General features: G+C 34.0%; 8 protein-coding genes, 1 long non-coding RNA gene and 1 other non-coding gene across 20 annotated transcripts; 4 read left to right on the top strand and 6 right to left on the bottom strand.

The window, feature by feature from the left end:
* Positions 1-2,497: 2,497 nt before the first annotated feature.
* Positions 2,498-80,315, top strand: LOC123708702 (ephexin-1). 8 transcript variants are annotated; one of them, XM_045659535.1, is made up of 19 exons: positions 2,498-2,634; positions 17,978-17,993; positions 44,251-46,925; positions 47,276-47,367; positions 61,731-61,888; positions 62,365-62,512; positions 62,854-63,334; positions 63,734-63,897; positions 66,517-66,634; positions 69,719-69,863; positions 74,031-74,187; positions 74,312-74,494; positions 76,058-76,262; positions 76,976-77,144; positions 77,502-77,641; positions 78,063-78,212; positions 78,547-78,682; positions 78,971-79,172; positions 79,453-80,315. In XM_045659535.1, the coding sequence occupies exons 3-19, from the start codon at positions 44,287-44,289 to the stop codon at positions 79,617-79,619; spliced, it is 5,454 nt and encodes a 1,817-aa protein (XP_045515491.1). In that variant the 5' UTR covers positions 2,498-2,634; positions 17,978-17,993; positions 44,251-44,286; the 3' UTR covers positions 79,620-80,315. The 8 variants fall into 8 exon arrangements, with proteins under 8 accessions (XP_045515491.1, XP_045515497.1, XP_045515496.1 ...); XM_045659541.1 differs by having other exon boundaries at positions 63,734-63,786; XM_045659540.1 differs by having other exon boundaries at positions 63,737-63,897.
* Trnae-cuc lies at positions 62,551-62,622 on the bottom strand. The gene has a single exon. It is a non-coding gene; the product is annotated as a tRNA-Glu (tRNA).
* On the bottom strand, positions 70,139-71,885 carry LOC123708703. The gene is made up of 2 exons (XR_006753643.1): positions 71,841-71,885; positions 70,139-70,424 (listed from the first exon to the last, which is right to left on the bottom strand). It is a non-coding gene; the product is annotated as an uncharacterized LOC123708703 (long non-coding RNA).
* Positions 80,316-81,669: 1,354 nt separating the features above from the next.
* LOC123708073 (transmembrane emp24 domain-containing protein 5) lies at positions 81,670-85,591 on the bottom strand. 3 transcript variants are annotated; one of them, XM_045658563.1, is made up of 5 exons: positions 85,576-85,591; positions 82,745-82,967; positions 82,377-82,640; positions 82,165-82,283; positions 81,670-81,914 (listed from the first exon to the last, which is right to left on the bottom strand). In XM_045658563.1, the coding sequence occupies exons 2-5, from the start codon at positions 82,955-82,957 to the stop codon at positions 81,806-81,808; spliced, it is 705 nt and encodes a 234-aa protein (XP_045514519.1). In that variant the 5' UTR covers positions 82,958-82,967; positions 85,576-85,591; the 3' UTR covers positions 81,670-81,805. The 3 variants fall into 3 exon arrangements, with proteins under 3 accessions (XP_045514519.1, XP_045514520.1, XP_045514518.1); XM_045658564.1 differs by lacking the exon at positions 85,576-85,591 and having other exon boundaries at positions 82,925-83,035; XM_045658562.1 differs by lacking the exon at positions 85,576-85,591 and having other exon boundaries at positions 82,745-83,034.
* Positions 84,693-86,608, top strand: LOC123708072 (tRNA pseudouridine synthase-like 1). Of its 2 annotated transcripts, none has more exons than XM_045658560.1 (6): positions 84,693-84,824; positions 84,898-85,026; positions 85,235-85,447; positions 85,520-85,609; positions 86,026-86,266; positions 86,393-86,608. In XM_045658560.1, the coding sequence occupies exons 1-6, from the start codon at positions 84,775-84,777 to the stop codon at positions 86,606-86,608; spliced, it is 939 nt and encodes a 312-aa protein (XP_045514516.1). In that variant the 5' UTR covers positions 84,693-84,774. The 2 variants fall into 2 exon arrangements, with proteins under 2 accessions (XP_045514516.1, XP_045514517.1); XM_045658561.1 differs by having other exon boundaries at positions 84,760-84,811; positions 84,881-85,026.
* Positions 86,598-94,200, top strand: LOC123708075 (dual specificity protein phosphatase 19). Its single transcript, XM_045658565.1, has 2 exons — positions 86,598-86,681; positions 93,535-94,200. The coding sequence occupies exon 2, from the start codon at positions 93,540-93,542 to the stop codon at positions 94,113-94,115; it is 576 nt and encodes a 191-aa protein (XP_045514521.1). The 5' UTR covers positions 86,598-86,681; positions 93,535-93,539; the 3' UTR covers positions 94,116-94,200.
* Positions 94,201-94,571: 371 nt separating this feature from the next.
* LOC123708252 (protein melted) lies at positions 94,572-108,352 on the bottom strand. The gene is made up of 13 exons (XM_045658868.1): positions 107,947-108,352; positions 107,312-107,566; positions 106,744-106,948; positions 106,117-106,376; positions 104,774-104,920; positions 104,048-104,205; positions 103,222-103,502; positions 101,645-101,734; positions 101,088-101,140; positions 100,236-100,671; positions 99,686-99,954; positions 98,312-98,560; positions 94,572-97,800 (listed from the first exon to the last, which is right to left on the bottom strand). Exons 1-13 carry the CDS (start codon positions 108,049-108,051, stop codon positions 97,552-97,554), a joined length of 2,757 nt encoding a protein of 918 aa, XP_045514824.1. The 5' UTR covers positions 108,052-108,352; the 3' UTR covers positions 94,572-97,551.
* A 417-nt stretch (positions 108,353-108,769) lies between these two features.
* Positions 108,770-110,013, bottom strand: LOC123708382. The gene has a single exon (XM_045659057.1). The coding sequence runs from the start codon at positions 109,840-109,842 to the stop codon at positions 109,090-109,092; it is 753 nt and encodes a 250-aa protein (XP_045515013.1). The 5' UTR covers positions 109,843-110,013; the 3' UTR covers positions 108,770-109,089.
* A 215-nt stretch (positions 110,014-110,228) lies between these two features.
* Positions 110,229-112,899, top strand: LOC123708639 (cytoplasmic tRNA 2-thiolation protein 1). Its single transcript, XM_045659450.1, has 4 exons — positions 110,229-110,595; positions 110,679-111,218; positions 111,626-111,830; positions 112,334-112,899. Exons 1-4 carry the CDS (start codon positions 110,545-110,547, stop codon positions 112,840-112,842), a joined length of 1,305 nt encoding a protein of 434 aa, XP_045515406.1. The 5' UTR covers positions 110,229-110,544; the 3' UTR covers positions 112,843-112,899.
* Positions 112,879-115,311, bottom strand: LOC123708640 (mitochondrial E3 ubiquitin protein ligase 1). The gene is made up of 6 exons (XM_045659451.1): positions 115,069-115,311; positions 114,790-114,947; positions 114,467-114,624; positions 114,099-114,369; positions 113,645-113,852; positions 112,879-113,444 (listed from the first exon to the last, which is right to left on the bottom strand). Exons 1-6 carry the CDS (start codon positions 115,189-115,191, stop codon positions 113,325-113,327), a joined length of 1,038 nt encoding a protein of 345 aa, XP_045515407.1. The 5' UTR covers positions 115,192-115,311; the 3' UTR covers positions 112,879-113,324.
* Positions 115,312-117,280: the final 1,969 nt, after the last annotated feature.

Here is a 117,280-nt window from a genome sequence, read left to right on the forward strand (position 1 = left end):
GTTCTGGAAATTTCGACCTGCAGTTAAAGTCCCCTGGACGGCCGGAGACCAAAGATGATAACGAAGAATTGTGGAAGCAGATCCATCGCAAACTATGGCTGAGTTAGCTGCAGGCTGCGATGCCAGTAATAAAACTGTATGAATCCACATGAAGCATGTTGGGAAGGTAAAAAGGCATTCACGAATTGTGTGATGCAAATCGACAAACGCGCGTCGACTGCTGCGTTACATTACTTAACCGGCATAATATTGAAGGATTTTAAATCAAATCATTACCTGTGATGAAAAGTGGTTCCTGTACGATACGCGGACGCGCTCATAGCAATGGCTGAACATAGCCAATCCAGCCATATCGTGCCCCAAGTGAAAATTGAAAGAAATACTTGTGAACATTTAATGGACTAGTGTCAGCGTCGTTCATTATAAGTTTCTTAAATCTGGCCAGACGATTACCGCAGCAGCTGTAAACCGTGATGGACAAGCTAGCTGGTAAACAACCGAGGCTGGTCATTCGCTCTGGGCCACTGCTGCTTCACAACAATACTAGACTAAGACACTGCACAACAGACTGCTACCAAATTAGAAGAGCTTCAAATGGAATGTCTAAGACATCCACCGGACCTTGCTCCAACAGTTACCATGTTTTTCATTTCATATATAAGGACCGAAAATCTTCCTCGCTCACGAAATACAACGAAAAAGTATCACAATACGTGGAAATGCTTTATAAATATTTTAATATAATTACTATGTAGGTTGATATTTTAAATAAAAATTCATACGCTATTTTGTTATGCCTCTTAACAACTATTAGCATTGTTCCGTTTCCCGTCGATCTCAGGTGTTACATATAAGTTACATAATTCATTGTTACACCCAAAATTAGATAATATTACCATGTCAACGATGGGAATTAACTTTCAGTTTCTACGTAATCTATTGTGATGTCTTTTTTAATATTTAACGCCATTTGTCAGAGAAATTTGATTGTCGATAGATGAGTCGGGGATAATGTCGATAATTTTATTATCTCTATTATGTAACCTATGCTTTCTCGGTTTTTCTGACCAGTTTATTTTTAAGAAAAGATTGTTCGGGCGAAAATTTAGTAACTGCTGATTTACTGGCAGTTTTTTTTAATATGAGATAGGTACTTTAAAAGGATATGCTGCAAATCCTAGCGCAAGATTTCTGGCATTGCGTGTCCATTTGTGGCGATCACTAACATCACAATCGATCACAATTCGATATTAAATAAAGTGCTCACCACTCATGTAATATCTGGGGGCACAAGTGTATGTTACCAGCCTCTGATGGAATGGCACTTTCTTGAAGTCATATAGGTTCGAAAATACATCTACTGCCAGCTGCTTCTACAAAGAGGTAGTCCTGGCAGAAAGTGCTGTCGTGAAGCGCCAGTTATGGAGGTAAAAAGGATTTTGGATTCTGCCTCGACGTCCGATGATTGAATTCCGGTGCAGGTCCGACCAATGTTCAGAGCACTCCCCATGATAAATTCGGTAGCCGATGGTGCCAACATTTCTACCCACAGCCAAAGGGTCAAACCGTTTAGAAAAGGCTGGGTCGAAAAAATACCTACTTGCTAACATACCAACATACAATAGATGGCGAATAACCTCCCTCATGCCACAAAGGGCGGTCGCTGATAATCCTTCGTTCACTTAATAATGTGTGTGACCACTTTAAGTCGTCGGTATTTAATGTGTATTTCAAATGACCTTAGAATTTTAAAATCGTGTCACGCCCAGTTACGTCCCCATAAGCTAATAAACGTTTCAAATCCCATTAATATTCAGCCTCACACCTATTTATGCGGTGTGTCAATTGTTTAACATGTACTTTCTCTTTTAGCAATGTCCCTAGCCCTACACGCAATACGTCTTCTCATATTGATGTATTTCCGATAGCACTTATAAAAGCCCTTCAGTTAGTATTATATAATTCATTTGTAAACCATTTCTATGATAAATTTTCTTTTAACGGATCAGCCTTCTGTGTTAAACACCTGCTTACTTTTAGGGATCGAGACCTGTTGATGCTTTTATCCTTCACCATACGAGCATGTTTTTATTGCACAGCTTCTAGCTCCAATAGTGTATAGCCTGGTTTAAACGACACCTCAAGGTAGTCGCGTGCTTGTGATGAAAAATATCAAGATGAGATTTTATATGTATAAAAAACAAATTATAACTACATCAAATAATACAGTAGTACCTTCTGAATAATATTTAATATTTTTTTATAAATAAAACTTTTTTAAATTTCTTACAATGTATTAAGGTTAATATATATAGCGATAACGTTGACAATGTGTTTATTCAACATAACATTAACAAATAATAATAAAAAACAATATGAATATTCCAGTCTGGCGCTAAAGCTGTTTCATGCTGTCAAGCGTCCGCCATATCGGGCGACAAGCGCGCAAACCGCGGCACAGACGCACCCGGCGCACTTCAGTACCTAACAATCAGTGCGCAGTCGCATACGCGTTTTATTGACAGTGTTTTTATAAAAATGTGATCGTGACTATCTTCCCTTTATATTTATAAAGAGATAGATAGTGTGTGTATTGTTGGATTTTTCTTATGGTTTTCTTCTTGGATTTCCAAGGTATGTACTAAGGTGCGCCATTACGTCAAAGCGGTGGCATTTTTTATGTTTTATGTGAATTCAATGCCATTGGCATGTAATGAGGCAATAGATTGCGTAAAATTACTTATCTTGACATTTTTAAATACTAGAAACTAATTTTTTATCGGTTAAGGCTTTGTCAAGGTCCATAACGCGGACTGTTAAAACTAAACATCCTACACAAATTAAATAAATAAACACAATTACAAATTGTTTGTCAACGTCACTTAGTTTATATACTACACGGTACGTTTAGAAGTCATGCATTAATATGTTTACATAGATATTATTCATCAAAAACAGTGTTTACTTTAAAGTTTGAAAACCGAGACATCCATAGACAACTCAACTGTGTTTGCTAAATTCCGACCATTTTAAATAAAGTTCGTCTTCATTATGTAGGCGTATTCCTCCTTGTTTATAAAAAATCATATCACTTAATGCATCTTTTGAACATAAGTAGAAATGCAATCGAGTTACTTTCAGAATATTTTAATTTTACCTACATATACAAACTATCGCTTTTATTGGTAAATTAACTATGCAATACTTAACCTTTACAATAGTAATTACTGTAATAATTTGTACATTATCGGACTTATTCATAAACCTTAATTAATTTTTTTGTCACGTTTATTCAAAATGAGTGATAAGGATTATTCAATAGCCGTTCGACGTTAATGTTCTTCATAAAGACTGGCCGTTAATGGAGAAGATTTAGTAGAACAGTGCTTTCTCAGTAGTAAGTGGCCCCTTCGTTTTGTGGTTGTCGTTCATCTTTGTTTTCATACACCATCTTCCTTGCGCTTCATTGTATGTGTATTTTTTAGCTTACCAAGTTTTAGATTATGCCTGTATGTATGTTTAAGCGTTATACAAGATCCCACAAGGTAAAAAAGACATGAAATTAGCTAGTGAAAATGGTCAGTAATGCATTATTTTTTACTTATTTAAAAAAAAAAGTTATAAACCGTTTCAATGCAGCAAAACAACAAAAGGTCACGATTTATTTCTAACTACATACAACGGAGCGGGATTTTTATTTACTGCATACAAAAAAAACATGTTAATTCGTCATATTGTTACAAGTATACCACCATAGGCCTTTAAAAAGTATGATACCAATATTTCAGACCTGGTCGTAGCGTCATGTACGACCTCTGTACCTATGTTACATTCATACGGAGCTCGTGTTTAAGCCTCGATAAAACAGGACGGGACGCTGTCGTTCATAACCTACGTGGGGCTCATCATACTAAGTCTAGAAAATGACATATGTTTAAAAATATGTGTAGTTTACACAGCTGAATTATTCGGGTCGATACTTATGATAACTTTTATATTAGTATTGTAATTACGTGGCTATCTGACAAATGAAATGATTCAAAATGCAGATATAAGCGAATAGATATTCAAATATAGTAGCAATGTAACGCGTTCTCATACTTTCATGTTTTCAATCTGTCTCTAATTCAGCCACCATCTTCGTATTTCTAAAATTCTGATGATCCCAATTTATATCAAAAATTTAATTATTTATATAAATGATAGGTTTTAGAAAGAATTTACTAGGAATTGGTAAACGAATCACAGTAAGTAAATGTAAAAAAAAATTGTCTATTAAGAAATACACTTTTTGAACGGATTGAAGCTATGTATTATTGTATAGCGTGACCACGCACACTAAAAAGCTCGCGAAACGTCGGAAAAAAATATGTAAATAATTATAAGTTTTTAATAATAACACATAGCTTCAATCCGTTCAAAAAGTGTTTTTCTTAATGTGTAAAAGCTATGTTAACAAAAGACAATATTATTTTTTGGCTATTTCGATAAGCCCCCCTTAACAATCAAATTTCCCGCCTGTGGGGCGTTCCCCACGTTGGGAATGCCTGCTCTAGTTGGTACTACCAAGAAATAATAATAGATTTGTAGTATCCAAAGTTAGATACAATGACTTTTACGAAAATCTCGATTCCCCAAGAAACCACAAGGTAGATAAAATTCTTAACGAAAAATAGAACAAACTATATTTGCTACAAACAGGCAAGACTACATTGATATTCTGTAGACGTACGCGTGTTTTGGAATGGGTTTCCACTATAGTATTTAACCATATCATGTTCCTTTGTCTTTGAAATATGGTATTGCATATGTATGATAATATTTTTATACATAAATGAATTTATTTGTTGTATTATTTGACCAATAAAAAGTAACCTTTATTTTATGATTAGTTTTACATTCTTACCTATGGTAGAAACCTCTTCACAAAGTAATCTTTAAAAAATAGAAACGACCTCAAAATGTACAATATTTTCTATTTGTATAGTAGTGTTGGCCTAGTGGCTTCAGCGTCCGACTCTCATCCCTGAGGTCGTAGGTTCGATCCCTGACTGCAGCAATAGACTTTTTTTCTATGTGCGCATTTACATTCGTCGGAACGGTGAAGGAAAACATTGTAAGGAAACCGGCTGGCTTTAGACCCAAATTAGATTGACTTACCTATTAGTTTGAAAAATAATCATACAGAAATATGAGGCCAACGTCTTAAACGATAATAAATCAATTTATATATGAATATCCTATATATGATAAATTTTTTGAAGCCTATTTGACTGGATAATACGCAACAATAAAGTTTTTTTCACGTCGTTATAACACCTCAATAGCAAATACTAATGTTTGCAACATTAGTGTTGTTTATGGGAAGACAGAATAATTGTTTCCACTAATTTGGTACTTAATTTCCGGATTATAGTTAATATTCCAAATTAGGCACAGATAATGATACTTATAAATACCGCATACTAAAATTTACATACGCTGTAGGAAGTTACAGTCTCTTCCCTTCTGATTTGCGTTGTATGCCGGATTTCCATCTTTTTGCACAATTTGTGAATTCTGTTACGTGCAATGATATAACAGTGAAAAAGGTGTCAGTTATATAATTCGGCCATTTCTTTAAAGAACTTTTTCTTAACGCTCGCTTTTCATATTGCTTTAACGTTTAAACCTTTTTGTTAAGCCCCGAGTTATGTAACCTAACATTAGTTAGGCAAGGTTAGGATAGCCCTTTAGTGTGGTTAACACTCATAAATTGTAATTTAATATTTTCGTTTCCAATAATGTCCAATAACATAAGTGTCATTTAGATCTACGAACTCTTCAATAAGTCGAGTTAGTTTTTTGTTAATCCAGCATCGCAAACCTACTACTTTAATATTACTCCTTCCCCTAGACTAGTATTCAACGAAGAGCAGTTTGAATCGTCGACGACCAATTTCCTTCCGAGCGGCTTGATCCTTTGGCGTTGCGATGTGGGTCTTCTATCTAATGAATCACGGGGAGTGTTTAATGGAGTTGCCGCCGGAAGCCGAAGAGTTCTTCGGATTCTAAGTTCTCCCCGTGCACGATATATGCGATAGAAGATGCAGAGAGCCTAAATCCCTACGCACAGCTACATGACCTAGCCGATCAGAAAGTTGGCGACTATCCGAGCCGCTATGTGTTGGATATAGTCAAGAGTTGCAAGCGATTGCCCGGAATACCTAGTGTCGTGCCATAAATTGAAGTAACACAATTAACTAATGTAGCCACTATTGCTATTACCTATTGCTTGTAAACAAACTTTCACTTTTGTGGGAAGAAGAAAATATGCATAGACTAACATTGTCTGTACAAAAGGCGGTACTTGCCCTAAGATTTAAGCCCCGCCATTTCGTACATAATTTATTCTCCCATAACTTTTATTTTTCTTATAACAATGCAACAATTCTTATTACCATCTGAAGGCGATAGCAAAGTTCCGCTGAATCGTTCAAAATTTGTTGCAAAGTAATAAATGATCATTACAAAAATTTAATTTATAAACGTGCAATAAGCCTCAGTTAAATAGGGTTTTGTCCACTTTAATCAATTGTAAAGTGACGCGAGAGTGATAAGGACATAACATTCAATTGAGGCATGTTGAGTATGTATTACCGTTAAATTGTAGTCGTGTACAATGTAAATATATGATTACCTACGTGTTACGAACGGATATGGAAATTCGCGAAGCTCATTCACATCCGGTGAAATGTTTGAGTGTAAACAATGTTTTACGTCGCTATATAACGTCAATTTTTTGTGTACACAGTATAACTTTCTTTTTAAGTAAAGTGGGTATCTTTCGTATTAAACTCGTTCAATAATCCTCTCCAAAAACCGGGGTAGAAGAAAAAAAAATACCCTAATGAATTAAATATTTAGTATGCAGCTTTTTCCAATTGTAGCGATATTAAGAGAATGTGGGTTTTGATATAATCGCCATTCGCAAAGCTGCAAAGCAGGCGGAAAAAATAAACGGTTCAAATATCTTCTTTCCTTGTCTTATGACGTCATTTCTCCAACTTTGATATTGTTCCCTTTGGAGTAGAGACTCTTGGGCCGTGGGGTCCAAATTGACTAAAATATTATGCACCACGACTTTCAGCAATTATCCCATCTGTCGAAACATACGGCCACTCATAACAAAACGTAAATTATAACTTATCAATCCTGTATAACCACGTATTTTAACATTTTCAAAACTGGAATCACAAGAACAAGTGTTTAGATTATCTATTTCCGTTGATATTAAATGCAGTCTATACGTGCCCGGATGTGCTTTATCTTTTACCCCAGATACACTATTAAAAAGAGGTTTATTAATTGTTTAATTTGAAATATAATATATTAATTTATTTTTTATGGGATGCTACTTGTGTGGACATGATAGTCCTGTATCACCACAGAGCAGGCTGAAAAAAATAAACGGCTCAAATATGTCATTCCTCCAACTTTGATTTTTTTGCTTTTGGAGTAGACTCTTGCGCCGTGGGACTCAAGGGCAAATTAGGCGCTTATTAGAGATTTAGGTTGAGGCTGGTAAATATTACTATTTACATCACCGGTAATGGTTACCCCAGAGCTGGTGCATTCCTCGCTCAACGAATAAGTATCGCACAACAGTGAGGAAATGCTACCTTGTCCCCTACAAGGGACAAAACTTTTTAATTTTATACATTTTAAAAATCAAGCCTTCTATGACTAGACTTCTATTGAAAAATATAAAAAAAAACATTAAGTAGAGTCGTATGACCGTTTAAAATATATTATTTTATTTACAAACATTTGAATAAATAGAGTCTTTTTATAGAACACATTGTCTTCCATTCAGTGAAGTGGCTCATGGACACTCACACAGAATGTGCGGATGCGTTGTTATATTCATGATCAAATTTATGCACCTGTGGTCAATGGCCAAGTCTAGAAGTTTTGCTAACGCTGTTCCCATAACTATCTTAACCGTTAGTTACGTGATGAGCATGTTAAGTATACGCTTTACATTATCGGCAAATGTTCAAGTACATAAAATATGGACTTGAAGGAGGAGGAGGAGAATTGGCTGGATTCTATCCAGATTCCAATAAGATTAACATAAACTAAGGATGCAGAACAATTTTGATATTTCGTCCATAATTCTTCTTTAGTCTCTTCATTTCTGTAGGTCGTGTTCAGCCGCACAACTTACTTAGGGTCCTTCAAGAAAAGAGCATTTAAAAAAAGCCAGCAACGCACTAGCGAGCTATTTGGCATCAATTGTTCATGGGTGGCGGTGTCACTGAACATCAGGTGAGCCTCCTGCCCGTGTATCCCTTGTTCTATAAAAAAAACTCCACTCTCCTCTGTCTTCGGCAAACCCCTGCCCCTGGATGAGTAAGACCCGTAAGGGCCTTTACTTGGTCGGTCCAGTGGATAGGGGATCGGCCTCTGCCAATCACGATAAATTTTTCTAAGCGTACTGAATCTCTGCGTGTAACCAAAAAAATGCAAGTTAGTAACAAAGCGACGAAAGCCGATTTTTTACCTAGACACGTTTTTTTTTCCATACGTACGAATAGTTAATATAAAAATCGCTTAACGTTACGGAATCAGCAACAAAACAAATTGAATCATTAGAATTCTTTACATTTCCATGTGAAGGTTTTGTCCTTTGCGAATTTTCCTTTAGCAATGGTATTTTATGTGTGTTAATGTAAATCAAGAAATCGGAAATCAATTACGTACGCTTTTAGAATATTGCCTGAGAAGCCTAAAGAAATAATACTATTATTAGTTACAAAATGATATTTTGTAAGTTTAAAAAGTAAACTAAGTTTATTATATCGCTAACTGCGCATTCGTAACTATTTGTTCATCTCTGTTAAAATCGGTTCATAAAGTATCGCGGACGGAAAATATGGGATTGATTTTACGAAATTTTCTTGTTCCCTAATTTAAATAAGTTTAAACCAAACTATTTTTAGTAAGACTTATAAATCAAATCTACTTACTTAGCAGTAATTCAGAGCCAGGGCATCTGAAAACTTTATCGTATGTCTTTAAGACTGAATAAAGATAATAATTAGTTAACATATAAGATAGGTTAACGGATTTTATTTACTGTCCGTTGAGTGAAATTTCTACTATTCGTTAGTTATTTTGTTATAATTTTCCTTGATTTTCGCAATTAATTTCTTGTTCATTTTTTATTTCGTGTGTGAATTTATTGGTTATGTATACTTGTCGATACAGGACAGGATTATTGTTTTTGTAAATTAAAACTATACACAAATATATTTTAAACTACCTGTCATCGTGATACTACGCGAGGTTGCGGCCTGTGAGCGTCGTAAAAATAAAGCTTGGGGAATCTTGCGCTCTATATGTTAAATTACCAATGATATTGTTGTAGGTCGGTATACGTAAACGACCAGAGATGTAGGAATGTGGTGCATTTGAATACCTATTGCAAGTCACTTGAAATGCTGGTCACGATTTACCGGTGTAGGGTAGATGAACTTGGAAACGATTATTTTGAAATAAAACAACTTTTAATAAGGTTTTGAGTGAGTATTTTAATGTCATTACATTCAGTGTGAAACTTTCAACACAATATGTTCCTGAACCATTGGTAGTTTAGTTCCTATATCGAATTTACAATGGAGTTCGGAGTTGTTCGGATTACTACTTGCAGCTGCTTTTCATCATCAGACTTTGAAGCAGAATATGAAATACCATCCTCGACCTCCATCGTTCCACGACTGAGCGTCATTAAAGGCAGTTGACGTGCGCACCACTGAAGTTAGGCCAATTCAACTTAGTGTCCTACAAAAAGAGCACAGCAATTCCGAAAAGGCCCGGAATACACTCGCGTACCTTCTTTATTATAGAACATCTGATGTTAAGTGATACCGGACGTTGAGAGTATGCATTTACATCAAGTCATCCTGTCCGTTTGTCCTCTGTTATCTCAAAACATGTGAAAAAATCCGTCAAACATCTTGAACAAATGTCCTTGCCTGCGCAGAAGCGATTTTTAGGTATCACTGGGAGGGGCAGTGGGAGAGTGACGTGCAAATCACGTAGTTGACGTTTGTGTGTGTATGATGCGCAAAATTTCCCCCACTCCCTTTTGCTCAAGAAGTTTGCCGGTACCTATACTTTACCGACTCGGTAACGTCTTCTTCTTATCCGGTACACTCTTGACAGAGCGGTCGTGAACGCTATTTAGTAGTGGTCATCAAAGGAGCAGATGTGATGCGCTTCACGACGTTTCGCCATCGTTGCCTATTAGTGGTCATCCTGCTACACTCATTGAGTGTACCTCCTACGGCAGACTTGATCTGGTCAGTCCAACGCGTAGGTCACCTTCCGCGCGGTCTAGTGCCTTCTATCTTCCCCTGGACGACAAGGCGTTCTATGGACTGAATACCACGCCGAGATACGTGTCCGAAGAATGTAAGGATGCGAGATTGTACTATTGAAAATAAACGCTGCTTAATACCGAGTTCTTGAAGTATCGAGACATTTGTACGAAACTCGGTCCACGAAACCCCAAGCATTCTCCTCCAGCACCACATTTCTAGAGCGTCCATTTTCTGTCTTTCCACATCTCGCAAGGTCCACGTTTCGGCCGCGTACAGAAATATGGGGAATATAAGAGTCTTCACGAGCCTGATCTTCGTGGCTTTTGTTATGGTCCTGTTTCTCCATATCTTTTGCATCTTGTCCATAGCCGTTCTTGTGATGCCCATACGTCGTTTGACCTCATCGATGCATCCGCCATTGTTTGAAATCTGAGCCCCAAGATAAATATAAGATTGGACTACGTTGCATTTGTCACTTGAGGCGAATTATTTCTGGCACGGTCAACAATCATTACCTTGGTTTTGCTGCGATTTATCTTAAGTCCAAACTCATGGCTCACTCGTTCCATCCTTGACAGAACCTCTTCCAAGTGTTGCGAACTGGATGCAAACAGAGTGGTGTCATCCGCGTAACGCAAGTTCGCAATCAGGTATCCACCAATTGTTACCCCGTCTGTCCAGTCTTCCAAGGTGATGCGCATTATGAGTTCGGTGTACACGTTGAATAAGAGCGGCGATATTATGCTCGGTAACGTACATGCCATATAAGTTAAAACTTGGCCAACACAGAAGGCTGGTCATATATGCCTTATCTATGTATGAAGCAGATGTAGAAGTGTATTAAGCGACACAGTTATTAAAAATAATGCGGTAACATTTGAACTAGTTGCGTTTGTTATTTATCTCGGTCAAGACAAAGAGAGTTCTCAATTAAAGGTGTGGCACGCAGTTGCCCCAGTGATGAAGAATCACGTTTTGGAACCACACTCAATATAAATTATATTGGTTTTTAGTTTATGGTTCTTATTCGTGAATCGAATCAAATATTATAAATGTAATGTTAAGGCTTGTAGATACATTGACGAGTGGTAACGTCTTTAACGCCTATCGCACGGATATTTATTTACTCGACGACCGTTGGACTAATTAAAGTAATGAAACGAAGTTCGCGGAGGCAAGTTGGAAATAAATATGGCCTGTTACTCAAGGATAATGTAGCGTTACAATATTGAAATTCAGGATTCGGTCCAGCAGTTTTTAAATTGATTCGTTACTTTCTTCATTATTAGTATGAACACATACATGTCTCGTTTATTGGATAACGCCACTCAGACTTGTCAAATATGTCAATGAATAGCACAAGTTGTGACGCGATTCCCGGCGGTCAGCGGCATGGACTCGCCCATAAATATCATGAGGATATTTGCGAAATTGACGGCCGTGCCTGGTGGGAGATGCCAAGCCCACCAGACCTAGTATAAGCAAATAAAGTCCCTTTTGAGGAAAAGGAAGATTTGACACTCCCTTGCTGCCTAGCTTCTAGACAGATCTGCCTGATTCCGCGCCAGCTAAGCAGGGGATTAAAAATCGCTCATAAAACTCAAAAAACAGTTAGTAGGTAATACCTATATAATAAAACTATGTAATCAATACTTTCAATAGTCGATAATTCATCCATTCATTTCTTTAACTTTTTTCGAACATTCACTTTCTAGCATTACGAAATCGTTTTGATTGATAACATGCGCGCGCTGATAACATCGACGTGTGTTATCTGTCATTATCAATTATTAATTGATTTTAAAGTTTTAACTGAACAAAAATGTAACATTTTTTTGAAGAAGAAATGTCAGCAATTGAGGGACAATGGAAATTGTCAACGTTTTCGGAACGCCAGTGGAATCTGTAGCGATAATTAAATTTAAATTATCATAAAAATTGCATTTCTTGCCTCTCGGGGTCTTCTCTGTCGGGTGAGGATGAGACCGAACAGTTTATCTTTTCACATTGAATTTTTCAGTGTTAGGTCAAAAAAGATTGTCATTCTATATTCAAGGAAAGGCGGTTCTAATTGTCGACAACAAATCCATTTTTGAGCATCCCTTGGCGTTGCGTAGAAATTCTACAGCATTTACCGCGGAGAGTGTTCAGACTTGTTCGGCTTAGTATCAAGGCAGAATACGAAGTTCCACCCGTATCACCTCCACGGCCGTCGTTCCACTGTAAACCCCCCCCCCCCCTCATATAAATTTTATTTATTTATTATTTACTGTTAAGAATAAACGTATTTGGTTGCATTTTTAATGAAAAAAAACTAATTTTAGTATCGGAATAAATATTTGAATACGGATTTCATTATTATTTGACCTAGAAATGTGATACTTGGGCAATTTACGTGATTCATTTTGCTGACTGTATGTGTGTTATATAACCAAAAGTGATGCTAAGATGAATAACATAAGGTTTAAGGTCGCTTGAGAAATGTTATCTCATTGACGTTAGAAATGAATGAATCACTAAACTTCCCGATATGTGAAACATTTTACGCACGATATCATTACGCAAAATACGTCTTGTAACTGATCTAAAAAGCATTGATAAAGCCTCAAACCTACGATTTGTAGCAATAACCAACCCAAAAGTAGAACGAAACAGGTAAATTATACTACGACGTCCTCCTAGTGAATTGAACGTTTAAGATGTATTACTCACAGTAGACCAGAAAGTCTTCCCCTAATGGACTTTTTTTAAATAAAAAAATATATTTAGGAAATCTAAATAATGCGAGGAAATAAGCTATAAATATGAACGTAATAATATATCTTATATTGAAAATTGAACATAGTCCTCGATTTTTTTACACAAATCTTTCTCATTAATGGTTATTGAGATGTTTTATTTTGATGGACTTTGGACCGACAATTTATCCAGCCATTACCATGATTACATCTGAGACCAGTGCAACATGTATGATTAATGGCACTTTGACATTAATTGTAGTTTATAGTGATTACTTTTTCAGTGACAAGCAAAACTTATTTACTCACAAACACCGTAACAATTTGATTTATAGTACATAAAAGTATACTGATAGTTCACACGTGCGACTGAACATGATTGCGTTCAAATCCTCAAATATTATCTCCTTGGGTGGACATTGTTAGTTGTCTTACTAAATTCTGTCTCGGGCAGAAGAGGTTGATCACCTTCTTGCTTTTAAGAAAAATTATCAAGGCAAAACAGACAGATTTTTGATTTAGGAGCCCTTCAAGAAAGGAGTTCAGGCAGTGTGTTTGTCCATCGGCGGTGCCTCCAAGTGAGCCTCCTGCCCGTTTGGCCCGGTATAAAAAAAAAACTACAAGAAGATAAAGTGCCAGCCATTCCGTTATTTTTGTTATTTAATTATTATGATTTAATTAATAATTTACTCAGTCTAATTGAAAGGTATAGTATTCAATGCATTTAAAATCCTCTATCAAAAGACACAATAAGCGTGGCCGTTCCAAGCACACCTGAAGTCTTACATAGGCAAAAAGAGCCGGAAAGACTTGGAGCGAGGTGAAATATGAGGCTCAGAACGCGATGGAGACTCACTGCCCCATCTAGGGGTTATAGGACATAAAGACATGATTGTTTAATTATAACTTTTAAGTGTCGTAATTTGGCCGCCTAATCCAAGCCGTTAATAGTACAATATATTCTATTATTTCACTGAATCGTATAAACGCATAACCATATTCAGCTTCTTACACGAATATTATAATTAGTTTCACACAATCGGTGAGTAATCGTTTGTCTTAGTCAATTGCAATAATTATCTCAAAGAGGAACATCAAACAATGGTGACTTCCTTCATCGGCAAAACATTGCTTTCTTTATTTGATCGCTTCCTTATTGAAAGCTAAAGAAGGGCTCCTAAGCTTTTAAAAAAATGTGTGCGTGTACACTATTTTTCGAAAAATGATCTACTATATGCAACTTTACAGAAATTGGTTAAAGTTAAATTAGACAAAGTTTAACAAAAGGATTTTATTATCATAAACATGAATACAAATAATACAATTATTTCATTTTACCTTATTACTACTACAGATTATTACAGAATTTCATTAATTGTAATAGAATTATTAATATCATTGTTATCATTATTATATATTTTGTTATTAATAGCTCCGAATCTCTACGAATCAACCGTGGTAGGGACAAGAAAAATATGTAACGGAACGGCGTGTAACGGAAAAATATGACGGTAATTTTTTTACAACACCGATAAAGAAGTTTCACTTCAATAATTTATTTGTTTTAAAACAGGCTACTCTAAAAAAAATTACAATACATTTAGCAAATTGCTTACTCAAGATAATATTCTGTCAATCTTTGTTATTTTTTTTAAAACAAATACACTAATTCGTCTGAACTGGCCAGTGTTTTATAAAGATCAAAGACAATGATTTCAAACATTTACTTTTCTGTCAACATACATGTAATGTGTGTTGACAGATATATTTATTGCTTAATTCCGATGAACTTGTATAAATAAAAGGTCATTAACGCCCAAAATTAATAATGTATCCTCAATCTAAATCTAAATCTAATCTTGGATTGATTCATATCTAAAGATCTATCTCCAATCTGCATGCCAATATAACACATTTGCTACCCGATTATTTATTCGACAATAGATTGCACGTCATGTTTTGCGTGATCCTTCCCTCTCGACCGCGTTTCGTTAAATGCATTATGTTTGTTCAAGCATACTAAAAGGTTGCTGTTTTTGGAATAAAATAAAATAAGTACGACTATGTATCTATAGTAACAAATATTTTTGGTTATAGCTACTGATATAAACGTTTAAGGTCTCTATTTATATTATTAAATATGATAATTTATGGTTGTTGTGGTAATATGATTTTAGTAAGGAACGGAACGTTTCATTTTTGTGACAACTGACAAATGTCAACCCATGGCTTCATGAATCTTTGTGCCCGCTATTTTCTAAAATCTAAATATAAGTGCGGTTTGCTTAAGTACAAATTAACATAATAATATAAATTATACAACTATAATCTCTGTCGTAATGGATGTTGAAACCGTAAGTATTTGGTTTATTCTATTTGCATGACGCTGATTTCCCGCCTTTGAGTGTTTTGTCATATTAATGTTATATAAATGTGTTTTATTAGGTAAAAGGTCGACCTCTGTCTAAGGAGCAATGCACGTTTTAACTTAACCTAATACAAGAAAGTAAAACAATTAATAAGAAAGCCACCAACGCCACTAGCTATAAATGAAAAAACGATGGGTGGATTCGCTTGGCGCAGCGACTAAACGCCACCGCTACCACTTGTCCCAGGATATTGCCGCAGCAACTTCGTCTAAAACGAAAGAATTTAAAGAAGAATGCTCGTAAGAGAAGTAGCAAAGGAAAAAAGAATGAAATATAGCAATAGCAGAATATTTTATGCCTAAACAAAAATTATAGACTAATTTAATAAATGTAAATTAAAAACAAACATTTAATATTAAGAAATAAAGAACTTAGAACTAATGAAAAACTAGTCTTAGTTAGAAATGTTTTAATTAAAAAAAAGAAAAGTTGAGGAAGTAATTGGTTGTAGAGAATATTATTAATTAGCATAGTATTGTTTACTATTTTATAGGTTTTGGTTTACATATTAGTAATATATAAGAATATAATGAAATAAATGTTATACTATGTTATGTTTTTATTAATTTTTATACTAATGTTTCATTACATTACATGGTTATAATAAATAATAATTTAACTATATAGGTAGATTAACTACATAACTTATTAAAATTTAAACTGAGTTTCTTCTCTTATTTTATATGTACAAAAGGACATTTAAATACAACATGTTTGTTTCTGCTAGAATTATATTAATTTTCCAAAAATAATAATGAATAAGGCAAGGCTTTCAGTTATGTCTTGATTTCCTTCATTAACTTCTTGACTTAAAATTGTATCAAGTGTTGGAACTAAAACTTTGCTGGTATATCTACAAATTATAATCCTTACAAATATTTTGCATAACAGCTGTGGCAATAATAATAGCTTGAACTTTAGCTAGTGGTAAATACAATGTTTCAAGCGACATTTCCATACTCCAAATATTCTGAAAAAGACAAATATTTTAACCTAACATCATGTTCCATTTGGGTCACATATCTTGCAACTTTTTGACATAGTATAATTATTAATACTCTAAATTATACTATATATTTACCTCTCTATAGTATTCCTATTCTTAATGTGTACTTCATCATATCTCTGGTCAGCCAGAGAAATGGTGTTAATAAATATGGTATATTTGAGTAAGCACTATTAACAACCATCCAGTTATTTCTCAGTAGACCTGTATGATATTAAGCTATAAACAAATATACCTGTTAATTTAGTTGGCACATTTATCAAGTTCTACCTTCTTATCAATCAATTTGAATTAACTTGTAGAACGGAGTTTACAAAAGTTGTTACATCATGAGCGGCACCAGGCCATGGGGCACAACATTAATAAAATTTATTTCTGCATTACACAGAGCCTGTACATTTAAAGAGAAATATCCTTTTCAATTACGATATTATTCACCAATTACGTCACCTAAAGAAAAAAATGCTGCTTATTATTATTACAACTTCATACTATAATGTACAATGTTAAATAATATATAAATTACTTACATGATGATTGAATTCGTAAATGAGTGCAATCAATGGCAACAATTCTAGGAAATCCAGCAATTTCATGTAATTTTTCTGTACTCTGTTGGTGTATAAAAACATACTCGTAAGCTAGCTTATTAATTGCAGATGATATATCCAACCATATATACCAACAACTTCACTATCCCAATCGGGTAATTGCATTAAAACTTCCAAATCACTATCATGAGAACTGGAGGACGACGAAAATGAACACATTTTACTAATGAATATAAAGTTGGATGATCGTAATACCGATCCATAAGCCATAACCCTACAAATTTCTCCGATAGCTTTCCGGAATTGATTTGGCCAATCTGAGCAACTGTCAAAATGGACATATAGGTTATTGGCATGTGTAAACACTAATTTTCATATAGAGGGCAATCTTCAATCTCTGATCGGTCCTCTGAAGGATTGGTTGAAAAAATAATTTGGTAACTCAATCTATGATATGAATATTGGCATGCTTTTCTGTAGAAATGGATTGAATTGTCGATCTAAGTAGGCTAAAATGGGATTGAGATTGAATATTAGTTTTGGCCGTAAGAGTATAGCTGTTTAAAAAGTCGGCAGGGAAAACCCTAAAACATAGAATTCTATTACCACTATTCATTACCCATTCAATATTTCGCCAATTAATTTTTAGGAATGCATTTCGTATTCTTAAAAAAACAATATTTTTCCGATTATAAATCAAAATCATTAAACTACATATATCTAAATTTGTTATATTTACTCTCGTATATCTTCGTAAACACTTCGTTGAGAACAACAATCTTTAGATTTTAATTAAAGTTTAATCTCCAATTAAGTGTTATGATGTGCGAATTGCATTACATAAGGCAATTGTTACCAGAATGATAATAAAACTTTTTTGTTTCAGGTTGTTCCCACATCAGGTCAGTTCAATTTTACTTCTCAGATTGTAAGATTAGCATCTCTGCATGTATTGAAATGAGGGCTTGACTTAATCCCTATAGCCAAATTTTCTTAGGACTTTTCCTAAATTGAATATAACCTATGTAATACTATTTCAAATTAATTCACAATTATATTTTTTTATTATAAAACCCTTAAATCCATACATATCTTAGTAATTGTAATTTATCTATCTATAGTAATTTAGATAGTCAAATCTCGGATTTCAGGGCCTTTACCCTAAAACAGTTTGAGACCGGCGTGACCCACTTGGTCTTTGCTTTTATGGTATTGCTCACGTTACCAATCATAAGCGTTATTTTCATTATATATCATAGCCTGTCTATGAAATCTAAATAATAATCGAAAATTAAGGGTTTTTGTAACAAAATCTTGAACGTGGCCGTATTTGAAACAAGTCCATTGAAGAGTATTCGTGTAATTGTACAAATCGTATGAAGAGGTATTCGAAAATAAAGCCGTATATGGTTTCGTTTTGTATGACCGCTATAATCGTTGTATTGCTCTCGAAGTCTATATTGAAAAATTATATCAAATTCTACCAAAATAAAAGATATTTTTCTAATGTTTAAAGAACTTTATTTTTCATTACAAATATGTATTTTATTTAATGCCCGTTTGTATTTGTTAAATTTCAATTTTAGACGTTTAGTTATGTGTTTTATTGTTTTTAAATGATACGCTACTATGGAGAGAGTTATTTATATTTTTTTAATTAAGATACAGTTTTCTATGTTAGTCTACCAACTTTTCAGCCCTACCAATAGCTGTCGTTCAGACTTAACGAAACCATAGACTTACAAGAAACACGCGGATGTAACCCAATACTACAGTACTTGACTAAACATAATTTTTTCGAGCTGTCATTATATTTTGGCAGGCAATTTTTAACCAAGTTTAAACTCTTGTAACATTATTATAACCATTCACGTCTCATGAGGTAAAATTTGTATTTTCACTCGGCGATAAGATCTCTACGTGAACTTTCTGAAACATATAACTTAATGTCAGATATAATTATAGGCTGTAATGCAACTGATGACATCACAATTTATAGGGCATTAAAACCGCATGTAAACATAAATACTGTGTAAAAGTTCCTATTCCCTGTATGGGGCAGTTATACAAATAATACATAATATGCTTTGATTAATATAGGTCTATAAACAATATGCTAAACCAAATGGGCGGGTCACGTGGCCACGTTATACAGATGTCGAAAACAGTAACCGTATATAACTAAAAAACTTTTTTATTATCGATATGATTCATGCATTTTGGCAAGAATTCGCTACCTCTTTAAAAACAATCGTTAAATTGAAGTTAATTAAGACAAAGCTAGAGAATTATACACTTATGAAAGCCGTACAAAATTTAACCACCACGTGTACGAAGACTAGCACGCACTAGAATTCTACAGTGGCCTGTAACTTGCAGTTCGTCTTTCTTATTGTTTGATTCCTTTTTCATTTTATTACCAGTACGATACATTTTAACCAGGCTTTGTTTAAATATCAGTTGTTTTTCTTATCTTGTTACTTCTATTTCTTCTTTATCTCTGTTTCTTCGCATTATGGCAGTATTTTAATAGAGAATATTTAACAGAATTTTTGGCAGAAAGCTTCTTAATATAACATTTTTTTAAATCTTCAATACGATTTTTTTAATTATTGTATAATATCTCTAATGCTTTATTATTTAAATGTTAGACGCGTAGATTACATATCAAAACAATTCCAAAATTCTTATCAAGTTTTTGGAAGTTATCATATCTTAATACTTTTCGATAAATCGCAAAATGCATTTTTATCTTGAACTTAAACAGAATATCCATTGTTTGAATTCTTTTGTGATAAAATTATGTAAATACACTACTTGTACATCAAATACAATTCAATAATATTTCTTTGTTTCTACAATGACATTAGTGAAAAGTAATGCGACCTTATGGAGCGGTCACGCTTTGGTTGCCATAGTTACCATTTTTTAAAAATCGTTAATTAAAACGAACTTTCGTTCATGTTTTATCATAAGTACTGTATTTAAGCTGTCATAAGGACTGTGTTAATATATAGAATGCTTAATTGTTCGGTGACCTGAAGCCTTCGCCGTCGTTCAATACGATAAAATCAGTTTTTGACAGCTCGCGCGCATCTCTTCCTATACATTTTCTATAATTTATTGGCTTCCGTTTAGTTCCAAATTCCTTCACGAAGCGCTCTTTAAATAGTTGTATCAGTACATATCGACTTCAAAAATCCAAAAATATGTTCATAATTTTAATAACCCGCTTCTCTATGATACTGTCGCACTAGTCTTTATGACGTACCGAGTACAAGACACGTAAATTAATGATTATTAATATAAGTTTAGTAGTATAATACAAGTTTTTTTACGCCATAACGCTTAAAGCCGTGTTATATATCACTAAATTATTTCATACATTCAAATAGACCGTTGCACCGCTTGAACTTCACTCCGGGCCACCGCTTGCAACTCTATAAAACGCGAATTCGGCCCCACAAGGAAAACTGGGTGGGAGCTCCCCAGTACCAACTCCTTCCACTTGACCGTATTCAACGAAGAGCGATTCGAATCGTCGAAGACCACTCACTTCCCGTGCGGCTTGATCCCTTGGCGTTCCGTAGAGATGTTGGGTCTCTCTGCATCTTCTACCGCATTTACCATGAGGAGTGTTTAGAAGAGTTGTTTGGTCTAATACCCGCAGCTGAGTTACAGTATTGGACGTCAAGGCAAAATACAAAATACCATCCGTATCACCTCGACGTCCGTCGATCGACAACTGAGCGTTTTCTAAGCCAGTTTTTGCCACGCACCACCACTATGTGGAACTAACTATTCACGTGACACCTTAAAAACATTATTAATGAATCAATAAAGATTCAGTTTGTATGAAGAAGGCGAGTGAATGGAGGGTCAGGCTGTCTATTGTAAGGCCTTGCCGTGAAACCCGAAGACATAAATGGTTAATATCAATTTTGATCTGGCTTTCTAACGAGTTTCCTGAGAAAACTGCTGAGCAATGTTTCCGTAAGTTTGAGTAAGGGCCTAAAAATATTAACATAGTCCTCGTCGCGGTACCAAATCACGATTGGGACGGTGGAAAATATAAATGACTTTACGTTAGAGTAAAATCCAGACTGCGTTTAATTTGAGTGATTTGATTTTTGATGGGAGTTATAGTCAGCGATACGTGTCGACTCTGTAGAGAATCTACAACCCACAACGGCACATAATGGTGACAGAGAAACGTACAGAAATCAGAGGTTGAAACCAAGGCTTGGCAAAAAATTTAATTTTTGTTAGAACTAATTATAAATATTTTTTTATGAATTAAAGAAAACACTTTAATACACATAATAAAATAGGATATTTAGTTAAAAGAGAGAGTGCACTAGGATTCTCAGTGTCATGGTCAGCCAGTCCCTTCCACGTTAACGGTACTTGTTTTTAACCATCTGCAATCAGCATCTTGGCTTTTATCAGATTTTATGAGGCAATTAGGGAATGGAAATCCAATGATTTGTTTTACTCTGTAACTCGCAAACTATCAAACTACGGCAAGTCTCTCCTACTCCTTTTCATCCGATCACACAGTCTGCCGTTTCCAAGAGGCCCGTAGCGAGGGTTGACGTGTTACTGAAGTCTCCTTTTGTATTGTTCGATTGATCTTTTAATGTCTTGTAGCCGCTGTATGATTTTGATATTAGAGCGGTTTGTTTATCACCCACAGGTTATCGGTACTTGGCAATAATTTCTACAAAACTTACATTTTATAATTAAACTATTATTGCCCAATTAGAATATTTTCTGTTTCAGCGTTGGTTGGCGCAGAAGATGTGTTTAAGATTCTAATACCATTATTTAGGATTAACAAACTTGTGATTAATTTATAATTATTAAAATAATTATAAACTTTCAACTTTCGGTAATTTATCAATGAACTTAATCTCCAACGAGATTTTTAGCTTGTAAGTTTTTTTGGCAAATCGCTTCATAAAATATCTGCAAAAATTTAAAACAATCAGTACCTACTTTTACAACGTTATGTCGTACGGTATTCTACTGTGGGGTGCTGCTGCAGAGGTTGAATCCATATTTGTGCTGCAGAAGCGGGCTGTTCGGAGTATTTGTTGTGTTTCCCCAAGGGAGTCGGTACGGAATAAGTTTAAGAATTTAAATATTATGACACTATCTGGTCAATATATGGAGCCAAAAAAATATTAACATTTGGCGACTTTCACCAGTATAATACTCGTAACAGAACCCATCTGAGTGTACGATCAACCAGGCTCCAGAAGATAAACCACTCCATATTTGGAAATTGTATTCGTTTTTACAACAAACTCCCAAGCGAAATTAGAGAATTATCAATAAATACATTCAAAGCCCCAAACGTAAATTAATCAATAAAGTTTTTTATAAATTTGACGAATACTTAAATGATCCTTATCCATGGGATTGATTTGCTCCAGTTCAAACGATTTGTATGACTCAAAACTTAGCGATTAAAAAGAGTGGCGGAAAGTTTCTTGCCAGTTCTTCTTACCCGCTCTACGCCCTTGACTTGCGAACTGGTAGTAAATGTAAATGTACAATTGAATAACTTCTATTGTTACGTTCATAATTGATATCCTCTTTTCTTGAAGGATATTTGATATGGTAATTTATTACTTAATTAATTAATTGTTGTTAATTTTTTAAGTGAATATAAAAAATACTACTTATAAAACTTTTTTAAGTTATTCCTTAACTAACTTGCAAAATTGTTAAATTTTTTCTATTTTTTACATCACAATAATAATATAATTAGAAACAAATATCTATTAAGATAAAAAAATACAGAAATACGACAATAATGGATGGACGTTTTTATATTAAACACTAATTGACATACCGCTTGTGCAAAAACAGCAAATATCTCAAAGAAAGTGAAAACACGTTCACAAAACAAGTCACGGCATTAAGAGGCAGATTTACGAAACAGTCTGGAGTCTACAGGTGCGGTCAGTGCAACGACCCTTCACTTTCCCCTTTTCCTGGCTAACCTTAAACTTTAACTGGTCTTGCCAAGATGTTAACTGGTTAACTTGCTCACAATAAATTATAGTTTTATTGGTTTACTTTTTTCCAAATGTCAAACCACTATGAAAATATATAGAAAGCGTATTTGATATTTTACGCGCTTATAAAGTTTTCACTTATTGGAGATTTTTTTTAGTTAGAACTGAACCTAGATATCTCCCAAGCTCTAAAACTCTATTGAGTCCCTTTCTAATAGTATGCTGCAAATCATTAATTAATTCTTAAAACTTACGTTTATTTTTTTTATTGATAAAAATGCTTGCCAACGCTCGGCACATTTACATCATATACATTGATAAAAGAATCACAAAATACAGTTTTTAATGCGGCAAGCATTTATAGGCAAACATTACATACACAAGGAGATCATAAACATATTAAACAAAACAATGACTAATCAAAAAAATATAGTTACATCCCCGACTCTAGTGGTGCGGGACCATATTTTGTTAAGAAATTTCCTAATACCTATATATTATATATATTCTATTGCTATTTTAAAACTACTTTTTTTTTAATGTACAACACGGCCGCAATGAGCAGCTTGCATGGTCACGAGGTTAAGACAAGCAAAATTTGTATTTATCCTCAAGTCCGAAGCGAAAATTCCACCGCAGTCATGACCGAGGCCGCCCGCCCACTCACATTCCAATCACGTTGATGACAGGAAAATATAACTTTTGTTCGGTTACCCATGAGCCAGTGCGCTACAACCTTTTTAGTTCTGGGTCTCAGATTTCTGTATCTGTTTCATGATCAATCTAATAGGCATGTAGGTGATCATGTTCCTGACACTACTTTTTGTGTCTAACACAAGGCGGTTACCTCACGATGTTTCCCTTCACCTTTTGAGCGAATGTTAAATGGCTACATAGAAAAAAGTTCATTGTTGCACTGCCGGCGATTGAACCTATGACCTTAGGGTTTGGAGTCGCACGCCGAAGCCAATAGGCAAACACTACTTTATAATGAACCAATATTTATAATACACTCATGCAGCTAATCTGGAACTAATTGGCTTTATACTTTGAAGGATAATCGTGGCGTAAACACAAGGAAACACCATATACTAAAACTTATCATTTTGTGCTCAGAGAAGTTGAGCCCAGTACTCAATTGATAATAATTTAAGATCCCCAAATATTTAACTGTCTTAAAATTTTTACAACTCTGTATTTGGCCATAAAGCCAAGCTCTTCTAGACACAAGACTCTCCTATCGTAATTAATATTTAATTGAATACCTAATTATTTCTTATAATAATAGGTATTGTACGAAAAAAATAAAAGTTTTATGTAAGTAACTTTTAGCTTTGCTGCATGTTGATTACATAACAACTTTCGTAAACAAGATGATATTTCATTGGCTAAATGCATTTAAGCATAGAGGTTCATTTACTTCCTTATATACATACATAAAATGGTACAGATATATGTAATGTAATATATTTATGGTATGATTTATACAACCTTTTTTAGTCACGTAAGGAAATACGGGAGGCCCTTGCAATAATGTAATCAATATAGTTTTTTAAATATTTGTATAGTGTATCAGTGCTTCTGTGGATAAAGAGCTCTGCAAAAAAAATAAAAAAAAATAGAAGCAATTCTATATTCTAAAAATCGATCAAAAGGAATCAACTTCTAGTTGAAAGTGTAATATTCAGTTGATCATGTGACATGAGAAGTAGTTTTTACTGGCTTATCAGCTATGTCACAGGCAAGAGGCAAACAGGCAAGAAGCTTGTTCGATACGTTTATGTTTTACGACCGCCGCTGTAATAGTTAAAATAATATACATTATATAATGAAGAGTTAAAAAATTAGTAAGCCTTAGCCGTTATAACAAGATATCTACGCAGTTTAAATTGCATTACCAATCTTTGCTCAATTTGCTAATAAGTTTATAGTAGGCGCGGACAATTTTGACATCTCTCTTTTGTATATTATTTGGTAAAAAAAAAGTGGGTAGTGCAACGTGTATTGGTGTGTCTTGTGATTTGTACTAAAATAAAATAGTATTTGGGTTTGAACTTTGTTACTTACAGTTCCATTGATGAATTAATGTTCCACTACACATTAATCGCAATTTTCCTTAATAATATCCTTTATTTAACTAAAATTAACTTAAAGTTCGATAATCACTTCTTCAAGTACCTTCATTTGAACTATTAATTTTTCACTTGCACCTTATTATGGAGGATCTTAAAAAGTCTTTAAGGGATGTATCCGAAATGGTGTCTACCAGAATGGAGGAGTTCCAGCAGCGCCTTATTGCAGCTCAGAATAGGTCCCCATCGCTGGAACAAACTCCACTTGCTAGGGAGTTTGAAACATTTAAAAGTTCTGTTCTATTCTGCCTAGAGAATCTCCAGTCTCAGATGGCGATTCTGTTTAGAGTGCAGGATGAGCAAGAGATGCGTAGGAGGCGAAAGTGTCTGTTGCTGCATGGAGTAAATGAAGCGAAGGATGAAAGCCCGGCCTCCATTGCAAATATGATATCCATCCTTTTAAAGTGTCCAAATGTCACGGAGCAGTGCCTTACCCGTTGCCATCGAGTAGGATTAAGATCCAATGAAAAGCCTAGGCCTATATTATTAAAGTTTCGTGAACATGCCGATAAGTTAAGGATCTGGGCTGCCAAGACTAGCCTTAAAGGCACTGGTATAACCTTGTCTGAGTTCCTAAGGCCTACCTAAGGCACTCACTATTTATGGAGGCGAGAAAGCGGTTTGGTGTCTCAAAATGTTGGACCCAGGATGGACGTGTACAAGTGATTGGGGCTGATGGGAAACTTCGCCGCATCTCTTCGTTGAAGGAACTTGATTCAGTCCCGAGCAGCATCCCGTCATCGTGATGATGCAAAGCGAACAAGAGACATGACCCGTAATAAGAAGGTTCCAAGGAAGGGTCATTAACTTCAGTGTCGGTGTTCCATGGTTCCGGGGTTATAATCAACTTTGTTGTCAACTGGTTTGATGTCATTAATTTTAAGTGTTAAACAGTTCTTTTTTGTTTTCCTTTTGTTTTAAAAAATGATTATTTAGTATCTCATAACCTTAACTTTTGTTTACTTAGTGTTTCATGACCCCACTGACAGATTATAACTAATAACTAGCAAAAGTGATGTGACACTGACAAAGGTTGTGATTGTCAATTAATGATAGATTGTATCTATTTCCACAGTTCATAAAATTTTTCTCTTATAATAAGCTTTTACAGTAATTTATCACTGCAAACTATATATAAATTCCCTTGTTAAATTGTTTTTTTTTTTGAACTAGTTACAATTCGTTTATTGAACCCCTTTAAGTTAATTTGTTTTTGTTTTCTTAAAGTGTGTGACTATATTTTCTGTTCACTAATATTAGCGATTGAGTGTGAACACAGGATCATTTTTGTACATAAATTAAAAATGTATATACTTAGTAGACTTATACATAAATATTATTGGCTAACACATGAATCACGATAGTGAAGCTCTTGAATTTGCATCGGTCTCTTCGTCGGATTTCGAATCATTCCATAGCGCTGAGATATCTCCCCCTCCCTTGCATAGTATCCTCACAGCTTTATTTAAAGACCAATCGCGACACTTGAATGTCATCCATATTAATGCTCAAAGCGTTCCTGCTCACCATTTGGACTTGTTGACAACATTTGTATCCAACGAAATTCACGCTATCCTTATATCAGAATCTTGGCTGTGTCCAACCCTGTCCTCCCTCAGCTATTCTATCCCCGGCTTCAACCTAATAAGAAATGATCGAGTTGGAATGCGTGGAGGTGGCGTCGCTATTTACCTACGATCGCACATCCCTTACACTATTATCAATATGTCTCCTCAACCACCACCACCTAATGAATGCGAGCATCTTCTGGTCGAGGTCATGCTCAGTAAGACTAAAATTCTCCTTGGAGTGTTTTACTCTCCTTCTCTTTTAGTCGACTATTTCGCAGGCTTTGATAATACTCTTGAAAAGTTTTCGCCTCTCTATAAAAACATAATAGTTATGGGTGATTTCAATACCTGCTTAATCAAAGACGACTGCCGATCGAAAAAGTTGCTATCCATCACCGAATCTTATAATCTTCATAACCTGCCACTTAATGCCACACACAAAGTCCCAGGCTCGACTCCTTCCATATTTACCTCTTCTCCTGACCTAGTTACCAACCATGGCCAACTTCCTGCTGTTGCTTTTTCTCATCACGACCTCATTTATTTGTCTCTCAATCTTAAACCTCCTAAACTAAAACCCACCGTAGTCCTTAGGCGTAATTTTGCTGGGATCGACACCGAGCGTCTGCTTATAGATGCGGCCAGAATTGACTTTAGCACGATTTACGAGTGTCCCACCCTCAATGGTAAAGTTGATTTACTAAATGCCTCCATCACTAATCTTTTTGATATACATGCTCCTTTGAGGCCCGTTAAACTCAAGCATTTACCTGCTCCTTGGCTCAACGATGAAATCAAATCTTTGATTAAACAAAAAAACCGTGCTAAGGCCAAGATGAGAACAGCCAAAACGGATAAGGAACATGTATTTTACAAAACCTTGCGCAACCGTTGCAACACGCGTTGTCGCGATGCGCAGAGACGACACATTCACGACTCAGTGTCTAATGGGGATCCCTCAAAAATATGGAAATTTTTAAAATCTCTGGGTATCGGTAAGCCACCACGTACTGCCATGACTCCCGATATCGACGTAAACAGCCTAAACGCCCATTTTACCTCTCACTCCACTTCAAGTAATATCGATCTGGACTTAACACTTGAGTATATATCATCTCTCCCTCGTCCTAGTTTTCCATCTTTCTCTTTCGATGAATTCTCTAGTCAGAAAGTTGAATCGAGTATTTCTTCTATTCATTCCAATGCTGTTGGTTCTGACCTGATTGGTCGTGCTATGATCATACCTATTCTCTCTCTTATACTTCCTGTAATCACACATATTTTTAATTTTTCCATTTCTATAGGTTAATTTCCTTCTTGCTGGAAGGATGGACTTATCATCCCTATCCCCAAAAAGGCTAATCCTAGTACTTTTTCTGATTTTCGACCCATCTCGATTCTGCCATTTCTATCCAAGGTACTTGAACGCCTCATACATGAGCAATTAAATAATTTCCTAAACAAAAATTCCATACTGAATCCACTTCAGTCTGGGTTTCGACCTGGACATAGCACGACCACTGCTCTGGTCAGAGTAGCCGATGATATTCGCGAAGGCATGGACCACAAACAACTCACAATTCTCACACTGCTAGATTTCAGCAACGCTTTTAATACTATTAATTTTAAAATTCTAATGGGGTTGCTTAGATCTATTAATATTTCTTCTCATGCTGTTAACTGGTTCTCTAACTATCTTAATGGGCGCCGCCAGTGTATTAAGACAAGCGATTGCATATCTCAGTGGAGTTTGATTGAATCTGGCGTTCCGCAAGGTGGCGTACATTCTCCTCTTCTTTTTGCTATATATATTAACTCCTTAACTTTCCGACTTTCAACTAATTTTCATTTATACGCTGACGATCTTCAAATCTACGTACAATCAAGTCTCGATGATCTCCCGCAAGCCATACAATCTACCAACAATGAGCTGGCAAAGATAGTTGACTGGAGTAAAAAATTTGGTCTTCTAATCAATCCCAAAAAGAGTAAGGTATTAATTATTGGCAGCCTCTATTTCACGACGAGAATTGATTGGGCCAGGATACCCCCTATCCATATCGATGGTGTAATTTTAAATTTTAGCCGTACAGTAAAAAATTTGGGGGTTTTATTTGATCAAAATTTATCCTGGGAGCAGCATGTTAAAGAAGTTAGCCGAAAATTATACGGTGCCTCCAGTATCCTTCGACGTCTTAGTAATTTTCTTCCCTTTAGTACCAAAACCTCACTGGCGCAATCTCTCCTCCTGCCTTTACTGGACTACGCCGATTCCTGCTCCTCTGATCTTAACGAGGAATTGCTAAATAGACTGGATCGTCTCCAAAATTTCTGTATCAGATTTATATTCGGTCTAAGAAAGTACGATCATATCTCTGCGTTCCGTAAGCGGCTAGGCTGGTTGCCAATTCGTCAGCGACGCGATGCTCATGTTCTTCATCTCCTATATTCCATCCTGTTCAACCCTAAAACTCCTTCCTATCTCAAAAATGATTTCAATTTTTTGGGAGCCCATAACTATAGCTTACGCTCTTCCGAAAACTATACCCTTGAAATCCCATCTCATAACTCCTCCTTTCTTGGCGATTCCTTTAAGGTCTCCGCAGTTAGGCTATGGAATTCACTTCCCGTCCCTATTCGCTTAGCTCCTTCTTTATCTTCCTTTAAATTTCTTCTGTACAAACATTACCTGTCCACATCGTATCCCGAACTTTCTTACTAACTACTAACTGACGTGAGACTTATCTTAAATTATCGTGATTTATGTGTCTTTTTTTACTCTTTAATGTATCTTTAATATTTTATTCCTGTTTAGTTTTGTTTTAATAACTGTGTATTACATGTATTTTGCACTACTTGCCTATCTTATTTAATACATTTATTTTTTTCTTTACTCACAGTGGTTGCCTGGAAGAGATCGCTCGTAAGCGATAAGGCCGCCAGTTGCCCTCCTTTTGATTTAATTATGTTAATTTTTATTTTTATTTTGTAGTGTAACGAAGTGTAAATAAATAAATAAAATGAGTATAATCTGTAGATTCAATTGTCACAGACTTGTCAGTTTATAAATTAATATTATTTAATATTATTAAGCTGTCATTCTGGAATATCAAAAAATATTTATGTATTATACATATATAAATCGTTTCGAAACCGTTAGACAACTAAAGTATGAAGAAGTGAAGCCTTCGGAGTTCCTTAAAGGGAACTTGATACATCTAAGTTACACTTACACTCTCCTACTAATTACGTCATCAGAACAAGTTAAAGCGTCATTTAGTTTCCTGTGATTACTGACGTCAATGTACGACGAATATATTTGATATATTCTGTGTTATTTATATGTAGTAACGTTGCGTCGGAGTCAATTATAATAATGTGTTCTTGAGAAATTCCCTTAACAAAATAGGTAATGGATGTTGGAGTTGTTCGGATTAATAACTGCAGCTGAGTTTCATCATCGGACATCGAGGCAAAATTTGAAATTCCACCCGTATCACCTCGACGACCGTCGTTCCATAACTGAGTGTTATTTAAGGCACTTACCGCTCATCACCACTATTTGGATACTAATGAAGTATTTCCAAACTAATAAGACTAAGGACCCAAATCCGTCAAGATAAAAGCGTAGCGCTCTTGCGAGCCTTCTAGCAGTTTTAATGGCCATGGGCGGCGGTATTATTTAACTTCCTTTATTGATCCTCCTGTGCGTTTGGTGATAGAAAATATAAACCAATAATTTTAACGCTTGCGTGTATAATGAAGAAATATTTGGGGAATGTTTTAAGTTCCGGTCTGAAATAAAAGCAGTTTATTATAAATTTATCAATATTAACTATTTATTATTTATAACACAATAACATTAAAGAATTAGCTTTTCCTGTGTGCCTTATTTAAATATCGAAGTACGTATTCGTTACGAGTGTTCCCATCAACGTCATCTGGCCACACTCCCGTCAACACTGCCTTTATTTATTTCTACAATTACTTATTAAATATTCTTGCTTAGTTAAACTGAAATAGATTTTTAGTTAATTATATATATTATATATATATATATATATATATATATATATATATATATATATATATATATATATTTACAGTGTATGTATCTACAAGGAAAATGGTTTATTATGTCTGACAAACTAATGATGACGCCATACAACGAATATATATATTACGTTTCCCTCCTTATATTATAGGCATAATGGTTTATCAGATATAATAAACCATTTTCCTTGTAGACACATATACTGTAAATAAGTAATTCATAAGCCTAAGTATTTTTTTATCTCTTACCAACAGTCTAAATTGTTATTTTTATAAATCCAAATTAAGAATTTCCTAATATCAATAACCGGGCAAAATACCTATGTTAAAGATGGCGTCGTACCAATACCTGTGACCGCCCCATGCTCGTAAACAATCGTTTAGATTTTTACGTTCTAATTATCGTTCTTAAATTACGCATGTATTCAATCAAAAACGGCCTCAAGGAAATTAAACTCAAATAGTAGAATTAGACAGATGAAGGCAACCATGCTATGTCATCGTCCATTCGACTAATCTGATCTGTGCCGTTTTGTATATATAACTGATAAATTATTCACAATAACATTTTTTTTGTAACTGTCAAATAGTGTATTGTTATTTACTTTGTACTAAGTTTTATCTTGTGGGACTGTTAAAATAGATTTCCATTCCTGTATTGTGAAGTTATCTTCGAACCTGTCTTATCAGTATTAACGATTCTTTACACAGTCACGACAGCAATGCAGTAAAGATGGACGCTTGACTGAATTTATCGGAATGTTGTTTTGTATCTGCATTTTATCGAACGTTTTTATACATTCGGATAGAGCAATCATAACAGGGATAATATCTATAGCAATTAATATAAACCGATTTTGTAAAGATAAAATTCAAAGACACATGTGTTGGAGACGGATGTTCAGGACTTGTCAAATCTCAGACAACAAGTCACGACCCGTCTTTCTTCGAAATACCAAAGGATCCAGAGCCCAGAACACACAGGTCCCGATAACTTCGAGAACCTTGTGGTGACCGGTAGAGTGGATAATACGATAGCTCGAAGCAGATCGCTGGACCGATTTAGTTAAGGTCCTTACAGGCCTTAGGCCACAGGCGCTAAGGCTTGCTGCAGACGGGGACGTCCATTTCCCATTCCATTATGCAGAACCAACTCGTCCTTTAGTCATAGAGGAAAAGAAATTCAAAGTAAAAAAAAATAAGAAATATTGTTCAGCCGTACGACTCAAATAATAATAATCGTTTATTTGCCAAAATAGCGGTACAGTGGTTAGATCGATCAATTACAAATATCCGCACAATCAGCCATATATAAATAGACATGCAAATGTCATATAAATTTTTACAATACATAAAATAATGTCAAAGTTAAATTATTTACAATCGGTGTCAAATCTATGGTCCAAATACTTGCCTACGTTATAAAGGCACTTGGCCTAAAAAAATTATACTTAAGGTGACTAAACATAACTAATAATTATTTTCAAACCATAGACATCATCTTCAAAACAAGTGTCCATGGGTATACTTAACATCATTAGAACCTTTTCTTCTGGTCCTCTAGTGGAGGTTCTTATTCTGTATTTAAAACAATAGAAAATAGTTCTGCGCTGTTTTTTATGTTAAGTCTGGAAGCTTAGTTTAAATTGGAACGTGTGAGTTGAGAAATCTTAAACGTCTTCTAAGCTTCTAATGACTAGATTGACTACAGAAAGTCATTAACATAATTTTACTGTCTACAAAAACTCTTTCAAAACTTATTAATGCACTAAAAACTTATTACAGTGACCCAACATTTTCTAAATGTCAACCGTAATGTAAAAAACACTTTAGAAGGGATATAGATCGATGACCTACCACTGACCTGCATTCCGCTGGTAATTGCTATGTTCGCATGTAATACGATAATCCACGTACTATACGATCTAAACGGCTTGATAGCAAGGAAAACCGCTCTTTATTTTCTTTGTTACAAGTCTTTAGAAGAATCAAATACATTAAGAACTGACATGTTTAAGCTATCGTGGAAAATGATTTTGTAACAGGAAGCAAACGGGCAGTAGGCTCACCTGATGTTAAGTGGTGCCGATGCCATGGACACTCACATTGCCAGGAAGCTCACAAGTGCGTTTTGCAGGCCTTTTAATAAATGGTATGCTCATTTCTTGAAGAACCCTAAGTCGAATTGGTTCGAAAATACTTCAGTGGGCAGCGGCAAAAATTGCCTAAAGAAACACTCAGTTGTGAAATGAAGGACGTCGAGGTGATACAGATGGTATTTCATATTTTGCCTTGAATGTTAAGAATATTCATAGCGCTATATCATCTGCATCATGACTACACCCGAATTAGGTATTTGGATTTTTTTCTTTCATACATTTTTGAACCTTTTCGTATATATTCTAGATTCCATCCATGGTTGTATATTTAGTATAATTGTTTTTTTATTGCATATGATTTATGTTTTAAGATTACGAATTAAGTAAATAAAAATAATACGTATGAAATATGTTATATTTTTTAACTTCTTCGCGATTGAGTTTTGAGATCGTGGCACACGAATCCCAAAGGGACTTTTTGTATCGAAGTTGTACGTGTCCGCCCAGCGTCCGCTAATATTCTAGCCTTACATTTGATGTTAGTGTTTTTGTGTGTGTAAACGTCGCGTCTCACACGTCCTCGATTTTTAGTCTTCGACCGGTTTCCTAGATGTTTACCTTCGTGAGTAAGTGTTATTGGGAAGAACAGTATGAATGTATGAGCCAAATCAATTGGCCAACACTGTCCTGTATCAGTCTATAAATCGCGTCTTTAAATAATTATTATTCAAACAAGCAATTCTAATACCTACCAATGATGTGTAAGAGAATGTATAGTTTTAGTTATTTTCGAATAAATAATTTCTGGGAAGCACCCAAACTATAAGTCATAAAACATTATCTTTAAGAATACACCAAACAGTTATATAAATTTCTACAATTGAATATATATTTTCTTAGAACGTTATCACTTTTTGTAAAACCTCATTAGCTAATTACTCAGAGAACCAGTTCCCAAAAGGCTTCCATTAAACCTTTTGTCCTTGAAGAGCGGTTTAGGATTTTTTCAGGTTTCTCACAGTTCAGTAGGTCACAACATATTTACTTATAGAAGTATTTCCAGACCAGTGTTTGTTATACCTTTTTTGTCTGAGACCAATCACAATACAAAATATTTGATCTGCAGTGTATCCTGGAACACGTCCTTTTCTAGCCCTCTCCACTTATGTCTATCCCGGGCAACTCTAGTCCACACTAGCAGATAATTTCACCATCACCTGACCTGACTACCTGTTTTTCTTTTCCCATCTCGGGGCTACCATTCTGTAGTGAATCTTGTCTATTTCGCGACTTACACTTGTCATGTCAGATGTAAAATAACTGATCTTAACTAATCTTAAAGCCGTATGCATCAGTTTATAAAAGTTTAACTCGTTCTGTCAAATTATGTTTACGCTATATTGAAAAGAGACAGGTACATTAGTAAAAAGTACATAGGGATTTATACGAAAAAGGGCGTAACTAGGCATATAAGTCTATAATTGCATATAATCTGCGTATATTTTAAAGACGCGCTTACAATAAGGTTTAAAAAATGCTTTTTTATAGAAAACTACTGTAAGCATAGACCACACAGTAGTTAGTTCCGTGAGCTGGAAACACTGTTTCATAAGTGTGTCGACCACCGCGCGGAATGCACGTGATGTCTCCCGCAAAGAAGTTATAAGTGTATTATTATTAGTGAGTGTGCGAATTGTGGATTGTTTTGGATTTCACTCGGGTATCGTTATATATATTTACTGTATTATAAGATGTATTTATCGCCTTGTACTCTTTCGAAAATTCTTTTTGTGTTCGATAAATAATTTATTGACGAAATCTATAGACTATAGCACACGCTTCATCTGAGTTAAGAAAGGTGAAACTGTGGGGCACAAATATTATAGACTTTGCCCGCTCAAGTAAATATTTGTAGGCTGAGTTATTAAACCTAATTAGTACTATACAATTATTGATTCAATTGATTCTGATAATTATAATCAATACTATAGTAAGGTCATGTACGCTTCTCATTTTTTAAATACTCTTGCGTTTGGTATATAATAATAATTAAGCCTCATTTGTTCCTAGAAACATTCAGTCTTTACAAAGATGCACAAAGTTAATATTTTATACAGAAGTAATAATTTTTGCCAAGGACTTCTTATAGAGTATAGTCGTGCTCCTACTAGCTCTATCTCTCTCTATCTTGAGCATTTTTCTCTTAAAATTCTCCACCAACTTTTTTAAGCTCGTCAGCCCACCGTGCAAGAGACCTCTATTTCTTCTCTGTTTATATGTAATACTATATCAAATGTAAATAAAATTTTGTTAACACTATAATATTCAATAGAATTAGTGAAATTTAGTGCGTTTATTCAATACATTTATCCAAATAACCGGAATAATTTCTGATTAAAGTTATAAGTGAACTTGGCAAATTTAAATTAATGTTGTCCAGACGTAGTGATGGATATATAATATAGACGATATTCAATATTTAAGGCCGTCATTATCGATAGGAAACCTTACAGGGGTTTCCTGTTACGTCGCCACTCTTTGTTTACAACAGATTAAAATTCGCTTTATACGATTCTCACGTTATATATTTTGTCTAATCGCGTTTCCGGAGTCCCTTCGTATTGTATCATCATTAAACACTACAATTTAATTTTTTTTAAATTAATAAGTCTAGCTTATTGACGATACATTAAAGAACTGAGCAATGAACTTCTCTGTCTAATGTATGCAATGATTCGTACAATGAAGGAAAATATCGTGAGGCATGCCTTAGAGTCCTTAGACCAAAAAATCGATGCGTGAGGCAAATATATCTTATCACCTACTTGTATTAAAAAAAAAGAATTGATTACGCAACAAACACAGAAATCTGTATCCACCAAGACCAGGGGAAATAGCACTACTGTTTTTACAGCCTATTTCCAGGAAAAGGTTCTTCTTGCGTTAAATGACCATATCACTATCAATTTAACAATTCCTCAGCCTAAACATAGTATTATCACATTTAAAAGTTTGTACTTAGCTGCAACATTATCAAGTACATATTAGTTAATTATACTCGGAAATTAATTGATGTACTTAATTGCTTAACATGTCAGCCTGTGTTCCATAGATTAAATACAAAGTTTAATAGAACCGTGCAAGTTGCACAAGTTTACCATAAACAATATCTATAAAATCATAAACGTATAGGATTTGACATACTGGAGTCGCACAGCGGTTTGAGTAAGATTTCATAACGTGACAGCGCTAAGTCTGACTCCTGTATGTCAAAAATGTATTCCCAAAGACTATAGACAGCGAGAAGCAATGTTTATATTATGTATTGTATTCTTTAAACCTAGCATTTTTTACTTAATCGGCCGTTCATGAACCGGTTTAACGCCCACGTGAGATACTTTAACTTAAAAACCGTTACTAATGTAGTTTTGAATGCCTTAACTGTCCTCTTCCATAGAATGTTATATATAAATAAAAATTTGTGGTGCTACAACATTTTTAGGTTGGAGCCTCAGATTCCTGTATCTGTTTCATGAGCATTCTTCACAATCTAATAGTGTGTGTGTGTGCCGGACGGACTTCGTCGACTTTTTTGCGAAACCCAAGCCAGTTTCCTCACGATGCTTTTCTTCACCGTTTGAGCGAATGTTAAATCGATGCATATCCGAGGATCGAACCTACGACCTCAGGGAGTCACACGCTGCCGACAATGCTTTTTTCCTTTTAAATTAAACAAGTTAAAAATATTTTCACCTGTTTGACTTAGGATATAGGATCGAAACTGGGCCTGAAGTTGTACAGTTAGATTAATATTTATTAATAGATTATACAAACTTTATTTTAAAAAATTAAACAACTACGAACATTCCCTGACGCGCAATTTGTAAGGCAGCTTTCGGAGTACAGTCAAAATATATACAAATATCATGACATATTTTTCGCCTAAAATTTTCTCATGACTATATATCGCTTTTAATTAATCTTAATATGTGCAGCGGAAATACCGCATAGTCTATGACTAAATATTCAATCCAAATCTATTAATATATACAAATGCATAGATTTTTTGTTCTGTATTACGTTCTCCTTTCAGTACTTTTTAGTATTTGACACCAAATTTCGATTTAAAATATAGGTTAAAGTGTGACCACCAATGAATTTTGTTAACCTGAAACTAGAATACATACATACTTCTCTTTTCATTTTATGGTCTTATCTTCTGCCATGTGTAGGGACTTTTTTGCACATGTTTTTTACTAAATAGTTATACGAGATAAGATCATTTAAAATATTCATGACTTGGAGCTCTACTTTTTTGTTTATAGATTATACAAACTTTTATAGAATTTACTATTAAGTTGGTTATGGAAGATCTGGTATCCCCAACACAGGCATTTCTTAACTTAAAAGGGGTCCTAATCTTACATATTATAATGAATTGTTTTCAAACTCATTTTTATTTATTTATTATTATTTATTCTCTGACGTTCAATTTGCAAGGCAACTTGGGGTGTATAGTAAAAATATCATGACATACTTTGTGCCTTTTGATTGAATAAATTGATTTAAATTTTTCACATGACTATCAAATACGAGGAATATTATTATATAATTAAAATACTCATGACAAAACCTAGAAATCCCTGCAAATCCGATGATACCACGACCGTCCACGGACGGAGGAGCTATACGAGCTCGTACTTGATCATATACAAAATAAATAACTATGATTTTCTGAGTAAGGTTCTACTAACATAGGTACTGAAGGTAAGGTGCTCCAAGGCTAAACCGGTCAGACAATCGCTTATAATACGCATTGTACAAGCAAACAATACGAAGGATGTTACGACAGACAAACACCTCGTTATTGATATAACATCATTCAATTCCAATTATATTACGATAGGTCGTCTTATTATGATACGCTACTTGTTAATTGAGAAATAAGAATGGATATGTCACCATAAGCACAGTGATGCCCACTGCTTCAGAATGTTACCCCTTTTTCTTTTGATAACCGAGGTAGAAATACATTTGCGCATCCCCTACTCCGAAATGTTGCAGGCGTACCCACACCGGAATCTGCGATGTGCAGAGACTGTGCCTACAAAGCCGCATTACAGAGACTCGGCTCGCATTCTACCGGGACTTCAACGGGTTGTTACACTCAAAAACCTCCGCACAGCATGTCCCCCATTTTCTCCGAAATAAATGTACCTCCTAAACAAGGACATCTTGATTTCCCCTAAAATTGAGGGAGGCGGGGTCTTTTAGGCAAATATTAATAGAAAATTCGAGAAAAACCTTTTTTGTGAAATGTGACCGCCATTTGTTTTGCGGCAATAGAGCAATTTCCAACTCATCGAAATTTAAGCATCTTCAGAAAAATTTAGTCGTCGGTTTTATATTAGCATAGAAAGTTTAATAAAAGTCAAGCAAAATATATCAATATATTTTAGTATTAGAAATTATAATCGGATATATCCTTCAAGCTTATCTATGATCAAACATTTCTTAACCGGATAATTACAGTAACATTCTAGCGATTGCATCAATTATTTTACGAAAAATCTCAATAAAACGGCGTTTGCACCTCACGACCTTAATATTTGTCTTACACGCAATGGCCAATTTGATTCGTAACATTATTCGGAACATTAATTTCATACAAATGTACTATTTATAACTGACATTATGAGATAATACTATTTTTCTGTCCATATTTGTATTTAGAGTACTGGGACAGACGTTATGTTCTGTTACATTTATTAATTCGAACTGATTGTTTCATATAACAAAAGCAAACGGAAACAAAACGCCTGCCGTTAAGTGATACCGCCAACCATAGACACTCACATTGCCAGAGGGCTCGCAAGTGCGTTGCGGGCTTAAGGTCCTATCACAGCACGCATTGCTGTGTTAGTGTCTCGGGGTGGACTGCGGTACGCAATGGAAAGCTGGAGCGCTGAGGCACACCGGCCCGTAATTAGTTAAGTAAAACATTAAATTAATGTAATTTTATCATTTTTTATTCTGAAATAGATTACTTGGCTGGCGATAAAATATATCGTGTAAATTTTAAAATACATGTCACAATGTCATAAAATGAATTATAAGTGTAAAAGATTGGCTATGTTTGGATTTTTTTTCAATCGAGCGAAGTTATTTAAATCTTGTATCGATCTTTCAAAATGGATACATAAACTACTCAACTCCACCATGTATTTATTCCATTCGCCATACTTTAAGAAATGATGCCAAAATGGAAAGAAACAATGTACTTTTTTGGAGTTGTGCGACCGTATAGGCCCTTAAACGTCTTTAATGGTGTTTTACTTTTCGTGAATGAGAGCGATACAAAGCAACGTAACAAAAGGTTGAACGATTATAGTCAGATTCAGCAAAAGCCATAGACTAAAGAGTTTATATAGAAAACTTATTCACTTCGCTGGCGTCCCAAAGTGCCGACATATAGATATAGAAAATTAAACTATATGTGTGTGTCACATGTGGAGATCCAAGTAGAGAACAATGCGCACATTGTTTGTGAGGACGATAGCATCTGCGTCAGAGTATTACGCCCGTTTTATTTTAATAAAGCCACTTGTTTTGTGTTATCAACCAGCTATTTACCCAGATAAATCCTTTTTTTTTTGTAAACCTTGGAATCTGATGAGTTGGTAGTCACGCTTGACCGGTGCCTCTTTGGATTCGAAAATATATACGACATTATTACAGTATTTTTATACTTATTTTAATTACAAGAACACAAATTAGATTAATTGTCTGCGGTTCTTAACCTAAAGAAGATTAATAATTGGTACGAGTCGTTTTTCAATAAACAAAAGAAACAAATTACATTTCGATTTTGACGTTTAAAAACACATTTGACTTAATAATTATATTTATTAGTATTAATATTTGTACATAAAGATTTATGAAGCTAATTTTGTTATAACCTAATTTCAGTCCAGATGCACTCCGGTCATTGACTCGAAATGCAATGTTCCGATCATTGTGCAGTAATCCGTAAATCATTTCTTCATCTTCAGCTAAACCATGATATAATATATGTACCTACGTGTACTTACACATTTATTATTGATTGGTATGTAATACGTAATCATTTTCATGTTGCCCATGAAAAATACATAAGACACCAGAACTGAGGAATACAGATCGAATCTTTTGTTTATTTTGTTATAATGTCACTGTAATAATAATACGTAAGCAACTAGCTTACGTCCAATAAGCATGGATGGCATTTGACATTTCCCACATCAACAATTCATAGACGTCATCGCGCGTTTTAGCGGGAACACTTTTTTTTAATATTATGGCAATAGCTTTAACTTTATCCCTTTTTGTCGATATGATTGAGCCATAATGGTATCAAGTATCAAAAAAATTCAAGTGATGTTGTCTGTGGTAAACAATGTCATACATTCGTTATTAGATTAAAAGAGTTCATTATTCAATACGTGGTGTCATTAATATCCTCTTAGACTAAAAGGCAAAGAATAAAGCTTTAAAAAAATGTTTTCTGTCTCTATTTCACTGCATAACAATTTTATTATGTTGGGCTTAGCGGTACCGACCAGGCTTACAGTATTTACTCTCTTCTATAATCGTTGTCTTAATTTCTTGTCTAGGAATTAATATTTTTTTCTAATTACTACATACTTTCGAATAGTCTATTTGTCTACTTATTTAATAATTACGTGCAATATATTGTTCTCAAGGTAATGGAATGTATATAGCGACTCACTAGCTTTATTTATCAGAGCGTGGGGCTATTTACATTGAATTACACAAATAACACTTATTACATACATACATTGATGCCACAACCCTTCATGGGTCTTATATTTCTGGATCTGTTTTTCTATGGCTATAAAGAAGAGTCTTTACATATTGACTTTGATGAAGAGTCTCTTAGGTTAGTTCTCTGAACCTGACACGTTGATTTTTGGTTCTAAGATGTAATGACTAATAATGTATTTCATTATCAAAAAGCGTCTAACTCACGCCTTTTATGAAACCTTTGTTTAAATTACATTTAACTAAACATGGCCACCGAAGCGTCGACATTTATTGTATCAATATTATAATTATTGGTTTACACTTAATAACAAATACAAAATATATACTTCTACCCTAGTCTCTTACATTATATGGTGTACAACTGTGGTCAATTCTTAGCGTTTTACTCTTTCATACTAAAAGTTTTTCTGAAATATGATAAAATACTTATTTTTAAATCGCACGATACTGGTCAAGAATGCGTTAGAAATGAGACGTTCCGTTATAATGATACAAGGTCAGGAAAACACGCGAACAAAGATGAGTAGATTTTTAATGGAATCTTATACATATAAAGGTTGTCACACTTAAGAAACACTTATAATATTTATTATTAACTATGAACCCCATACCAATACTTTGTTTAAAAATGTTTTAAATTTCAACCAGTAAACAATTTCTTTTCTTTTGACTTTTCTTTCGCTGTATGACCTTTGCCGGAAATCATCTGTTTCTATATTTTTGTATGTTTGTTAAGTACCGAAAGAATCTACTTGGTTTCACAATAAATTATTGATTGAAAAACTCGACTCATATTTCTTTTTTATTTGGAAAATAATTTGGGGTCTCCACGCTTTTGTTTCCCCAATTCCTCCAGACCTCTAAATCTGATTCTGGCTAAAAGTATTATCAAATACATTCAACAATTAAACGCCTCTTCCATCACCATTCTCCAAAAAAAGCCAAGTGCTTGGAGATACGGTATTCCTACATCGAACCACTACACAACAGAACACGACCAATACAAAGACTATATTAATAAATTGTAAATGGGGACGTGAGTGCCTTTTTTCTTGAGGGTCACTGACGATATACCGGCTGTACGCTGTACAGGTCACCAACCTTTCATATTATTATTTATTAACAATTAAATATTATAAATTTAGGGGTATTTTAAGTGTATCTAAGTCTAATTCTTATACCTACTTCGTAGGGATGTGGGGTCGCACTGCATCTTCTACCGCAACTACCATAAAGAGTATTCAGAGGAGTTGTTCGGATAATAACATTAGCTGAGTTTCATCATCGAACGTCGAGGCAGAATACAAAATTCCACCCGTATCACCTCGACGTCCGCCGTTCCACGATTGAGCGTTTTTAAGGCAATTTTTGCCGCACACGCACCGAGCCTTGTGGCATTAAGAGTGTCCATGGGCGGCGGTATTACTTAACATCAGATAAATATAAGATATATATATATATATATAATGAAGTTTAATTTGTCGGAGAATGATTTTGATGGAAAATGATTAACGTTCCACGTAACTGGACGTTTGTTTACTTATTTATTTACTCATAGGGACTAGTGCGACGCCATTTTGTCTAGAGAGCGTCTCGGCGCGTTCATGAAATGATGAATGTTTAATTTAAATGTATAAAAAGACAATACTTAACGGCATTAAAAAAACAATGTGATTAGCTTTAAGATTAGATTAATAATTTGAAATGTTTTTTTAAGTTCTTGTCATAGAACCTATTGTATGTAAAGTCCAAGCGAGTTGTTGCGTTTGAGTTGGTAGACATAGTATTTTGGTATTTTTATTTTAACATCAAATTATAATGTTAATAAAAGTAATTAAACGTGAAAGTTAAATGATTTAACATTTGAACCTCTTTAAAAGGGGAAAAATAAAAATTTGATTAACGAGACGAATGTATGAGTATGGCGTTAATAAAATGCATGATGGCACGAGTATAATTGGTACTAAATATTGTACTTTCTTTTTAACCGACTCCAATAATAGGAGGAGGTTATTAATTTGACGTGTATTTTTTTGTCTGCATAGCTCCGTAGATGCACCGATCTAGACAAGTGACTCGAATTTGCGCAATAGCTTTTGCAACTTTACACATAAATGCCGATTAGTACAGCAACCGTTACTTACAAATCAACTGTTACTTACAAATACCGGCAAACTTCTTGAGCATTAAACAAGGGAGTGGGGGAAAGTTTGCGCTTCGTACACAGCACGGGACGCAAACGTCAAAGCTGCGCGATACAAAACAGCTTTTTTGCTTAGTCGGTGTTGATGTGATTGTAACAAAGCACGACTAAGAGAGTAGGCAGAAAGAAATAAATAAAAGTATGCAAAGACAATTAAATTCTCTTTGGTTATTTATGTTAAAGTGTGTTATCCGAATGCGATACTCTGCATAGAATACTGGCTCTTTGACATGAAAAAACATATTGTCTATGCGGATTTTACACAGGTGTTCGATTAGGCATGCATCTCTAAATGGCGGTCTAAAATCCTACTTACAGACATTTTCCTTTGCCTACTTAATATAGTCCAATCGAAGAGAATATAAGTTTTGTAGCTGATCAAATAGCTGCTAATAATCGCAGTTTATTTTCAAATAAGTATTTAATTTCCCACGTTTATATAATCCAATATGGTTGCGTAGGGATTAATAACACGAAATCGTTAATTGTACAGCGATTTTCAACTGTTATTTGTAGTACCAGAGACATCATTTTCTTGTAATATTATTTATTACTAGAAATCGAGACGGGGCAATATTGTATAAGTAACGTTAACAAAAAGTTATATGTCAAGGTCACAGACAACCGGCTGTTACCTGCCAAACAAGGCTCGTGTCAACAACCTCTAAATTTCTTTAAAGCCTTAAAAGGTTTTATTGCACGTGGGTGCCTAAATCAGTTAAACTGAATAAAAATGCTTTTTGCGGGCTGTGTCATCAATACAGACTAACTAGATCGTGTATAGCTTAGTAATTACTATGCAAACTTCATGGCCACCGGTAACATTCTATGTCCACGCAGGACGTAAATCATTTGGCGTCATAATTTCTGTAATCAATATAGTAATAACAAAAATTATTTTACGTTTTTTTAAATTAAAATATTATGAAAAAAGAAATATAATGCAACGCAAATTCTATTTTTTATATTTTTTACATGTTCTCTTTCATTATTCTCTGGTCCAAAAGGAAATTATTTCTTTGATATCTTACAGCACTCTCCTGTTTAATGCAATAACGTGAGACTATACCAAACAATACGCTCTTTATAAAAAAAATATTACACGCGTTCATTATAACAAATTTCACTATCTACCGAGAAATTAGCTCATATTTAAGTGACATAATCACTAAACGAATGAACCAAAATCATGCCACATTCAATTACGAATGCAAAATACTTCCTACACTCATCTCTCGTTAATTGTTTCAGATGGCGTAGAAAACCGGTCGGAGAGATTCAACACAAATGCTTTTTAACAACCTAATGGAAGGTGAAGCAATTGCAGCAAATACAATCATATCATCCATCAAAAACTTTAACACAGATGGAAAAGATCGTGGCACTATTAAAGCGCTTTTAAAGAATTTTATTTTACCAGACACAGATATGGCTATCAAACATAAACATAGTCTTAGCGAAAAATGTCTTTACACAGTGCCAATGAAACCACCTATGTCACCTTCATATCAACGGAAAACAGTGAATGAAGCGAAGCAAGCATTTTTAAATTCCACTCTAAAACATTCAAAAGAACACGAAAAGAGAGCCAGACAAGAAGCGACGCTGCATTATGCACAAATAGCGATTACTACTAGTGATGACACTCGAAGTACAGGAGGAGGAAAAGACGTAAATGTAAAGCCTAATCTTAAAGATAAATCTAATCCAATCGACATTCCAGCTTCGATGAAGAAAAAAATTGAACAGCAACACAGAAAAGTTAGTTTTAAAATAAAAAATGCGTCTACCTTACATCGTCGTCCGCCTATTGTAACAACAATGACTATAACAAGTAACAAAGTTTCAGAATTAACTAAGAAGTTCAATGATTTAGTAAACAATAGTTCATCCGGAATAGTCAAACAATCAAAATTAGTTAAAACATTTGAAGACTTACAGTCAGCATATTCCGCTAGTAACAGCTCAACTCCGTCATCAACACTAAGTTCCAGTCCAAATATTAAAATTGTTGTACAAAGACACAGGAGAGGTTCAAGAAAACGTAACAGTAGGAAAAGATGCTCTAGTATGGATTCTATCGATAAATTAGTCCTTTCTGACAATTCCAATAGCAAAATTCGCGTGATACGCTCAAAATCTGATGGGAATAGAATTCCAAAATCACCTAAAAAGCGTTTAAAATATCCTGATTCAAATGGTCAGAGTGGATCAGACTCTGTTGATGGCAGTCCAAGTAAAACAGACAGCCAGAAACAAAGTAATGTTGTCAAAAGCGCTATTAAGAAGTTTGAATGTGAAATAAATGCTCAATCTAATCAAACGAATACTTTGCAACGAAATCGAGGGGTTGACAATGTAATAACAAATAAAGAAAAACCACAAGTACCTGAAAAGAAATCATCACTTGTATTAACAAAAAATCTTGTACTTAAAGATGGTGTACCTAAAATAAAAACAATTAAACCTGTTCTAGTCGACTTATCAACTAAACAAGTGGTTAATATCACTCAATCGGAATCTTTTAAAAAGAAAGAACCAATATATGATAAGAAAAAATTTAAAACTAATTATATTCATTCGGAGAAGTTACCATTACATTTAGTTGAAATTATACAGGAAGAAGGCAGTGAACCTACTCTCGCTACTACAAATAATAAAAGTGTATATGAATCTCTTACAAACAAAGAAGAAAACCTAATTCCACAAGACATTGAAAATTCGATAACGCCCAATGAGTCATTTCTTTGGAGGCGAAAAAGTATCCAAATGTACTCAGATTGTGATAAATCAAATTCTGAAAATTCTTATGGATTTGTAAGTATTACGATAAATGAAACGTCCGGATCATGTAATGATGAACAAACAAATAACACTTTGCAAAAAGATGAATCTCAACTGAGTGATAATTCTGAATCTCAAATAATTGAAATTGAAATAGAAAGTAATCAGTCTCAGCACGCTTCTGACTTCGAAAGTAATTTAATAGAGGCCTATAACAGAGAAGTGTTAGTCGGTTTTACTTCTAAACCTCCAAAAGACGAAGTTGAAGACGACTATGAAATTTTAGAACCTCGAGACGATAACGTTGTAGTTGTCACAGTCAAGAGCGATAGAGTTTCAAAAATAAATTGCCCCCTTCCAGAAATTCCAAAAGTTGAGGAAAGTCCGCCCGTAGAAAATATATATCAATGCCTTTTAGAAATGAGGTCACATCCAGAAGGCGACGAAAGTAGTCTTCATAATTATGAAACATGTGGTAGTCAACTTGAGGAAAGAACTAGGGGAGATGGTGACAGCGACGATGGATATGAGTATTGTAAGTCTCCAGTTAAACCATATTGCCATGCGTCTAGTTCTGGAATACAAATTGCTGAAAATTATAACCCATATTCAGCTAACACTAAGAACTATTCTATCGCGAAATCTGTCAGTGGCACTTCAACAGTTAGTTACGAGAAAATAGGTTCCGATAGAATCTATGAGCGGATACCGCCTCGTCCTCCAAAATCAAAAGAAAACAGTCCAAAGAATAAAAGAGATTCAATAATATCAGATTACAATGAAACTGAAAATATTTACGACTCCATCAAGCATCCAGATGGTGTTTCTTTATCTCATTGCTATGAGAGTATACCCAATAGCCCAAGCATGACTAAACTGAATACCGTGAAAAAACAGTTGCCGTCAGCTGTTCAGAAACGTCTTTCTTTTGATAACGTATCCAACATAAGCCAATCAACTGTATCAAGTGAGCAAAAGACAAACAGTATTTATGGCCAAAGATCAGTCTTAAGTTACAATGGACAGGAGGTGCTCTTCCAAGTACCCAGTAGCGAGACCAGCGTTAGTGATCGAAGCGACAGGAGTGATGACTGGGTAGACATATCTGATGAAGAAAAGACCGAAGAAAAGAAGATTATCATGTACGTATTTTTCAAATATTCAACATTTATATTCGCTTGTATACATCGATTATTTTTAGAATTAAAATACATAGGTTGCGATTTCCGTACAGATTTCTTCTATAAAAAAACTACTTTAATAAGAAGTTAAAAAGTAAATACACAGTATTTTTTTATATAAAAACTAGTTGTTTAGAACAGTATCAATGCCTGTAATCTCATGACCCAATAAAATCCTGTATATCATGTTAATAAAGAGCATAGCAAACATTCTTATCTTGATAAAAGCTTTCATAACATTCAGTGTTTTAAAAGCAGGGATATGGATAATACATATTCGTACCTAGTACAATTAGGGTTATGTCTTGCAGTGTCCAAGAAAGGAGCCGCAGGAAGGGACTCGCATGGTCTCAGAAAGTGCGACACCAATGGCAAAATTCTCCTAAACAAAGCGAAAGCAAAGGTTTGTGTAATTTTACATTACTTTTAAATGTTCGGTTCGGAAACAGACGGAATTATGCACTAGAAATCAATAAATCTAAGCAGTTGCGCGGACTCCGTCATTTTCAGTTTGTTTTACAACGCCATCTATGGAGCGTTCAAAGTACTGTATTTCGATTATTCGATTTTACAAACGCCATAAATAGAGGGCGCTGAACTACGTAAAATTATTTTTAATAATTATGAAACCGAATAAATACATATCATATATTTCCTAGCCAAAATGCACGTCACTTACCTAACAACTATAATTTTGGTAATTACATATTCAAAATAACTTTCAATTGTAGACGGCTTGTGTGTGGAATAATGAATATTCATAACAATAATGCAAAATTATTTATCTATGAAAATTGCACATGGTTGGTTGATTATATTCTGTATTTGCTAATATCAAGTTATTTGTTGGTTACTTTAAAATATTTTAGAAGCATTGTTTGACGTTAGGTTAGGGCCTCTAAATGTATATTTATGAGTCGCCATTTGCTCATTATTTTATAAAAAGTTTGTCAAATTTGGCTTATAACGAGATTATGACTCGAGATATGAATGGCCAAACGGACCATTAATAGCTTTGTACTTCATGTTTATATCTCTTTGAATCTTTAGTTTATTCGAATGTATCTTTCCCCTTCGGAAATCTTGGATTTGACGTGTATATCATAATAATATGTGTAAATTGTAAACGCGTGGGCAAAGGAATTTGTTTTAACTTAACCAACACCTACTTAAAACCTCACGTATTATTCACCTTGAAAATTATTAAAACTTAAAAATATAATTCGCATTGTCTGGGAATATTTTTTTTTTCTTTATATAGTGGGAGACAAAATCTCACTTATCAAATGCGAGCAATGTGAGTGTGAGTGTCCGTGGGCGGCGGTATCACTTAACATCAGGTGAGCCTCCTGCCCGTTTGCCTATAAAAAAAGGTATTACTTATAAAAAAAGGTCTTCTTAGTTTTGGTATTAATATAATTCTATGAATACTATGTATAGTGTCATAGAGAATTTATCATTAAATTCATTCAAACACCATATTACACATTGGATATCATCAGATATCGATTTTGACTTATAAAAGATATATTTATTATCTGTATAATTACAACCAACATGCCGCGAGCTGTGTGATATTGATTTCGATTTACAGGTCACATTACTTGCCCTACAAAAATATTGTTACCTAGCAACACACGATATAAACGTCTTTTTAAATTAGTTTTATTTTTCTTTTAAGGCGGGCGTGGGTCCGTTTCTTAAATTTCGAAATGATAACCTGACTCAGGGGTAGGCAATAATCCTATGTCACGTTCATGAAAACTTTTATATAAGTCAATATATAATTTTTATTGATTATTTCCTTTCGTAAATATTCGAACCGTTTTGTATGTATTATGCATTCCATCTTTGGCTATATAACTAGTATAATTGTTTCTTGTCAAAGTTAGTTGTAGGAGTATCAAATAAATATAGCTAACTTTAACTAAAATATGAAACGTGCGTTTCATTTGTCTTCACAATGCTTGTTATGAGAAATATTGTCATACAAAAAAGTTCTCTCACGAATTATAAGTAACGTATCACATCCTTGACCTATAAAATAAAATGTGTTAATTCTTGTAAACATAGGCTTTCGAAGCCCCGTAGTTGTATTATGTTTCATAAGTTGAAATTGCTTGATGCTTTACAAAAACAGAAAACGACAATATACAAGAGTTGACCTAGTGGCTTCAGCGTGCAACTCTAATCCCTGAGGTGGTAGTTTCGATCCCGGGCTGTCCACCAATCTGTGTCAAATCTGTCCATGTGCTAATTTGTTGTATTTATGTGCCTTTTTACTTTTTATTTTTAATGTATCATCTTTTTAGTTTAGATTGTTTTTTTTTGTTTCCTGTTTATAATTGTCTTAATAACTGTGTATAACATGTATTTTTGCACTTCTTGCCTATCTTATGTAATTGTAATTTAATACTTTTTTTATATTGCAATGTACGAAGTATCAATAAATAAATAATTTAACATTTGCTCGAATGTTGAAAGAAAGCATCGTGAGGAAACCGACTTGCCTTATAGCCAAAGAGTCGAAAGCGTACTCGCCTATTAGATTAACAAATAATCATGAAACAGGTACAGAAATTTTAGGCCCTGGCCTAAAAAGGTTGTAGTGCCACTGATTTATTTTATTTTTATAATCATAAATATCATTCAATTCATCATCTGACAGCGCAACTCGTACGCAACTATTGCAAATAATGCTTGATTGCTTGACCAGTTTAAGTTTACCAATTCATTGTTTTTTTGGTCTATATACGTTATTTATTTATGAATGCGAGCAACGAGGTATGACAGCTGTCGGTGACTGCATGTATTTCGCCATGGCTATCAAAATATTGCCTTCCTAGAAGTTATAACTGCCGAGATCAAGGTGGCAAGGTGCCTCTGGCACATTTTGATCTGAAACAATTCCGCCGGAAATTAACGGACGTCCGGATTAAACTGAAACTAAAACTGGGTTGCTCCGAGTTGAAAACTCACCCCATAGATAATATCACATTGAACTTTAATATTTTAGGTTTGGGCCTGAGATTTCTGTATCTGTTTCATGATCATTTGCGAATCTAATAGGCCGTCTTTCTTCTTGGCATTCTTGTACTTTTAAATTATAGTTTAGAATATCAAGATCAAATAGGTAATGAACACCTTTTAACTGAAAAGTTTTACAAATCTAACGGACAAAAATAACTGGCAAGAAACACTCGACCATTCGCTTTTCTCGCTAATTTTTTTTTGCCATCTTAAATAAATTTTCAAGTATGATGAATTTGAGCATTCTTCTCGCGTGATTCTCACATTCGCATATTTTTTGCTTTATCGCAGTTTCTAATATCGTATGCGTTGTGGGAAAACAATCTATTGATAGATTTAGTTATTCTCAATGCTATGAACCATCAAAATATCTAGATTCGCCGTCAACATATGTATGTATGTGCGTTTTGTATGGAGGAACAAAAAGTCGAATATTTTTAAATATGATATATTTAATTAATCAAAGTATGAACCATTGTTTTCTATGCACTTTTGCCATCTCATAGGTAGTTCATTGATCCCTTTACGAAAAAAACCAGTCGGACGGGAATCAATAAAATCTGTGAAGGCGATTTGGACTGCCCCATCAGAGTTAAATTTTTCCCTTGCAAGAAGTTGTCCAAATTTCGAAAAAAATCGTAATCTGTTGGAGCAAGGTCCGGGGAGTACGGAGGATGTCTTAGACATTCCAATTGAAGCTCTTCTAATTTGGTAGCCGTCTGTTGTGCAGTGTGTGGTCTAGCGTTGTCGTGAAGTAGCAGTGGCGTGAAGCGATTGACCAGCCTAGGTTGGGGTAGCCTAGGTAGGTTGTCTAGCTTTTCCATCATGGTTTGCAATTGCTGACAATAGACATGTCTGGTCAGATTTTAGAACACTGCAATGAACAATACCGGCACTATTCCACCAAACGCTTACAAGTAACTTTTTTGGGGTTAATTTTCGTTTGGGGCAGGATTTGGCTGGCTGGCCAGGATCCAACCATTGCGCTAAGCGCTTCCGATTATCGTAAAGAATCCATTTTTCATCACAGGTAATGATTCGGTTTTAAATACCTTCATTATTGTGCCGGTTCAGTAATGTAAGAGGACGCACGTTTGCCGGTTTGCTTCAGTCAATTCATGAGGTACCCACCTTTCAAGCTTTTTAATCTTCCCAATTTGCTCCAAGTGAATTAAAACAGTTTTATCACTAACACCGCAGCCTGCAGCTAACTCGGACGTGGTTTGCGATGGATCCGCTTCCACAATAGCCTTCAATACTTCATTATCAATTGGGGTCCCAGGCCGTCCACGGGGCTTGTTCTGCAGGTTGAAATTTCCAGAACGAAAACGTTGGAACCAAAAACGAACTGTGTTTTCTTTTGAAATATGACCGCCATACACATCATTGACCCTTCGAGTCGTTTCCGCAGCACTAGTGCCACGGCGGAACTAGTACTCGTAAATAATGCGATACTTTAGGTTTTCCATTTTGTAAAATGAGTGACGCAAACAGAAAAAAACAAATGAATGACGGTCATCGAAGCACAGTCGACAAATTTTCATACAAATTTAACTTTCGACTTTCTGCACACACTACTCTTAAGGCATCTTGTCTAAACCCCCAGATGTTTCCGTGCTCACCACGACGCTTATACTTAGAAAATAACTAACATGTTCTTCCGTCTCTCTACATCAAATTGTGTTTACGCTGTGATGAAAAGAGACCGGTACTTTATGAATTAGGGAATCATCCAAATAATAATTTCATATCATACTAAATTTCACATGTATTACAATAATCTTTTTATACCATATTAAACATAATCTATGCAAGCCGCCATTTTATTCACATTCCAACCATTCTATGACATTATGCAACAAACGCTATTGATTTCATGTTAGTGCTCAGTTTTCGTTATCTCAATTACATAAAAGGCAGTAATCATAGCTTTTTACGTATATACATATGATCTAACACTCATTTTTATAAATCTTTTTTTAATATATTTTTTTTCATAAATGAATAGTACATATATATTTTTAAACCTATAACTGAATCTTACTATATTTAACCAATACTCCGCCCATTCCTCTCCCATATATAGTAGATGTTTAATATATTAAAACCCTCTTGTGGAAAGGATCGGAAATGGTGGCGAGAATGTGGAAGAATTTGGAGGAGGCCTTTACTCTTTCGGAGATCGTGTACTAATGTTTAACAATGACACGGACTTAATGTAATCCTGATTATAGAACTCGAATACAGGCTATTTTAATTTATACTTGTTAAATAGGTATTTAATATATTAAAACCCCCTGTAACCGAAATAAACACATTTATTTGTTAAATAAATGCCAATTCTAGATAAAACTTTCTCTAAATATAGAATTATTAAATCTAAATCTTCAGAACAACTTAGCAACAAAATCTAATGTCCGATTAGTGAACGACTGATTTAAGGAAGTAATTATAGCGGCGAAAGAAATCTGAATTCAATGCAAGTAGTATAATCTCATTTTAAATATCATATAGGAAGGACCATTTGCAACAGTGTAATCGATCTGTTAACATGTTCGCTTATTGCAAAATCTAGATACATGGAGCCGGAAATTGCTTGGTGCACGATGTAATTTGCACGCCCTGAATTTTAATAATTTTATATTCGTTATACAGCACATTTTAGTTAAGCGTACTCTTATACCCTTAGCTTGTAAGTGTAATGAACAGATATATAACAGTCACCAAGTTATCTTTGTGTATATTTAAGATAAAGATTTTTGGTCCTCATAAAAAAATAGTGGCCATACAACCATTTCAGGTCTGAGCCTCAGATTACTGCGTCCGTTTCAACATCATTTGTCAATCTAATAAGCATCACCTAGATCAGCCTCCTGTGCCTGACACACGCTGTCGACTTTTTGAGTCTAAGACAAGTCGGTTTCCTCTCTATATTTTCCGTCACCGTTGAAGCTAATGTTAAATGCGGACATAGAAAGTTAGTCCATTAGGGCACAGCTGAGGATCAAACCTACGACACCAAGGATGAGATTCGCACGTTAAATCCGCTAGTCCAGCACTGCTCAGTCCTCATAAATGTGTATAACCTGAATGTTGAACCTAGTGTTCTGTAATTTTATTTGGTTTTGATCTGTTTAAGATTTACACGTTTGTAAATAAAGAACTTATGCAAACAGTCTTATTACACATCAATAAAAGTCTCTTGACAATTTGCGTTTACGCTGCGACAGTATTTGTTAAAGAAGAATTGATGGCGCGTTTCGTTTGTTTGTAAGTGGCGAAACAAAAACGTGTCGCGTCTCTGTGATTGGACTAGAAATGCTATAACAAATGCAAACTCGTCTTTTGTTTTCCTTTAGAGCTTTTGTTATAATATTTTAACTGAAGCCGGTTTTAAAGAAGAGTTTTACTATAGATATTAAAATGAGGACGTAATGACAACGAAAGGAAACAGGTGGGGCCATCTAGACCGGATGAAAGAGAAGCGGTTAAAAGCGTTTGCTTTATATATATAAAGCAACCGTGGAAAGGTAAAATCGGGTTGGGTAGGTCGTGGACCAAATCCAGGGACTTAAAAGTAACTATAACCGAGATGTTTTGCATGGTCATGAAAGTGGATGAAGCGAGAGAGGTATGTCAGATCCTTAGCAAGTGGAGATCTGCCGGGTGGGAAAGGTCGGGGAAAAAGCGTGATAATATAACTACGTTTGTTATTAGTTATTATAACATTCAAATATTTTCAATTTTCATAGTAATAAAGAGAAAATTAAAACAAATTTAAAAAATTTGGTCCCTGTGGCAGTGTACCTTAATACTTATTCGTTAAGCGAGGAAAGCACCAGCTCTGAGGTGACCGGTACTACTGGTATCCACTGCAAAAGGAGCAAAATCGAAGTTAGGAATAAAAAATATATTTTATCTTTTCATTACGCCACAGATGTAAGTTATTTCTGTAATTATTCATGTTCCAATAACTCAGACAGTATTAGTTTACTTGTTACGTAAGCCCTAACATTTACATCTCAATAGGTACTAAGAATAGAATTAAACCTGTTTTCTGAAATGCGACTTCGATGCCGGTCGCCGGCTGTAGACAATCAAACCAATTGGCTAATTTGAATTCATTTTACAATGCTTCTAAGGTAATGCTGGATAACCAGATAGAAGTACTTTCGAACCAATTCAACTTAGGATCCTTCAAGAGCGTACCAAGACTTAAAAGGCCGGCGAGCCTCCTACCCGTTCCTCCTGTTACATAAAAAAAATACAGAATCTCGAAAGGACTTACGTCTCTATACACTTGCTTGAAGCTTTCTTTCTTGACTTTGACGTGCTTGAAGCTTACAGTCTGATTTTTTTGTTGTAAAATGCGTAGACGATGTGTTTATTTGCTTTGCTTTGTTCTATTAGTTTTGTCTGAGTAATTTTATGTCCTATATCTTGCACGTCTTGCTCACCTTATCAAAAAAATATCTCGTGTTGCTTGCCTGAGATCGTGCGAAAGTGTCCAAGTGGCCAGGTCGTTTTTATTTAACTGGTATAATTGTACTGTATCTCTGCAAAGTTAATGTCGCCTTTGTTAACATAGGTAGACTATCAGTATGGACTTTTTAATTAAGATTTTGATATATTGGTAACAATAAATTGTTGTTACATTTTCTTTTCAAATCTGTAATATGTCGTAATAAATTATGAAGAATTATTATCAATTACAATTACAGCACACACGCATTACACGCTTAAAACGTACCTAGTTCTTTAAAAGAAAAAAAATGTTATCTCTCATTCTTTTTTTTATCGTTATTTTGTGTTTCTATGTGTGTGTTTTGTAAGTAATAAATGCTATGTCTATGTCTTTTATATAACGTTAAAGACTTTCAATTATACAAATACTTTTTCAACAATCACTATTTAAGTGTGAAATCTATTTCAATCAATTGAAAATTATTAATATTTAGTTACACCATGTATGGATGTTCGCTTGCCATTTTAGTTATATATTTATTTCAATGGCCATATAAACGTATCGAAACTCTCACAAAGTAAACAATAGTTTCTTGCCAGTAAAATTACTACATCGAAAATAAAGTCATTATCTAGAAACCAAGCGTGCGTGCGTGGCCATATGATTTAAGATTACAAACATGGCGACTCTAACAACGCACGAGTTTGTTTCCTTGCAAGACAAGTTAGGGGTGATACCTAAATGGACAATTCAGGTGCGCCCACGCAAGCGCATACGGAGGGAGAGAACGTCAACGCGAGTAGGCCCTGCGCTGCGCTAGCGAACGGACGCGTCGTCGGTACTCCGAGAGTGAAAGTGATACAAAAATTCCTCAAACACGAAATACGTTTTCAGAAAGTCGTTTGTGTCTCGAAAATCTGATGTGTTAACTGTGATGCAGTGCGTTTAACCCTATTTACTTTCACACGTATTTAAGATCATTTCGTCACGGCTCAGTTGGGTCCATTAAAGTTACGATGTGTTGCCTCATCCTTTATCTACCGGCGTTTTGAAAATGTACTTGACTTACAAACATAATATTTGCAACATGGCTCTTGTGAAAGAGCAACATTGAACCTTTAATCATGGCTTTAAAACCGGCTCAACGAATATAATATATTCAATAAAGATATGTTTTTGATAAATTAAATGAAGATTGATGATGCTGGGTAGTACCCAGTATGTTTACACTTTACAATATGTTTTTTAAATAAAAATAGTTTTTTATTTAAAAAACATATTATTTATTTAAACAAGACTTGTTATGTACGCGATCATAAACGTTATGGATATATTTTAATTAAACGAGTTAATAGTCATATTAAAAACACTAAATCTAATTTACGAAAAAGTGGACCTTTTCAAGCAATTTCAATTTGCAGTTATAAATATAACACTTCTTATGTAATACGAAAATAAGGTCTAGCAAGATGTAGTAGTACACCTTACCTATACTATAAGTTTCAACCCACTGACCAACCGGAACCACTGATTCGAAATCATTGCACACGACTTTTTCATGCAAGATTTGCATACACAACTTCCTACATCGTTTCTAGTATATCAAGTCTTATAATTGCGAATTTAAACGTTTTAAAGGTTTTATAATCAGCTTTTGTTATATAAAACTGGAAACAGTATGTATAATTTATAGAAATTCGCGGAACAACTGCACCTATTGTGTTGCAACTCGAAATGCTCTGATTGCAATGCCATCGCCATTCATAGCTTCCATTTCACAATGTAACGGTTCGTTGGTTAACCATACGTTACAGACGGCCCTAGGCAAAATTTTACTAATCGGATATCTACAATAGTTCACAATTACATAGCATTGAGACCGAGAAAAAATGAGAACTCAATACCACAATTACTGGTTGACCCTGAGCCGGACCGACACGTTTTCCTCCGCCTTACTTTGATATATAAAATGCAAATAAATTTGTCTATCAAATACATTTGTGATACTTAATACATATATAATAAAATAGTAAATCTGATTCGTTGCAAGGCGTTGGTTTTAGAAATACTAATCAGGTATTTCTTTGACTTTAAAGTCGAAGAAATATATAATTAGGTTCGATAGACAAGACGATTTTCTGATTACAGTAATGTGATATAATGTGAAGTGAAAATGATGCAAAATGGTAGAAGAGAGGCTTTCAGTGAATGGTGGAATCAGTCCACCGAGGCCACGGACTTTTCGAAGGAATTGTGGCGATCAAGGTGCTTTAGACTTATCTTATTTGGCCAGTGACGCGATATTTCTGACTCAACCGTTGAGAAACCAATTGCTTAATTTTTGACCATTCATAACTACTGTGAATAAATTTGCACATACCAAGACTCGATAAATACTTTTTTAATACAAGTAATAAACGTTCCAAAAAAATCTAAGATACATTTTTATTGTAATGCAACACAAATTATTAAAATAAAAACTTGATCAACTATACATGAATAATCCAAATAAAGTCTAAAGCGCCTTAATTTTCAGTATCTGTATCGTCACCAACAAAAGTGTATATTAAAACAAACGAAAAGTGCCCGTTCTATAGTGTTAATGACCAAGAAATAGTGAAGACCATAGATAAAGTGAAGTATGTGGACGTGTTACAACAGAGCCATTGGCTGGATGTAAGGACCATTTTGAAAAATGGCGAGATCGAGGTACAGGATCTCGTGGCGTTCATTGGTACGTTTTCAAAATCATTTATTTTTGTAACAGGAGGCAAACGGGCTAGATGCCAGAAGGCTCGCAGGTGCGTTGCCGGCCTTTTAAGAATTGTTACGCTCTTTTCTTGAATGACCCTAAATCAAATTGGTTCCCAAATACATCAGTGGGCAGTTGGTTCCACATAGTGATGGTGCGCGGCAAAAACTGCCATAAGAATCGCTCAGTTCTGGAATGATGGATGTATTCTGCCATGACGTCCGACGAATTATTTATCTTCACAACAATTGCATATTATTTCAAATAAATAAGTTCATCAAGTACTTGGCCTCGAGATTGAATTTCTCTGGTCTAAATAAAGCTACACTAAGCTAAATAAACTAAAGCAGATACAATGTAAAAAAATACAAAAAATTAAAGTAAATTCAAAACCTTGCCACATAAAAATTATCTATGATTTCATATTTCATTGTTTTGAAAACTTAACTCCATAATAAAATGATAATTTTTGTTTTAATCGTAAAAAGCAATTCTCACGGAAATTGTGCTGCTATAATGTCTATACTACACGATAAGGCATTTCTCAAGCTCCTAATAAGGTCAACTCTTGGTTTTAAGAGGAAATCACTTGTGATTTATACTTACTAAACTAAATTTATAAATCGAGAAAATTTATCAATTTTTTTAATTGAATTATTGTACCTTATGGATGGATACATGGATACCTTAAAATAACTAAATTTTTTTGTAGCCAGTGTTTAATACAAACTTAATCATATAAAATGTCAGTATATACACATTTTAAATAATTTTTATTTAGTCTTATTTCTTATAAGCGTTTCATTAAATGTACACACCAAACAGACAGATAATCTCTATATATATAAAATTCTCGTGTCATAATGTTTGTTCCCATACTCCTCCGAAACGGCTAGACCGATTCTTACGAAATTTGTTATGGATATCTGAGAATCGGCTACTATATTTCAAATATCTATATTTCAAACCCCTAAGTCATAAGGTGTGTCCACCAAGGCAGTTTTATGATACAACATACAACCCTTAATTGTCACCCCTCTACAATCAACCCCTAATTTTTATTATAGTAGATAGTTATTTTTATTGAACTAAAAAATGTTTCCTATAAATAATATACATGGCAAAACGACGTTTGCCGGGTCAGCTAGTTTGTATATAAGTTGACACAGATATCGCATGACATATTGTGGAGGAAAATAATAAAAGTTGACAAAGTCGAAACAAACCGCTGCTAGTAATGAAAACTCATTTGATGAGGTCATTCTCAAATATTTGTGGTTAAATCAATGCCTATAACAAGCCAAACAATGCAAACATAATACGCACATTTGGTATGCTAAAACTATCACAAATGACTCAATGCTGTCATGCGTGCCAAAACCTCTTACCGATGGTAACAGTTTTACGTCAATCTCATAGTAACAGTAACGTTATGTAGTAACAAATAATGCTGAAATCATAATAATAATAATAATAATTTAGTCTCATTCGTATTGAGTGTTTTTTAAAGCTTTTGTTTTGTCCTCCTAGAAAGAAGTTAGAGCCACTCATGTGTGATATCTTCTCAGAATCCTTATTAAATGCGCCAAAACTTGTAATGCAGGGTCACTTTTCGGTATAGTATTTTGTTTCACAGTGGGGTCCGAAATAAACAAAAAGTTATGATTTGACAAAATTTTATATCGCATAACTTAATATTGACTTCAATACACCCATTAAACAACCATAAATAGTATGTGTAACGCATCAGTACCAATCTAGTGGATATTATTTAAATAAAGAATTGGTATAAAAGTCAATTAATTTTCTTATGAAAACGCTTAATAAATTATAACTCTGCAGGTGTTGAGCTGAAGGACCTCCCGTAGAACAATTTTTTGCAGATGATGACCCCATCTAATCTAGTTTGATCCACGACTTTTTGGCCAGCTTAGGCTTCCTCCAACTGGATCCATATCTTTCTATCTTGGTCATTTTTCTCCCCCACCAACATTTTTGAGCTCGTCAGCCCACTGTGCAATTGGGCAACCTCTCTTTCTATTCCATGGTGGCCATTTCCACCTTGTTACTTTGTTTGTCCATATGCCATTGTTCATTTAGACAACCTGAGGTGTGATTCTATATTAAGAAATAAGTGTGTGAGGTGTTTTTGTACTTTTCTATTATTGTGTTTGTATTTATTATGTTTATGCAATTATGATAATTATAAAAAAAAATATTCTTCTAGTTATTATATTATAGTTATGATTAAGTTTTGAAACACGATTATGAATCTGTATGTCTGTCATAGCAAGTTGCTTGTCACAGAAAAGCACAAATATCATTCGATATTTTCCTGTATAAAACAGAAAAAAATACGTTGTGTTTAGTTTTGTATATACGGAATGACGTAAATTTTAACTTGGTACCTTCAAAACATACGCTTTATGAAACATTTCATTTCAATTATGAAAATAATTAAAACTTTAATTTAAACTGAAATTCATTGCTTTTGCATCAAGCGAATTAAATTTATCGATTATAAGCTATGACATTTGACTTAAAATCAATCTTCAACTTATTTTAACACAGTTACTTTCTTCGAACCGTTCTTGAACTTTCAGAAAAGATGATTTAAGCGATGAATGGCTATTGTTAGTCAATTAGAAATGGAGAATTTAGCAATATCCAATATTTACAAATATGCCTTGTCATTGTAAACATTGATGTTATTATTTTTTACTATTTACCTATGGATTACCTATACCAATACCTTTTTTGGTTGAAATTTTTGGGCATTTTACATACTGTTACATGTGTCTTATATATGTGGAATGAAGAGACTTTATGCAATAATTACGATCAATTCATATTCGAGACTTAGCTAAGCGTGGCTCCCTTGCGTCAAAATCAAATACGTATTCGGGGCTTTAATCAAGAGTGGTGGGTATACCAGGCAACTAACATTTATCTAATGAAATCTAACAACATTTGAAATGGAAATTAGGGTTACGGAAATAAAAAAGGCTTTTTTATTATTAGACATAAGACGGTTGTGCTTAGCAAGTCTCCGTAAGAGTTTTACATTCACAGATTTATAGCTAATTTTTATAAATATATATTATTATATTTTTAATTATTTATTAAGTTCTACACCTATCGGGTCTTGGTTAAAGAAGAACCTCCATCCGGTCCAGTTTTGTGATTTTTGGAGGTACTGTGCTAAAAAATGTATTTGAGAATTATATTCTATCATCATTATCAAACACACAAATACGCAAAACTAGTCGAGCGAGTTTGCTTATCTCGCCGAAGCCGCGAACAAATTATGGTATAAAAGGTCATTAAAGATACACAGAAGACCTAGCAGACTTAAATTAGTACGGCTGTTTGATGGCCAAGTGCATCTCGTTCGTATAATATTAAGTTACTCCTGTAAAAAATACCAATTTCTTATTAGAAAAAAAGTTCCTTAAACGTTATACAAAGCACTGGTGGAATTTCTATGGTCTCTAAACTTATTTTTGGAACTTGAGTTAGTACGGCCATTCTGTAAGCAAAACTTAAGGAACAAGAGCCTTTTAAACAAATATTTTTAAATAACAAAAAACACCAAACTGTGCTGTATAATGTATATATAGCAGGTGGCGAATATAAAATTACGTAACCACATGCAAAGCCTTGACATTTTTACGCGCCACTAACTAGGGGTTCGAGAAAGCGCATATAAGTACAAACAGAATTGAATCTTACTCCTGTGTATTACAAACTAACATCGATTAAAGGGAAACTGATAAATAATGAATGAATACCATCTTGCAATTGCACGAAAGTGATTGCGATTAACCGTTCGTTGCCTTCCTCAAGGTTATTCTTAGAAAAAATCACTTTAATTAATACTTATATATTTCGTAATACAGCTAACATAAATTATAGTCAACAAGAATCAATTACACTAAACATATAGCCAAATGGAATACATAATATGTTAAAACATTTACAAATTTAAAAAAAAATGTGAAAGTGAGTGTATGCAAGTGAGAGTGTGTATATAGTGTGAGCTCATGATGTAGGTGATAAAGCGCTATAGATATTCTTAATACTCCTTTAAGCATATTCTACCATATCCTAAACAAGTCATGGTCGTTGTATGTCCGGAATGCGCGATACAAAACTGAGTTTTGTTCGTAGTTGATGTTGATGTGATGAACGTAAAACAAACCATGATTACGAGCCTGGTAATCATTATATCGTTGTAAATAATCGTATATAGTTTTAAGTTTGTCTACTTATGTTAATTATGTTATTAACCTCCTTTCATAATAGTTATTGGCTCGTTGGTATTTTAGTTGAGTTTATTTATGGGGCCGTTCTGAAACTATATCCAGCTATTCTGTGGATTTAAATCCTTGATACATTGGTTGTAAAAAGATTTCATTTAGAAGTCCTAAAGATGAAAGAAATTAAATAAGCTGCTAAAACCTTTATCAGAAACGCAAATAACTTAAACAATAAAGTGAAATAATTAATTCTTCCACAGAATGCGACAGCAGTGATTCCGGTCATCTTTACGAGTCGTTGGAACCTGCACCTGCGCCGGCTCCAATCCGCCCCGCGCGCCTTCCCCCCGCGGTGCCGCAACCCATAGATGACGACTTCGACTCATTTGACAGTGACAGCGACGATGATAATGACAAGGTTAATATTTTCTACCATAGGCTATGATATTTTTTTATAAACTGCTGAGTAATTCATTAATTTATTCTTTGATTATGAAACTAAATATAGCTCAAATAATTTTTAATTCTAAGTAAATATTTGTTTTATGTAATAAATATAATAAAATATATCTGTGTGTATAATCTAATTATACAAATTATATAATGATCACATTGTTTTATGCACACTATAAATACTTTAAAAAATAATGCTTTGCTTCGGTTTTTGCTTTTCTTTATATTATAACAAATTATAATTAATAAATGGGTGCCAACACAAAAACTATTGTTACGCTGAAAATCCAACTATAGCTCATCCAGTTATGTTGGATTTATAGGAAAAGGAACAATTTGACTTTCAATATTAGTATTTTTACTTTTAGTTGTCTATTAATATTATAAAACATGTTGAATATTGTTTCCTTGTGGAGGTAATAATGTTATGAATGTTTATAGACACTTGAACCGGATTTGCCGCCAGAATTACCGGCTGCAAGGTTACCGACGCCCCCACACGGCGGACAGTATACGTTAACAAAAATTGCCAGCGCAGCTCAGAAGAAAATGAGACAAATAAAGCGAAATTTAACAAAGAGATATTCCGGTATGTAAAACTTATTAGTTAAATAGAAAAAAAAGCTATTCCGATACCGGGAATCGAACCCGAGCCTCCTGGGTGAGAGCCAGGTATCCTAGCCACTAGACCATATCGGATACTGAATGACATTCTAAAATAGTCGATTAGTTTCTACAAGGCAATCTTTTTATAATAATTTTTCTTACAATTAAATTTTCATTCTTCACTAACAAGTTTGTAACTGAATCTTGTAGAAATTGAAGCTAAGACCGTCTATTGTATAATCACTATTACTATTAGTGTTATCAAACAATCATACGTGTTACAATAATTAACTATTGCATTTTTAAAAACACTTCTTTTCACAGTCGCAATGGACGGGAAGACCTTTATAAAATCCAGTCAAACATATGACACGCCGAAGAACCAACAGAACCCCAAATCGCCCATTTACGCAAACTACCAGAAGCCAGAGATCCAACATCTATACAGTAACATAAACTTTGATAAGAAGACTGACAAGCCTCTAGCCAAAATCACCGGCACGTTCAAAGACGAATTAAAAACAATTATAGATAAAAAAGAAAAACCCACAGAAAAAAGGCTGAGTGGTGATCCTTTACCCTTGCCCGAAAAGCCTTCGGTGGAAAATCCAACATCTCCCACAGAAAATAAGAAAGATAGTGGAACTTTGTCCAGGAAAGCGTATTTGTCTTTTAAATCTCGGTTTAGAAGAGCAACTTCAATGGCTGTAGATATTAACTCAGAGGTGCCCAGTGCGCTGAAGATCACAAATTCTACGTTTTACCTCACCGATTCTATGGATGGTGACTCTGGATTTAGTAATTGGTAAAATTTACTATTAAATAAGTTAAAGACGATTCGATATTGTTTTAGGTAAATCTGTAAAAGCGCCATCTATTACCATTTGCACAAACTAGCTAGCCTTTACATGTTTCACGGTTTGTAAAAGTTTTGTGCTAAATAAATTTTTTATTGATTAAATGTAAGGTATATTCCATTACCTTAAATAAGTAAAGATGTTTTATTTTGTATGTCGATTTAAAAAAAATTGGTATTTTATAAGGCACATATTAAATTCATCGGTAGGCCTAAAAGTTAGTGAGTTTGTAGTGCCCTATGGCCACTAAGTTGTCTAGAGTACAAAGGAAAAGTAGACTACTATATTCATTTTGATAGTTTTATTATACCATTAGAATGCCCTTTACTTATTTTTGTTTTGTTCAGCAGCGACAACGGCCCCAACCCCGAAGCGCTGTCACCGAGCAACCGGAGTCGTGGTACGAGACTTCGTCCCGGATGGGCGGAATCCTCCCCTTGCCTGGCGCTTGAGAGGCCCTCACTGCCCCCGCCGCCGCCTCCCACAACTGACCTTAGCGCTGTCAACGAAGGTCAGACAGACGTCAACTGTCAACTTGACATTTTCATTGATTTTTTGATGAGTTGGTGGCTCTTTAGTAGAATTTTAAAGGGATTTCGTAGAACTTTGGTAACTATTAATATAGTCGAGTTATAAAGTTTGTTTGGTTTGGTAAAAATTATTCATTCATTCATTATATTTGCGTAATGACACTTTAGCAATTATTAAAGCAAACGTATCAATGTAAAACTTCCTAAAATAGTTTCTATGTTGATAGAATTTTATTATTATTAATTTATATAAAAGTATTGACCTTTAAAGGTTAAATAATTAACTTAATCTTAGCAAAAATGATTCCAGTTGACGTCTTCTCGTAAACCTAGATTATTTTTTTTGAGAACAGATAATGACGAAGACAGCGCTAAACGAAGGTCAGAACCTGGCTCACTGAAGTGAACTTATTTCAAATTAATATTAATATTGAGATAAAAATTGTGCACAAAGCTCTCTAGTGTGTTATTCTGAAATTACATCACAAGTACGATTTATTGTTTTCATTTAAAGACCTAAATACTTTTATCATTTATGTAAATGTAAAAAGTCATAATCTATTTGTATTTATTTAACATGAAAGTTCAACGTGCTAAGTTACTCTATAAAATAGTTTAAATATATGCTATACACTATCATACATAGTTAAAAAGAAATGTCTAACAGTGTAGTGGGATCATAATATGTAGTTTTTTATGTCCACCAGGACGTCGTAAATGAATACAAACTTTTTGACGTAATTTCACAGCCAGTGAGCTAGGTATGGTTGCGGTACAAATCACAGCTTTGTGAATGTCTCTATGTTTTTCACTGTCTTTGTTTCTTTTATTTATCACCACACGATTCTTAATAATTTTAACACAAAAGCACATTACTTGTTATTTTCTTTTAATTGTGTGTTTGGTTATGGACACACATGATTACAGATAGTATAATAATTATCTTAATGTCACCTGTATAAGTTTATCGAATATGCATGGATACAATATATAAAGCCTATATTTTCCGGTTCACATTCCGCACAGACTACTATTATACCAAACTGTAAGCATTTTTAAATACGGGAAACGAAGTCTTGAAATGTTCAAAACGTATTAAGATCGTGGCGCGTAACAAAGAGGACAACTATTAAAGCAATTTTCCTCAGAACTGCTTAGCGCAGCGTTTCTCAAATAGCGTATGATTATAAAAAATACTTAATTATATTATAACGCACTTAGAGATTTGACACAATTATTGCAATACGTGTAACCTGAAACGATAATTGTTTCAAATATAAATGTGAATACTATCGAAAAATTATAAACAAAACAGCCACAAAAATATTTTACGTACATCGTTGGTAGGTACATTCGAGATATTCTTCGACTGTATATTATAGATATTCACCCGATAATTTATATTGATACAGGACACATTATTATGATTAGTTATATATTTAACCGGCCTAATTCAGCTAGCACTATTACACATACATCGTTATCAAATTCATATTGTGTTTGCGGCTATTTAAAACAAACAATTTCCCACATTGAGAATCGCTGCGCATTGCATTGAATGGCGTAGGCGACAAGGTTTACTACATTATTACATCAGTCTTCCCACCACTTGCATAGTCTGTGCACGTTTGTGTTATGTGAACTATGGTGCTTGTGTTATGAGACGTGAGTGATGTTTTCTAGAGCGCGCAATTATTTTGTAATCTATGCACAATTATGTGACAAATTGTTGTTCTTTGTAAGCAATGACTAACGCCCGTTTTCACCTTCAATTGTTATTGTTTGCCTCTGTAGGTCTTTCGCTTATTCGTTAATTCCAAATTGTCATGGATTTGAAGTATAAGTAACGAGGACAATTCGTTTATTTCAGTGTCCGAAAAAAACAGGCCTCCTTTCCTCAGTATATTTTATAATCGAAAAATTGCTGCGGGTAACTCAATTGTGAGGAATTTGCATGGATCTGGTCAGCACTGTGCCTTCTTAAGTTGTCATGACATTTTAACATGTATATTCTTTCTATCTAATCAGAAACTTATGAAATATGTTATATTTCATAAGTTTCTGATTGTCTTAATTTCAACGTGTGTATTTGAGAGCAAAAATTAAATTAAAGTACATATTTGATCACCTTATAAAGATGCTAATATCCGTCACTTTTGTATTCATTCGAAGTATGTTGCATTAAGTAAGTCTTCTCATCCATTGGTGGATTTCACTTAATTTCTAATGACAAATTATTACCGCATCACTTATAAAAGATGACCTCATTGCATTGTTTAAACAATAATCTTTGGAATTATTTACTTTTATTATCTTACTGATTAACAAGATTCATCAGTGTTATCCATTGTCTTGCAAATTTTATACTCTGTGTAATTATTGCTCTGTTCTATTTGGTACAATTAGTAGTAGTATTTCAAAGAACTTGCTTTAATTACATTATTTTCATAGCTTGAATTTTCGTCTACTAAGTTACTGTTAATTTGTGTTATCAATTTTTTAAAATCATATTTGAACAAACGCATAAAAATTGTAATAATAATAATTCAATCATTTTTTTATTCTATTGCTATAAGCCTGACTCATTCTTATGTGAACAGAATTGAAGCGACTCCTGCCGACTTTGTCGCGCAAGGAAAAAGGTCCTCGTACGCGCACCTCGTGGTATGCCGAATGCGGCGCCGACCCTGCGCCCACTCACACCTCAAACTCTTCTTGGTAAGTGCTTTTACAACATGTATTAATAAATTGTAGTCTTTGGCTAAGAAACAAAAAACCCTCTCATATTTTTACGTAAATAAAATTTTGAGACGCATACAAGCACATGTCTGTCTACAATCTATTGAGACTAAAAAATAATAATAATGTCCCGTTATATATAAACAAGTTTCTATTTTCAATCTTCTTTAAGGTATCTGTGTGCCCTTTTTGGCAAAGGCTCTCTGCACTGTGCCACTCTCTGCCATGTATCATCTGCTGTTTCTTTAGGACCTTCTAAGTTGTCTTCCTCTTTTTAGTTTGCTGTACCTTTTAGTACTGTTTTGGTCCTCATTTTGAGAATTGAGACTAACGCCTCGTAAATATCAAGTATATTTTTCCTACGTTAAATTATAGATAGAGTTAACTCATCATCTTGTCTAAACCAGCACTAAAACTAAATAAACAAAAGAAAAAATCTTTTAAATAAACTTATATAAAATTTCCATTACTTAAATAAACTCGTAAACTATAGTATGTTTTATACAAAATATATTGAATGAGTGAGTATAATAGCTAATATCGCGAATCGCTATTCGAGACCCACGAATGACACTACTGAGTGAGTCACAAGCCTGTTTGTACCACCGTTATTGACGCAAGTTATAAGCGATTAGTTCGTAAGCACGGTTAACCACAGAGAGTAACTCTTACCAAAAACGCTACTTATAATGGTATATGAACAGAGTTCAACAAATATCGATATGCTATGAGGAAAAAGACAGATTGCTCAGATTGATAATTTTTAGCCAGCCCTAGTTTCACTTCCGATATATTTTTTATTTATCAAAGAACACCGCATAATATATCATACATTTTCTTCAGTTAAAGTTACAATATATCTATTCTATACATGACAATCAAGGTGAACATAAACTAAAACTTATAAAATTGTTATTAGTACTCCTGGCTTCTGCTTAATAGAATCGCATATTTCCATAAAATTCCATAGTCAAAAATACTAAGTTGCTAGACGTGGGTGTTTTATTGGCAACTATTTTTTGGAAGCGGTAGTTAAGTCGACAGTTAACCAGACAGTTTTTAATAACAATACTTTAAGTAGCATTTTAGTGTTGTAAAAATACAAAGTAATATAAGTACAGCTTATTCTTGCGATGTCATTGATAATTTTTAAAAATCCACTTTTGACATTTAATTTCGCGCCATTTGTCTTTTCGTTTGTGTCTTATGCCACATTTCCAATACCCAGGTATATTCTATAGACGCATCAGCCAACAGTGTTACGAATCCTCGGTAATGTGTTGGTTGGTTAATTGTGGTTAAATCGCGAGAAATCCTTGAAAGTTATCTGTGGCCCATTTTAAATAACCGGTTAAAAATTAATTACCGTTATCTGTGAAACTTTGAAATGGAGTTACGATAATATTCGTGAGTAAATTAGATTGTTTCCTTTTTTTTAAATTAGGAAAACTAACATGAATTTGAAGAATGTTGTATCAATTGTCATGCATTGCCACAGAAAATAGTATAATAAAAAAATGATTTCCCAGGTACAAATACTAATCTGTAGATTAATTCAAGATTATTTTCTAATACCTCTAGGATATAGTAACTATGGTTTAAAAGGCTGTGCTTTAGTGTCGCGCTTCAACTGTTAAAATGTTGATAAATGTTGTTAGATATGTCTAAAATTGTTTTAGTTAAATCTCTTTAAAATTTACGTGTATTTACACAATACATTTGCGTAGTTTGTTATAAATCAAGAGAAACGTTTGTAAAATTGTATTAAATAATATACAAACAGATATTTTACCTACATATTTAAACTTGCATACATTCCTTTCAAATATACTGCATACCTATAAGATTTCACTTGAGATGTCGCGTTGGTTACAAAAACGAGATATCTGGTACCGTGAAATTATTCAGCAAAAAGGGTTACTTTAAACTTATTACCGTTAATTTAAAATTTAACGCATAAAACCTGTTTCAGGCTGCATTCCTTACAACACTTCTGAATTGAAACTTATTCCGAATATATTATTCGGTCATTTATAATCTGTGACTTCGTAATGTAGAAAATCGCAATTTGCAACTAATTATTAGCATTATAGTGATATAGCAAAACCAAACAATAGACTAATGATGACATTAGTCTTGTTTTGCTACATTTCTGGACGTAGGCCTCCTTCATTTTCCACCAGTATGCCCTGCACTGGCCTCTGTATCCACTCAGAGCCAACGTCCACAACAATGTCGATGCCACCTAGTGGGCAGCTGCGTGATCTTTTGTTCTGCCGAAGCCTCCATTCAAGGAGCCTGCCCCCCCCTATCGTATTTTGTCCATGCGCGCAATGTGGCCTGTCCATCGGCCTATCATACATTATGTATCTGTTTTTATTATCTGCGAATTCAATAGAGAATAAAATCGTATTTGCATTTAATCGGCGATTTCTGTTATAATCTACATCGTGAGTAAACCGGCTTTGACCGGCCTTAGACCTAAGAAGTCGTGGGTCAGGCACAGGAGGCTGATCACCTACTTTAGATTGACACATGATGATGAAACAGATGCAGAAATCTGAGGCCCAAAGAAAAGGGTGTAGCGCCTTATGGACTGCGTTATTTATGTGTATACAAAATCAATATAGAAAATCTAAAAAGGTCGAAAGTTGCCGGCTGTTATCAGCTACAAACAGAAATTTATGAACTAAATTTAAGTCGCTACCACTAACATAAAGTAGCCAGATTAAAAAAAAAGGATTTATATATGTCGCAGTAAAGTAACTACTTTAGTAACTACGTTAGTTAAATCAGAGAGTTAATTGAATATCTAGACAGTTAATTAAAAATCGATGTTCAATCAAGTCGCTAGCATTTTGATTTAAATAAAGCAACGTCGTAGCAACTAACAAAACACATCTCTATCTTAGTCGTGCGTGTTATATACATATAAACAGTCTTTTTGAAAACCTTACTAAATAAGTCTATATTTGAAACGGATATTATAATGTATCGAATAATGTGAATATTCTTTTTTTCCGACCAATTAAAAACACAGACATAAAAAGACTTTATTTTCAGGTACGCCGAAGCAGGTCTGTACCCAGCTGGGCACATCTCGTCGTCATCAGGCGCATCTTCAGGCTCTCATCCGGCCTCACCGCGTCTCCACTCACTCTTCACCCACGAACCACTCTACCAGTTTTATAACGCCGCTAAAGTTGAGGTTAGATTCTCAAATTTTTTTATGTGATATGTGGCACACAGCCACTTTTCTCCAAAGAGTAAAAACAATTTTACAGAGACAAATATAGTATTGTCTTTTGTTACCATAGCCTTTACACATTAAGAAAACACTTTTTAAACGGATTGAAGCTATGTACACATATATGACACATATGAGACAAATATATTATGTAAAGACAGTGTAATAAAATAATGAATACATTTTATATCAATATTCACGAAATGTACAGACATAAAGGAATTTTTTATCACAAATATATCTCCATATCATCATTTATTGTGGTGTTTTACATAATAAAATGCATAAATAAATCAGTCGCGATACAACCTTTTTAGAGCCTCAGATTTCTGAATCGGTTTCATGGTCATTTGTCAATCTAATAGGCAAGTAGGTGATCAATCTGAATTGGGTCTAAAGCAAGCTGGTTTCCTCACGATCCTTCCTTCACCGTTCGAGAGAATGGTAAAAGCCCACGTAAACAGAAAGTCCATTGGTACACAGCCGGGGACCATGCTGAAGCCAACACTGTTTACCTAATACCTATAAAAAAACAGAAACTAGAGTTGCGGTAAATATTCAACAAATTACGTAAAACAAAATACGACAGTACCAGTTGATATTCACAGTTTTACTATAGCTAACCGCAAGATTTCCTTGACTCATCTGTCCTTAGGAATAATTTATGTATAGTTTTTGAATATATTAACGGAACGCAAGAGCATTTAAAATCCATTTCAAAACCTTTTAAAACTATTTGTTCCATACATAAAATATGTAATGTTCACATTAACCATCTCTATTACAAAATATAATTTCAAGGGATTAGGATATTAAACAAAGTAAAGGTGCCGACTACAGCGCCATCTGCCGGGCTGATTTGTAAATCTAAACCGCCCAAACGCATACAAAAAAATCATTTAAATCGGTCCAGCCGTTTAAGTGACAATAGAAATATATATATATATATATATAAAGATGAGCATGATTATGTAAATAGGAAAGTCGTTATGCAGTATTTCCTAAGTAATTCGACGATACGATGTAGGCAATGCAATCAGCAATGCCCGCGTGCTATAAAAATGTCAAATTAAAAGCTATGGTTGTCGGCTTTACATATTTTCAAGGTATAGTCTGTGAACTTTTTGCCGCCTTTGCCTTACAATTGTCATGTCGTAGATTTTCCTGTTCGCAGCCAGTAGTAGGATTGACATGTATGTCTTGTATATATTGAGGGAAATATAGTTTCTGCAATTTCGGTCGCACTCATAGTGCTCCCTCAGCTGTAAAAAGGTCTATTGCTAGCTGTTTTACTCTAGAATATTGAAGTTTGCTACACCGAATGTACAACGACAAGTTCGAGGGGAACGTCATCGGCAAAATTTGTTGTAGACTTCTATCTGTAAAGCATCGGAAAACCGTCAAGCAGATTTCTTTTAATATCTATTATTCTACTTGACAAATTATTCGGTTCCCAAATCTGCCGCCCTAGGCCTACCCAGCCTGCTAGTTAATCCGCCACTAGCTATAATAAACTCTCATACATAAACAAAATATGTATTAGTATGATTTGTTAAATTTTAACTATCAACTATCTGGCTATTTCGTGATATAAGTGACGTAAATATATTATACAAATACCGATTTTCATATAAGGAAGCAATATGTAGGCAATTAATAGTGTAATACACAGTTTTCCTTTTGCGCCATAAAGAAGTTGCAACACAGGCTTCATAACCGGTTTCTTTGAGAACTAATGTTAATAATCGACTATACGACAATCATTATAGTTTTTGTACGCAAGCATTTGAAATTAAATTATATTAAATGATGCCTGAAGTAAAAAAACTGACGATCAAGCAGTCACTTAGTCTACAAATCTGTGGGAATTTGGCGCCTAATTGTTTTATAAAATAATCGCTAATTGTAATGTGAATTGTTGGGTGTAATTGGTCTGACCTTCCAGTATGTTGCCTCGTAGTCTTGACCTCCACAATGTTTTGCTCGACCGTTTAACTTTAATTGACTTAAATCTATCGACTTCGATTAGTATTGCCAGTTAATAAAAATTAACCATTATAAGGGGAATAATTTGAAGTCATGCCGGCCAAATTAATAATTTATTGAAATGTCTTAATTTAACAATGTATAGATAGATACTAGATCTAGAAAATACAGTTCTAGGCTTAAATAAAAATGACACAAACTTGGAACAAGCTATTAGTACCGTTCGATGATTAAAACTTTACCATTGTAATAATTAATATAATAGAAGGAATAGCAACAAATACATTTTAGTTGGGTTTTTATTAGATGTTGTAAGATAGCAAAATTATGCATTGTACGCACTAAGAAATTACAGAAAATAAACAATGTCAGTCTGACATTTCAAAATGGCGACGGTAGTACCAACTTGCCGGCGGCCTAAAAACGTATGTGGCAGTATACTAATGTAATATGGTCTTTAAAAGTGACAGCTGTCAATGAACGGTAAGGCCGAATTATTTTTAAATATTTGTCTATATATTCTAACGCAATTATTGCCTATAATCAACCTATAACTCCAAGGATAAAGTCGTTAGCATGCTACAGCTACAGTGATGTATAAACTGGTTTAAAAAATGATCTCTGGTTGTAGAGGGCGAATATCTAATCTTATTTAGTTGTACATATGCATTTTTAGGGCTTGTTTATAAACGCGAAATCTCAGAGTAAGCTAATCTTGTGAACAACGCACATTACATAAAAACGTAAGCCGCATAGACAAAATTGTGACTGCGAAATCGTCTGACTATAATTACTTTCAGGTGGGCTGAAAAGTTCGTACGCTAACAGAAAAAAACTTTCTTTTTATAAAATTTGATTTAATTACTCAATATATGCCTTCGAGAGCGATACAACGATAACAGCGGTCATTCAATTTTTCAATACCAATTCTACAGTATTTTTTAACTTTAAAATAGGCTTCAGTTTCGGCGATTACGGCTTTATCAGCGCAAAATTTATGCCCAGTGAACATTCTCTTGAGGTCTGAGAACAGGAAAACGTCGCTGGAGGCCAAATGTGGCGAATACGGTGAAATATATTCGTGAGTTATTAGGATTGAACAGCTTCAAACTCTGTTGAGAATCATCAATTCGTTGTTTTTGGTCGATTAAACTCGAAACGATCTCTTAAAATTAATAAAAAAAATTTAACTATGAACATAACATTACGTATAAAGAAAACTTAAAATCTAAGTTAAATTATGAATAATGCAATTCTTGGGAATTCAGCAACTAAGTATATTATTAATAATATGTACCTTATTTTAAAATAAGGTACATTATACAATGCCGTTTTCGCTTTCATGTGTGTGTCCTTTATGTGTTTTCATTCAGCAGCGCTATCAATATTATAAAGAAAGCCTTTTTCGAGTAAGACGATTACCTTTGAGCCTGAAAAAATACCTGTCAATTTTTTTTACACAAAGCTATTGTGTAGGATTGGTCAAAGAATGACAAGCGAACGCTTTATTTATGTGGCATATTTAAATATTGTCAAGGCTGTGAAGTTTTTGCTACCTTTGCCTTTATAATTGTCGTGTCGTAGGTTATTTTTACAATCCAACAATTTCTTTGAAAAAAATTAAAATAATTCGGGAAGAGGAAAATATATTTTCTGCAATTTCGCTCTTTTTACTCATACAAAGTGTGAGCTGAAGGCACAGAAGTCGATTACGGGTTGGGGGGCGGCGAACTAGCTGTTTAGTCTAGAATGTTGAAGTTTGCAACACCGAATCTACAATGAAAAGTTAAAAAATTTGTTGACTTGTGATGTTTTACAACCTTTTATCAGTTAAACATCAGAAAAACCGTCATGCGGAATTGTTTTACGTTTTTATAAGGTAGCAAATTAGTTGCAAAATTTGCCACCCTAGGCCCCCAGCCTTCTCAGCCTGCTGGTATATCTGCCACTGATTTGTTCATTAATTTCGATAAAGTGCTGGCCCGTCTCCAGATCGAACGCCGGTGAAACATTTCTGGATGATATTTGACGCAAATGCTGAGAAATTTCTCACCTTTATACGTCATCTCTATGACCAGCATAAAAAGTGTCCCCGAAAATATTCTTATGAAATTCTGAATGTATATAAATTTGGTGTTTCAGTCGGCTTGTGGTGGTGAATCAGATTCAGATACGTACGAAGCTGGCGGCTCTACCTGCAGCGCATCCCGGCCTACAGCCATGGCGTTAGTGGCCCCACGTGGCCCAGCTCGCACGCTTTGGTGCGAGGTCCCAGAAGTTCTTAACTCCGCTGTACTAAGTAAGGAATTACGTAACTTTTCGACTGTCAGATCGCTCTTAGCTTATCCTAAATATTCATCAAAACGAATGTATTACTTTGTATCTAATCTAATACTAAATCAAAGTTTCGTTAAAATTAACAGGTTCCCTCGCACCAGCTCAAAAGAAACTCCAAGAGGCAAAGTTCGAAGTGCTGACTTCAGAAGCGTCTTATCTGAACTCATTGAACGTGCTAGAAGAGCATTTCATATCACATCCAGCATTTCGAGAAGCCCACGTCCTGCCCAGGGAAGACTGGGAGACCTTGTTTTCCACAATTTTACCCGGTAGGTTCACGCTGTACATTTGTTTATTAGGAGACTTTGCTTCGATGTAGAAATATTCTTATAGTGCCAACTCCTTGCGAAGGTTGGTGATCATCATGGCTAGTTTAATTTTGGATGCCGTAACAATGACTTTGGCCAAACCATTGTCTAAGAGTTTTCAACCAAGACGTGCGTCTGCAGCCAGGTGTCCTTCTGCCACTTTGCCTTGTATGATTAGTTGAAGCCACTCCTTATATGGAAATTGAATTCCTTTTTACAACTAACTCCCAAGCAAAATTAGAGAATTATCACTTAATAAATTCGAAGCCCTCGTTAAACGTAAATTAACCAATAAAGCTTTTTTATAAATTTGACAAATACTTAAATGATCCTAATCCTTGGGATTGATTTGCTCCAGTTCCAACAATTTGTATGACTTCAAACTTAGCGATTAAAATGAGTGGCGAAAAGTTTCTTGCCAGTTATTCTTGCCCGCTCTACGCCGTTGACTTGCGAACTGGTAGTAATGTAAATCTACAAATAATTTGACTTATTTTTTGACGTTCATTAATGTACTTGTTTACCGTTTATGTAAAGTTTTTTTGAGTGTGAGTTTCAAGAAGCTCGTATTTTTTAGTGTTACGTTAAACATCTCTAAAATACTCAAGTTTCCTTTTCTTAACTGGCATAAGCACTTCTTTGCTCTTCTGCAGTCAAATTCAAAATCATTTATACATTAAGGTACAATGTACACTTATGAACGTCAATAAAGAAATGGACATTAAATGCTTCTAATTTTACATTTATTGGTAGTTCTCAAATCAAGGGCGTAGAACGGAAGAGAAGAACTGGCAATAAACTCTCCGCCACTCTTTTTAATTGCCAAAGTTTTTTGGTTTACACAGTCTCATTGGTTTTATATGATTTTCGGGCCTCATACTACAGCTATGAAACACAAATTTCTAAAGGCATCGATAAACATATGACAATTCTTTATTTCTAAAAAGGCAAAAGACATCAAATTAAACCTTCCCTTAACTTCCACAAATATTTCCAGATCATAATTAGCCAAATCGGTCCAGGAATTTTCGAGTTATAACGAGAAAAAATAAATGTTTGCGTGTACTACACACGTAAGAAGTGAAACGTCTTTATGACCGAAAAAATCATCTACTATATGTTTAACAAAAGGCTTTTATTATCATAGACATGAATACAAATAATACAATTATTTCATTTTACCTTATTACTGCTAAGACTATTACAGAATTTCATTAACTGTAATAGAATTATTACTATCATTGTTATCGGTATTATACATTTTTGTTATAAATGGCTTAGAATCTCTTCGAATCAACCGTGGTAGAGACAAGAAAAAGATGGCGTGTAACGGGAAAATGTGACGGGTAACCGAAAATTGTGACGGTATTTTTTTTAACAACGCAGATAAAATAGTTTCACTTCTAAATTTATGTATGTTACATAAGATCATAGGTCATAAGAATTTTAGAAAGGGTATGGTGAGGCATGGCACACTGCTAGATAGATTATAATCTAATTTACGACATGTTTAATATTTTCCAGTCCGTAAATGCTCCCAAATGCTGCTAGCGGAGATGGAGCGATGCTGGCAAGAGAATATCCTCCTCACGGGCATCTGTGACATCGTGAGGAGTCACGCAGAGCAAAGGTTCCACGCCTACGTCAAGTACTGCGAGAATCAGGCCGTCATGGTGCGGACCCTGCAGCGACTGCGGGAAACCCCCAATTTCACGGCAGCACTTAAACAGTAAGTGATATTCATAAATGTACATATGTACGCGCCCGTTACGTATACGTTATAATTTACGTAAATTTCTAATCATAATAGATTCACTCAACTTGATAAATTCTATAGATTTTTTATATATTTATTTATTTATACTTTGTTACCTAATAATAATATACATAATTAAAAAACAAAAAGTAAGTAGGTTACATTAGTTGTAAGGCAACAGGCGGCCTTATCGCTAACAAGCGATTTCTTCCAGGCAGCCCTAATATTCCCATATTATAAATAAAAAAAGAAACACCTACAGAGGGTAAAGTACAAGAAGTGCATAAGTAATTAACAAAAAAATAATAACATGCAAGTATAACTAAAATTAATTAATATTTAGAAAACGTAAAGAAATTTTATTGAATAATTTAGGTAAGGAGTGTTAACTGTTTTAATTAACGGAACAAGCAAGACCAATATATTTAGGTTTATTGAATAAAGATTCAATAAAAATATACAAATGTAACTATGAGAATTAAAGATAATAAATATTACGTGGAATTAATTAATATATGTATATGCTACATACATAGAAATGGTATCAGTTTATGCTCCCTTTTAACTAAACTACTATATATCTCTTTTCATCACAGGGTAAAAGTAATTTGACAGAAAAGGACCAATGATTTCATAAGTCAAAAACTAGACACAATACATAACTTTATTTTATGCATTTTTCACAGGATGGAAAGTCACCCGGCATGTCAAAGTCTCTCCCTCCATTCCTTCCTGATGCTGCCCATGCAACGCATCACGAGGCTTCCCTTACTCCTTGATGCTGTACTGAGAAACCTCAGCTCTGGTGATGAAGAATACGATGGATGCATGCACGCACTTGCTACACTTAATAATGTGAGTAATTACTTTTGTGTATAGTTTTAAAGTTATCCCAGTATTTAATTATTTATTTATTTACACGTCCTTACATTTAAAGAAAAGCATAATACATCAAAATTATAAGGGCTTGTGAGCCTTATCGCTAACAAGCGATATCTTCCTGGCAACCCTCGTAAGTAAAAAAAACTTAAAAAAAAGAAATATGATAGGTAAAGTGCAAGAAGCCCATAGACAAACAAACCATAATCTAAATATATATATATATATTTATATCAGAATCTCACCGTAAGAACCTATTCAATCAATAATGTCGTTAATAGTTTTTCCTTTGTCATATTTTATTTTTGTTCTAAATTATATTTTATATTTCAGTATGTATCCCAATGCAACGAAGGTGCCCGTAACACAGAACGTTTGGAAGAAATGTTCCGTCTGAGTTCAGTCATCCACTTCCCGCCCGTACTTAAACACGCGCCAAACGTCGCGCCCGCTTGCGACCGACGAGACCGCAAGTAATTTATTAATATCTCTATAGCTTATGGTTACATGTCGGCGAAGAAGAAAAAAAATTGCCTAGAGTCTGTGACAATTTTTTTTTAAGACTAACTTTTTCATAAAGTATAGGAATATTCTAATCTATGACTTTCGTCCCTTAGGGCGTCGTAATGTTAGAGGCAGCTGCTTCCCTACAAAATCGAAGGAACCGTTGTTTAATAATTTGTATATAATCTACATATACGTATATATCTATCTATCTATATATGTATAATCTACGTATATATTCTGTTCATACAGAATTTGTATTGATAAAACATCACGTGGCCTTCCCAGTATCTCAGCAAAGGTTTATTATCACAGAAATTTTGTTCATCCATAGAGTCGTAGAACTCTATAAAAAGATGTACTCTAAACTTAAAATAAACTTTATTGCAGACCAATCCGATGGTTAGTTCGTTCTGGAGAGATGACCCAACTGGTGTGGAAGACTGACGAGCTGAAACTGACATTCGGGAGGAAGTTCCACAAGCTTCCCCTACATCTTTTCCTTTTTAACGATCACTTGGTCATCACTAAGAGGAAGAGGTAAGTTTTAAATTTCAAGCGAAATAAATTTTTAAGTAAAATACTGTTATATTATTTCTATATAAATTATCTAATATATTAGAAAACTTCAAACTATCTAAATTAAATTAGATTCTTGTTTGTATGGTAGTTATATTTTGATTATAGAAAGATTATCGTTTTGACTTGGATGTGGCATCCATATTCTAATTCGTAAATAGTTTGACAGTTCGTGTTTATTTTTAAAATTTCTCGTAAAAGTCAAAGTGACAGGCTTACTCAAAAAGTTCATCGAAACCAATTCAGTTGTATTTTTCATTTGAAGACGGTTTTTAAATCGCTTTTATTATTCCAGCGACGAATGCTTCGTGGCAATTGACCACTGCCCACGGTCGCTGGTGGACGTGTGTTCGAGTGACGCGGCAGCAAATGCGAAACATGCCCTTTTGCTTACATTATTAGAGAACCACGAGGGGAGGACCGTGGAAATGGTAAGAATAATTTAGTGTTATATAATTTTACGACTTAAAATGGTTTGAAACTGACCAAATGTATTTACAATTGTAATTATATATCATAATAAATATGGACACTGTGTTACTAGTCACCGTCTTTATAATATTGCCGTGTACCAGTAGTATACAAAAACGTAGCTTTACTTTAGTAATCCTGAGAAATTTATTTAAAAATAACATATTTGTCGTTAATATGCACGATTATTTTATTCAAAATATAAAATCCTCGCATGAAAAATATACCTATCTCCTTCTAACTCACAGCTCATGTCGTGTGCAAGTGAGACAGACGCGCGTCGATGGACAGAAGCGTTGGCCCCGCCCACTTGTCACGACGGCGAGGCCGTATACGCGGGTTGGGATTGTCCACAAGTGGCCGCTTTGTACGCGTACACTGCCGCACAACCAGACGAACTAGGATTAAATGAAGGCGATATTGTAAATGTCACTAGAAAGACTAGCGAGGGTAAGCTTTTGCATCGATTTTGTTTTGTAGGGACCTTAGGCGAGTGATCAATTTTTATTTTATTCACACTTAGAAATTTAAGTCCTTCATTGCATAGTCTCCATTCAAATTCTCTATTTTAAATTCACTTTTTACTTAATAAAGATATGCTCATTTAATTTTAAGTTAGCTTTTACTGTTCACTTCTATTACACAAAAGTTTTTTGTACGACCCGCTAATTACTAGATTTTATTAAATGCTTAATGAGAATTTTTAAACTAAGGTTGGTATTATTTATAGGTTGGTACTATGGAGAACGAACTCGTGATGGCGAATCTGGTTGGTTTCCCGGCTCATACACGGTAGAAATTGCCTCTCCTCACGTTCGCGCTCGAAACCTGAGACAGCGATATCGCTTGCTCGCTCTATCCGGTACTTACCTCGGACAGAAGAAACGGCCCGCTTGAATATACTCTGTGACTTTAAATGCCTGTGTGATGTTTGCTCTACATTATGCGCAATAACCGTTACTGCATAATTAAATCCGAATGTATTATTTTATCTTATCTATGATTTTCATTTCTAACTGTGAATAATATGTTTAAGTTACTTTAAGGTGCTTTGATAGTGTTGATTGACTTATTTGAATGTATAGAGCCGTCCAAACACTGCCTTTACTTTGAGCACTTTAGTATAAGTTTTAGGCACCTCAATTTAAGTGGTGTTTAGCAAAATAATGTAAGTAGAACTATAAGACTAGTTACTGAATGTACAGTTACGTATGAGATTTGAAAATTGTACAGAATTATCCTTTCCACAAGTGACAATACCATAGACATAATCTGTGGTGCCCTATTTGTCTGCGATCTTCATCTATTCCTATTAGTTCATTTACTTTTAGCACTTACTTGCTTATAAAACTACTAGTCAATAGGCGGTTTGTAATTATAGTTCATATGAACAAAATGTATTGATATATTTGATATAATTGATATATTTATTTTATGACATTCCTTTTAAATATATTTTGTAAGTTTCTCGGACGTCACTGTTGTGTACGGGACCATAACATTAGTGTACTTAACATTATTTAATGGACACATATACCATGTAATTAACTCGTTATTAGATTTAATTTACCAAGAAATATAATTTTACATCTACTTTTTGTTTTAATTCAAAGATCACATTTACTTAACCTACCTTTTAGTTGTATTCAATTAAAAACTGAGAGATTACTATAAAATTACAAGTAAAACGGTTCATAGGAACAAATGATTTTGTTGACATTACCTATTTATCTTAATAATAGAAAACTCTCGTTAAACGTATATTAATCAATAAAGATTTCTATCAATTTGAAGATTATATAAATGATCTTAATCAAATATATAAGGCTTTTCTGCCTTGCAAACAATTTGTTTGACTCAAAACTGCGATTAAAGAGTGGCGGAGAGTTCAGTTCAGTTGCCCGCTCTACGCCCTTGACATGCAAACTGGTAGTAAATATAAATTTGGAATAAATTCACCATCTTTCTGCAGACATTCATATATAAAGTAAATATGCACAATACCTATAACAGACGATCGGTTGGACAGATTTAGGGAAAAAATGATATTTAAAATGCCATTTTTGCGTAGTAACCAATGCCCTTATAATTTATATAATACATTTTTTGATTCGTTTTTGATGAATTCAAAAATGTGTTCATTCCAGACTTTTTTGGTCTCAGAGAAATCTTTTTGCAGATACGATACCGATGCTGATACTTTTATAGAAATAACACCGATACCGATATCAACGCTTAGTGAATTAAATTAAGGTACTTAAAATATATCAAGTTCGGTAAGTTTTTAATTTTTATGATTAAATATAAACAGTCACAAACTTGAATAAGGTTAAAGGTTTAGTGATTAAAATTAAGAGTAATAATTAAATTAAAGGAAAATAAATAACTGTTAATAATTAAAATTAAAATTGATAAGATTTTTCCAATTCTGTATTTGGTTATTCAATTTAGTTTTATTTAATACCATTACTTTTTTAAAGCGCGAAATTTGAAAAATATCGTTACAACGATACTATACATCGATATATCGGTATCGGTTGTATCACTACTTTATATATAGATAAACATTTAATGGAACAAAAAAGAAAATCAGTCCTAATTAAAATTTTAATTTGTAATATTAAGAACACAACATTATTTAAATTCGAATTCTCATAAATGCTGTGCTGATTGTCATCTTATAATTAAAACTTGTAAAAAAATATAAAAAATTGTTGTCACATACATGTTTTATAAAAATATATAGTTTGTCTTTGTTTGCGATTAATTGCATAAAATATATGTATTGAATTGCTTATAAATATTTTTAAAATACTAAATAATTTGCAAAATTTCAAATTATAAATCAATAAAAAGTTTAATATTTGTAACAATTGTATTGATTTTATTGGTAAGCTAAAATTCATTAATACGGTAAAAACCTTTCAGAATTCAAAAAAATATAGACAACTCAAAGATTAAAAAATTACCAGCATTATCTCAATAGAAGCAATTAAATAATTAATAATAAGTAAAAATAGAAAAATGAAGAGATCAGAAACAACAGATTAACAAGGAATGTCAAATGATGACTTTACTTAAATCTAAATTCGTGTCTTTGATGAATTGTCTTTAACCTCAAATAGTTTCCTTAAAAAGTACACTTGAAGCGTGCCTGTGGCTGCAACAGCAATAATTTGTAACAGAGACCATCTGAAAAAATAAAATATAGTTTTTCTTTTATATAAAATATTGCTTAATATCAGCTTTGTTTTCTTTTAAAATACAATAATTTATATTGCCCAACATTGTAGAGTATAGTGTACATTAACATCTTCATAACCACTTCAGATTTTTAGCAAAAACATTATCTAAGAATTTGCTATAGTTCAATATTCATTACTTTTTCAGGAGCCTCAAATTTATATGATGGTTAAAAAAAGGTAAAAACAATGTAGCATACCGTAAAACATAGGTATTGTTATCGACTAGAAGGTTATAATCACGCGACTCCTTTGCTCTAGAATGATACTGGAACTGCAGGATATCATTTATATTTCTTTCCACAAACTGTATTGAGTTCTGAAATCAAAATAAAAATTTAATGATATGTGCATGAATTTTACTTAATATATCTCTAAAGACAGCAAAATGTTATTCCCTAAAATTACTTACTGTAAAGTTATTGATGTTCATGTCTAATTCTTCTACTTCCTTCGCGTATTTCTCCCACATGTCATATCTAATCACCGACAAGTATAAATTGACCAGTTTTCCAGCAAATCTGGAAAACTGGTTATCGAGACACACAGCATAGTACCCGCCAGAACTAGTTTGATCTGCGTATTCCGCGCTTTGTCGCCATTCGTAAGGATGCACGATCTGGCCATTCGGATGCCGCACAGCAAATCCGCACATTCCATCACCTCCTTTCAGCACCTACGAAATAGTTATCAATGAAACATCTATCAAAAATAAAAAATAAACAAGCTGCACACATTTCACAGGTGAAAAGTGACTTATTCTGAAGAGAAAGTAACTACCTGGTAGCTTGCGTAGAATGTCGCACCGGGTTGAACAAATTGATAGTAACAATCTTCTTTCCCGGCATCTATATGAACTTTGTAATCCATTGTGACTGCAGGAAGGTTTTCGTACCATGGTGCTGCAGTCGACGAGAAAACATCGCCAGCCAGAGATAAAATCGTAAATATTATCGTTACCAATGTAAACATATGCCACGTCCGTCGAGCCATTTTTCGTGTTCTTGACAAAATAAAGATACAGATATTATAGAAAAGTAAGTGTCAATTGGTAAATCACCACAATTGACAGCTCACTCACAACATACGTGTTATATATTAATATGTTCATATGAGTTTGTAGGAGTGGGGGTTGACTCATTATTTAAACATAAAATCATAATATTATATTATATAATAAATTTACGTAACCACTAATCAGTAGTACATTTGCTAATTGTCTTGAAGTGGTATATTTTACTATACAATAGGAGAGTTATATATATATATATATATATATAGAGAGAGAGAATAAATGAGATCATATGCAATTAATAACTAACTATTGCTTCATTTTCTCGTTTACTTCGGGCGTTTTGTTCAGATGAATCCTGGCATTATCAATATTTGATGTATTCCAAAGTTTTGAAGAATATTTCTTAAGTTTACATTATTAAATTCCCCATCGGTGTTATTCAGAAACTCCTACATAATATGTCCAGACCTTTTCACTAAGCCAACATTTGTTGTGGTTTATCGTGTACTTCAGACTTCTATCTCAAAAAGTATACAAAACGAAAACGCATATACTCATTCTTAAAATAGTACAAAATATCGGGAAAGGACCGTAAACGTCAGAGTGAATTCTTTCTGCAGGAGACGTTGCCTTCTCTCTAACGCTCGCAATTTTTTATTTAAATTCAGCTCTCGCTGTAAGATATTTCTAACATGCCTTGCATCTTGGCGGCCCAACCTTTTATGATAAAGCTGCAGTTTGTCTAGTCTATTTATAGCCGCGGTGCGGTTTAATATCACTACACTGTAGCTGATATAGTCCGCCAAATCTCTGTCTTTTTCCTATTAACACAGTTTGCGTTAATAATCATGAAACACGAATTTATGATATATAATATTTCTATCTTACGTAGCAAGTACCTAAAATTTATTACGCTTGAAACTAACCAGACATCTTGTAAGACAAATAATTCTCTCGCCTTGGTCTTAAATTGTTTGTACGACCTGTACGAACTTGCTATCAGCAGTGGTATGAGGTTCAGTACAAATCTTATAATTTTGAAATAAATCACTATCGATATATTATGATGAGTAGCCCCGTTGTCTACAAACCAAAGATCCCCATCACATGTTAATATAATACATTCCGTAGTATTTATTTCAAGTCACATTATAGTTCCGAAATTATCTCTTTCATCTTTTATCTGAAACTTTTGACGCTTTTGGCAGAGTCGCCTAACTTCTTTGCAAAAGTGGCATTTGTATTTGTAGACTGTCTTTGTCTCACTAGACGTTACCTGAAGGCGCTCTTTCATTTAACACATATTTGCCAAAGATTGTCCAATCCGATTTTTTAGGCTTCCATTCTCTCGCGCTTTTCATGAGTACATAACTGGCTAGTTAAATTCTCATGGGTTCTTAGTGTATCAGATAAAAACATCCAACTGGATCCAAATTAAAAATATTCGTCAGCCATATCTTAAACGTTGCATAGTAGCATAACTTAGTTCGGGTAGTTTCAATCCTGTTTATTTTCTTAGATCTACATTCAGGCTATGCCACTTTTTTTAATTTCGACTTTTGGGTTTCGTTGTCATCATTACCACACTGGGATTTTTCTGACCAATTACATACTGAAATGCACAGAACAGCACGATTTTGTAAGTTGGCACTGATGGATCGTAAATGTCATACAAATCTGTCGTTTTTAGTATGAAAATTCTATTATTATTATTGTCTTCAAAAAAAATTTTCTTTTTTTAAAGAATAAGGTTTAAAATACTCCACATACAACTTTGAACTGAAACGTGGAAATTATGAAAGCTCGTTACTTGTTATTTTTTTCGTATATAGGTACTACATTTAGGTTTGTATTTAAACCTACCAAGTATTTTATAACCTTCAATTCAAACAACTTTTCAGTTAATAAAATATTGTAGATCATCTGAAAAACTATGGATAAAAATGGGTCGTAAGTACCCTGACCCAGAAAGTGTTCAAGGTATTATGGAAATCGCATTACTAAAGTTAAAGTCTGAAAATTACCCAGCACTTAATCTTTCAAGCCGGTAAGATGATATAATTAAATACTTTACGCATCTTTCCTTCCTAACATATTAATTTTTCGTTTATTTATAATTTAATTCGTATTCATTTTAATATTTTAGATAAGGTCACATGTAAGCCTTTATTTTAATTCAGAATAATATATATATCAATTTACTTATATCAAATCAAAATAATGTATGAAACCTTTTTCAAAACCCTTATTTTCAGTACAGATGGTGGAGTTCATGCCCTCAACACATCTGCCCATATTGATCTTGTTCCTAGATCTGGTTCTAAACTGTTTCACCAAGACTCAATTCCTTATGAACTTAATAAGTTTTTTCTTAAAAGGGATATAAGCATATTTGTAAAAAACATTATAAGAGTGAATGATGACTTCAGTGCCAGAAGAAATGCAATAAGCAGGACATACTTATACAGGTAACTACTTTGTAATAAAAAAAATTGTATTTATTTTAACACCATTTATTTTTAGTAAAATATTGATTATAGGTTTGCAGTTCTCAGAGAAGGTTTATCAGAAAAAGTAAGTATTGGTCAGTACATACCAGTTGAAGAATGGAAACGATGTTTGTTTATCAGGTAAGAACTACTTTATAGTAAAAACAAATATTTGTTATGCACCAATTGAACTATTTGATCTGCTTTATTTTGTAAAATATTTAAATGTTATTCAAACGAATACTTGTGCACATATGTTTTTGTGACTAATATGATTATAATATATGTCATAAATGTTATTCAAATTAATTCTATGTGTCACAATTTCGTTTTTAAATTAATTAAAACCTTATATAAACATTTACAGAATGGTCCATGTTAGTAAATAAATGTGAATAGAAAAGTATTCATCTATTTTGCTGGTAATTTTTATAAACACCAGCTGTATTATTGACTTTCATAAACTCTCTGTCTCAATGTCAATCTTATGCCTCTACCGTGTTAAAAAAACATTATTGAAGTAAGCAGCCAAATATATCTCGGAGTACCTTTCACAGGCCAAAACAATTTGACATAGAGAAATTTAAAGAGGCTGCAAAATATTTTGAAGGGTACCACGACTTCACAACATTCAAGAAGTTTGACAAACTGAAACAGCACAAGCATAATAGAAGATATATTTATTCTATTAATGTGCGACCAGGACAACCAATTGTAACAAGCTACACCAATACCCCTAGTCCTTATTTTGACTATTGGGATGTTGAAATAAAGGGACATTCATTTGTGCATAACCAGGTGATATAATTATTTAAAAATAATGATTTATATTATATTTTATTTAGTAATAAAATCCAATTCTGGGTTATATATTATGCACTTTTGTAAGTTATAATTTCTTATAGTACTTCAATAATATTGTAGATACGGCGTATGGTTGGATCTCTTATCACTGTGGCAACTGGTAAAATAGAACCAAGGGACATAAAGTTAATGCTTCAAATACCCTCAAAACATTCATGGGTCAGTCAGATTACATCTATTCCACCCCATGGGCTTTATCTTTGCAATGTTGAGTATAAACCTGAGGATTTAATATATAAATCTAAAAATGATAATGAAATAGTATCTGGGAACTAAAGGACTCTTATTACTATAATTTTCATAATATTACTACCACGGTTCTTATTGCTGATCAATAACGTCGTAACAGGTGAGATTGTAGTATAATTAAAATCAATAGGAACTTCATTTTGTGAACAGATAGAACAGAAGACAATTTTGAAATATTGACTATTTTCAATATTCTATACTTGTTCTGCTTGGAAGATAATATAGTATAGGATCCCGCTATACAACGACCTTCACCGAGATGCTTATTTAATGAGACGTATTTTTTATGTTATTAAATATGCCAATAAATATATCCTATATGGGTTGCCTAACAAATTTCAGTCCAGAGTATTTTTAATTAATAATTTAAAAATTTTTTTTTTATGATTATTAAATAAATTTGATACCAATCGAAAGTTTGAAGCCCATAGAATATGCAAACGTTAGGTTGCCTATTTTTTTCCGGTCACAACCACGGGTTGCCAGGTGTAAACAGGTAAATCTATACTAGCATTTTGCAACGTTTTGATTATTGAATCAAACTTAGATAAACTGAAAGATTATTTCATAAGGAACACGGTGGTATAGGGTTGCCTGCAAAAAATCAGTCCCGAATTACGGTTGTCGAATTTTAAATAATAAAATATCGCTGCGAGTGAATGTGTGTGAGAGAGAGGTCCCAGACCAACCATCCCATGCGGTAGAAAAGGACGCAGCGTAGCAGCTGTTTAAAGTCTATTTGTGCTTGGAAATGAAAAGGATAGCGATAGACTCGTATATGCTGTGCATTATTTTGGAGTAGTTAATTATTAATATACAGAAATAGTTATTTTATTTTTTAATCAATTAATTATTTATCTATGTTTATTGTTTATGTGACACCAAAGTATATACACATCTTTAGTAAAAAAGACAGTTAGAGTAAAACATATATATTACTTATCTGGCAAATTTTATCTTTATTGTTGGGAGCCGAAATAAAAAACAACAATTAAAAGAATACTTCTGTTTATTGAAAAAAATTTAAAATATAAATTTTTTTTAAATTATTCAGGTTCCGAGTCATCGGACATATAACTGTGATCTCCAACTTCTGAATCTTCTTCGTCATCACTCTCCGTTTCAGTTTTTTCGACAATGTCTTCTATTTTTAAAGGTGTATGATCCCCAATGAATCCTACTGGTTTTAAATATTCATCTAAGAACCAACCGCAGTTCTCAGGCTGAAGTTTCACGCATATTGGATCCGTTGCATTAAGCCACATGGAATTTACGAAAATAGTTCGTAAAATTTTCTGAGTTAATGATATCCAGCATGGTGGTATGGAGTTGGAATCGAAGCCTTTTTTTTTTTTTTTTTAAAGTGCTCGCTGTCTTCTTTTGCAGAGTAATTCTTCAAAAAAATGCGATGTCTCGCATCATTCACACTGGTACAGTTCCTGATACCATACATACTAGACGTAAATTCTTGAACAGTCTTCATTTTTTCACCAATGAAAATATCAGCAGCATCTGTTAATGACGCGAAAACTGTTTGATATTTTTCATTTTTTGAAAATTGCTGAAAAGGTTTTACTTTCCCTTTGTTGTAAAATGCAACCTGTAAATGCATGGAATGCTGGAAGACTTTGGCATAATTTAATTCCTAACTCCAACGCTAAATCGGTGCAATTAATACAATCAACAGTTTGATTATTACTCTTTTTTGTAGCTGAACTGGCAAGCCAAATTTCTGATCCGATAAGTTTGTGCATATTTCCTAACAAAATAATCAAAACGTCAGTATCAGAGGCTTTAATTAAAACTCTTGAGCCTGGTTCCGCTTTAGAAGCGTGAAAAATAATCCTTGTATCTGCCTCTTCGTGATGACATTCATAATTAGTTTCTTCAGTTTTTTTTACGGAATTTTCCTGAACTTGATAAGAGTAACAGTGATGGTCGACGGTTAAATTTTTTTTTTTTTGTTTTGGATTATCGTTACCTAATTGTCGTTTTGCCAATAATCAGCCAGAAACTGCACCAACTCTTTAAAGCGATAATTTTTAAGGCTTTGCAAAAAAAATTTTGGTCTAGTTTGCTGAGGTCCTGAAATTTTGTACGGAATATCGAATTCTTTTCTGCTTTCACGTTCGGAATCTTTGATTGACGGTGATAAGTAGCGATCAAAAATTAAATGTATTTCTGTCGCGTTTGTTGAACATATTTTTATGAGTATTGACTCGGCAATTTTATCAAAAGTTTGAGCTATAGCAGCTCCGATTATATGCAAGTAATAAAAACCATCTATTATTTCAACGTTGATATGAGTTGGCTCAACCATTTTAGTTTTGGATTTCAAAACCTTTGCTAACGTTGATTTTGAAGTTTTTAACATCTCTCCAGTACATGCAAAAAGAGCAGGGGGCAATGGTGCTAGTGGAAAAGTTAGGCAAAATTCAAGATTAATTTTTTTGTTTAGACTTTTTGCCAAAAGTCGCCCAAATACATCTCGTTCCATTTTCAACAATACTTTCTTGTTCTTGTCTTTGGTATTCAAGACATTAGTCATACATTGAGAAGCAAAATTGCAGATTTTGTTTCGTTTTATTGATTTATCGAATCTTCCGGGAGTTGAAGAGCATTCCGAGATAAAATTTAATTTTTGTTGAGAGCCTGCTGTTTTTACGTTCAGCAGAAAATCAGTAACTTCTTTCGATGCAGCTTTACCGGTTGAAATGTTGAATAATGTATCTTTGTCAATAGTGTCATCAAATGGATTCATCGTACATTTTATTGCTTCAATGATACTCTGAAGATTTTTCTTGTCTTTCTTAACTTTACTTCGTTGCAATGAGTGCGAAGTATCATCCTCTTTCGTTAATCCGATTTTTTGTTTGATAGATGTTAATATCTTCGTCCTCATGCTATGACTGAGTGCCCATCTTTGACGTGCAGATATTGAATCCGCAGCAAGGTTATCAGCCAATTGATTGCTAGCATCAGCATTGATGGTTTGCTCTAGCGTCAAGTCAACCGGTGATCGAGCGAAATTCGCTGCAGTTCGTCTAATTCCAAAGGCACCTCGACGAAATTCAGCCACCAAAGATGAATTATTAGTATACAAATTGATTAAATTGCTCAAATATAACAAGGACCATCTGGCATAATTGGGCTGGTTTAACGCAAAAAAAATATCAGCCATGTTGAAAATCGAGTCCACGTACAGTTCAAAGTTACTGGTGCGGATACTTCTGGAAAACCGATGGTATAAATTAATTAACTCACAGTACTGGTAATAAAATTGAGCAGTTTTCCCTTTTTCTCCGATTAAAGTCTGATTGCAGAATTCTTTATAACCGTTAACAATTCGACTCAATACATCTGGTAACTCGATAGTTTCGTTGGCGTCATAAGCAGTTTGATTTGATGCATTCTGTATTTGCGTTTGCAGCAGTTCATCCATCGCCTCAAGTGTAACATTAGTTGTCGATAAATACTGTTCAAAATGTAATATTTGTAATGCGGCAGCGGTTAGCGGATGTAAGCGCTTGCAACGATTGAAGTGCTTGCTGTCCAAAAAGCTATTCATGGAGCCGCCGGCTAATACTTCAGCTTGCACCAGTATTTCCACTAATCCACTGGAGTCAATATATTTTCCGATGGCTCTAAAAAATGCCATCTCTGTGTGAAACGCTCCCAAGTTAACAAAAATTTTATTGTATAGCGGTTTTTCTTGTTCTTGAATTTGCATAGCCATTTTTGCTATCGCTAAATCATATGTCACAATAATTTCTGGCTGCTGACATTTTTCAGCGATTTCTTTAGCCATGTTTAATGTTTCATTGACTACTGCATACGACGTTGGTGATGAATTTATGGGAGGCAAATATTCAACTCTTTGCTTCTCACTGTGGTCTTAAGATATCATACAGTTATAACCCAACCACATAGGAACAGAATCAATTCTTGATAACGACATTATCCATAATAAATCTTTATCTGTAGCTATTTCTGTAGCACCTTTGCATAACTCGGTTGTATTGGTAAACGAATCTACAGTAATCAGCTGCATACTTGCCTTAGGTTTCGAATAATATGGTCGAATTTCGGAATTTCTTGCGGGTAGGCCCTTCTTCATTTGTGTTGTCATTTACTTGAGGCGCTGGTGAAGTTGTAGCTTCACCATCATCAAAATTATCAGTTCCATTACTAGAGAATTGATAAATAATGCCAACTGTGTCGTGCATAGTGTCCTTTCCAGAAGTTGTGTCAACGAAGCGGTCGAAATTATCGAACGCTACGTGGGTACTGTGTTCATTTGCTGCAGTGATGCCTTTTGGTATAACTTTGTTATCTTGGATCGATGTATACGTCATTTCGGTTTCCAATTCTTCTGCCAAATTATATCCAATTGTATGGCCATACCTATTAAGTATCGTAATTACTTGCCTAGAGTTGGTTAAAGACTTTACTGCCAATCCAAGAGATAAACTTTTTGCGGGCTTACATGCACCCCTAGTGACAGCATAAATAACGTCACTACATATTGACGTTATTTTAGCTTTCAGTCCGTTCGAATCTTCATCAGAATGATTAGGTCCTTCAATAAGGTTTCGCATAAAATCTATTAATTGCTTAGGAATGTCACATTCTCCACGAATGACATCATCAGCAGTTACGTTGCGAGAAAGCGGATGAACATCTATATTTTTAATACAACTTCTCAAATAATATGCTACATTTTCAAACTCATAATCATTTCTTGTCTCCAAAAATTTAAAATTGTTAGCCATTACAGAAACGTCCATGTCTGTTTTGTACACAATTTTTTTGTTACGTATTCCCATTGACGCTTCAATCGTAATAAGATTACCAAATTTCTTCATTAACTTTTTTTGCAAGGTTTCACATCGGTAATCTTGAATATCATCGAAATCAATTTCATGATTTCCAAACTCTAGCAATAAAGCTTGGTATCTTAAAAATAATTGAGCCAAGTACATAACTTGGTTGTTTTCAATTATTTCTGTCTCAATAAAATTTGATATGGATTGAAAAGCCAACTGATGTAACTGTCGATATTTACTATACGTGGAATCGGTAGATTCTTCCGTGGACCGCTTATTTTTCGATTGATACAGTGCGTAACAACGCGGTACGCGATAGTTTGATGTTGAAGTTTGGAGAGAATCTCCGAATCGCTTAAATTTTCGGCGATATTTTTGATCTGTAGTGGTACTTTGTCACCTTTAGGGAAAGTAAGATTAACCAGCTTCTTTCCACATCTTTTTTGGCTGTGGTCACAAAAAAGACAAATAATTGTGCTTGATGTCGATGCTGTTGATGTCGTTGCTGTTGATGTCGATGTTGTTGATGTTGACTGCTCCTAAAAGAATTTAAATCATTCTTTGAGTAAAAATGGAAGAAAACAAATATAAATGAAAATACAAGTTCAATTAATAGATTTTCATGTCACTTTTTTAAAAAAGCTTAAAAAATTTTTTTTATTACCTTGTCAAAGCCCCCAGAAGTTTGAGGCAGGTCTTCAACATTACTCGTTTCATCCTCAGCAACTGTAGCACAGGAATCGACACTAGGATTCAACTGTTGTGGTTCTTCTTCAGTAGTAGATACATCGGTATGCTCCTAAAAAAAAACAATTTTTGCGATTAAATGAAAATGTTTGATTATAAATTTTAATTTTTTTTTGATAAGAATAGTTGATTTAAAACATCCTCATTTAATTATTCAAAAAGAAAAAGGAAATCAGAACATTTTCTTGTTCAATTTTCAACTACCGTTTTTTAAGTAAATTACAAAAAAATATGTGTGTCGAAAATTAACAAAACCATAAGTGAGTTTTACTAGCAATTACTTCAACATGACAAAAATATAGAAGATGTATTAGCTTAGATAATTTTAAAGATTCAATTATTAGGTACTTACTGTATATTCAGCGATAAATTTAAGAAATTCTTCGTTATATTTTTTATTCAAAACAGTCACTTTTTTGTAGCACGTGGTATGATAACCTACAAATTGGAGTGACGCACTGGGTAGCTCAACAAAATTGTATTTAAAAAATTTTTTTTTTACGAAAAGCTAACTTTAATGCAGTTTTTAAAAGTTTCATCATCAAAATCAATTATTCCGTCATCCGAATCACACAAAAAACACTTTTTGGCCATTTTTTCCAACAATAAATAGCAGCACGTTTTTTCACTTGTATCTATAGCGACAATCTACTCCAAAATAATGCACAGCATATACGAGTCTATCGCTATCCTTTTCATTTCCAAGCACATATAGCATGCGCACTCTCCTTCTTTAAATGGGCGGACTTTAAACAGCTGCTACGCTGCGTCCTTTTCTACCGCATGGGATGGTTGGTCTGGGACCTCTCTCTCACACACATTCACTCGCAGCGATATTTTATTATTTAAAATTCGACAACCGTAATTCGGGACTGATTTTTTGCAGGCAACCCTATACCACCGTGTTCCTTATGAAATAATCTTTCAGTTTATCTAAGTTTGATTCAATAATCAAAACGTTGCAAAATGCTAGTATAAATTTACCTGTTTACACCTGGCAACCCGTGGTTGTGACCGGAAAAAAATAGGCAACCTAACGTTTGCATATTCTATGGGCTTCAAACTTTCGATTGGTATCAAATTTATTTAATAATCACACCGGTGCAATGTTTAAAAAAAATTTTTTTTAAATTATTAATTAAAAATACTCTGGACTGAAATTTGTTAGGCAACCCATATAGGATATATTTATTGGCATATTTAATAACATAAAAAAATACGTCTCATTAAATAAGCATCTCGGTGAAGGTCGTTGTATAGCGGGATCTTAGACTAATAGGTTCACATCAAAACAGAGCATTCAGAATCATATAATTATACTTTTAGATAGGATAAAATTAATTTGTATGTAATATTAAACTGTCAAATAATTTTTCATAGACAAAATGAGCTTTCTAAGTGAATTAAAGAAACAAAAAGAAAAACTTAAAGAGACAACAACTGTGATAACTAATGTTGATGGTAAACAGTACTTAGAGACTGGACAAGATATTAAGGAGATAAATAAAAATTCATATGGCTTTGTTGTTGATACTAAACCAGATGATATACCAGTTTTGATACTTGATAATTTATATATAGGGTCACAAGATTGTGCTGTAGATAGTGTTTTAGAGAAATACAATATTGTACATGTGTTAAGTTTAGGTGTAGATGTGAATATAAAAGTGAAAAATAAATTTATTTACATACTAGATTTGCCTGAATCTGATGTTAGATTAGTTTTAAAAGAAAGTTTGTTGTTTATAAATGAGGCTATTGAGAAGAAAGAAAATGTATTAGTACATTGTAATGCAGGCGTTTCTAGGACATCTTTGGTGACAATTGCTTATTTAATGCATTATGAGAATATGGCGTTTGAAGACTCTTATAATTTGGTAAAAAGCAAAAGACCCTGTATAAGACCTAATGATGGATTCGTAAAACAATTACGAATGATGGTACCTGGGAGAATTTTGTAGTCTTTTTAATCAAAGTATCTTTATGAATATGGTAATTAATTAAATAAAATCCTTTGATTTTATTACTAAAACTAAACTTTGGAGCTCTGTGGCATGAATAAATATGTTTAAAGTATTATTCCCCTTTCATTTTCTTCTTCAATGTTCTTTAGAAGAAATTAAAAGAAATCCTTATAAGATTTCGTTTTTAGTATGAGGTCCCATAATAAATATGTGTCAGACACGTTACGTTACGCTAATGCTACGTTAGTTGCATTCGTTTTTCTTTTATTAAGAAAGTAGATTTGTACTTGTACCTTTACTAAGGTACGCTCGATGATTATGATTTTTCTATATATGTAGGAGCCAGTAATTGTTTATATAAAGTTGTTTTACTAAAAAAAATATGTACACAGATTAAGAGGATCAATAAAGGAAATTATGAATAAAAATGCAATTTGAAACAAAACTGTATATTTCAATAAATAAGGGAATAAGTACATACGCCGTGCTGTACAATGTCAAACAATGAGGTTCCATTAAACAAACTTAGCGCCCAACTTCAATACTCTTCCAATAGGAAACGAAAATAAGTTTTCATTTACGAAGTCTAATACAGAATCTTCTATGAATGAAAAAAATAAAAATTGTTGTGTTGCTATGTTTTTTCTTGAGTCAATAAAAAAGATAAAAACTAACCTATAAAATTTGAATTGTATTGAAGTTAAACGCTAATAAAACTGTATACTATATTGTTCCACCCTGTATATTTGGTGTAACATATTGTCATTAAAATACTACTATAAAAATCTTATAACTAAAATCTTACTGGAAGCGCTATGTAAGTACAATTTTTCAATAGCACCGATTTCATAAGTTCATTATAATTATATTTATACTTGGCAACTGGGCAGTGGGACGTCTATTATAAATAACTATTTGTCTAGGTTCGTCCGTTACATTCCGGTGGGTAATTAATATTTTAATAACACATATAGTGTATTTGACAGTGCATCAGGTAATTAATCTGAAGTATGAAAGTAAATTTTAACGTTAATTACAGATACCGGCAAACATCTTGAACAAATGTCGTTACCTGGTATCACTGGTGCGCGGCGGCGGGAGAGTGACCTGGCGATCGCGTGATTGGTAAATCAGTTGACGTTTGTGTCCCGCGCTGTGTACGATGCGCAAACTTTCCTCAACTCCCTTGTTTAATGCTCAAGAAGTTTGCCGGTATCTGTACCTAGACAACGAATTTTGGGAACGCTCGCAATAAGGCTATTATTAATATTTAGAACCACTAATTTGTCATTTAAGTACAGAATATATAGAGATAACACCGAATTTAAAATTTCATAAATTATTACGTAAATACAATAATTATGATGTTTCAAACAATCGGTAAAAATAAGCAAACTTAAGAGTATTTTCATGTTTTACACTAAACATGACCAGACTTCAGTCTTCGATCTAAAAATCTCAATCTGAAATAATCTTATATACAAATAAAATCCAATTTAACAATAATCAACATTTCAATCGTCCCACGCATTTTAAACTTAACCTAAAAACAACAATTATATAATTCAATATTTATAAAGAAATTGTACTTATTAAGTAGTCTTTTTACGAAAAATTCCTCAAAAAATTACAACCGAAAAATATTATTGGACGTCTGATCTATCACAACACAAGTTTATAACACTAATTTCTGAGCTTAAAGTGGCTTCGTATTATGTATTATGACTTAGTTAAGGAATGTAAGCACACAAACACAATCTGATGACATTTGTCAATTCGATTAAACCTAATGGACATCAGCAAACACTAAAATAAAGACTTTAAATTAAGAATATTCTTTAAACACAATGTTTATTTTTTATACAACTCGACGTATTGAGCGCTTTTCAGCAATCGTAGTCAACGAGAGACTGTCATGTCAAGTTGACAGTTCAACTTTTCAAATGTATAGGAACTCCCGTAAAACAAAGACAATATTATTTTGAACATTACTAATTTTAAAAAAATGTCTCGTAAAGGAAGAGACTGGCCGCCCACAACACAGGCAATCCTAGTGTGGGGGCCAGTGCACATTACCTAAATATCCTGTATATGTGTATAAAGTTTCTCTTTCTTTCTAAAAGAAACAATTTCAGAGAAAATTTAATTCCAACATAAAAAAAGGGCTAACGCGTACGGGTAACTTTTGTCTGTGACCGTTTCCTCACTCATAACAAGTCTTTGGAAGCCCGCAATGTTACGACGGGACAAAATTGTCACTCTCAGCATCGTTCGTTCACATTTGCCTTCTGATTCTCAACTTTCTATCTACACAAAAAGTGAATCCGATAATACAATATGGGTAATGACATCATTATTGAAGAAGAAAAGAGACCAGCACTCTATAAAAAAAACTGAAGTTTGAAAATTAAAGCAGAGAAGAGAATTTGGGAAGAGAACATAGTGTAACTTTTTTTTAATTTATATTTTCATATTTTCTTATTCTGAGTCAGATGAGTTCGAAGACAACAACAATCTCTTCGAAATCCATATCGGTAAATGACGCTTCGATTTCAACAAAGTTTTATCACTTCTTGAGCGCTCTCCACTTTAGAAACATGATGTGACAATGACATAAACTTTTATGTACGGTGACAAAAGTAACATGTGCGCACTTAGCCTTAGAGTATCGTTGAATTTTGTAGCGACTTCGACATGAAGAATTTTTTTTTACACCATACTTATAGTCTATCCGGAAATAGAACCCTGGTGGTAGTTATGGTCGCAGCAGTTCCAAGCATTTCGGTTTTGTGTAGGCTACGTCATTATAGTCCCTAATACTTAATAATATAAATAATAATTATTTCGAATAACCGTTCGGCGATTGTCTTTCAACATCTTAAACGTCTGGGCATTTAAATAAATATATTTAGCATGAGCAAAGCTGACGATTGGTTACGTGATTATTTCGACACAATTTCGATTGGCGTTAGTGAATCACGCCTGTGGGGTTATGGTGCTAATTATGACTCTAAAAACCTTCACCAAAACTTAAATCTCGACAAACCAACGGACACATCACATCAATTAAAACTAAATTTTTAAAGGTTCTCCAATAATTTGATAATTCCTGAACTGGTAACGAATTTAAAAAAAATTGGATCACAGACTACAGACACGTGTAGATAACATTAAATAATTGTACCATTTAATATGAAAAGTATTTTAAGGTTTCACTCGAATTAGCACCATCAACCTGGTTTTAATTATATACAATTAACCAAAATGTTGAGTCCAGCAGGCTTACTCCGTAATTAATAAAATTGTAATAGGTACTTTAATTTCAATGCTTGTCATAATGATTAATTATCAATTCAATTACAATATAGAGTAGGCCTGCTGACTCGTTATAAATTTCATAAATTAATTAGTGTTGGTTCAGGCTTGATATGAATTAAAAGCTCTTAAGAGTGAGTCCTCTAGCAGGCAAGCTGTTGGCTTTAGAGGGCGCATCTCTCGCTTGCGAGTGAGCGACAGCTATACTGAGGCACTGCACCCATTCCTCGGCATTCTTACCGTCTTTGGGCTTAAGGATCAGGGTTTGATCACCGGTAAAAATCTCAAATGCTTTCGGGATATTTCTGGCCCCGCGGGACACTTTTACTGACCGGATCTGGTTGACATCTATGCTCTCTCCACCGCTCTATAAAAATACGTCATATAGCGGAGTCGGTCACGAAAATGTATTTTATGGGACATAAAAAAAATAGTCAACCAAAACAGACACATGAGATGCGGCCTATTGGAGGGCACGCCTGTCCCAGTGCACCCCTCACTGTGCACCAATGGACTTTCTATGCGCGCATTTAACATTCGCTCGAACGATAAAGGAAAAAATCGTGCGGAAACCAGCTAGCCTTGGATTCAAAAAGTCGACGGCATGTGTCAGGCACAGAAGGCTGATCACCTACTTCCCTATTAGATTGTCCAATTGTTGTAGCGTCACTGATTTATATATTTTTTTCTTTCCAATTTACTAACTTAGAACCGTTAATAGAACAAATCCTTAGATATATTCATTTAAAAACTCAAAATCATTATCAAACAGAAGACCCAACCTTATTTTACTTTGCGTCTAAAATATCAGTTTGAGTTAAAATGATCTTAGAAAACTTATCAAAACCTTCATATCCATATCTAATATTCTTACTTACCGATCCTTTACAAGAGAGATGCGCGCCTGACAATGTGAAGTACCGTGTTCTCCATCGTCTGAATAGCCTCCATCTGCCCTTTTTCTCCTTCAACTGTCCCTCTATAACTGGTTGGCCATCTGCTGCCAGAAAGCCTACAGCCCTGTCCGGGTGGGTACAAAGGAAACAGCCCCATGCCCCACCAGCACTAACTTCGAATACGTCGAAGAATCCCGCCGCGCGTAATTCGTTCACCAGCATTTCTTGTTCCTATAAGAAAACGTTCCGGGATTATGTTATGATAGATTCATTATTAAATAACGGGAACTGCAATTGTTATTTATTTATTTATAATTAATCATTCAGCTACACATATACATAACATAAACACACTTACACAATATACAAAGCCAAAACAATGATATAAGAAACAGAAAACTTAAGTCAATTAAGTACAAACTCAAAATAACTTTATTCATATAGGTAACCAAGCACACTTATGAACGTCAACAGAAAAGATGTTAAATTAATTCTAAATTTACTACCAGTTCGCAAGTCAAGGGCGTAGAGCGAGAAAGCAGAACTGGCAAGAAACGTTCCGCCACTCTTTTTAATCGCCAAGTTTTGAGTCATACAAATTCTTTGAACTGGAGCAAATCAATCCCAAGGATTAGGATCATTTAAATATTCGTCAAATTCAAAAAAGACTTTATTGATTAATTTATGTTTAACGAGTTTGAATTTATTTAGTGATAATTCTCTAATTTCGCTTGGGAGTTTGTTGTAAAAACGAATACAATTTCTATATAAGGAGTGGTTTATCTTCTGGGACCTGGTTGGTCGTACACTCAAATTGGTTCTGTTTCGAGTATATAATGTGTATATATGTAAATAATCGTCAAATTAATAAAAAAAACCTTCATTGATCATCATCATTGTTTATCAAGAGTTTTGACATTTACATGAATAGATAAAAAAGAAAACTGAAATTGAACATTAACCAAACCACAACCTAATATTTTAAAGGCTCTTCCGCTTCTTGAAATAGTTCCTCTTCGGTAAGAAAATGTTGTGGAAAACATCTTCATGAATTGTATTGGAGATAGCTAAAACTCGAGACATTGGCAAATTGTGCAGATAATTCGTGTTAGTATAATCTGTACATATAGTTGTCGACAGTCTTAACACTTGACTTTTAAGTGTGCATTATTTTTAATTAATATGTTTTGTATTCAATAGTCCAACCAATCTAAATACCAAAACCTACTCTACCTCCTAATCTAAGTACCAAAGTAAACGGCTCTAAAATGGGCAGTCATCGCATCCTGGACACCCATTTTAGTGGGTGAGTTGTCGGCCTTTGAGATATGCTTCTACAATATCTAATAAACTAACCTTTAACCCCGGAAAAGCGCTCGTAACGAGTGTGAGAAAGGTCTTGTTCTCGCACTTCAGTATATCCCAGCAGTGTTTGAGACTGGCCACCGTGGGGTCTCTTGAGGACAAGGCAGCTGTGTGCCTTGCCTGTAATGCTAGGAACATGAGATGTATCCAGACGCGAGGCGCGCGCGTACGTAGCGAGAACGCACCGCGTGCGTACAAGCAATGAGGCCCGCGACGCCCGCAAGCGAATTGCAGGCGAGCTTGCTTTTTGGAACGACGCTCTGTGGATTTGTGATTTGTGGTCAACCATTTTAGAAAATATATACCGATAGAGGGTTTTTTTATCGAATAACTGTATCAACATTTTTAAAATGTTTTAGCCCTCTCAAGCCTTTAATAAAATCCCTGCCAATTACTTTTTCTTCTCTAAATTTTGTTAAAATAAAAAAAAAACAGACTTTGTTTTCCAAACAAGAAAAAACAAAATACTGTCAAAATAAACTTGTATTCTCACTCGTATTTTTTGATAATAAATCCTATAATATATACATATTATATTTACCTTCAATAGTACATTTGGCAGGTGGAGGTATCCTCATGGACACATTATCCATAAATGCCTTAATCTTATCCAAATGCTTCTCGCAGAAGTGTTGTACCGTATCCCGCATTGGGTAAGGCTCAAAAACCGATATTCGATGATTCCCATCACTATTATTTGTATTTATCATCGTCACACTCGTATTGTTCGCTCTACGGGACGTAACTGTCACCGAGCCGGATATGGAGACCGGGTTTGTTCCTATTTGGGTCAAGATCGGTCCCGTTTGGGTCAAAATTGGTCCCGTGTGTGAGTTGATGACTGATACTTGGCCGAGAGCTGTATTGGAATGCTGGATCGAGACCGAGGAAGTTATGGGAGTGATGTCTGATGATTTGCCAATAAGAGGGTTCACTGATATTGATTGGGAGGAAAAGGGGGGCGAAGTTGTCGATGTCTGTAAATAAAAAAATTCAATTTTACCTTAAATGACTCGCCTAAGATAGGTTATAGATAATAATTGTCTTTGGTTTGGAAGAACACACATTTATAAGAAACTTTAAAAAATTTGAATTATTCGCGTTTAAGTAGGGAAGTACCTCACGTAGTAAAGAAACATTGAAAAATCTAAAGATTAACATCCTTATTAATAAAAATTAAATCAGATTAATTGCACCATATCATACATTACACTCGACTAGTCGACAAAAAGTCGACTGCGTCGAGTGCTGCACAGAAGGCTGATCACCTACTAGATTACAGACTATTAGATGTACAAATGATCCCGAAATAGATACAGAAAACTGATTTTATATATAATTATTAAAAATTATATAAATAGTTCACATAATTTAATTCTCAAAAATGTCTTACCGAGCCCTGAGTTGCGCCACTTATAGCTTTGCTCACGATGTTTTTGTTTGGAACTGAAAGATTTTGACTTAAAAATTATTCTTTTAATATTTTTTTTAAAGTACTATATATTTTTTTGCACAATAGTTATAATAATAATTCTATATCAATTTATCAACGTCATATACATTTATAAGGATAACATATTTTTTTATATAGAGCAAACAGACAGAAGGCTCACCTGATGATAAGTTATACCGCCCATGCGTTACTGGCCTTTTAAGAATTGGTTCGAACAAAAGAGTGAGGCCTGGCCAACAATTTTTTCTTTAACTTTTTTTATTTAATATAAAAATATGTCATAATAGAATTTATTCACTAGTATTTACTAGTCGGAATTTAAAACATTTTCTGTTGTGGGACCCCTCTCTTGTCCCCGGTCGCCATTTTTTCTTGAACGACCCAACGTCGAAAATAAACTCCAATTTTACGACTACACTAAAATCTGTTTTGGCAAGTTAAAACACAAAATTTCTTAAATATCCCAATGTATTTATGGAAATGAAAAGAATTTCTACCTGGTGCTGGTAGATTGGCGTTTTGTGCATTAATCTGTTGTGAGGAGGAAAGCCGCGTCATGCTCTTGTGTAGCCCGCCCACTGAACCACCTGTGTGCAAAAACGTGTCTTATGACTTGCACATAAGATTTATATTCACATACATGCAAGAAATGAATACAAGAAATTTTCAAGAGTAACGTGTCATAAATGTCATTGTGAAGTAACCACGTAAATGTCAAATCCATTCATTTTGGTCAACAAGAAGAATAATAAACAAAATACACCACAGATGAAATATTAATATAGAATATAACACTATTTTTTAATAAAACTATTCATATTTGTCATGAAACGTGCAGTATGATATGAAATGTGAAATTGATTGCATTTTAGTGATTCGAGTTCCTTTGCATAAATAAATAATTAATAGACTTGGCTTGTATTTCTTAAAACATTTTCTACCTTAAATGTAAAAGAAACAATATCATTTTTTTGACGTTGTCTTTTAAATAATTTACTACCAAGTCATTTACCATAAAAACACTAATAAAATACATCTAGCGGACCCGACAGACGTTGTCTTGTCTGGTATTTCAAGCGATTAGGATATCAAAAAAATTATGAAAGTACCGACTGTGAGAGCCACTCAAACGCATACAAAAACTCCATTCATTCAAATCGGTCCAGCTTACGTTCAGAGTTCGGTGACATACACACGTACAGTAAAATTATAAAGATTATTATTTTTAGTAATTACTGATGCCTACCTCGGCTTCCCATGACTGGTTTTTATTTTACAAATAAATATAGCCTTTGTTACCGAAATAAATTATTAACTCGATCAAGTAGTTTTTGAGTTAATTCGTTACGGTACGATTCCACCAAAATAGCGTCTAACACGTGCTTGTAACTTTTGTGAGCTCACAGTTGCACACTAGTTCATTGAGATGTTCTACCGAGAGTTACTTATATGGACGGACAGGAAAACGTTGTGCTTTGTGCTGCAGCCTGTGTGTCAATATGTTGCGCGCGCACAATAAAATGTTTTTGCTTTAGTGGAGGCAAGACAGTCAAGCAAGATAGAGTGGATACGAGCCCACTACTAGTACGTGCTACGTACACAGAAGTGCACGAACTTTGCTGAAATATTCGTGATTGTTCGCTTCAGTTAGTCGACCAAAGCAACCATTTGGGGCCGTACGCTGTGTAACACTGTTCACACTGGTGGAATCGTACGTTAAATAAAATAAAAAATAAATCAATGGCGCTACAACCGTTTTAGGTCTGGGCCTCAGATTTCTGTCTCTGTTTAATGTTTATTCGTTAATCTAATAGGCAAGTAGGTGATCAGCCTTCTGTACCTGACACATGCCGTCGACTTTTAGGGTCTAAGGCTAGCCGGTTTCCTCACGATGTTTTCCTTCACCGTTCGAGCGAATGTTAAATGCGCACCTAGAAAGAAAGTCCATTGGTGCACGGCCGGGGATCGAACCTACGACCTCAGGGACGAGAGTCGCACGCTGAAGCCCCTAGGCCAAAACTGCTCTCGTACGTTAACAATCACATATTTTTTTCCTATCTATAACAAAACTTACCAGCAACGTTCAACCTTGTCATGCTCCTATGAGAATTAGGTCCCGGGTGTAATCTACCCGTACTTCGGGAATCGCCCAACTTAGCCCTTCTGGTATATCCCACTGGGGCCCCTGTATTTACTGCCGGAGTCCCAGTATTACCCGGGGGTCCTAGGGCAACGGGACCTGGGGGCTCGGCTATTGGCCTTGTTATTATGTCGTTGGAATTCTGGTTAAGTTTAACGATGGTTACACCACCCGAGGTTCTGTTTATTTCGCCATGTGTTGATTTTGGGCGATTACTGTAACGGAATATTGGTATCACTTTAACCGTTAACTTTTAGCCAAGGTTGCAGACCAACGTCAGATCAATTTTGTCCCAACCATATTTTGTTATGGTTCATTCTTTTTATTTTAAACTATACACTCTTTAGGGAGGATTCAAGTATTACGTAACGAATTTTGGGGGGGCTCATCTTGTAATACGTTACGATGCGGGGCGAGGATTGAATTACGCGTTATTGATAATATTATTTTCAACTTTCCAGTACTTTACACAACATAATGGTAAGTTTCAGGTATAAAGAGTCACTGGGGTTGGTCCCGAAACGTTTTACTATTGTATACAGAAACGTTACGGCGCGTTTCATGGGGGGGGGGGGAGATTCAAAGAAGATTCAAGAATCTCAAAAAATTGCGTCATGTAATACATGAACGCTCCCTTAAACGACAGCTACAAAATAAAGCTTAAATCTAATTATAATGTAATATTTTTTAAAATAAGAATAATATCGTTTTTATTTATAAGAGACAAATATTACTAAGGAGAAAATAATATAAAACTTACCCGTGGTTTGCTCGTAAAGCGGCAAGAAGTCGATCTGTAAATAAGGCAGGGTAAGCGGTGCAAAGCGCGGTCGCTTCTCGGATTAAGCCCGCTTGCTCCGACCATTCAGCTCCGTGTAGCCGTTCAACTACAAAGTTTAGGGCTTCTTGGGCTCGCTCCTGTACAAATACAATTAAACAATTAAGTTTTCATATATTATTATAATTTTTAGAACCCCAAATCCATATATATTTATAAAAAAATGAATCCCTATCTCCCTTGGTCACGGCATCACGCGTGAACGGCTGGACCGATTTTGCTAATTCTTTTTTTGTTGTATTTGTTATTGTCTTCTTTGTGTTGTATAGTGGGTTAAGGGTTAAGGTTCTTAGAAAAATTACGCGGAAAATAAATAATTTGCTAATTGTTTGTGACATTAATCTTGAAAATCCATGTTTTGCACATGGCCAGTTATACGTCGCCTGTTCCCGTGTCGGGATACCAACAAAACTATTTAAATACGCGCCAAAAGAACAAAGAATATTATATATCGAAATTTATAATTCAAAATCAATATTCATAGTTAAGACAGGACAACTATGACGACAATCTGTCGGGTGCGCTAGTATGATATAAACCCAAAAAAAATTTTTTTACAAAATAATTATTGCACAGATATGAATAGGGTTGTGAAAAATTAACACAATATTAATGAAAACAAATACTGATAAATTAGTAATATCTCACCCGACTAGTGGTTCCAAGACGAGCCAGTATAGTGGCGATAAGGGCAGCGCTTTGAGGGCTGGCGTGATGCGGACGAGCAGCGCGCTTTATCACTCCCGTCTGCTCCACCACTAGCGAAGGACGGCTGGCGCTCACGCTGGCTATCACCTTGGAATAACTTATTGTACACTTATGAAGGTCAAAAAAATGTGTTGCCAGTTCAAAAATCAAGACCCACTGGCAATAAAGCCACCGCCTCTTTAAATCTACTTTATTTTACAAGATACTTGAGGAGATATAACTATTACATCTTGTTCCTGGTTCTTTTTACTCGACCCATATGGCCGAATGTCAGTGTCATGTGTTTTTATAAAAATATCCAAAGTTAAACCTCTGTCAACAAAAGGCATGGCGAAATAGGGACACAAATTCAATATAATGAGAACAAAAGACAGCACTTCATGGTAAACCACGATTGAAATTAATATACATGAATCAATGTCCGACCAATTTACAAAATATCAACAATATATAGTTTAAATTTAGTTAAATCTGTAATCTGTAAGATGATTCTACAAACAAATCCTAAAAAAAATTGAATGTACGAAGTAATTACTTAAAATTGTATACTCTACTAGCGGACCCGACAGACGTTTTCCTGTATGATATTTTAAGCGCTTAGGCCTTAGGAAAACATAGTATGAAAATACTGACTGTAGCGCCATCTGCCGGGCTGATTTGAATATAAACCATCCAGGTCTCCGAAACGCATACAAAACAAACATTCAAATCGGTCCAGCCGTATAAGAGCTGTTCAGTGACATACACGCGTACCGTAGAATTACATATTACATAAATGTGGCCTAACTATCCCATGTTTTAAGTTAGATCAAACTGTACACGGTGTGCAAATTCGACTGAAATCGGTAAAGCAGTTTAGGAGGCCATAGCAGACAAACAACGTGACGCGGAAATTGCATGGGTCTGGTACTAGCGAGGCGACCAGATTCGTAAGTCCTTATCGTTGTCACATATGTAAGTCTTTCATAATTGTTTGGTTGTCTCCGATTAACATAGGAGAGCATAAATAAAAAAAAACAAAAGTAGCTTTTAGTAAGGCAAGGGTCAACGGATGAAACTCCTATAACTATGAGAAAAAGAAATCCTCTGAAATAATATTTTATTATAAGTAATTAAAATAAATAATTAGTGTTCCCTGTGGGAACTGCAAGGGTCAACGGATGGTTAAACAATGCAAAATCCCTATGACTGTGAGATTTGCTTGGATACAGCATAATAGTGATAAGCTCCCGATTGCACTAAGAAATATATTGTTTTTTTGTGTGACATGCCAGAAAACTTACCTGAAGAAGATCGATGCACATGCAACCTGGGTCATTTTGAGGTGCAGTGTTTGGGCATAAATAAGACAACAACTGTGGTACTGCAGTCTTTAAAGCTTCTGGCCTTCTTGATGCAATTTGCTCAAATAGACCAAAGAGCGAACTTTTCTCCACTGGTTCCGCATGAGGAAGCAGTGCTACTAAAGCAGTAACATGCCCTTCAAGCGGCTCAGGACACACTTCATATAAATTGGTTAGGATGCGACATAGAGGGTAGTTGCCTGAAAGTAACAATGCGGGTTTAAAAGCAAATCTTGATTAAGTAGTTTATAATGTATTAGGCAAGGTCTTAATTATTGAATGAAGTCGAAAATTGTGTGTAATTAAACTCAAAAGTTGGGCTTCTATATCTGTGATACTTATATACTTGAACTATATAAGTAACACAGATTTGAGGAATGTTCCAAATAAATGTTAATATTTCTATAAGATTCTTTTTTCTCTCTGAATTTCCCAGATACTCACATTTTGTGTCATGCTAGGCTATTTGGAAATGAATAATATATTTATTGCAACTTAAGTTGAGAAAAAATGTGACAACCGTACCATATAATATATTACCAGTTAATATTAAACCATCTCTATTACCTGACATTATAGAGTCCATAATTGTTTGAACATGCGGTTTCAAAAGTCCTGCATGATGGACAGCTGCTAATGACAAATATCTAGCCATATGTCTAGATATCTCACGGTTTCCCTTGTGCAAGAATTGCACAGCTACTGGAAGAAATAACTCCATAACTTCTGCAGTAGTGCTGGTCTCCTTGTCAGATTGTAAAGGGAATGATACCTGAAATATCACTCAATTTATAAATATAATCTTCTAGATGGTAGGTAGGGTTAACCATTATTCAGTGGAGAATTAAAAAAATGTGGGGTGCAGGAACATTACATAGCATGATGTTGTCAGACTAAATGAATTTATTTTTATAACATATGTAATTCTAGTTAAGGCAGGGGTTTTATTGAATTCAATATAACATTATATGATATTGTTGTTTTCGTCACAGATATTTAATATTATTGTTTTCCTTTTCAGATAGAACATGATTAAATTTACCTTTATTCTATTAAAGTATAATGAGTTAGGAAATGTGTTTTATAAAGAGGCTAAGTTTGAATAATACTATTTCATTTATATTAGAATACTTACAAGAACAATACAAGAAATGACATCGGAGGCAATTTTGGCATGTGGTGGATCATCATCTCTTAAATGTCCAACTGGCATAAGATTGTGATGAAGACAGGACTCTAGCAAAGCTACAAGTGCACTACAGTACTTTGCCAAAGTTCCAGTCTCTTTAATGCAAGATGTTACTCTTGTGACACATATTTCAATTAAAGCCTGATCTCTATCATTACGAATGTAATCAGGCCTGGAGGAAATTTCTGTAATTTGTTTTAACTGAAAAAAAAAGAAACATTGTAAAGAAAAGTCCTATTTCCATTTCTAACAGGTAAAGTTAAATAACATCAGTTTAAATATTGTACTTTCTAGTTAAGAGTTAATCAAATTCATTATGTTTATGTGATTAAACTACATGAGTAGCTTAATAACCAAGTCAAATGGAGAACTTTAGTTAAATTAAAACACTTGTGTCATATGAATTTATATGAAATTCTGTCATCTATATATAACACATTATATACATAGATATTTTCTCAAATATTTAGACATAAATATATTCTTTGGGTACCAACCACATAAAGGCTAAAATTAAATTAATAATAAGACATTTAATTAAAATGAGTGACTTATGTATTTTAATTTTAAATTGCACTTACAACTTCGTTGATATCGTTGACGATGTCAGAATCAGGAATTGCGAATATGTCCCCTGCACGAGTGAGGTCGCGCTCAGTAAGCACGTGCTTCAGCAATTCGTGCATATTGCTGGATCAACAACTAAACGGATCATCTAATGCACACAATCCACAACATTCCACTGTTTGGACACATCAACACCGCCTACATAAAACTTGTTTAACGCTTCGTTACAGTTACCTAATAATGTTAATACCACATAAAATCGATTATGAATGAAATAAATAAGAAACCTACAATGTTTTTACGATAATCTCCACCCAATTCCCGTTCATAATTTCTGACCAAATTAAATAAGAATAATAGAATAAAATTAGGAAATGCGCTTGAAAGTTGATATGCAACCAATACAAAATTACAAAATATTATTGACAGATGACAATTAGCATATTCAACTTATAACAACCATGAACACTTCAAACGGTCAATGATCGAGAAATCGGATACCTAGACAAAGAATAACTTCTAACTGTAACCTAAACCTATACTTTATATTTATATTTATAAAAGCACTACAGAAATTATAACCAAGATTTTTCCTCCTCGAATCGTAATATATATTTGAATAATTATGATTTGTGATAAGCATTAAGAAATAATTTCTATTCATACACAAAAGAAAAATTTGTTTTTAGGGACACCAAAGGTGTTTTTATTACTACTTACAAATTGAGTGTAAGGATAAATTTCAGAGAACAAACCAGATAAAGTAAATTGATTAAAGTAGATTGTCAAATTAAAATCAATTCCAGTCATAATTTTATTCTTTATTTTAATCCATAGTATAATGTACATATCCAATGATAATACAAAAATTATAATAAATTGCTAAAGCCATAACTATTTAAATAAAAAAACAAGTTATTAAAATCTAATAACTAAAAAAAAGTTGTTCAGTAGTGTATAGAGGTATTATTGATATGTTTATTCCTAAAAACTGATATTTAACTCTTGTAAACCTCAGTCCTAAAACTATGATTTTGTGACACACATGTGTAGAAAACAATTTTTAGATTTTGAACCTAAAAATATCTAGAGCATCTAAATTAAAAATACACCTAAATGGGTAAAATATAAAAGTAAGAGAATGAAGAGTTAAATATCTATAATTCAATGATAGATGTGTAGGTACTAGACATAGTAGGCTTTCGTAATCTTTGTTTATGTATGTCACAAGGTGAAGGAGTTGAGAAATCAAATACCTCAATACTGCAATTAATATTTTCATGTAAATATGGAGCTGCTACAGGCCGTAATCGTGATGTCAAAACTTTTCCGAATGTTGAAGGTTGGCCTTCACAAACTTTTGTACTTAATATATATGAAATATCAGATGAACAAGGCAAAGGGACCTCTGATATCTCTGAAATTTTTGAAACTTCAACACTATCAGTCAATTTCAGTTCAAAAAGTGATTCAAAGGAACTACTACTACTAAGCACTTCCTCATCTTTAACTTCTTGCCTTTCAAACTTATAAGGAGTTGAAACTGCTTTCATTAAATCAATAACATAATGACTATCATCTATGAGGTTGAATTGTTGCATGTCTTTAACTAGTTTTTGATCTCTATCTTCTTGTTGTTTTCTCTCTTTAGTTTTTAGCATATTTGCTACCTGTTGAGCTAAAATATTTTTTATGGGACTTTCACTTACTCCAACAGTAAAAGGTGATGTAGGAAATTTTGGTGCTATAGGAGTCTTAATCTGTCCTTCTGATGTACTACAATTCGGAACATTTCCAAGTGATGGAAGAATGAATGTATTTTTAGAAGATTTATCAGAACGAATGCTCGTTTTGGACAGATGGCTGTCCACGAGTGCAAATAACGATGAATATTCTGTAGAATCTGCCATGTTTAGTATTGACGAAGAAAATGGTTATCCAAAAACAAAACGTTGATTATTTGGTCACTTAACGCACATTAAATACTCTATTTATAGATTAATTACACTCCATCCATTGTTTAACAGAAATGATGTTTTGTATTTATTGTTTTGATTTGGACTTAATATAAATAGGTAATACATAACAGACAACACAAAAGGCATAAACATCACAGAATATGTGACTGTCATAATATATAGTACGTAACTGATTAAACTAAAACTTATAATTAGTACAGCAGATTTCAAAACATAGATGTCGCTTTACAGACATTATCAAAGAGAACGTTTGGTCTTTGGCAACAAGAAACCTTAATCCTTTTTACGTGAAACTGGCACAAAGTCAAAACTATTGCCATAATATTAAAAAAAAACAAAAACCTTAATCCTGGCGGAGCGACCTAAATTGCGTTCCGAAGCTAGAGAACACCTGAGAACCTTCAGATCTCTCTATCTCCGTATGTATTTAATATCTAATATAAACGAGTGTATCTATAGTTTACAGGTTTTCTGTGTTGAATTGAACCACAGATATCTAATATACTAGTTATCTCATTGAACTGTGGAATGTGGATTAAACAGTCATTTGTGAATAAATATATTTGTATTTCATGGAAAATTACATGAAATAAATTATTTATTATTTTTATTAATTTTGATAACCTGTTAACAATGCCGGCGGTGCCTTGTAAAACAGGATGTGGGAAAAATGCTATGTTAAAGGTAACCTAAACTCAATTCATCCTATGTTTTTCTACATTTAAAAATGTGATGTACAATAGATTTAATTTTGTTTTATACCATAGAGGCCTAAAACTGGAGATGCGCTGTGCAAGGAGTGTTTCTTTTGGGCCTTTGAAACAGAAATACATTTCACAATCACAAAAGGGGAATTATTTAAATCAGGTGACTCTGTGGCGGTTGCAGCCTCTGGTGGAAAAGATTCTACAGTGCTTGCTCATGTCTTAAAGACTTTAAATAATAGATATAGCTATGGCCTTGACCTCATGTTACTGTCTATAGATGAAGGTATAACTGGATACAGAGATGATAGTCTTGAAACTGTTAAAAGAAATAGAGATGATTATGAAATGAATTTAAAAATATTATCATACAAGGATTTGTATGGATGGACTATGGATGAGATAGTTGCCCAGATTGGTAGAAAGAACAACTGTACATTTTGTGGTGTATTTCGAAGGCAGGCTTTAGATAGGGGAGCAGCAATGCTTAATGTAAAGTGTATAGCCACTGGTCATAATGCTGATGACATAGCTGAGACAGTACTTATGAATGTATTGAGAGGAGATATAGCTAGGCTGAAGAGATGCACTGCTATTACAACTGTAAGCATAAATTCTGTTTTTATCATTTTGCGTCTATATTTTTAGTACAATTAATATATTGCTATTGCATTTCAATTTTATATTAACAATATTTGTATGAGTGCATAACTTATAGTCACTGCAATAGCTCTATCATGTTTGTCAACATGGGAGATATAATGTGTAATCTCAGCTCTATAACATTCATAGTCTGATAGAAAGGATGTGCCAATACAATCCAAAATTAGCATCTGATCATCAAATTAGTGTGGCCTAATGTCATTATAAGTTTTATGGGAGTACTTAATTATCTTAACTTTGATCAAAGAATTAAATTGTTCGAACTCAGGGTATTTCATATTTTCAGCCACATAATTAAATGTAAATAAAAAAAGTTGTCATATCTAGTAATATTTCTTAATTTTTAGGGCAATGAGGGAACAATACCAAGAGTAAAACCTTTGAAATACACATATGAAAAGGAAATTGTAATGTATGCACATTACAAGAAACTAGTATACTTCTCAACAGAATGTGTTTTTGCACCAAATGCCTATAGAGGTCATGCAAGAGCACTGCTTAAGGATTTAGAAAAGATTAGACCTTCATGTATAATGGATATCATATATTCAGGTAATTTCAGAGCATTCCCATGTAAGAAAAATTGTGTTGTTATATGAATGTTTAAAAGAATAATAAATGTAAACAAATTTAGTTGCCCTCTTTCCCATAGTATTTGTTACTTTTGCCTACCAGGCTTGCTTGCCTTGTCAGCAGTAGGGCTACACATTATCCTCAGTGATTTAAGTTTTGTTTTACCAGTGATTGCTTAGTATTTTAATTCAAGAATATTTAGCTTCACATTGTTTTTCATTTATGTGAGTAATACACATTTCAATAAACTTTTTTTATGCAAACAATGGTGAGTTCAAACCTCCATGTCTCAACAGCTTTCTTGCAGTTGTGGTTTCTAGTGTCTTGATATATTTAGCATACCTTGACTTATGTAAGAAATGTAATAAATTCATTTTTCTATCTGTTAGTAAATAACTCTAATATGTTTTGTATGTATTTAAAGAAAAAGATATGTAACATATTAAAATTCTTGAAATAAAAATATATTTTTATAATTCTAGGCGAAACACTATCTGTAAAAGAAGAAGTATCTCTGCCGACTTTACGAGTGTGTTCAAGATGTAAGTTTGTATCTTCACAAGAGGTTTGTAAGGCATGTGTACTTCTAGAAGGCTTAAATAAAGGCTTACCAAAACTTGGTATCGGAAAAAGTTCAAAGGCAAAAAAAATGTTAGAGGAATATAATGCAAAACAAAAAACTGAAATAGACAAATTAAATTATGAGTTTAAGAAAAATAACTGTGTCTCTAAGGGTAAAGTATGCAAGTCCAAGTGCAATGATATATCTAATGGTAAGAATGATGAATGCAATGATAATTGTAAATCTGATAAACCTGAATTAAATTTACCTGCCAATCCAAAAATTAACAAATTATTAGAGGAATATGGCTTATTTGATGACAATCAAGAACAAACTTCAGATATAACAAAAAATGTGAATAGTGACTTAGAAGAAAATACCTGTGCAGGAGCCTGCAGTGGTGTTGATGGATTTAGCATAGCTTTTTGATATCACAATTGTGTATATACAAAAACAATATTGTATATAAATTAAACTTTATTTTAAAAAAATATTTTTTTAATATTTCATGCCTGTTGCACAAATTTGTTTTGATAAACTATTAATAATTGCACTATAAATACCTTGCAGATCACTTTTTACAATGAATATAAAATGAACAGTAAATATTTAAGATAATTTTCACTTGCATATAATAAGATGTGGAACGTCTTTCCATAACCAAAATAACTATTAAATTTTGACTTTGAGGTCTTTTACAATTTGCTATACATATTTACAGTAGTGGTTTAAAATATTGGACTTAATGATCACCATAAAATCTCTTTTGCCACACACTTTAATTATCAACAATACTATTAATAAAAAAATACTTTGGTTGTTATGCAATAATTTTGATTATGAATTCCCAATATTTATTGGGTACACATGACCCCCAAACAACATATATATTTTAAACTACCATTTAGGTTTTATGTTATGAAGGCGGGTGCGCGGGAGTGGATTCTCTCACGACAAATTGGGCAATTGTCGCGAATATTCTCTGAACAGTCTTCGCATAGGCAGACGTGACCACATGGCAAAAGTATTATCTGTAATACAAAAGAATGTGACTAAAAAGTAAAATCTTCAAGATGTGAAAATTTATTAGATATTAAAAACATTAGATTAATTTGACTAGTGTAGATTTCCCTTTGTGGCATTTTTTTCGTGATTTTATATGCGGTTTTGTAATTTTTATATAAGCTTGTTTGCTACCCAAATTAATAAATAAATAATCTAATATTATTACCTCTTTAGGATTATCACTGCAGACAACACAAAGCTGCACTTCACTGAGATCCTTATCTCTATTTTGAGCACGTCGTTCTCTTCGACCAGCAGCCAGTTGTTTCTTTAAATTTTCGTCAGCTTGGCGTCGCCATCTTCTCTTAATATATTTGTATGCAATGCGCCCTGAGGCTACAGCTGCTACTGAGCCAAATAATACCAGTAAGACCCTGTGTAAATGCCATACATATTGTAATGTTAATATAATTTTTTAAATCCATACATACAATAATATATATGGATGTGTATATGGGTATAAAATAAAAATATAACAAAGTTCTTTAATCTTATTTAGAAGAATATGTCAGTAACAACTAAAACATTTATCTGATATTTATTATTATTGATTTATTTTGATATAATAATTATTGATTACATACTCTATTTTTTGTTGTTATTGTAAAAAAATTAATTACCTCAAGAAGTCTCTAGAACTTGCTAATCTGTTTAAAAGACTAGATTTTGTTGATGTTGTCAAATAAAGAGGTAATCCATCTTTTGGTGGTTGAATTTTAAGTCCTGAGCTTGTTCTACTAAGTTCACCAACAACTGTGATGTAAGACCCATCTCGTAACATCTCTTCCATAGTCTGTAGGCCTCTTTGTCTGACACCAGAGAAAAAGCCCCAAACATGATCGATTACTCCAGGTGACATAGGCTCAAATTTGTCAGAAATAACATCCAAGTCTAAAACAAAATAAATTAATTGGTTTTTCAATTCTAAGGACTAAATACACAATAAAGGTCCAACGACATACTTTAAATCAATGGACAAAATACCCACCCAAAAGTTCAGCAGCCAAAGCATCTACAACTTCAATGCTGTACTTTCCATTAGTAAGCACAAATGGTGTTGAATTGCAAAACTCGTGAATTGTGCGAGTCTGGTCAGACCAGAAACCAGCAGATGTTCTAGCTATGACATGTTCTTTTATTATTAACCTGTAAATAATATAATTGTGTAATAATACTATTGAATATTATGTGACAAACTTACAATAAAATTGGATTTAATGGTAAAAGAACAACTTTTCTATATAAGTTTCTTTTTATAATTTATAGAACTACAATTCCAAATTAAGTTGACAGTATTGTGTATCATTTTACCTTTGAATAACTCCAGTAACTGACTGATTGTAGTTACTTGTGATAGGATTTCCGAGAGGCTTAACTAGACCTCGTACTACAACATATGGTATAACATAATTAGGGTACTTGTTTATCTCTTTGTTAAGACTATTATCAATATCGAGAACCGGCGCTGTCTGCAAGGAAGTTTTTATTATAATTATATAGAAATCATCAATGAATAAAAAGAGAACTGGGTCATTGTTTCATGACTTTGTTTTCGAGTTTAAATGAGGTTAGTAATTATAATGTGCTTACCTGAAGGGCATTTAGTATGTGTTTACATTTGCTCAGCTGTTTAACACAAAACCCCAATATTAAAGAGTCAATACTTAAGATTACAGCTTCACCTATTACTTCCGAAAGAAAATCCATGTCCATTTATTTACAACTCGAATTTGACAGGAATTTCGTTTTTTTTCGCCTAAGTATAATTAATTACATATTCATACTTCAAGTCTAACTTTTTCAATAGCGCAGTATTTTTGAAATTATTGAATAATAATAACCTCAAACTTGTAAATAATTAAAAGTCACTTTGACATCTCATTTCTCCGTCAAAGTATTGTATGGTATATAAATATTAAACAGGTAATACAAGTAGCGGCACGAAACTCTAGCGCTGACCGTTATTGCGCAGAAGTAAAAAATAAGGTACCTGAGGGGGGCTAGCGGAATAAAGAGCGGGCGCGCGTAGCGTCGATTGGCTCTCCAGTCGATTTCCGTCCCCCGCACCCATACGACGCCCCGCGCACATCCCGTGTACAGTCGCGTCATTAATACTATTGTTACGTTTTGTTGTTTTTTGTTACGTTTGAATTTGTTAGTGTTTTGTTGTTTGTTATTTGTTTTTAAGTTTGTTTGTAACTTTAAAGTGAATATGCCTAGAACAAATACTGTTTTGAAAAGACAAGCCAGGAAAATGGTTTATGACGTGAATTGTTTTTTTAAAAAGGGAAACTAACGAATTAATTGATTCTTTGAAACAAATCCAAAGTGAGATTGATGAAGCTACAAATACTTTGTTCAGTCATTCGGACAGCAACATTGTAAATTTGAGCCAGATAAAACAAACTGCCGAAATCATTAAGGCAGGAAACATAAAATTTTATAGTATAATCAGCGAATTAGATAAAATCCAAAAAAGGACTGCAGAGTCAACGAAAACGTCAATTGCAACGGTAAGAAACATCTCCAATCAAGCCAAAAGTTCTGATTTGATCACAGTGTTCAGAACACCTGGCAAAAAACGTTCCAGAACAAAACCGGTCACAAAATATCGATAACTTTGGCCAAGGAGTAATAAAGAGAACCATTCATAACTTTCACAAGACAAATAATGAACTTCCTACCATCGGAAAGCTTAAAAAGCAGCTAGAAGATGACATAAATTTCAAAGGTCCAGAATGAAGTCTTCGGCGAATAGGTAAGAGTTTGGGATTTCGGTGGAAAAACACCGAAAACAACCGGAAAGTGCTGATTGAGACTTCTAATATACGTTTGCAACGTATCGAATATTTAAGGAAAATAAAGCAATACCGCCAAGAGGGAAAGCCTATTGTTTATACAGACGAATCTTACGTAGATTCATCGCACTCTTCTTCAAAAGCCTGGACCGATGGTACTACTAAGGGGCTTAAGAAACCTATTTCGAAAGGACAGCGAGTTGTCATTGTCCACGCAGGGTCTGATACTGGGTTTATACCTAATGCGTTGCTGACTTTTAAAGCTGGTACCAAATCAGGCGACTACCACAACAATATGAATTTTGAAAACTACGAAAAATGGCTCCGAACCCAATTAATGCCCAACCTACAACCCAGTTCCATCGTGGTAGTCGACAACGCGTCCTATCATAATAAGCAGTGGGATCGCGCACCAACCTCTAATTCTAAAAAAGCTGACATGCAGGCCTGGCTCACTGAAAAAGGTATACAGTACGAGGAAACACATTTGAAACCTCAGTTATACAATTTAATAAAGATCAACAAAGATAAATTTAAAATATTTTCGATTGATCGAATCCTAGCTGAACGAGGTCATCAGGTACTGAGACTACCACCATACCACCCCGACCTAAATCCGATTGAAATGGCATGGTCAGATATTAAACAATATGTAGGCAGCAAAAATATAAAATGGAGTGTCAGTAAATGTATAGACCTAATACAAGAAAAGGTTTTACTAATGGGTACATGGGATTGGCAAAAGTTGTGTAAAAAGGTGAAGGATATAGAAGAGCAATATGCAAAGAGTCATCATGTCGTGGATTTGATAACAGAACAATTCATTATTCATGTCGATGGAGATAGTTCCGAGGATAGCAATGAAGATGACGCTAGTGCCGACGAACGAAGCAGTCTTGAGCTCGGGCCATCAGTAAGCAAAAGGCCTTGTCGCGAGACCATTGAAGGCGTGATACCGTTCTCTGATTCAGATTAATAAAAGATTACAAATTAAAAGATAATGT

Source organism: Pieris brassicae, chromosome 4 (genome assembly GCF_905147105.1).
Source record: "Pieris brassicae chromosome 4, ilPieBrab1.1, whole genome shotgun sequence".
Taxonomy (NCBI): Eukaryota; Metazoa; Arthropoda; class Insecta; order Lepidoptera; family Pieridae; genus Pieris; species Pieris brassicae.

Coding starts and splice junctions, on each gene's coding strand:
- LOC123708640 (XM_045659451.1), bottom strand. CDS start 115,191: ATGGACATGGATTTTCTTTCGGAAGTAATAGGTGAAGCTGTAATCTTA. Junction 114,948..115,068: donor ACATACTAAATGCCCTTCAG/GTAAGCACATTA, acceptor ACTTCCTTGCAG/ACAGCGCCGGTTCTCGATAT. Junction 113,853..114,098: donor AGTTCTAGAGACTTCTTGAG/GTAATTAATTTT, acceptor GCATTTACACAG/GGTCTTACTGGTATTATTTG.
- LOC123708072 (XM_045658560.1), top strand. CDS start 84,775: ATGAAAGCTCGTTACTTGTTATTTTTTTCGTATATAGGTACTACATTT. Junction 84,825..84,897: donor TATATAGGTACTACATTTAG/GTTTGTATTTAA, acceptor AAAATATTGTAG/ATCATCTGAAAAACTATGGA. Junction 85,448..85,519: donor AGCAGGACATACTTATACAG/GTAACTACTTTG, acceptor TATTGATTATAG/GTTTGCAGTTCTCAGAGAAG.
- LOC123708252 (XM_045658868.1), bottom strand. CDS start 108,051: ATGCACGAATTGCTGAAGCACGTGCTTACTGAGCGCGACCTCACTCGT. Junction 107,567..107,946: donor TCAACGATATCAACGAAGTT/GTAAGTGCAATT, acceptor TTTTTTTTTCAG/TTAAAACAAATTACAGAAAT. Junction 97,801..98,311: donor ATCTCTCTTGTAAAGGATCG/GTAAGTAAGAAT, acceptor GTATTTTTATAG/AGCGGTGGAGAGAGCATAGA.
- LOC123708073 (XM_045658563.1), bottom strand. CDS start 82,957: ATGGCTCGACGGACGTGGCATATGTTTACATTGGTAACGATAATATTT. Junction 82,641..82,744: donor CATTCTACGCAAGCTACCAG/GTAGTTACTTTC, acceptor ACTATTTCGTAG/GTGCTGAAAGGAGGTGATGG. Junction 81,915..82,164: donor AACAATACCTATGTTTTACG/GTATGCTACATT, acceptor TTATTTTTTCAG/ATGGTCTCTGTTACAAATTA.
- LOC123708702 (XM_045659535.1), top strand. CDS start 44,287: ATGCTTTTTAACAACCTAATGGAAGGTGAAGCAATTGCAGCAAATACA. Junction 74,495..76,057: donor GTTTTCCACAATTTTACCCG/GTAGGTTCACGC, acceptor AATATTTTCCAG/TCCGTAAATGCTCCCAAATG. Junction 79,173..79,452: donor CACTAGAAAGACTAGCGAGG/GTAAGCTTTTGC, acceptor TATTATTTATAG/GTTGGTACTATGGAGAACGA.
- LOC123708639 (XM_045659450.1), top strand. CDS start 110,545: ATGCCGGCGGTGCCTTGTAAAACAGGATGTGGGAAAAATGCTATGTTA. Junction 110,596..110,678: donor GGAAAAATGCTATGTTAAAG/GTAACCTAAACT, acceptor TTTATACCATAG/AGGCCTAAAACTGGAGATGC. Junction 111,219..111,625: donor GATGCACTGCTATTACAACT/GTAAGCATAAAT, acceptor CTTAATTTTTAG/GGCAATGAGGGAACAATACC.
- LOC123708075 (XM_045658565.1), top strand. CDS start 93,540: ATGAGCTTTCTAAGTGAATTAAAGAAACAAAAAGAAAAACTTAAAGAG.
- LOC123708382 (XM_045659057.1), bottom strand. CDS start 109,842: ATGGCAGATTCTACAGAATATTCATCGTTATTTGCACTCGTGGACAGC.